Genomic DNA, 144,179 nt, shown 5'->3' with positions numbered 1-144,179 from the left:
ATGCTTGAAGAAAAAACAAAGAACCATGTGATCTGTCGTAGAATGAGTAAGGAGGAGATTATTTCTTTTTTTTTTTAACTTTTATTTAATGAATATAAATTTCCAAAGTACGATTTATGGATTACAATGGCTTCCCCCACATACTGTCCCTCCCACCCACAACCCTCCCCTTTCCCACTCCCTCTCCCCTTCCATTCACATCAAGATTCATTTTCGATTATCTTAATATACAGAAGATCAGCTTAGTATACATTAAGTAAGGATTTCAACAGTTTGCTCCCACACAGAAACATAAAGTGAAAAATAATAGATGATTTTTTTTAAATGATGATGAAATCAGATCAGACCTATTGTCATGTTTAATCCCAGTGAGAGTCAAGTTGGGAGTTGATAATTTCTTTTTTTTTTTTTTTTTTTTTTTACAGAGGATCAGTTTAGTATAAATTAAGTAAAGATTTCAACAGTTTGCACCCCCATAAAGGAGGAGATTATTAAGAGATGAGGTCAGAGAGATGAAAGATAGGACTCATGAGGAGTGTGTGAGTCATTGAAAAGAATTTAGCTTTTCTTTGATTTGGAAGCCACTGAAAGATTTTGAGAAGATTTGTGATTGGGCCTAACTTTCTTCCTTTTTTTTAAGATTTCATTTTTTTTGACAGGTAGAGTTACAGACAGTGAGAGAGAGAGAGAGAGAGAGAGAGAAAGGTCTTCCTTCCGCTGGTTCACTCCCCAAGTGCCCGCTACTGCCAGAGCTGCGCTGATCCGAAGCCAGGAGCTAGGTGCTTCTTCCTGGTTTCCCATGTGGGTGCAGGGACTTGGGCCACCTTCCACTGCTTTCCCAGGCCACAGCAGAGCTGGACTGGAAAAGGAGCAACCGGGACTAGAACCAGCACCCATATAGGATGCTGGCACTGCAGGCAGAGGATTAACCTAGTACGCCATTGTTCCAGCCTCCCTAACTTTATTTCAAAAGTTACTCTGCTGAGAATGCACTGCAATGATCAAGGAGAAAGCAAAAGGTCAGGTTAGGAGGCTATGGTAATACACAAAAGGTATCATAAAGGCAGAAATAAGGATGGTAGTTGTAGAAGAATTATAGGAGAGGTGGCTACATTCTGAATGTACTGGAGGGCAAACTCAACAGATTTACTGATGAACCGAATGATGGCAATGAGGTGAAATGAAAATCAAGAATTTATCTAGTTTTCTGAGCAACTGTAATAATAGAGTAATAACTGAGTGAAATGGGGAACACAAAGAGAGAAGGAAAGGGTGGTGATGGGATGTAAAGTAGACAGAAGAAGTTTTGAATGTAATATTTGGTATGCTTCATTAAATATTCAAGAGGTAACAGGTTGTAGGTGATCTGATATATGGTTATATCACTGAAAACAAAATTCAGTTAAGTAGAGAGTAGAGGTAAAAATCTGGAAGGTATAAGCAGGTATGTGGCAAATAATTCTTTGTGTTGAAATTATACTACCTCTGTCAAAGAATCAGTAAAAGAAACTGGAAGGAGCATCCTGAAAGAAAGAATAAAAACCAAGCATGCATAGTGTGTGAAAGCCAAATGATGAATTTATTTCAAAAGAGGTGATCGGTTGTTTCAATGCTGGGAAGAGGATTAGTGTTAACTGATCATTTAATTTAGATTGCAGAACTAATTAGAGACTATTAATGACAAATCAAATCTCTCCTGCCAAACAATTATTTCATAAACATTTACATATATCCATTTTTTGCCTACTTTGATGAAAACGACACTTGCTTATGCTTTTATTTGTGTTTTTAGACATACAGTCCCCAGTGAGAGTTGTTGCTTTTCTGTCTATTCAAATATTATCAATTTTTAAAGTTTTAGTTTTAATCTCTGTAACATGCTTTATATTTTCAATGTCAAGGATAACAGCAGACAATATGAAAACTACAAATTTATTAATATTCATAGGAAATACTGTTTCTTGAGTATATACACTCAAGAAAAATCTCAATTAATAAACCTCAAGGATGTGATTCATGTGTGCTATCGACATGGGAGTCCAGATTTTTTGTAAAGTTGCTTCTAAATCAGAACATCAATTTCTTTTTTACAATTTCTATTTTTAAAAAGTTATAATTTATATAAGTCAAGCCCTGTCTCCTTTGAACTTAATCTACCTCTACTAGTGAGTCCTTTTATGACCAAAAAAAAAAAAAATCCTCTTTATTTTGTTGAGCCTATAAATGTTTAAAGATAGATGGCTATCATGTTCCTCCAGCCAATCCATAGCCCTGCCATTCTTTCCTTTTGCAGACTAAACATTCCAGTTTCTTCTAAACATTCTTTATGTGACACCATGTCCAGCCCTTTCACTATCTTGGTTGCCCTATGTATTAGCTACAATTTGTCAATGTCTGTGTTAAAGAATGGCAAACCAAACTGAACCCAGTGCTCTAGAATGCCTCAGATCATTGTACACTTAAGTAGGGAATTTTTGCCTCAATTTTCCAGTAATTCAAATGAGTTAAAGAAGTGTAAGATTTATTCTACTATTTGCTTACAAATAACCTTTTGTTAAATCTCTCCACTGACTTATAGTCAACTAACATAATGACTATACTCTAATATTCAGAAAATTGAATTTAAAAAAAAAAATGGGTCATGTTTATTGGACCCATGTTGAGGAAGAAATAAATTAAGGTACAAAATTAGAAATGTAGTGTGATTACAACTATGTGAAAAGAAATAACAAAAACATGAGAAGGTAATATATGTCAATGTTAGCAGTGATCGTCTCTAGTGGCAGTCATAAGTAATTATTCTTCTTTCCAAATGTTATAACAAGCATATGTTGTTTTCATAATATAAATGTTTCATTTAAAACAAATAGTATGAGTTGAGTTATATTTTTAAATAATGCTTGAAGGCATTTATACATTTCCCTAGAATTATCTTACATACAGACATAAAAATTCAGAGTTTGTGCCAAGAAGAAGGTGATCATGACTTGGTAGTTAGGTGAACTGTTGAGGATGGGCTAGATAGAAAACAATATTTTATGTTCAGATTGAGTTTTCAAATTTGAATTTTTAAGCATATGTGAAGGAATCTAGATTTGTAAGGAATATTAAATTTCCCTTTCTTCCATCTTTACTCTGTGGTATTTAATAAGTATTGTTAGTTATTTGAAAATTCAGTGTGAGTCAAAATATAAAAACACACACTGAAATAAGTTGTAAAGGAAAACAGTCTTTACTTTACAAATTTTGACATCAATACAAAAGCAATTTTTAAAGAGGAGATTAATAATTTCTAAATCATTTTCTAAATGATAAGATGTGAAACTCAACTTTTTAAAGGAATTTAACACATTAGATTCTCAGTTACAGCAAATGCATGGTTATTACTGCAAAAAATTTCACCAATTCTCATGTTAATTTGATTTTAATACAAAAAGAACAGATTAGATGATGCAGTTTTTAGATGCAATTCTAAGAATGTAATGATACTTCTCTTCCTCCCTCCCATTTCTTTTCCTTTCTTTTTTCTTTCCTTCCTTCCTCTTTTAATTTTTCAGAAAAGATATTTAAATTACATTGTAGTCAAAGTCAATACTTCACTAAATAAAGAGTTCAACAGTAAAAAAGTAAAAGTATCGTAGTTCAGCAAGAATATAGACAGGGCTATAAAAGTATAATTCAAATCCCATAGGTTAAGAAAAAAACAAAAGGACTTTTTCAAACCGTGCAAAATTCTTATCTTTGAATAAATAGAAAAATCCCACAATGATATTTATAAATATATTAAAACCTTGAGAGCTTTTTAAAATGTAAAATAATAATAATAGTTTTAGAACTTTAGCAATTTTCTAAGAATCAATAAATCATACACTTAAGTTAGTCAAATTATACCACAAAGCCTCAAAAACACTTCTGCCAAATGACTTGTATCCACAATACATAAAACACTCTAAAAATATACACGGAAAGGATTTTATTAAAATAAGCACAATATTTTTAACAAATTCTTTACTGTATTATACAAATGGGAAAAAAAAAAACAAATCGAATGATGCAGTCATTAGTCATCACAAAAATTAAGTTAAAAAAATAAGATAGCTATAGATCTGTTAAAAAGCTAAAATAAATCCAATAAAAACTGAAAACCAAGTGCTGGAAAAAATGCAAAACAACCGGAGCACTCATTTATTGCTGATAGGAATGTATGCAATGTGGTATAGAAACTTTGAAAATACATTTTTGTAGAACTTACGGACTTTTTAATGAACTTTTTAAATGAACTTATGTACATGAAGTCACACATTGTTTAATCATGAAATCCAGCAATTATTCTCATAGGTATTTACTTATGAGCTGATTTGAGACTTAAGTCCACACTAAGACCTATACACAAATGTTCATAGCAACTTTATACATAGTCACCAAAAATAAGAAGCAATGACAATGCCATTAAATATATGACTCTATAAACAAACTATGGTAAGTCCTACAATGGAATGGTACTTAGTGAAGCAAGGGCTTCATGAAACTTAAATGCATGTTGCTATCTGAAGGTAGTCCATCAGAAAACACTATTTATTGTATTATTATTATTATTTATATGCCATTCTTAAAAGCTAAAACTACCTAGGTAAAGCATTGTAAGCAGGTCAGTGTGTAATAGAATTAGGGAAACGAGCAGAAATTGTTGAGAAGACAAAGCATAAAGAGTTTTTTTTTTAAAAAAGATAATTCTGTACATTACTGTACTGTACACATGAGACAGAAATTTTTAAAGATTAATTTATTTGAAAAGCAGAACAAGAAAAGAGGTGGGGGAGAGATCTTCCATCCGCTAGTTCACTTCCAAAATGCACACAATAGCCAGTGCTGGGCCAGGCTGAGGTCAGAAGCCAGGAACTCCAATCAAGTCTCCCACATGAGTTAAAAGCATACAAGCAATTGGGCCATCATTAGCTGCTTTCTCAGGCACATTTTTAGAAGAAAACTGGTTTGGAAGTGGAGCAGCTGGGACTCGAACCAGCACTCCAATATGGGATGCTGCTGTCGCAAACGATGACTTCACTTGCTGTGACACAACACCAACCCTGCCACATATTTTTCAGTCCGTGAAAGTATACACTAAAGTGTCAACTCAAGTGCATGAAAACTGCAAAGCAAATAATTTAGAAAGTCAAGGGAATATCAGGATGTAATGAAGAATGTGCTGAAAGAATCCAACTGTACTATGAATACATTTTGTAACCTCATGAAAGGAGATGGGAAAATGTGTTGATCTAAGTAACTTTGGAGATGAGTAGAGACTATAATGCTACAGGCAAAAAGAATTGTACTTTAAAGCTGTACTTAGGGGCTGGCGCTGTGGCATAGCAGATAAAGCTGCTGCCTGTAGTGCCGGCATCCCATGTGGGGGCCGGTTCGAGTCTCAGCTGCTCTACTTCCAATCCAGCTTTCTACTATGGCCTGGGAAAGAGGCAGTACAAGATGGCCCGGGTCTTTGGGCCCCCTGCACCCACGTGGGAGACCCGGAGGAGGCTCCTGGCTCCTGACTTCAGATCGGCGCAGCTCCAGCCTTTGCAGCCAATTGTGGAGTGAACCAGTGGATAGAGACTTCTATCTCTGCTTCTCCTCTTTCTGTGTAACTTTGACTTTCATATAAATAAATAAATCTTTAAAAAAAGAAAAAAAGCCTGTACTTCAGTTTTAACTTCATGAAAGAATTCTGAAGCTATAATTCACTGATTACATCAATGGATGGAAGGTGGTGGAAATCAAGTTTTTCACTTTTGGAATGGAAGTCTATAGATAAGCAAGGAAAGGAGACTAAAATGATTCAAGTGGCAGAGAATTATGATAATACATATCAGTATGAACTCATGTTTAGTGTAACATAGATACAGATAGCTATATATAAAGTAGTTATAGGTATCTGAATGTATAGGAATTAGTGTACATGCGTGTACCTCCTTGATCCATCAACTGAGAAAATCCGCAGATTACAATACCTTTGGAGTGAGTAGCCTGCTCAGCATGCAGGTTTTGGTTTCAGATCTCATTTTCTAATGAAAGGAACTATGGACATGTGCAAAAAATACACAAAAAGAGTCTGGAATAATATCAGAAAATAATTACTCCAAAAAAAAAAGACTAAAAAATTCTTCAATGAGTCATCACTTCTCAGGCCTTTTGGCTAAGATCAAGTGTAAAAGGATATAGAGTGGCCGGCGTTGCAGCTCACTTGGCTAATCCTCTGCCTGCAGTGCCGGCACCCCGGGTTCTGTCCCGGTTGCTCCTCTTCCAGTCCAGCTCTCTGCTGTGGCCCGGGAAGGCAGTGGAGGATGGCCTAAGTGCTTGGGCCCTGCACCTGCATGGGAGACCAGGAGGAAGCACCTGGCTCTTGGCTTCAGATCAGTGCAGCTTACTGGCCATAGCAGCCATCTGGGGGGGTGAACCAACGGAAAAGATAGACTTTTCTCTCTGTCTCTCTCTCTCTCTCTCTCTCTCTCTCACTGTCTAACTCTGCCTGTCAAAAAAAAAAAAAAAAAAAAAAAGAAAGAAAAAACCTCCTATGTGGTAAAATTCTAATAATTTATGTAGACATTTCCCTATAAAAAAAGGAGTCTAATACTCTCTCCATTTAATGTAGGCAGTACATAACAATTTCCTCTCAAATATCACAGCATGGGAAGTAGGAAACAGGAGAAACTTTTTGATGAAGAAACTCAACAAACATTTGCTTAGCTAGATAGATATTAAAAATCACGTTATGCTGATTGTACCTGGATACGTTGTGAGAACCGCACTTTCCTTCTGTAGTTTTCTTCTCTAAACCCAACAATCACACTCTAACCATGATAAAAATGCCAGACAATAAAAATTGAAGGACATTTTGTAAAATAGCTGACTCGTACTCAAATTTATCATGATCATCAAAAACAAAGAGTCTGAAAAATTGTCAGTCTGAGGAAGCCGAAGGAGACATGACAACTCAATGAACTATGGTGTTCTGGATGGAATCATGGGTCTGAGAAAGGACATTAAGTGAAACATAAGGAAATCAGAATAAAGACTGGACTTTACTCAGTAGTAAGTATCAATATTGGTTAACTAGTTGTAACAAATATGTCCTAATAATGTAATATGTTAATGAAAATGTGATATAAGAGAATTCTCTAGTCTTAATTAACTGTATTGTAAATTTAAAACTCTTTTGGACTAAAAATTTATTTTAAAATCTCTTAGCAAATATTCAACTTTATTCTTTATTAATTAACAATCTAAACTGGAAAAGGTTCAAAGGTCCTGCAATGCATAAATTAACGAACTGTTGCATATTGATACAATGGAATACTACTCAATAAAAAAGCTATTTACACACACTAAAACATTCACAATCTCAAATGCACTGCGTTAAGTGAAATCATACTCAAAAGTCTACTTAAATGTATGAGTTAATTTACATGCCATTCTTGAAAGGCAAAACTATAGGAATGGAAAAAAGTTCAGTCATTGTCAGTTCCTGTAGGTGGAGAAAGTGACTACAAAGTGGTAGCACAAAGATATTTTTCTCAGAGCTGGTATTGTGACACAACAGGTTAAGCCACTCCCTGAAATACTCACAACCCATATCAGAACAGGAGTCCTGGCTCTCTGCTTCCAATCCAGTTCCCTGCTAATGTGACTAGGAAAGCAGGAAAGGATGACTGAAAAATTTGGGTTCATGCCACCCACATGAGAGATCCAAATGGAGTTCCTTGCTCTTGGCTTCAGCCCAACCCACTCCTGACCATAGCAGCCATTTATCTCTGTGTCTTTTCCCCCTCCCTCTGTCACTCTTCCTTTCAAATAAATAAAATAAATCTTTAAAAAAATAAGGGTTTGTTTAGATGACATAATTGTTCAATCTTGATTATGGTTGTGGTGACATAGCTATATGCATTTGTAAAATCTTACAGAGTTCCACCTCAGAGAGTAAAGTTTTACTACATAAAGTATTTCTAAAGAATGATTTACAAGGAGTAAGCACTGTGGTGTAATAGGTTAAGCATCAGCATCCCATATGAGTGCCAGTTCAAATCCTGGCTACTCTACTTCCAATCCAGCTCCCTGCTGATGGCCTGGGAAAGCAGTAGATGATGGCCCAAGTGCTTGCGCCCGTACATGCGTGACTGGGAAGAAGCTCCTGGCTCCTGACTTCAGATAGGCTCAGACCCCCACTGCTGTGGCCATTTGGGGAGTGAGCCAGCAGATGGAAGACTCCTCTCTCTGTCTCTCTGTTGGTACCTATGTCTCTCAGGTACGTAAATAAAGCTTTTTATTAAAAAAAAGAGAATGTTTTACAGTTTAACAATAGACTATGTACTTTCTAAACAATGAGGGGGAAAAATAAACAAAACAGAGCTTTTTTTCAAAGTAAAGGAATTAAAAGAAAAGGAAACAGGAAAACATACCAAGGAGAAATTGTTGGCTATAGACAATACCAAACACATCAATTACTACAGGCTGTTCTAAGTTTACCTCTACTTCACAATTTATCTTTTTGTTTTGTATCCAGACTCTTTAGGTAACTGGAGTTTTATTTAGAATTTTTCCAGATTTTAGTTATCTTTTGATAGACTGATTAATGAGATTTATGCCATCCTACATGAAACAGACTTTTCTTTCTTGTTTTTGTATTCATAAATATGTATTCTAAATGTCTACATCTTTTCCATGTGTTTTTAGCTTCTATTTTAGCATATGGACAGGGTTTGTTTTCAGGAGGTGGTGTGCCGTAAAACCCCTTACACATCAACTTGATCTGCCACCTTAAAAAAGTTCAAAATTGCATACACACCGTTATCTCATCAAAAAGTAATAAATGTAGAAATTAGTAAACAGCTTAAATATTCAGAAAACCAATCAGTTGTAAATTTTATATATTATAACCTACTTCTTTCTTAAATATATAATAAAAGATTAATGTTTAGTCTAATCAGAAATTACTAATAGGACAGAACATATAAAAACAGATAGATGCTGCTATAATTATCAAAGTGGAAAATGTATAGCTTTAAATATTTTATTATTCCATAAAAATAATGGACATTGAGCCGGCGCCGTGGCTCAATAGGCTAATCCTCCACCTTGCGGCGCCGGCACACCGGGTTCTAGTCCCGGTTGGGGTGCCGGATTCTGTCCCGGTTGCCCCTCTTCCAGGCCAGCTCTCTGCTATGGCCAGGGAGTGCAGTGGAGGATGGCCCAGGTGCTTGGGCCCTGCACCCCATGGGAGACCAGGAAAAGCACCTGGCTCCTGGCTCCTGCCAGGATCAGCGCGGTGCGCCGGCCGCGGCGGCCATTGGAGGGTGAACCAGCGGCAAAGGAAGACCTTTCTCTCTCTGTCTCTCTCTCACTGTCCACTCTGCCTGTCAAAAAAAAAAAAAAAAAAAAAAAATTGTTTAAAAAAAAATAATGGACATAATTGAAAAACAGGCATCAGGAAATCATGAAGAATGATAATAAGAAGTAGACATGAATAAATTAAAAAGCCTAAAAGTGTAATCATTTCCTTTTAAAGAAAGGAAAGTGCAGACAAAACTCTGTCTATTCTAATCCATAAAATGAGAGATAACACCCAAACAGATCAAACCCAAAGAGACAAAAAAAAAAAAAATATGGGTGGAAATGAATATATCCTTTCAAAAATAAAAACAAGATGGTTTTACATGTAGTAACTTTCAAATTGTAGAAAAAAATCAGAAAACATCATACTATTCACAGTTTTCCAGAACCAAACGATAGGTGTAGATAGTTTTGAAAATTTATTTGAGACAGGCTCTTAAATCTGTTTGATTGCCAGTAGGCATGGTTGAACCATTTTACCTGATGACAGTACTATGGGTTGCCAAATGCCATGGTAGAGCTATTTTATCTGATGAAAACACCGCCCAGAAGAAGGAAAAGAATAAAAATTGACAACTGGAATAATTCACCCAAATAATTGGTTAGGAAATAAGGTCAGAGAACAAAGCTGTTGGATCTAAGAAGGGTAGGTTCAAGAATGATCTCTAGGAATTGAGGATTGAATATCTTGATAACATAAAAGAGACTCTATGTGAATTAGGACAGGTGGCACAGAAAGAGTGAAAGCAATAATTGAAGTAAGGGGGCTTAATAAGATATGAGAAAGGAAATACTCCTGGAAATTTACATGGTCCAGAGAAAATCAAGACCAAGATGAAGAAGTACATGCTAAAATGAAGATTAAGGATATGACAGATACCCATGTTGGTAATAGGATTTGAATAAAAACAAAAAAAGGGGGAATGAGGTTTCTGTCAGATGTCAATGTCATATTCAGATAATATATCTTGAATTGTTTACAAATAACAGAATCTAGAACCCAAAGATCAATGGCACAGATCAAAAATAGGCCTTTTTTCTTTTTATAGATGATAATAAAATTGCAATAGCTAAGTAATGGTAGAATGAACTCTGCCTAATGGCCCTAAAAGAAAGGATTTCATAAGAGTAAGCAACCTCCATTTGGTGGGGCTTTATAGCTAGTACAATTCTGTAAAACAGAATTAAAATCTTCGCCTCAGTGATTGCAGTGTTATGTGTGATTCATTGAGCAAAGATGATGGTAGAATAATTATCTTCAAAGCTTTTCAAACCTGATTCTGTGGCTGATCTCTTAGGAATCCTTTTGCCATTGTGGAAAGTAGACGGTGGTCATTAGGAACTGCAAATTAGCACTGCCCAAGTTTCAGAAAACCCTAGTTTTTAAAAAAGTATATACACACACAAACACACACAGACATCACTTAGACTTCAACTGGATGGAGAGGAGACAGATGAGTCATTGTCCAATTCTATTCTCAATGCAGTGTCAGCATGGTTGAAAGCCAAAGCACACCCCCTAGATTTTGTGCAATTTCCTCCACATTCTCCAGGCTTCTTAAGAGTCTTATGGGCCAGCGCCGTGGCTCAATAGGCTAATCCTCCACCTTGCGGCGCCAGCACACCGGGTTCTAGTCCCGGTCGGGGCGCCGGATTCTGTCCCGGTTGCCCCTCTTCCAGGCCAGCTCTCTGCTATGGCCAGGGAGTGCAGTGGAGGATGGCCCAGGTGCTTGGGCCCTGCACCCCATGGGAGACCAGGAAAAGCACCTGGATCCTGGCTCCTGCCATCGGATCAGCGCGGTGCGCCGGCTGCAGCGGCGGCCATTGGAGGGTGAACCAACGGCAAAGGAAGACCTTTCTCTCTCTGTCTCTCTCTCTCACTGTCCACTCTGCCTGTCAAAAAAAAAAAAAAAAAAAAAAAAACCCTTAAAAAACCTTAAAAAAAAAAAAAAAGAGTCTTATGGCTAGGCCGGCGCCACAGCTCGCTAGGCTAATCCTCCACCTTGCGGTGCCAGCACACCAGGTTCTAGTCCTGGTCTGTCCCAGTTGCCCCTCTTCCAGGCCAGCTCTCTGCTGTGGCCAGGGAGTGCAGTGGAGGATGGCCCAAGTGCTTGGGCCCTGCACCCCATGGGAGACCAGGAGAAGTACCTGGCTCCTGCCTTCGAATCAGCGCAGTGTGCCGGCCGCAGTGCACCGACCGCGCCGGCCATTGGAGGGTGAACCAACGGCAAAGGAAGACCTTTCTCTCTGTCTCTCTCTCTCTCACTGTCCACTCTGCCTGTCAAAAAATAAAATAAAATAAAAAGAGTCTTATGGTTAAAATATTTATGGTTTCAGATAGAGACAGAGAACATGTTATGGATTCATTGAAATGTGACAAAGGTTAAATGTTTTGTTTCTGATCTACATAACTCAGTAGGTAATCAGTACTTCCTTAATAAATACATGTGCTTTTTATAAGTGAACCATTTCCATTTGACTTATTGAGGTTAAAATAATTATTCATAATTATTTTAAAAGTCCTAGATGACATACATTGTTATATCATACAATATTTGAGAAGCATTAATCAGAAGAACAGATTCTAAAATGGCTATTGGTTTTATTCTAATCATTATGGAAATTTCTTGTTCCTGAACATACCCATAGCAAAATGGTGGAATATTATTTCATTTGGTAGTACATTCCTATGGCCTGTTGACTAAGAAAGCATACCAGTCCATTTCTTTTACAATATTATGTTCATCCAAGCTAATCAATATTTAGTTTATGGAACTCTTTCAGGCTGAAACTAAACTTGCACATGTTTTTCAAATCAAAAGTTGTACGTCTTTGTCTGGAACATTTTAATTTGGCTTTCGCTGTGATTAAGAGAAGTTATACTCCTATAATGACATGTGGTCCTGGCATCAGAACCACTGCCTTGAACAAGCAAAGACTCAAGTAATGCAAATGGGGAAAAATGGCTTTTATCCAAGTAGCAAATTTCCTTGAAACACATTCTCTCAGAGCATATTAAAATGAACTAGAATGTCTGGTTAGTGTTTAGATCACCTTATGGGATCTCACGTGGAGGTTTCAGACTGTGTACAATAGTAGTCATATAATAAATCCACTGGAGATTTCAGTCATGCCTATATTCATTGTTTTGCCCATCACTCAAAATATCCTACATAATTTCATTTAAAATGCTATTGTGAGACCTCTCCACTTCTAGATGGTTAATAGGGAGTAGAGCTGTTTCAATTTCAGAGCCATGTTCATGACAAGAATCTCCTATTCCAAAGCCTGAGAAAACATAACTCTTAGATACCTTGATTTTTAATTGTCAGGGAGATATCAGAAAGCCTTTCATGTTTATTCTTCTTGATTATTTAAGCTTAGAAGTATTTTGTGGAAATTAGTCATTTGTAGGTATAAGTTGGAGAATATGATAATCATCAGTGTACTTCTTGGTATAGGAGTAGGTTGTTGCCACTGTAGTAAAATAAATAATCTTTCCAAATTTGGTAAATTTGTCTATTTCAATGTACTAGTACTTTGCCTATCTTCTAGTGGTATGAAAAATTCTCATTTCTTCCAAAATTAATTGTTAATAGCTTTTTCCTGGTCGTCAAGTGAGATTTAAATAAGAGAATCCTCACACAATTTAGAATAAATTATAGATAAGGATCTGATCTCATTGGGGTTTTATCCAAACCTACGAGGATTCAAACCTCATGTACCTCCATTTGTGAACCCGAGTTGGGAATTCCAGCTAGAAGCAGCAGGAGAACAGGAGCCAAGTGAATTATAATATCTAATAGTTATTACACTGGGGAAGTATTAGTTGAAAAACTGGGCTTGGAGCCAGGCAGTTTTTGGATTCTAACACTATACACAGAAATCCTGTTCTGTATCCTCAGCATAGGTTAGGGGAGCATACATTAGATCTTTCAGATAAATATCCTGAAGAATTAAATTCAACTTGGCTTATCTCTAATTAAAACTCAGCATAAATCATTCTATTCATTCTATCAGTTTTCACAGTATTCTTGGAAAACCTGCATTGGTAATTGTTAACTGTAAAAACCTTGTGTCCATATCTAAGAAATTTTCATCATAAACATTTTCCCTCAAAGTCATTTTTAACAATAAGCAATTATATTTACATACAAAGCTTCTGGTTTAAAATGTAAGATCATTATATTAACAGAGATATGAGTTAAATATCCTATGATTATATCTTGAAACATTATGGACAATTAACTTACAAGTAAAGAGAATACCACATATCTGATTAACACATAGACTCAGTGATTTAAGGTATATTTGCATCCTTGACTTAGGAACTTAAAATACCTTTATATATCCCTAATATGACATATGGGATTTTTTTCAATTTTATGCTATAGTATTTGCCTTCAGCTGCCTATCTCACTTGTTAGTCCTTCAAATACAAGTTTTGGGTTTTGCCATTTTTCAATGAATGATATGAAAGGGAATCATTTACTGGGCCTGAAAAGCAGAAGAACAAGTAACAGCTTTACTATGCATTCAATAATCTGAACTACTCCTCATCCATTCCTTGAACTTCATGGTTAGATTGAAAACCATTATAAGAAACCAGACTTCCCCTGAAAAGTAGAACTACAAAGATGACTCCTTAGACTGAGCACATTGATAACTTAATCAGTCACCAGGCAAAAGAAGAGCTTTGAATTATCTAATAGAAAAAATCATGAGTATTTATTATTGTTAGACTATTAGAAGTTATTTAAGGGCAAGTGCTGTGGCGCAGTTGATAGTGGATAAGGCTGCTGCTGCAGTGCCAGCATCCCATATGGGCACTAGTTCAAGCCCCAGCTGCTTCACTTCCAATCCATCTCTCTGCTGTGGTCTGGGAAAGCAGTGGAAGATGGCCCAAGTCCTTAGGCCCCTGCACCCACACGGGAGATTCAGAAGTTCCTGGCTCCTAGCTTCAGATCGGCACAGCTCCGAACGTTGTGCCCGTTTGGGGAGTGAACCAGCACACAGAATACCCCCCCTCCCTGCCTCTCTGTTACTCTGTCTTTCAAATATAAATAAATCTTAAAAACAAATACTGATTTTCAGACCGCACCCCAGACCTACCTAATCAGAAACTGGAGGTGAGGCCTGATGAGCTTTGCAACTTGGCCTCCAGGTGCTTTTGATGGCTGCTAAAATATGACAGCTACTGAACTGGTGTACTCTCAATCTCCAGGCATAAATACATAAAAATTATTCAGAAAAAAAAGCCACTCTAGAGCATACTGAATTTGGATTCCATGAAGTTCTCACCAAAAAAAGTATTCATATTATTTTACTTACTTTGATACTATGATAGGTGAACTAGGAATATAAATTTAAATTAAAACTGTGCTATTAAGTTTTCAAAATAATTTTTGGATGTAAAGGCCTTTCCAGGAAGATATAATGTGAGCAACTCAAAATTTATTAAAATTTCTTTTACTTCTATACAAAAATAAAATGCTCTAAACAAAGTTTGAAGTCAAATGTTCATCAGGAAATAATATTTTCAACTCAAGAGAGGCAAAGTGCTCATAGTCTCAATATTTGAGGAGCACTTACAATTGAATAGCAAAAAGATGTTCAACATAGTAGAAATGTAGACAAAGGAAATGAGCAGGTAATGAAAAATAAATATAAATAGCTTGTAAACATATGAAAAAGTGTTGATAATCTCAGAGTATTAAACAAATATACATCAAAATACAATATACTTTTGATCACACTGATTAAAATTTCATGAAATAAATTTAAAATTTATATTTTCATACTATCATAGTAATTGATATAATCTCTATAGCAGACATTTTGTCTGTATCAAAATAATACAGCTTTTGCTTGGATTCTTACGCTAGTAATTTATCATTTGAATATGTTTCCTAATGTTACACAAAGGCACACATGCAAATACTATCAAGGCATATTTCAATAATAATAACAAAAGTTGAAAACAAACCACTCATTGAGTCATGGTAATCTGTACAATGAGTTTCTAAGTGAGACTTGAAAGTAATGTTATTTTGGTTCTTCAAGAAAGAACCACAATATGCTTATTATTAAGTGTTAACAAGCTGGTCAGCACTGTGGCTCACTAGGCTAATCCTCCACCTACGGCGCCTGCACTCCAAGTTCTAATCCCGGTTCCGGTGCCAGTTCTGTCCCGGTTGCTCCTCTTCCAGTCCAGCTCTCTCCTGCAGCCCAGGAGTGTAGTGGAGGATGGCCCAGGTGCTTGGGCTCTGCACCTGCGTGGGAAACCAGGAGGAAGTACTTGGCTCCTAGCTTCGGATCGGCGTAGCATGCCGGCCGTGGCAGCTATTTTGGGGATGAACCAACAGAAGGAAGACCTTTCTCTCCATCTCTCTCTCTCTCTCTCTCTCTCTGTCTAACTCGGCCTGTCAAAAAAAAAAAAAGTGTTAACAAGCTATAATTACATGCCATAATTCAATCTGGAATAATAGTTTTTTTGAATATTTACTTATTCAAAAGGCAGAGTGACAGAAAGATAGGGAAAGGCAAAGAGAGAGAGAGAGAGAGAGAGAGAGAGAGCAAGATCTTCCATCAGCTGGTTCACTCCTCAAATGTCAACAATAACCAGGGCTGGGCCAGGCCAAAGCCAGGAGACAGGAAAACCATTTGGGTCTCCCACATGAGTGTCAGGGACCCAAGCACTTCAGCCATCTTCCCAAGCTCATTAGCAGGAAGTTGGATAGGAAATAGAATAGCCAAGACTTGAACCAGCATCCCGATATTAGGACACTGGGGTCACAAGTGGTGGCTTAACCTGCTATGTCACCAAGCCTAGCCATGCAATAACATTTTAAAGAGATATGCATGTGAAGAGATATGGATGAAGAAGAATCTTTGGTAACAGTTCATTTGGAAAGAGGAAACGGGGACACAGAGCACTTAATTTTTACTTCAGTAAAATTTTCTTTAGTACTGTTTCAATACTGATGCATCACCTTGTACAAATACTTTCATTTGATATTCTTAATTTATTTTAGAAAATAATAACTGAATCATAAATTTTTACTATCTCACCTTTTTTCCAGGTATTTATAAATATTTGAATACCATAAATATCTAAGTTTTGTAGAAACTATTCTGTTCATTCTTTGTCTTTATTTTGAGTTTACCCATACAAAGTCTACCTTCTTTCAAAAACAGCTTCTTTCCCCAAGCGGTGTATTTGTCAATTTTTTTCTGATGTCTATTCTAGAATAAGCAAAAAAAACCTGTTTGTGTGTACAATTTTGAGAGTACAGATTACTTGTGGGGAGCAACTGAGACTAGACTAAGTTACTGGAATTAAGACTTATTCTATGCATCTGCTCTCCCACAATATGGCGCTGGGAGAGAGACCAAACAACCTCTACGCAGCTGCCTCTCGCCAATTTGACTGATAAGCTGCAGGAGCTGATCCTGCTCCTGATTGGAGGAGAGCAGCATGCTCGGCGTGTGGGTAGCAGAGTTGGGATTGGTGGAAGAGGACTATAAAGGAGAAGAGAGACAACATGCACCGGGAACATCTGAAGGAACATCTGAGCAGCCCCCGAGCTAGCCGGCCGGCGGTATGCCACTCCTCCGCGGAAGCGGGGAAAGTGGCAGGGGGGCCGCCCCTCCATGGAGGTGGAGGGGTCAGCAGCCAACCAGGGAAGGACCAGCAGCAAACCCGGGAAGGGCCGAGCAGACAAAAAGAACAGCGCAGGGTTTAGTGTCGTTCCTCTGCGAAGAGGGGGAGCGACAATTACTTTTCTATATTATTTGTTAACTTTTTAGCTGGCAATTTGGGGAAGCTTTTTAATTCAGCATAGCATCTCTTAATAATGAAAACTTCCTACTTACAAACTCCAAAACAATATGAAATAAATAAATCTCCCTTAATTGTTTTAATATTTATAATTTAAAAGACTCTAGTTTTATTTGAATATGTAAAGGGCAATTTAGTTCACATAAATGACCTAATCATTCATATTAATATGTAACAATATGAATTGAACATGGTATACAATTGGATACATTAATTCTTACATTTCTGAAAAAGATCTGTAATCTTACAGACATGGCTACATCACCTTTAGGATGGATTCTTCATGGTGCATTTATACTGTCTTAGGCTGTCAGGCCAACCAATATCATTTTTATGTAGAGTAGTCCCCTTGTTGATGGGCTCACAAATAACATTCTGTTCTCAAAAGCAATGATGTCATGTTTCTTTAAATAAATATCTACATGGTTCCTTACTGAACACTATAGTACAAGTAAGTAAAGTACATCAAAATGGTAACTTTAAATTAAAATATGTTATTTTGATTTTTAAAGATTTATTTATTTATTCTTTTTGAAAGTTAGAGTTACACAGAGAGAGGAGAGGTGGAGAGAGAGAGAGAGAGAGAGGACTTCCATCTGCTTGTTCACTCCTCAACTGGCCGCAATGGCCGGAGCTATGCCAATCTGAAGCTAGGAGCCAGGAGCTTCTCTGGGTCTCCCACATGGGTGCAGGGGCCCAAGGATTTGAGCCATCTTCTACTGCTTTCCCAGGCTATATCAGAGAGCTGTACCAGAAGTGGAGCAGTTGTGACTCAAACGGGTGCCCATATGGGATGCTGGCACTGTAGGTGGAGGCTTTACCTGCTATGCCACAGAGTCGGCCCCAATTTTTATTTTTAAATAAGTTATTTAAAACTTAAATATTTTATCTTATTAAATTATTTTATTTTATGTTATTTTGTTATTTTAAATTATTTTATTATTTATTTTAAATTAAATTTTATTTAAATTTTAGATTTATTTTATTTTAAACTAAAACATGATGATAAGCTTTTTATAGCATGTGAGTGACAACTGATTGTTGGGAAATTGACTGAATAAAAGTGTGACAACAAAAGTATTTTTCTTATTCAGTACATGATTTGATTTGCTTTAATGAATATTATATAATAATAACCCTTATATCTCACTGGTGAGATTTGTACATTGAGATTCACAAAACATCTAAAATAATGCCTGTGTTTAAAATAAGAATCTGTAAATAATTTCTGTAAAAGAAATATAATCTTTTTTCAAAGAAGTATAATCTTCTCTTCTTTAGATAAAAAGAAAAAAAGATTAAATGAAATGTGCTGGAAACCCTAATCAATATTTGTCTGGAGTACAGTTGTGAAAGAACTGACTACAAATAATGAGGCTAATTATCTTCAATGATATGAAAGTGTTTTGGAACTTTCTTCATATTTATAACACAAATCAATTTGTTGGACTTAGCTTTTCACAAAGCAATTTGTCACCTAAAATGGCTTTTGATAGCCTTCTAATCTTTACTTCATTTCCCAAATATTTAATGCTAGCCATGAATTAGAAAATTTGATACTTAAGAAGTGTAAACCCAATTTCTTATGTTCATAGTGAACAAGCACCAGATGGAGTCATGCTCTATATAAAGCACCATTGTAAATGCTTCTAAATTTTGATATTAGGACATTACTATTCTATTCATTTTTTTCTCTTTGATGCATTATAATTAAATTCACTAGTTTAGAATAAGACATACTCTTAAAAGATCTTGGAACATTTTGTATCTTATTTAATCCCAAGTACACATGAATCAACCTAAACATTGAACAAAGGTCTCTAATACATCTCGTGTTTGAGTCTGACAAAGTGCTGCAATAGAGAACAGTGAAGATTAGGCAGCTTGGCCTATTAGAATTAGACAACTTGGGGTGGGAGGGGAACAGTGCTTCGGCGCCGGCATTCCATATGTGTGCCAGTTCCAGTCCCAGCTGCGCCCCTTCCAATCCAGCTCCCTGTCAATGGACTGGGAAAGCAGTAGAAAATGGTTCAAGTCCTTGGCCCCTGAACTCGCATGGGAGACCTGAAAGAAGCTCCTGGCTCCTGGCTTCACATAGGCCCAGCTCCGGGCAATGAACCAACCGATGGAAGACCTCTCTCTCTGTCTCTCCTTCTCTCTCTGTAATTCTGTCTTTCAAATAAATAAATCTTCAAAATAATAACAATAATAATAAAAGAATTGGACAATGCCAGTTTTTCCACTTACTAGACATCTCACTTGGCCACAATTCTCTCACCCAAGCAACAACTATTTATCGATGTTCACATTTGCCAAGCACCTAATCATAATGTTTTCCATGCAAATTATTTGGTGGGGGAAGATGAAATACCATAAAGATTATTGAAAGCACATTTCACACAGTATCTCGCATGGAATTCACATTCTACACATGGTAACTACTGTAATTTTATCATTAAAATGGATTCTCTCCTGTGGCAATAAGCTTTAAATATTCTGTATACTACCCAAAACAACTTCATTCCTTTTACTGAGAATCTATCATGGATATTTAGACATCGATATCTAAACTTTTCTAATATTTTTAAAAACATAATTTATTTATTTGAAAGAGTTACAGAAGGAGTAATACATATAGAGAGAGGTCTTCCATTCACTGGTTCACTCCCAGAGTAACCACAATGGCCAGGACTGAGCCAGGCAAAAGCCAGGGTCCAGGAGCTTCATCCAGGCCTCCCACATGGGTAGCAGGGACCCAAGGATTTGTGCCATCCTCTGCTGCTTTTCCCAGACCATTTATTAGCAGGGAGCAAGATCAGACGTTGAGCAGCCAAGAAAATGAGCCAGTGGACGTATGAGATGCCCAGCATCATTGGTGGAAGTTTTATCAACTACACCACAACGCCAATTCCCTGTTTTTTTTTTTTCTTTTTTTCAGTTTGAGAAGCAGAGGGATAGGCAAACAGATAGAAAGAGAATAAGAGCTATTCACTGATTTCCTTCCCAAATGTTCCCAGTCCATGTCCCAGGGTAGCTGGAAACTCAATCCAGGTCTGCCATGTGGGCACAGGAACTTATCTGAGTCATCACTGTTGCTTCCAAGGGTGGGTACAGCAGGAAGCTGGAATCCAGAGCCAGAGCCAGTGCTTGAAAATAAGCACTCTTATGAGATGTAAGTATCCCAGCCAGCATCTTAACTGTTAGGCTAAATGCCTGCTCCTAAACATTGTTAAGTTGTTCTGTTTTCAGTTCACCATGTGTCTTTGAGCAATAAATCCAAGTTCATTACAATATAGAATTGTTTCCTCCACAGAATGCTTTTGATTCCTTATGCTCCACCACAGAGTATCACTGTATGTTTAGTGTCACTGTGTGAAATAATTGAATTCAAGGTCAATAGGCAGTTCTTATTGAATAATGCTTATTATTATAAGTACAATGTGCTCCTCTTAATGCTTATACTTTTCTATGCTGGTTTTACAGTCTTCAAATTCTCTGAATATATGTCACAAAATCGGAGACAATGAGAAGTGTCTTAACACTTTCGAGGAGTTCCCTTATGTTGCTTTCAAAATGCAATTTGCTATACTTTGATAATAAACCCTGAGCCAATGCCATGGCAGTAAAGATAGCATTACAGAACAGCAAACACTTTTGTTACTAGAAATAAAACTGGGGCAGGTCCTAACTGGGAAACCAGATCATTATATTTCAAACATTTTCAAGCTTTCTTGAGCATTAGATTGGACATCAAGAGAGCTGAGTTCTAGGGATGGGTACTGTGGCACGGAGACTAAGACATCACTTGCAATTCTCACAACCTATACCAGAGTACACAGGCTTCAGCTCCTACTCCATTTCCAATCCAGCATCCGGCTCATATGCACGTTGGAAGACAGCAGGTGATGTGTTTTTTTTTTTTTTTTTAGCTTGTACTTAGTTGTTTTTTTTTTTAACTTTTATTTAATGAATATAAATTTCCAAAGTACAGAATATGGATTACAATGACTTCCCCCCAATAACGTCCCTCCCACCGGTGATGGTTTAAGTATTTGTGTCCCTACTCATGCAGGAGACTCAGATGGAGTTCTAGGCTGCCGCTGAGAAATCAAGTAGCAGATGAAAGATATCTCTTTCTTCCTTTCTTGCTCTTGCTCTCCCTCTCCACCTCTCCCCCTCTCTTCCTTTCAAATAAAAATAAATACATAAAACTTTAAAAAATAGACCTGAGTTCCAGTTTTGTCTCTAATACAGTAAACTACTATATTCTTTTCTACTAGATACACAGATTTCAAATGTATAGAAAAGAAAAATTGAACTAAGTGAATTTGAAGAACTGATTAGCATAACATTTCTGAAATTACATTTCTTACAGGTAAGCAGAAATGTCTTTTGGATGCTTTAACAGGAAGTTCAAGTGATTTTAGATATGGGTTCTTGAACTTGTGTCTGTGCTGCTTCAAGAATTTTTGAATAAATGCAGAACCACTATTCAACTCAAACTCCCATTATCAGAATCATAAAGGAATAGTTACAAATGACGTATTTGATGAGTGTTGGCTCAGAAGGCTAACATCCAAGTCTCATATTAAAGTGTCAGTTCAAGTGCCAGCTTTGCCCTTTATCATATAGGTTCCTGCTTCTACCCCTAGGGAAGGCAGCAAAAGTTGGTGCAAATTCTTGAGTTTCTGCCACGCTTGTGGGAGACCTGGATGGAGTTGTCTCCTGGCTACAGCCTGGCCCAGCCCTGGCTATAGCAGCCATTTGGGGAATGAGCAAAAGGATAGAAGATCTCCCTCTCTCTCAATCTTCCTCTCTCTTTTTCTCTCTCTCTGTTTGTGTGTGGTGTCTGACTTTCTGTTGCTCTGCCTTAAAAATAAATAAAAATAAATCTTTTAAAAAATTAGGCATTTAATAAATACACAACTCTCACCCAGTGGCACACATTCTAAGTACTTTATATTATTTATTATTGAACCTTCATAACATCCCTATGAGAACAGTGCTAACACAATCTCCATTTCACAGATGAGAACTAAGGTCAGTAAGTCACATGGCTAATAACTAGCATAGCAGAGAGGAAATTAAGGCAATCCAATTCATATGTGCTCTTAACTACTGTGTTATTCCACCTTCTCAGACTCAACAAGAACTAATTCCCCTTCCTTTAGCTCCTATATTAGGTCAGAATCTTATTCCATGATGATTCAAAAGTCTTTTTATCCAGAACCTTTACAATTATATTCTGTCCTCTTTTAGAAAACCAAGACATATTATGCAAATATCCAAATGAAGCCTTCAGCAATGAGAAATATGTGCATGGACAAACTTTTGCAGGTAAAACTCTTGAGTAGTATTAGTATAACATATTTGGCGTAGCAAAAGTGTTTTTTTTCTGTCACTAGCTATGATAACATTACACTACAAAAAGGAAAAAAAAATGGCTCATGTACATGACTGATAAGTTGGGGAGGCACAGAAAATAGAAATGATGATTTATTCAGGGAAGATCAATTTCAGGCCAATTGAAATATATAACATTCCTTTTAGAGAACAAATAGAGGGAAAACAAAATGTAAATTAAGTTAAATTTTATTTCCACTTTTGCTATTTCTTCCTGATGTATTTATGAAACTAAAGAAATGTAAAGCATTAATTTCCCCCAACACTACCATTTTCTGATAGTATCACTTAGAAGATTAGAGGGAAAACAGGAACGCAGGCCCTCTGCTTATGGTTTTTTACTTACTTAACTGGCAAATAACAGCTACTGAGCTAACCTGTGTTCACAGTGCCAAAGAACCAGAATGTTTAAAACTTGCAATCCAAGTGGACATTCGACCTAACAGAAGACACCAATTAAAGTGCCTATGTTCAATATCAGAGTTACTCAATTTGCTCCCTGGTTCTGCCTTCTGACTCCAGCTTCCTGCTAATGCAGACCCGGGGAGGCAGTGGAAATGGCTTAGTGGTTGGACATAGTTGGATTGAATGCCAGGCTCTCGGTTTTGGCCCTGCCCAGATCAAACCACCTCAGATGAGAGTTCTCTTTCTTTCATTATCATTCTCCTGTTTTCAGCTCTCAAATAAGTAAATAAATACAATTTAATTGTCATAATAATTTCCTCCAATAAATTCATTTATGTAGTAATTTGTAGCCTACAAGACTTTCTTATGCATCCTTTCATTCATCTGAGGAAAAGTAGGAATCATTGTAGAGCCTTAATTTTCATGCTCAGCAGAGAGAGAGAGAGAGAGAGAGAGAGAGAGAGAGAGAATCTTCCATCTATTGTTTCACTCCTCAAATCCCTACAGCAGCAAAGACTGCACCATGCTGAAGCCAGCAACCTAAAAAACAATTGGATCCTTCACCACAGAGACAGGGTTCCAAGTATTCAAGCCATCATGCCCTCCCTTCCCTAGTGCATTAGCACGAAGCTGAATCAGAAGTAGAGCCGCCAGGACTCTAAGAGGCGTTCAGATATGGGACACTGACATTGAAATGGCAGCTTAGCCAGCTGTGCCAAAATGACAGCCCCTGAATGGAGAATTTAAAACTGCTCCAATAGATAGGAGGTAGTAGAAGGGCAGGGAGAAGAAAAAAGCAGTAAAGACTGCAGTTAAACATGAGTCTCTGCAATTCAGAATGGTTTGATTCAGATCTTGGCCACTTACTAGCTGTGTGACCCTCGTCAAGCAACTTACTCTGAAATAACCCTTAGTTTCCTCATCTGTACACTGAAGAGGACAGCACAGTTATTAGTGAATTAACCAACATAAAGTGCCCTCTCAGTGCCAGGCTAATGGCTAGTTAGATTACAAGTTATCTCAAATGTCCCAGAGAAAAGTGGAAGTAAAAGATGATTGATTTTGCTGCAAAAAAAAAAAAAAACTTTGAATTCTACATATATGAAGGGTCTTCAGAAAGTGCCTGAAATATGATATGAAAAGACTATGCATGGATTACAATTTTGGCATCAAAATAAATTGATCATTTAGTTACGTTTTTTCACAAATGTCTTCCAGTGTCCTTGTACATGGCACTGCTTAACAACCATGAATTCAGCCAATCTCCCTTACAATCCAGTGCTCTCTCTACATTCAGATTGGTCCTCATTAACTGTTTTCAGATGCATAAACATTAAGGTGGATCAGAAGCTCAATGCCTCCTTCATTTCGTGCTAGTATGGACTTTACTGACTTTGTATTTTTGGACTATTAAAAAGATTTTATTTATTTATTTGAAAGTCAGAATTATAGAGAGGGAGAGACAGATTTTCCATCTGCTGGTTCACTCCCATGATGGCTGCAATGTCCAGAGATGGGCCAGGCCAAAGCCAGGAGCCAGAAGATTCTTCCAGGTCTCACAAACGTAGCAGGGGCCCAAGCACTCGAACCATCTTCAGCTATTTTCCCCAGGCCATTAGCAGGGAGCTGGATTAGAAGCTGAGCATCCAGGACAAGAATCTGTGCCCACAGGGGATGTCTGCATTGCAGGTGATGGCTTTACCTGGTATGCCACAACGCTGGCCCCTAGAACATTTTCATAACATAAAAATCCATTAAACTGTAAAATATTTTACTGGATTTTTTTTGTTTCCATGTGAATAAAATGTCTCCCCAAATCCCGTGTTATCATTTCTGTACTGCTATGCACATTCTCTGGAACTGGGACGGAAGAAAGGGAGAGAAAGTCTTATGACCAAGTCTAGGGAGCCTTCTTTCACACTTATGAAAGGGAAAACACCAAACTTTCCTGCCCTTTCACTCAGTAAGGCACAAACACAATATACATGCAAAAACTCACAAGAAATGAACCAAAAGTTGAAGATGGGAATGGGTCAGATTAGAGAAGGTAGATAGCTAGGGAAATGAACTTGAATAGACATTTGGTGACATTTATTTTAAAGATATTCTAATTCCTAAGAAAGGAATGTGTCACAAGCATACTGTGGAACTGATGAATAATATTGTTGAGGGGTCTAAAATAAAAATGGTTGAGGTGACATGGACAGAAGGTAAGTCATGGTCACTAGGGAAGCTTTCTGTAAAAGGGTGATTACAAATACAAACTTCAGAGTGAGCAAATCACATAAGACTCAACTCCAATACGTGCTAACTGTGTGCAACTGAACAAGTTGAAATACCTCTCTGATGTTCAGTTTTCTTATTTGTAAAATGAGGATAATTACTATTCACACAGAGTTGATATGAAAAGCAAAATACTTACAAAATACTCAAGGAACAAGTGCTCAATACATGCCAGTTACTGTCGCTATAATGATTGTGAAGAGTACTCTAAAATGATTATTTAATGCTTCCAGTTAAATGCAATTAGAATTTTACCTTTACACGTTTTTCTCAGAGCCCATCTAATGCATATAGCTATCGGCTTCACGTGTGCTATTATCATCCACTTCTAGCGAGGTCTCTTCCTTCTAACTGTGCCTATTTCTTAAGTCCATTTTCCACATGGTGATCAGCTTAACTTTTTAACAATCCTGCAAGAGTTGGACATTTGGCTTCATGGTTAAGATGATTATGTCCCATATCACAGTACATGGGATCAATACCTACCTTTGGCTCCTGACTCTGGCTTCCTGACTAAGTAGACCCTGGGAGGCAGCAGGGTTGATGCAACTATTTGGATTTCTGCCACCTGCATGGGAGATCTGGGTTGTGTTTCTCCTTCTGCCCCAAGCTTTTCCTTACGTCCAGGCTGTCAGCAGGTATTTGAGGAGTGAACCAGAAGAAGGGTCTCTCTCTCTCTCTCTCTCTGTGTGTGTGTGTGTCTTTCTCTCTCTGCCTCTTAAATTAATTAATTTAAAAATTAAACTCTCCAATGCCTTTTCAATGCTCAGAGAAAAAAAATGCAAATTCCTTACACTGTCCTCTATGACATTTCACTTTTTCATGATAACGTAAACTGATCCCAGCCTTAGGGTCTTCACACCAGCTCTGGTCACTGCCTAGAATATTCCTATCAAGAACTGGATCCTCCCCATCACAAACCTTTCAGTAAAACTAATCTTGTCTCTTCCTTTCACTTAATATTTTCAAAATATCTTCATTTATCTATTTCTACACCAGTTGTGTGTTTCATAATTTAACTACTAGAATTTATTCTCTCTCATATCCTTCATGGTGGAAATTATATCTTTCACTTTTACAGGCTCTTTCTCATCTACCTACAAATATTTTTTTCCCTCGTCTTTAAATCCTTTCTTGACCCCACTTATAGTTTCAGCTGTCCTTCCCTTTCTCTTTATAATATTTATGAAAGAATCATTTGAAATCAACATTTTCTGCCTAATGAAAGAATTCCAGTAGGTCTAATGGGATTATCAATTGCAATTACTTCCAGTTAGAGTTGTGTCCTAAAAGCTAGTCAACAATACATAAATCTAGTTTTTTTCTGCACACTTCCTTTTCTCTCCACTGCAGCACGCTCCCATATTTGAACTTGATAGAAGTAGAAAAACATACGTACTCTATGCCACATCATTAACTGCTACTTTTACTTTTTTAGAGATAGGCAATGAACAGACTACTCTCCAAAATGACTGCACTCTAAAGTATTTTAAGCTCTAAAGCTATTGACAAGTGAATCCTCTTACATATTAAGTACTATCACACCACAGGGCCAGACAAGAACCTCCATTTTAAAGTATTTAGCAGGGAATCAAATATCACAAAACAAATAGAGTATCACTTTCATGGATTAGACAGTTATAATGCGTAGTCAGGTAAACCTGATTTACCACCCCACAGCTCAAGCCCGAAAGCTTTTAAAGGACGCCCATATATTTTAGGAAAATCAAAATGCTCCAGACAAGTACATCTAAGTGATGTTCTCCTGAGCACACAGCCAAGTTACACAATTAGAAATATATGACTCTATGACCATACAACTTCCCAGGCTAAAAAGACACTTCTCATCCTTAATCCACTTGTCTCCCTTCTCATTACATAAAGAATGAATCTAGTTTTAAGGTTCTCATATGAATTATTTTGTTTTATTAAGTTACATGTCTTTTTTATTACAACCTTTATAAAATTATAAAAACTATTCTGTGATATGCATTTGAATTAATGAAAAAAACTTTCTAGACTCAAGCAATTTGGAGAAAGCTGCTAATATGTGACTTTTAAATAGCTGTCTAAATTTGTAAATTTGGAAGATATGCTGTAATGCTTTTAACTTTTGTAACTTTTCATAATACATACATGGGCCACATCAAGTTACAATTGTTGATTTCTCAGTTCAAAAACATGTAGAGTATATACTCTTCCTACCACCCATTGATGAAGTTTACATTAACCTGTTTTGGAAATGGGGTATAAAGTTTATACTATTAGTTACATGTTCATCAGCAACTTCTAATAACATGGTTTCTTTTCCATTTCACTGAATAGACATAAAAGTCATTGTAGGTTTAAAATTTACTTATGCAAATTAAACACACTAAATTAATTATTGTTATAGTACTATTATTTACTATTGATGTTGTGATATTGAAAGTTTCTGATTCAATATGTTTCCATCAGTATTTCTACCTATGGATAACAGCAAAAACAAGATTACATTAAATCACTTACTATAACAATAAATTTCATGTGTTAAAATAAGCAAATTTAAGCATGCAGTAGCTATGTTGTCTTTCATTTCTTTAAGATTTCATAGGCCAGATCTCAAAAGACAAATATATGTTTTCTATGATTTGTAGTAGCTAATGTATAGAGTACGAAGAAAGCTGTAATGTATATGAGTGAAATTGACATCTTGAGATTTAATTATTTTTTGTAACCCTTTTCTATACTCCTGTGGAACAGTGTTCTTTCTACTAAATACTTGTTGAATTCTTTATTTAGTGGAGAATTAAGCCTGTGGTAGAAAGCAAATGCAAAGTATGTTATTGCAAAAATTAAAAGAAAAAAAGGAAGGAAAGAAAGGCAGACAGAGGGAGGGAGGTTGGGAAGTATCTTCATGTGCTTAAAATTGCTTATATGAAACATATGAAATCTGTTCTCTTCATATAAATAAAAAACTAAAAGTAAAATATTGTAAAACTTTTTTTAAAAGATTTCATCAGCATACCTAGTTTCTACTAGCAAAGATAATGTAAGGTGTGTTTATAAATATTAATATAAAATATTAACATATTCTTAAATTGGAAACACTATGTATATACTAGCATCAGAAATGCAGGGCAAGAGGAATACCTGTCATTCTTATAGACCACAGTTTATTATAAAAGTGTTAATCAACAGGTTAATAACAGGTATTAACCAAAAAAGCTGAGGAGCCAATGTACCAAAAATACAAATTATAAGAACATTTCAGCTATAATTTGTTCCCAGTGATGGATGGTGATGGTATTTTACAGAAATTCTAGGGATAATCATTGCATTTACAATACAATTGTATATATTTTTAAATCTACTATTTGAAATTTTGTCTTAAACTAAAATAACAATTCCAGCTTATTGATAAATATGTAATAAAGTCTTAATAAGCACTGTGTGAACAGATTAAAGAGATATTAGGCACAGTTTATGCCCACAGAAACCTTCCAATATCTTCAGAAGTATAATAGCATATTTAGAAAAGATAAGAAGCAATAATTACTTAGGGATCTTGCTATAGCATTTTGCATGTAAAAGAGACAAGAATACAGAAAAATCTTTAAGAAGCAAGCATATATGGGCCCACTTTTGTGCTCTAGAGTGAATTGTTTTAAAGTCCTCATGACCAAAATTTTTACTTTTCTCCAAGTCCTGAATCATTCTACATTTTCCTCTCTCCTTTCATAATCTGTTACCAGGTGTTGTTTATCTTAATTCCTAGAATTTTTTTTTCTTTCTTTATTGCTTGATTCTTGAATCTCTTACTACTACTTCACTGAGTCAGGCCTATCTCTGCCTCTCCTCCTCCCCCTCTCCCTCCCCCCTTCCTCCTCCTCTCCTCCTCCCTCTGGCTCTTTCTCTCTCCTTCCCTTTTATTGTTACCACTCTTTTTGCTCATTTATTCAACAAAAATTGATAGAGCGTCTGATCAGTTTGCAGATGATCATGATAGTACCAAATGAGTCACACATTGTTCCTACAAGCCTGGGCCTACAATCTTCTCATCACCCCTCCTGAGCAGCAGAACTCTGCAGCTAGAGACAACAATCAACTTAAAATACAAATACAAGAGCAAACATTTCATACAGCAGTTAAGGTACTGCTTAGGACACCCACATCCCAAATGGAGTGCATGGATTTATGTCCGGACCCCACTCTCCATTGCAGCTTCCAGCTAACTTGCATCCTGGTAGGCAGCAGACAATGGCTCAGACAGGTCTCTCGCATCAACGTGGGAAACCCATTTTGAGTTACTGGCTCCTGACTGCTGCCTGACCCAGCTCTGGCCGATGTGAATGGAATGGGAAAGGGAGCAGGAGATGGGAGGGTTGCGGGTGGGAGGGAAGTTATGGGGGGGGGGGGGGAAGCCATGGTAATCCATAAACTGTACTTTGGAAATTTATATTTACTAAATAAAATTTAAAAAAAATGTAACAGTGATATTCCCTAACCTCAGCACCATATTGTTTAATTATCACATAACCTCTTGTTTATGTTAGCTGTGATGAGAAGAAAAATTGTTTTATGTAGCAATTTACTCCTCAGAAGACAGAAGGGAAATAATAAATTCTGAAGTCATTGAAAGATTGATTAATATTTAGAAAATAATTAATTGCAATAAAGTAAATACTTCTGTAAAACTAGAATAAATGGAAACTTGGGAATTAAAATCAGGAAATAGAAATTAAAAGTTAATACACATCACAAGCAGAATATGGCTTTAGTTCTTTTAGATAAAAATCTTTAAATGTAGATCTCATTAAAAAGATTAATAATGCTAGAAATAAATGTGTATGGAAATTGCTAAATTACTTATTACTGAAAGAAAAGCCCCCCCCCCAACCTATGTTCATGGAATCTGTCAAAGAGATTCATCGATTATTTTATTTTATTTTTTTATTTTTGACAGGCAGAGTTAGACAGTGAGAAAGAGAGAGAGATGGAGAGAAAGGTCTTCCTTTACCGTTGGTTCACCCTCCAATGGCCGCTGTGGCCTGCGCGCTACAGCGGGCACACCGCGCTGATCCGAAGCCAGGAGCCAGGTGCTTCCTCCTGGTCTCCCATGCCAGTGCAGGGCCCAAGCACTTGGGCCATCCTCCACTGCACTCCCGGGCCACAGCAGAGAGCTGGCCTGGAAGAGGAGCAACCAGGACAGAATCCGGGGTCCCGACCGGGACTAGAACCCTGTGTGCCGGCGCCGCAGGCGGAGGATTAGCCTAGTGAGCAGAGGCGCTGGCCGAGATTCATCAATTTTAAAAAACACAATCACTAGATTCTAAAAGAGTGTTCTGGATTGTAGGGCACACTTCACACTCTGTCTACTCACATCACTCCATGCAAGAGGACAGAGCTCAACCTATGGTGACCAACATTCACTTCGGACATCGTTTAATAAAATCAATGCTGTATGTCCTAACCATGTCACCAGCTCTCTGGTTGCTCAAAGTTCATAAAAGCAGCCTTTATGGCCACTGTAAAACTGATTTTAAAGTGAAATCTATTTCATCAGAGTTGCTTGCAGTGGATACAATACCAAGTAGAAATTTGCTTTTGAAGAGTTGCATTTTAAAATAAAATTCCAATATTTAAAAGAATGTACTCATAGAAATCAAAATACCAACTTCTTCTTCCTCCTCCTCCTCCTTCTTCTCCTCTTCTCCCTCACTTTCTCGCTCTCCCTCTTATATCTTACTATCTCTCTGGAAATAGGAATGCATCCTAGATTAACAGAACTGAGAGAGATTTAGGAATCAACATGATTCAAGAGAGGACTAAATCTAAGTGAAACACAGATAACTGCTTACCTGTTTTCAAAAGTCTTCCCTGAAGGAGATTAAAGAATTCTGTTTGCTGGGGCTGACACCATGGCACAGAGGCTTAAGCCTAAGCCGATGTTTCCTGCATCCCAGATTGAGTTCCAGCTTCTCCACTTCAGATCCAGATCCCTGCTAAAGAGGCTGGGAAGGCAGTAGACAATGATTCAACTACTTTGGTCCCTTCCCTCTCCCCATCCCCCCCATTACTCTGTCTTTCAAATGAATAAATAAAAATATAAAATCCACTATACTAGAAAGATGTAAAAATGGAAGATTTAGATTATATCTTAAATAATTAGTTCATTTAAAAGCTTCAAAAATTAATGAAGAAAAATGTCAAGTTTGATTTACCCAATAGCATAACTAAGTTTCTTGGATCTAAATAATCCATCTCAAATAAAGTTTGATAAAATATGGCCAAAACCTAAATAGAAATTCTATTTATTCTTTAGGAACCTGAGCCTCACTGTTCCATCACCACCATTGCCCTGCCATGTAGGACACTTCTGCTCCCCAGCTTCTAGTTTACTTTTCTTTTTAGTACTTATCTTCTTCTGTCCTTTGCCTATAGGATAGGAATTGCTGTAGGGTAGGAATTTTTCTCTAACTTACTCAGTCCAATGCCTATCATTAAAAAGATACTTCAAGATTGTTATTGAATGGATTTTTAATCAGTTAGAGAATGTATCTGTTAAGATTCCATGGCAGGGGGTGGAGGGTGGGACGGAGCTGTGGCGTAGCAGGTAAAGCTGCCGCCTACAGTGCTTGCATCAGATATGGGCACCAGTTTGAGTCCTGGCTGCTGCTCTACTTCAGGTCTGGCTTCCTGTCATGGCGTAGGAAAGCAGTCAAAGGTGGCCCAGATCCTTGGGCCCTGCACCTTCATTGGAGACCGGGAGAAGGCTCCTGGCTTCTAGCCTTGGATCAGACAGCTCCAGCCTGTATTGAGTTCCAGGGCTCCTGGTGTTGCTCTGGCCCAGCCCTAATTATTGTAGGCACTGGGAAGTGAACCAGCAGATGGTACATCTCTGTTTGTCAACCTCTCTCTCTCTCTCTCCCTCTGCCTTTGAAATAAATTTTTTTAACTTTTATTTAATGAATATAAATTTCCAAAGTACAGAATATGGATTACAATGGCTTCTCCCCCATAACGTCCCTCCAACCCGCAACCCTCCCCTTATCCACTCCCTCTCCCCTTCCATTCACATCAAGATTCATTTTTGATTCTCTTTATACACAGAAGATCAGTTTAGCATACATTAAGTAAAGATTTCAACAGTTTGCTCCCACACAGAAACATAAAGTGAAAAATACTGTTTGAGTACTAGTTATAGCATTAAATCTCAATGTACATACAACACACTAAGGACAAAGATCCTACATGAGGAGTAAGTGCACAGTGACTCCTGTTGTTGACTTCACAAATTGACACTCTTGTTTATGGCCTCAGTAATCACCCTAGGCTCTTGTCATGAGCTGCCAAGGCTATGGAAAAATTTAAAGAAAGCACATCTGGGGAGCACATTTGGTACAGCAGTTAAGACACCATTTAAGACATCTACATCTCATTTTGGAGTGCTTAGGTTCAAGCCCCAGTTCTTCACCCCATTCCAGCTTCCTGCTAATTTTCATACTGGGAATGTACTGGTGATGGATGGTTCCAGCCACCCATGTGGGAGACCCAGATGAAGGCCCTGGCTCTTGGTTTTGACCTGGCCCAGTTACAGTAGGCATTTGAAGACTGAACCACTGGATACAAGATCTCTCTCTCTCTCTCACTGTGTGTGTGTGTGTGTGTGTGTGTGTGTCTCCCTCTCTCTCTCTTTCTCTCCCCCTTTCTCTCCTGTCTTTTTCCATGACTTTCAAATTAATAAAATAAATACAAAACTTTTAATAGGAAAAAGCACACCATATATTGTCTTCCAAGGCTGAGGTCCTTTAAAGTATGTATACTCAAAATATGAAAACTTATTTTATTTTTTAGTTCCTTGCCTATACATATTTAGAAAATTTGGGAAAGCATGTTTAATACCTTATAAACCACCTGAACAAGGAGACCTTGAATACCCTAGCATATATAATCTTACAGATGTGCATTGTTATTCTGCTCCATCCATAAACAGTGCCAGGTTGGAGATGTTATAACGCCTTCACTGAACATACAATTTAGAGGAGCCATAGAGGCAGAAAATGATGGCTTCTGGGCTTGGACATCCTATTGAGTGCTCTGTGTAATTGTCCCAGTGGTTACATGAATTCCCTTCCATTTTTGTTAGTGTCCTGATACACAAGTAGATTGAGACTCCATTGTACTTGACTAATAAAGGATAGATCAAAAATTTTTATTGCATTTCATTTACTTATCCAGGAACAAATGATTTCTGTGGAATGCAAAGCAGAACATCAATATGAGAATAGTGTGATTTAAGACTTATTTTATTTCTCTCTTAAGAAAAGATGTGAGAGTCGCCTAGGACCACTTATAACTGTGGCGTATTGAATGACATCAACTCATCAAAAAGACAGGCATGGATTATCATAGTGAAAACAGCACAAACGGGAGGGTTTAGTGGCCTTTTGACAGGAATGCCATAGGACGCTTCTGACCACTTACAACAGAATGTTAATAGCTCGTGCCACTTCAGCACTGACAGCTCTGAAGTGAGAGGCCACTAATCTCTGTTTGTAATATCCACAGTTGAAGGAAAAAATAAGTATTTCTTCTTAAGCATGGGATAAGCATTAACTGTCTAAAAATTTCGGGAATGCTCTACATGTCTGAAAGTCAGAGAAAAAAGAGCACAACAATGGGCAATTATTCCATTTTTTCACCTTTGAACCAAAATACATGATTAAAGTGGAATGCAGTTTTCGAAACCAATCAGTGTGCCAGTCAGCTTTTATTAGTATAGCTTTGTATGTGCTGCAAACAACTCACATATAAATTTTAATGACAAGTTAATATATATGTATAAGATATATATATGATACATATATACACACATGTATATATGGGGGTGCTTTCAAAGAATAGCATCCATTTTTTTTTTAGTAAGCTAAAAGAATTTTTCCTGGGGAACTGAGGCTTCCAATGTAAAATGGAATCTGTTCATTAGCTCTACATTATGCAGGACTATAAAAAAGGAGACATTTTAACAATCCGGGGCTCAATTAGGCATCAACTACTATCCTGGCAGAAACCTGGCCTGCATCTTGTTCTCGGGAAGTTTGGATGGCGTTATTTACAATTTGTTCCTTGGGGAATGCCCTAAAAAAATAAGTCTGGTTGCCATCATAACTTATGTACTAACCTCATAACTCTCTACCTGACAGCTCGATTGTGCATCCTTCATTTAATTAATGGCAGTGCATTACGGCTTAACTGGCAGCCACTCACCACTCAGCTTTCAAGAAACAAGGGAAAGTATACATTCATGAAATTATGTTACCCAAACATCAACTTTTCTGAAGACTGATATTATCCAAAGATGAGCATTGGAAAGGGCAGATTCAATATTACATTTGCTATTAAGAATTTTATTTAAACTTAAATTTTAAAAATGTTCAATATAAATTCTTTTGTAATTATTATATTATTCTCAATTATTATACTGAATGCTGGGGTTTTTGTTTCTGGAAATCTTCATTTACTATGCTGCAGGAAACCAATAATCTGACTTGCCCTCTGAGACATATAAAATTTTTCTTTTAGATACTGTGTAAAACTGAATATCACTTAAATGCAAAATAATAAAAAAAGAAACTGCTGATTGTATTTGACAAATGATAAGTCAGAAGACTGACTATCAATGTGTTTTCATCCTTAGATTTTATGGCAGAGTCAGGCAGAGGGTTAAATTTTAGGAACTAGTTTAATTCCTTTCATTTGTTCAGATTTTACTTATTGTTCCTTTTTCTTTCCTTTTAGTCTTACTTTACTTCATTAGAGGCAGTAATATCTCCCTTGTCTGTGACAATTTCCATTAATATCTCAAAGGCAGCTATTAAGTCTCATTATAAGAAAAGATTATAGAAGGATACTGCACAAAATAATGGTGAAGATAAAGACAATAGTCACATTCTCATTTGTTTCTTTGTTCTTAAGATGAAAATCAAACTTGAAGGCCTTTTTCGCCTGCTTTTCTCAGTTTATAATTTCAAAGCTTATGGAAAAGGAAAAACTTCCACAGCTAAATAAATTCTAGTATTTGGATTATTCCTTTCTCAAAATGCCACAAAGACATGCACCTGCTGTCAGAAATTCACCACACTTACTTCTCTCAAATCTCGTTGTCAGGAAATTCAGAAAAACTACTAGAGTTTCATCATTTACATGAGTTATAATGAAGCCAATTAGTGGTTGTTGCAGAGAGCCTTTTTAAGGTATTCATTATTAGCAACAATAGTTCATCATTTCATCAATATACTTAAAACATCAATTTTTAGACAATTATCTGAACATATTCATGTAAAATTATCTCTGAGTAAAACTTGGTCAAAGCCCTAAGAAACAAAATTTCATGGGCTTGTAACAAAAATAGAGTCATTTAAAATAAATACACTGGTGTCTCTTAAAAGAGGTTTGAAATCCAAGTCCTGTGCTAACAGTTTTCCTATTTAAAATATACTTAAAATTGATAGTAATTATAAAATTCCTATCTCAAGTGAATTAATTTCCAGTTCCAAAACTAAAAAGTGGCAGATTGAGGAATATGTACTGGTGAGAAACTTATTATCTGTTGTCTAAAGACAAGTGAGTTTATCCTTCTGTATCTCTTAATTCTCTGAAATATCAAAATCCTTTTGAACTTCGTTCTAAATTATAGTCTCAATGAAGACAAAGAATAATTGGTAACTTTATAGACTCTTACTGCTCAATAAATAATTTGAATTCAATTACTGAAATTAATAAATGGTGAAAAAAATATCTACAATGTTACCCCCCAGAATCAACGTTAGTGATAAGAAATTATGCAATAGGTGCATTTCATCTGCTGTTGTAAATGTTTATGAGTTTCTATCTGAGGTTTCATAAAAGGATCTAAGACTGTCCTAAGGCTCTTCAGCCTACAGTTCCTACCATCCTTTTGTCTTCCGAGAATAGTGACCACGCTTTCTGTGCTCCACATGCCCCTTCAGTCTCCGTCTCTGAGTCCTTTCATCTCCTCCACTTCCCTGGTTCATTCTCCTGCCACTACAATCATGCTTACAACTCCCCTTCCCCTCTTCACTCTCATCCTCACACTGTAATTTCACTTAAGAATTGTTAGCATTTGCTGCATTTTCTTTCCAATAGCACATTCTCTTCATCTGCCATTTGCTCGCTTGTGGGTCAATATTAGCATTCTCATTACCAAACTCAAGAGCATCAATTCAATATTTTCCTCTTTTATCTGCCATGGTACACTACAGAGCTGACTCACTTGTCTCTCTCATTGGCTGACAGCAGTGCACTCTTCTGATTCCAATTCTTCTACACGTCTGTCTGTTCTTCTTGTCCCAGGCACAAGTTTGCTTGCAGTTTTGTTTTCAGGTTTTTTGTTTTTTTTTTTGTTTTTTTTTTTTGTTTGTTTGTTTGTTTGTTTTTTGTTTTTTTCCAGGCAGAGTTCGACAGTGAGAGAGAGAGAGAGAGACAGAGTTATAGACAGTGAGAGCGAGACAGAGAGAAAGGTCTTCCTTCTGTTGGCTCACTCCCCTAATGGCCGCCATGGCCAGCGCTGTGCTGATCCAAAGCCAGGAGCCGGGTACTTCCTCCCTGTCTCCCATGCAGGTGCAGGGACCCAAACACTTGGGCCATCCTCCTCTGCCCTCTCGGGTCACAGCAGAGAGCTGGACTGGAAGAGGAGCAACTGGGGCTAGTACCCGGCACCCCAACCGGGACTAGAACCCAGGGTGCCAGCGCCGCAGGCGGAGGATTAACCAAGTGAGCCATGGCGCCGGCCAAAGGCTTTTCTGTCATTATGTTTCTTCCCTTACTAGTTCAGCCCACACACTCCACTGACTTCAAATATCCCCCAACATATTTCCCAACTGTCTGCCGAATGTATCTATCTTAATACAAAAAATTATTCATCATAGAACTTTTTCTTGATAAGATGTTAATAGATATCAAGAAATTATAAATACACACATATAACACACATATAAAATAAACAGTTGAGATTAGTATCTAAATGTGCATGCATACATATATAATATAATTAGATATAGATAAATATTAATACATTTTATATCTATATAATAGAAAATATGAGTAAAATAACAATTTTGTTGATTTTGATTTTGTAAGAACACTGTTCCTCTCCAATATTAAGTCCTAATAATGGAAAATAGGATACATAATTTTACTGGACTGTGGACCAAGAAATAGGCCTTCTCCCTCTCTCTCCATCAGTATCTATACATACACATAAACTATATCTACATCATAAACCTGTATCTGTGGCCTACATATATATAAATGCCTATATGTAGAGAGAGTTATGTTGAAAATAGTATGCAGATTTTTATTTGACCATAGACCGGAGGATAAGATAGATAGATAGATAGATAGATAGATAGATAGAAAGAAAGAAAATAAATAGATGATGGATAAAAATATATTCAGAGATACAAATATAGCAAGATACAGAGAGAATTCTTTTTTTAAAAAAGATTTATTTATTTATTTGAAAGTCAGAGTGACACAGAGACAGAAAGAGAGGTAGAAAGAGAGAGGTCTTCCATTGGCTGGTTCACTTCCCAACTGGCTGTAAGGGCCGGTGCTGCGCTGATCCGAAGACAGAAGCCAGGAGCTTCTTCCCGGTCTCTCATGTGGGTGTAAGGGCCCAAGCACTTGGGCCATTCTCTACTGCTTTCCCAAGCCGTAGCAGAGAGCTGGATTCAAAGTGGAGCAGCTGGGACTCAAACTGGCGCCCATATGCGATGCCGGCACTGCAGGCTGCGGCTTTACTTGCTATGCCACAACACTGGCCTGAGAAATCTTTTCTTATATCCACAGTCAGATGAAACTTTTTTTTTTTTTTGACAGGCAGAGTGGACAGTGAGAGAGAGAGACAGAGAGAAAGGTCTTCCTTTGCCGTTGGTTCACCCTCCAATGGCCACCGCGGCCGGCATGCTGCAGCCGGCGCACCACGCTGATCCGATGGCAGGAGCCAGGTGCTTCTCCTGGTCTCCCATGGGGTGCAGGGCCCAAGCACTTGGGCCATCCTCCACTGCACTCCCTGGCCACAGCAGAGAGCTGGCCTGGAAGAGGAGCAACTGGGACAGAATCTGGCGCCCCGACCGGGACTGGAACCTGGTGTGCCAGCGCCACAAGGTGGAGGATTAGCCTAGTGAGCCGCGGCGCTGGCCACAGATGAAACTTTTTACAGTATTTCCCATAAGTAAGTACAATGAGAATGAGTAGAGGTCTAGCAGAATTGAAATAAACAAAGCCGTTATTCTTCCTGTATGTTCTATAATGTATTTACTCATAGGATGGCTTGCGTTGGAGGAACTTATTTCAACATTTTGTGAAGCATGGTGTTCTGTGGAGCACAGTTTAAGTTGTACACTGTTGTAAATCATTAGCTGTGACCTATTTTCCTTTATTTAAACATTATATTTTAAAATTTCTTGTACTCCAGTCATTCTAACACCTTTGACTCATATTTTTTAAAAGATTTACTTATTTATTTGACAGAGTTTCAGAAAGACAGAGACAGAGAGACAGAAAGAGAGAGTAGGGTTGGGGGAGATCTCCCATCACTGGTTCATTCTCCAGATGACCACAAAGGCCATATCTGGGCCATACCGAAGCCAGTACCAGGAATTCATTAGGGTCTCTCACATGGATGGCAGGGGTCCAAGGACATGGGCCATCTTCCGCTGCTTTCCCAGGCCGTTATAGGGAACTTGTTCAGAAGTGGAGCAGCTGATGCCCATATCAGATGCCAGTGTTGCAGGTTGCAGCTTTGCCCTCTATGGCACCACGCTGTCCCCTGACTCCTCTTTGGCTCTCCCTAGTACCTGAATCCTGACTGCAATGGTTTGAGAAAAAGGGCAACTTTTACTTCTAGAGCTCCACTGTTTCTCATTTTACCTTTCTTTTCCATGTTGACGGCTTAGCAAGGAAACTGGATAGTACAATATAAAAGTTCATTAATATTAAAAAATTTACATAACATATAAATAACAAAATTAAATCACTCATTAGCTTAAATTGTCCAGATGTCCATTATTGTTATTGATGCTAATTATTAAAAATAATATTCCATTTTTTATATATTAGGCTTCCTACCTATACTCACACATGGCTTATAGCCAAACAACTGCAGATCTGCCTTTCCTGGGAATATTTTCTTAAGATTTATTTTATATATTTGAAAGGAAGAGTTGGGGCATGGAGAGATCTTCCATTTGCTGGTTTACTCCCTAAATGGCTACAACAGCCAAGACTGGGCCAGATCAAAGCCAAGTAACCATAACTCCATCCAGGTCTCCCACATGGGTGGCAGAGACCCACATGGATATGTCATCTTCTGATGGTTTCCCAGGCACATTAACAAGAAGCTGGATTAGAAATGGAGCAGCTGGTACTCAATCGGTGCTCATAAGATATACTGATGTTACAGGTGGTGGCTTAACCTGCTGCATCACAATGTCACCCACCCCCAGGAATATTTTCAATATATAAGTTATATTAGAAGTAACAGACACATTCATTTAAATCTTTTAAATATTCCTTTGAAGTTATCTTCTTATATCCAAATCCTTCAGATTGCCATGGGTATGGCTTCCCCAAAAAACTTAGCTTTAATATAAACACTCAATGCTGATTTCAATAAAGGGAAGTGCTTTTCTTTACAAACATTTTTCTCATGATTATAAAAATACTAAATATAAATAATGCTTAATTCTGAAGTGTCTGTGATAGTAAGTACAAAAAAATTATGAGTGAAATCAAATTTATCCCAACCATCTCTTATTCAATTCTCTTTTGTTCTGTCTTATCTGATTCTCCTTCCTCTCCCTTTTAAATTTCTGAAAGCACAAAATCAGGTCCTCTCTCAATCATTGCTCTCCAGTAGAAAATGATGGAACAAAGAAAAGTAATGATCCTAACATTCGTAAACATATGGTTGACATTTTTGAGTGAGAAATTATGAAACTCTTAACAAATATTTGGAATTAAAACATTATTTAAATAAACACAAATCCTTTTTGCACAATAAGACTAATCTCAGCACCATCAAAATAAGCAAAGTCTCAAGATAGCAGTCCAAGATCCAACACGAATTGCTTTAGGAATACAGGGTCAAATGAACGGTCTCAGGATTAGTGCTTTCTGTAATATGATAAGAGTATAACAGCATCCGAACTTTGTTTAATATGGCATAACCTTTCCATAGAAGAAAGCAAAGAATTTTATACCTTCAAGGGGAATTATAAAGTTGTAAATTAAGTTGTGTCACAGTCAGCCATGTTAAATAACAAGTTCTTAATTAGTAGTCTTAATTTTATGGTCTTATTGAGATATATATCTGCAATATTCAAAATATTTTTTAACTAAAGCGTGTCTATCTACACATAAAATCAAAGAAGAAAAATTCAAGCATCATCGGTATTGTGTGCTATTTGGCAGTGAAGAAAACAGTAAGTTGTCAGTAAGTTAAAATGATTTATATTTATATTACAGTTCTTTTTGATATATCACATTAAACCAAAAAGCTGTAGAAACTCTGGATGTTTCTGATTCTGAGAATTCTTTCCAAAAATCTTGTTTAAGCAGATTTATTTATTGACTTATTTGGAAAGCAGAGTGACAGAGAGAGAGAGAATGAGAAATATCCCAAATGGCTGCAACAGCCACTACAGGCAAAGGCTGAAGCCCAGAGCCAGGAACTCCATCGTGGTCTTCCACATGGGTTTAAGGAACTTAAGTACTTTAGCCATCATCCTTTGCTTCCCAGGCACATTAGGAGAGAGCTGGAGAGGGAGCACTGTAGCTGGAATTTAAACTGGCACTCTGATGTGACATCCAGGCATCCCAAAGATCTGCTAACCCATTGTGCCACAAAATAATAAGAAATTGTGATCTAATTATTGTATTAGGAAAGCAAGTGTCCACTTGGCCACATGTCTCTAATCCTGTATCTCTCATAATTTTGTTGGGTTGCTTAAGTTCATTTAACTGACAAGCAACAAATTGTCTTTTTTTTTTTTTTTTTTTTTTTTCTCTTCAGTGTTTCTTTTTTTTTTTTTTTTTTTTAAACTTTTATTTAATGCATATAATTTTCCAAAGTACGACTTATGGATTACAATGGCTTCCCCCCCATACCGTCCCTCCCACCCACAACCCTCCCCTTTCCCACTCCCTCTCCCCTTCCATTCACATCAAGATTCATTTTCGATTATCTTAATATACAGAAGATCAGCTTAGTATACATTAAGTATGGATTTCAACAGTTTGCTCCCACACAGAAACATAAAGTGAAAAATAATAGATGATTTTTTTAAATGATGAGGAAATCAGAGCAGACCTATTGTCATGTTTAATCCCAGTGAGAGTCAAGTTGGGAATTGATAATTTTTTTTTTTTTTTTTTTTTTTACAGAGGATCAGTTTAGTATGAATTAAGTAAGGATTTCAACAGTTTGCACCCCCATAGAAACACAAAGTGAAATATATTGTTTGAGTACTCAAATTGTCTTAAAACCATGTTGGAATAGCTCCATCACCTGATTGTCAAAAGAATTTCCTCTCTTTTTTCTTTGTTTATATTTTTTACTTTTTTTTTTAAATTTTAGCTCCCACATATAAGGGAGAACATGCAGTATTTGTCTATTTGTATCTGGCTTGTTGCACTCAATATAATATCCTCCAATTTAATCCACTTTGGTGGTTCTTTAATAGTTGAATAATATTCCAGTGTGTATATACACCACATTTTCTTTATCCATTCATCTGATAATGGACACTTTGGTTGATTCCATATTTTGGCTATTGTGAAGGGTGCTGCTCTAAACATGGTGGTACAGGTATCTCTTTGATACAATGTGGTCAAGTCTTTTGAATGTACACCCAGTACTGGAATTGCTAGATCATATGGCAAGTCTATTTCTAGCTTTTTAAGAAATCTTCAAGTTATTTCCCTCAGTGGTTGCATTAATTTACATTCCCACCTTACATTCCCGCCAACGTTGTATAAACAATTTCCCTATCTGTGTGTATGATTATTTCTGCAAATAGAGTTTTGTGAAACGTTGTTTTATATCTTTGTCAAACCAATAGCTAAGAATGATATACTACTATAGTTTTAATGATTTGTGATTATTTTAGAATTTCTGTATATGAGTGAAATAGAAATATTTTCATTTTATTATTGTTTATAGTTTTTGCCTATATTTCCACTGAATTGTAGTCTTTTTACTATTTATTTGGTTATTTAGTGGAGCATTAAGCCTTTGACTAAAATTTAAATTAAAACTATATTATCTCAAAGAGAGAAAGAGAGAGAGAGAAAGGAAAGGAGAAAGGAAGGAAGAAGGAAGGAAAGAAGAGGGGGAAGTAAGGGAAAAAAGTATCATTTTATTCTGAGAATTGTTATCTATGACCAACATGGAATCTGTTCTCTTTGTATTAATATCACATTAGTGGCCGGCGCCACGGATCAATAGGCTAATCCTCCACCTGCAACACTGGCACACCGGGTTCTAGTCCTGGTCGGGGTGCCGGATTCTGTCCTGGTTGCCCCTCTTCCAGGCCAGCTCTCTGCTATGGCCCGGGAGTGCAGTGGAGGGTGGCCCAAGTTCTTGGGCCCTGCACCCGCATGGGAGACCAGGAGAAGCACCTGGCTCCTGCCTTCGGATCAGCGCAGTGCACCCGGCTGCAGCGCGCTGGCCGTGGCGGCCATTGGAGGGTGAACCAATGGCAAAAAGGAAGACCTTTCTCTCTGTCTCTCTCTCTCACTGTCCACTCTGCCTGTCAAAAAAAAAATCACATTAACATGCGAATTGGTGAGAAAAAAAGAATTTCTTCTCTTTGATCAACATACATCCTTATAGCTCCTGAATAGGACAATATAAAGACTATCGGGAAACTAGAAAAATTACATAAATTACTTGAGCAACTTCTAGTAGAACAAAGAACACATAAACAATACTGCATTTGAACCCAGATTTTACAAATAACCAGTTTTGAAAAGTATAAGGCTAGGCTGGCGCCACTGCTCACTAGGCTAATCCTCCGCCTGTGGCGCCGGCACACCGGGTTCTAGTCTCAGTTGGGGCACTGGGTTCCCTGGTTGCTCCTCTTCCAGTCCAGCTCTCTGCTGTGGCCCAGGAAGGCAGTGGAGGTTGGCCCAAGTGCTTGGGCCCTGCACCTGCATGGGAGACCGAGAGGAGGCACCTGGCTCCTGGCTTCGGATCACCGCAGTGCACTGCACATAGTAGCCATTTGAGGGGTCAACCAACGGAAGGAAGACCTTTCTCTCTCTCTCTCTCTCTCTCTCTCTCTCTCACTGTCTAACTCTGCCTGTCAAAAAAAAGTTAAAAAAAAGTATAAGGCTAGACCCTATATTTCACTCTTTTTACTGAAATATATTCGTAGATCAAAGACTTACACATAAAATCTGACACATGAAATTATTAAGAGAAACATTTTGTTTCTATTTTACACACACACACACACATACACACACACAAAATCTTAAAAACTTTAAGAGTTGAAAGTCTAACTGGAGAATGAAAACCTATCTATCATCCAGTATGTAAGTAGACAATTATGACTGTACCAAAATCTGAACATTCTTCACCTAATAATGTGTTTTTAAATGTTTAGCAAATTAGCCTTCCAGGGGAAAAATTACTCAAAAGTTCTGATTTATAGATCTGTTGAATTTCTTTGTTTAAAATACTCTCACAATGGGAAATTACAAGTTATCAATGGCTATGAACCTGTTGAGGGAACTCCTGAAGATTTAGTATTCAGTTCTTGGAAGCTGGTAGAAGCCACTTCAGCTCTCAATGAAGTGACTGCACATTGGTGACTATCATATGATTGCTTTTCATTTCTGCTGTACGGCACACAAACACACAAACATGTGTGTGTCTCTGTGTGTGTACCAATGTGTGTAATATATATGCTGTGTATAAGTGTTTTTGCCTTATCAAAATTCTTGTCTTGAAATCCTAACCCCCTAGGTAATGATGGTATGAGAAGATGGAGGGAGACTTTTGAGAGGTTATGGGAGTGGAGTTCTCTCGATCGGGATTGATGCCTTTATAAAAGAGACCACAGAGAGCCAAGTAGCCCTTTACACCATATGAGGAAAGCAAGAAGCCACCATCTATGAACCAGGAATTAGCTCATTAAACATCACATCTCCCAGCACTTTTTTCTTGGACTTCCCAGTCCCTCGTATTGCCAAAAATAAATTTTCTGTTGTTTATATGCCACTGTTTGCTTAATTTGTTCATCATCACAACCATTAAGATAATATGTGTATAGGTTGGGGGAATGAGGGTAAAAGATTTAGTGTCACTTTACCTGGTTGTCAACTAGATGTATGTGGTATCATACAATGTCATGGTTTGTACATTGCTTCTCTTACACAAAATTATGTATGAGGAATTCGTCTAAGCTGTATGTATAACTCTAATTCTCACATTTAACATAGGCTGCATAATGTTTCTTCTTGGGAATGTACCACAAGTTCTGCTTCCATTCTACCACTAGTGGGTAGTTCAGGTTTCTAGGTCACAACCATCATGAAAAAGACAGTTGTGAATTTTTTGTGCATATCTCCTGATGTACATTAACAAAAGTTTCTCTGGGATATAAATCAAAGAATAAAATTATCAAACATTACCAAACTTATCCAGAGAAATTTACTGATTTATATTCTTACCAACAGTAAAAATACTTTTGTTGTAACATATCATCATCAATACTTGCTACTAGCAGATTTTTAGTTTCTTTCCTAAGAAAGAATTTAACAATATCTCACTGTGGTTTATATTTTTATTTCTGTTATTCAGCTTAGGTTTATCCCTTTAAATTCCCTTTTTTTAAATGTAGGTATAAGGGGCCCTTGCTGTGACATAGTAGGCTAAGCCTCTGCCTACAGTGTGCGGTGCCGGCATTTATGGGTGCTAGTTCGTGTCCTGGCTACTCCTCTTCTCATCCAGCTCCCTGCTTATGGCCTGGGAAAGCAATGTAAGATGGCCCAAGTGCTTAGGCCCTGGCACCCACATGGGAGACCTAGAAGAAGCTCCTGGTTCCTTGCTTCGGATTGGCCCAGCTCTGGCCTTTGCAGCCCTTTGGGGAGTGAACTAGTGGATGGAAGACCTTTCTCTTTGTTTCTCCTTCTCTTTGTCTCTAACTCTGCCTCTCAAATAAATAAATAAAATACTTTTTAAAAGTACATATATAAGTCTTTTTCCCATTTTTAAATTGATATTTTTGAAGATATTAATTTATTTGAAAGGCAGAGTTACAGAGAGAAGGAGGGAAAGACAAAGAGAGACATCTTCCATCTAGTGGTTCATTTCCCAAATGGCTGCAATGAACATGGCTGGGCCAAGCCAAAGCCAAGAGCCAGGAGCCCCCAGGAGCTTCTTCTAGGTCTCCCACAAAGAATATAGGGGCCCAAACTCTTGGGCCATCCTCCTCTGCTTTCCCAGATACCATAGCAGGGAGCTGTGTTGGAAGTGGAGCAGTTGGGACACGAACAAGCAACACGTATGACGCCAGTTTCTCAGGCAGCCGCTTAACCCACTGTGCCATAATGCCATAATGTGCCATAATGCTGGCACATTAAATTGATTTTTGTGCCTTCTTCTAAATGATTCAATATGCATAGTTCTTTATACTTTCTGAATACATATAATATAATGCTGTTATGTGTTCAGCAAATATCTTAAACTCTGCTGATTGGATTTTGAATCTATGATAAATTTTGATGAATAGAAGTTCTTTATCAAATTTTCTATTATGTTTTGAGAATTCCTGTGTGATTGTGAGGTAAAAGATCTCTTCTCCCAAATTATTCCTTAAAATCTTATAATAACATTGTCCTAATTTTATTTATGCCTTTAATCCACCAGTAACTGATTTTTTAGAATAATGTGTGGACTTGGTTCAATTTCCTTCTTATCCATGTGAGTACATACATTTTGTTCATTGCTTTATACAGTAATCTGTAATTCTTCAATGATTATTTTATATTTTATCTGGCCACATGTCACTTTATTATTCTTTAATTCTTCCGTATCACACCTTTATCTGGATTCCTATTTCTTGTGCTTGGAGGACATCCTTGAGAATTTCCTTCAGCTGGGTACAGTAGTGAACCTATTTTAATTTTGTTTCATTCTTAAAAGATTTGCTTATTGTAATGTTTGTAGTTGGCATTATTTTGGATATGAGGTGATAGAAAAGTCATTCGTCTGTCAAATTCTTACTTCTTTAATTTATCTTCTTTGACTGCTTTCAGCATCTCTCTTTCTTTTGCATTCTATAGTTATGCGTTTGATGTATCTAGGTATAGATTGATTTTTGTACTTCCTGCATGGCAAGTTTTAATCTTTGAAGTTTATTTAATGTAGAATATTCTCATTCTCTTTCTTCTTGCTGGATTTCTGATTAGAAAATGCTCAGAATGTCTTGCTGTATTCTTCTCACTTGTTAACTTTTTTATATTTTTCACTTCTATTTTTCTGCTCAAAATTTTGGTTTGAATTAACCCATCATCCAGAGCATCTAATTTACTGTTAAATCCATCAATATTACAATTTTAATTTTAATCTCTCACTCTTATAATTTCTAGGATTCTGTGGAAATATTATTCAAATTTCCTAATGACATTTATGGTTTCCTGCTTCCTGTATATATTTTGAATTTTTTCACTAATGTAAGCACATGTATTTGATCATCTGTGCCTGAAAAGCCCCATATCTGAAAACTTCTCAACTTCGTTTATGGTGTTCTTTCTACTGCATCTGAGCTAGAGCCTTTTTTGTTTACTTTTCATTGTTCAGTTACTATACAAAATTATTTGGAAGAATAAAGTTTCTTTCCTGGAGAAGAGACTTCTGTTTGTTCATGCCAAGCTCTTGGAAACATTATCAGTCAGAAATCTTCTGAAAAGTGCAACTTGAGATATTTTTGCACAAGGTACTAGAAGTTTTTCCTGCACATTCGTGCAAAGACTGGCTGGTCATTTCCACACCTTGTAATTTTCCTTCCTTCCTGGTCTGCTCGGAATTCAAACTCCTGAGTCACTGGGGAGGGAGGGAGAGCTTTCTCTCTCCTTCACATTGAGAAGGCAGACTGTTGTTGCTGCCTTAATGGGGAGACTTAAAGCCCCACCTTGTGCTGTCCCAGGCTTTTGTTTCCGCCAACCTTTCCCCCAAAATGCCTTGGGAAATGGATCCCACTTTCTCCAGACTCCACAAGCATCGTTGGTACAGAAAAAGATGCGTGTTCTTCTTATGCCTCTGAATTGCCTCCTCTGTTTGGCCTGATTCATTTTTTTCTCTAAAAGATTTATTTATTGATTTGAAAGCCAAAGTTAGAGAGACAGAGAGAGAGATACCCTCATCTGCTGGTTCACTCCCCAGATGGTTATGAGAACCATGGCTGGGCCAGACTGATGCCAGGAGCTAGGAACGTTTTCAAATTTCCCATATGGGTGCAGGGGCCCAAACACTTGGGTAATCTTCCATTGCTTTTCCCAGGCCATTAACACGGAACTGAATCAGAAGTGGAGCAACAAGAACACAAATCAGTGTCCATATGGGATGCCATTGCGTAGGCTGCGTCTTTACCTGCTGCACCACAATGCCAGCCCCGGGCCTGATCCTTTCTTACTGCTGTGTTTGCTACTTGATACTTTCAATAGTATTTTCAAAAATATATTTGCCAATACATTAACTAACAAGGAAACCATAACTAAGGAAGTAGCTAACTATGATATGTCAAATTAAAGTTTTCTTTAGTATGTTCTCATTCTACCAGGAAATGTCACAGTCTTCCTGCTTCTCCAGGATCTGATTGTTGGTATATACTCTACAGAGGAAATACAGCTGCATGGCCAAAGATATCTCCTCTCTAACTCTCTCTCTCTCTTTCATTAGAAAAAAAAACTAAGCAAAACTAAGCTTATTTAATTATTATTTTTCATCACAAGACCTAATAAGTACCGTAGGACAGAAGTAGACTTGTTAACAGTTATTCAACAACTCGTCCGAGATATTTTCTCTCGTTTCCTAACTATCAGCATGTGTAATTTTTCAACTGTTTAATAAAGAATACTCTTGATTTTTTTAAAAAAATTATATCCAGGATTTTCCATGATTTTTCACATGAAATCTCATTAATAAAAGCTTTTTTGACAGCACAATTGCCTGCAAGAGGAGAAATTCAAAAAGTTTAATACTCATCTCATCACCTGCTTTAAGGAAGTTTTCAGACAATAAGCATATCTCTGCCAGGGAATAAAAGGGTCTGTCTGTGGTATGAGGAAGGCCCAGGACTGTTTCAGGGCAGGATGTTCATGAGATGAGCATGATGAGTTTGTCTTTACAAACTGCCTCCATTGCTCTCTGAGAAGGGAATTTCCTACTGTAAGAAGCATCTCCCTCCAACATGCTCATTTCACAGTTAGATATTAAGGCTTAATATCATTTCCTTGAGAAAATAGGAGCTACTTATATTTCTTATGCATTGCTTATTACATAATGGATCCTTAGGTTTTGAAATAATAAATTTCAGAATTGAATCCATTGTTTTATTTTACTTTTATTTGTGCTATTTTCTTTTTTTTTCTTTTTATTTCCTTTTTTTTTTTAATTTTTATTTATTTTGACAAGTAGAGTTACAGTGAGAGAGAGAGACAAAGAGAAAGGTCTTCCCTCCATTGCTTCACTCCCCAAATGGCTGCCACGGATGCGCCGATCCGAAGCCAGGAGCCAGGTGCCTCTTCGTCTCTCGTGCGGGTGCAGGAGCCCAAGCACTCGGGCCATCCTCCACTGCCCTCCCAGGCCACAGCAGAGAGCTTGACAAGAAGAGGAACAACGGGGACTAGAACATGGCGCCCACATGGGATGCTGGCGCCACAGGCGGAGGATTAACCAAGTGAGCCACAGCACTAGCTCCAATCATGTTTTTGAAAGGCAGGGGCCGGCGCCATGGCTCACTTGGTTAATCCTCTGCCTGTAGCACTGGCATCCCATATGGGCGCTGGTTCTAGTCCCGGTTGCTCCTCTTTCAGTCCAGCTCTCTGCTGTGGCCCGGGAGGGCAGCGGAGGATGGACCAAGTGCTTGGACCCCTTTTCAAATATTAGCAGTAATCTACAATTATGTATGTTTTTATCCTATTTTATGCTCATAGTCACCAGTGTAGCTTCATGTTGCCTTATATATTCAACAGAAGTTTTATAATAAATGAATTAATGTATAAATAGAGTTTGTGGAATTAGGTAATTACTAATGAATGAATGGAACTTTGGGATAATAAAGACATTGATATTATCCTCCATTCACTGACTTTAAAAATAGGAAAAATACAGAAAAGTCTCATTGATTTATTAGATTTCTAGCTACTTATATTTGAAAAGAAGAAACAAATTATTAGACCTACAGATAATTTTTTTCTCTAGGAGTGAACTTGCTCAAATAAATCACTCTTACAGGAATCCATTGGAGAAAAATAAGGTTTAGAAGAATTTTGAAACTGACTGGTACATATCTACTTACCACTTAACTTTTAAATTAGCCTAAAAAATGTTGGCTGTGGATATGTATACATAATTATCTAAAAATTTACCTTAAGATAGAAGAAATATAAGAACAAATATTTGAAAGTATAAATCAAAGTACAATGTTCCCTTAGGCTCATGACACGTTCATCCTATGATTTAAAATTTTTTATTGTATATATTCTTTTTTCTCCAATAGTTATCCTATTTAGATATTAGGCTCATTTGCAAAAATATTTATTATCTAAAAATGACTTACTGCAAAACACAAAAGATAAAATGTAGTAAAACTTGGATAGCTAATGTTTGTATTAATTTCTCAGGCATAATAATTAAATATAAGAATACCAATATCTTATAAAAAATCTCCACAATTAGTTATAAAGAAGAATTATTATCTTTAGAAGAAAAGGAAATGTAACAAGTTCAAATTATTTTAAGGTGTGCAAGAAAATGTATCTATGATTATAACTTCAGAAATTTTAAACATCTTAGCTTTTCCTGTAAAGTAAATACAATTAAATCAAAGTTGAAGATTTTAGGTTAGGATTTAAAAACATTAGTATTTACAATGTTTTCAGTCAACTCCATAGGAAAAGAACAGAGCTAATATGTGGTAACTTGAGCAAATTAGTTTTCATTTTTGAAAATGAATTTTTATGTGCCAGGGGATTCCAATTCAATCCCATCAAGGTGGCATGTACCAATGCCATCTCACTAATCAAAGTGATCAGTTTCAGTTCACAATTGATCATAATGATAAGATTAAGAATCAAAGGGATCACATAAACAAGACTAGTGTCTGCAAATACTAACTGATAGAATTAAAAAGGAGAGAAGCAGGATACACAGCAGACTCATAGAATGGCAAATGTCCTAAATAGCACTCTGGCCTCAGAATCAGCCTATAAGGCATTTGGATCTGGCTAAAAAGCCCATGAGAGTATTTTAGGCAGGGAAAGCCAAGACACTCTGGCAAAAAAAAACAAACAAACAAACAAACCAAAAAAAAAAAAAAAAAACCAAAACAAAACAAAACAAAAACCTTTTTAATCAAATAGATTTAAATTGTCACAAAGTTAGGAAGGATTATTTGTTTCTTCTTTTTGACAATTAGTAGAAATTTTCCATATAAAATAAAAGGAAAGGAACTTGGTTACATTCTGCAGCAAGGTACAATTGTTTGCTTTTGCAAAGAAACTGTACTGAGTCCAAGATGGTCAAACGGTCATTCAGCTGATTATACCAATTTCTCAGGTATCTAAAACATATCCACAGCTTGTAATGTAAGACTTCTAGTATCATGATAAACTAAGAACGTTTCACACATGTGTAATTTATACGTTAGAGAATATTAGGAAATAAAAGAAGCCAGTACTTTATCAGGTATGGAGACTATTCAACATCTTTAGAACTGAACAATTAATCAGGTTATAGAAGGCTCATTGTGTGTAAAATGTTATTCTCATATGGCTCCATTAGTGCTTTGCTTTTAAAAGAAAAATAGATAATTTACTGTTTAATTGTGAATATTTTGATTTTCAAGAAAGGCCTTTCTATGAAACCACATTGAAATAAGTCTTCAACTCTCAGCTTTGATTAGGAAAGCTGTTTTCCCAAACCAGTGAGTTTATGCTGATTAGTGCATGCTCTATATGGTAACAGTAAACCTAGCTGGATTTTGCTTTAGAACCTTGATACAGGTGGGCCTTTGTTCATGTGACTTGAACCAACTGTTTCTAACTTTGTAGAAACAAAAACAAAATCAGTCCTAACACAGAAAAAAAAAAAAAAGTGAAGTATATAAACTCATTAAATCTTAAAGATACCTGGATTTTTTTGATGTTTGAAAAAATCCTTGCAAATGAACTGTTAATAACTAATAATTACATCAGCATCAAAGGGCAGAAAAAAAGAAAACAATTACTATTTTAAAATAATTGTTTGAAATGCAAAAAAGGAAAAATGGGAAAGCATCTCTTCTGTAAGAAAGATTTTACCGCACTTACGGTTTCTATAGAAAACTACAATTTTGGATGTTCAAAACAATAATTTGTGTCCATTTCAACATGAGCTAGTATTTACCAGTAAGTACGTTAGTTTAATTCTGCGTAACCATAAGGCTGAACTGATTTAATCATAATTTATCTGAATGCAAGTAAATCAGTCTAAGGTTTCCTTGTATGGCTATAGTGGATTAGGGTCAAATTTTCTCAGATTCAACAATTATTAGTATTTTTATTCTAACCCTGACTATAACTGCCAAATGGAAAAACCACCCAGATGTTTACATTCCAAGAACTGCTATTGCTAATTAAGGAACTATTGGAAATACAGTTTTTGGTATATGAAGTTTTGGGATTTGATATACCCTTAAATCAAAGGGTTAACATGAAATTCATTGACATCTAAAACTATCCTAGATGCCCTGAGAACTTCCCATTCTTGGCTGTTTGCCTTCTCCAGTGCTCATCTGCATACATTTCAAACTGCTCAGTTATCTGCAAATAGATAATTTTGTCTAAGTGTTAAGGTAAAGAGCATCCCTTCTCATAAAATGAATTATGAATTCTGTAAATAAGTAATAAGATCTTTACAACTTCAAATCAATGACAGGTTAAGATTTAATCTGAATACCTCAAATATTTGAGGTTTTGAAGTTACACTACAAACTACAATAATGCTTAACATATATTTTTTTCATTTTCACCAAAGTACCTTTGTTCATTAATATTGGTTGAAAATCCAGGTAAATTAGTCTTCAATTAAGGGTCTTCCTTGGGAATGCTTCAAAGTTACTTTCTTCCAGAAAAAAAAAATACTTTTCTGTTTCTGCATTTGCGTATCAGGTAAAAATTTTTCTGGTTATAAAATAACTGGGGCATATCACCTATTTTTTGTGGTGCATTCCCAAGTCAATAAGTACAAGCATGTATTACTTTGCGGTGTGGTAGCTTTTATGTTTATGTTTTACATCACGGTAATATATGAATCACAAATGGTATCACAAACTCTGTCATCATAACCTGAGCTTTTCTTTTTTTTTTTTAAAGATTTATTTATTTTACTTGAAAGTCATAGAGAGAAGGAGAGACAGAGAGAGAGAGAAAGGGAGAGAGAGAGAGAAAGGGAGAGAGAGAGAGAGAAGTCTTTCATCTGCTGCTTCACTCCCCAGATGGCTACAATGACCCAAGCTACACCCATCTAAAGCCAGGAGCCAGAAGCTTATTCCGGGTCTCCCACATGGGTGCAGGGGCCCAAGGACTTGAGCCATCTTCTACTCCTTTCCCAGGCCATAGCAGAAAGCTGGATCAGAAGTGGAGCAGCCAGGACTAGAACTGACACCCATAAAGGATGTCCGCACTGCAGGCAGCAGCTTTACCCTCTACACCACAGCGTCAGCCCTGTTTTTTGTTTTTTTTTTGTTTGTTTGTTTGTTTGTTTTTTTTTTTAGTAAGCACAGAAAATAACCAAGGCACATATAGCCACTTTTCATGAGGGAAGTTACCAGAATCAAGAAATTAGTGTTCCCTGGGCCCAGGAGTTTGTTGTGGTTATACTTCATAAAGCTCTCATTATATGAGTCCTTCACCAGGGAATGATTTGATGAAAAATGTTGTCACTTTTTTCTTAAAATTCTTCATCATTCTCTCCTCTAAGTTTAAACTTAAATTAAAGGAATTTTTTTCCTAAGGATAGAGTATAAAAGTCATACTCCTTATTATGATTCATGATTTAGTACATATTAATGATTGAATGCCTGTAATTTATGAGGCAGGGAATTTTTAATAGTAGTAGGTTAGTAACTTAAATCCTACATATCCTAGAGTAATCTGTATTATCAATCAGTTCAAAATATGAAGGAGTATTTTCAAATAGAAACATCATTGGAAATGTTTGTCATTAATTCAAATCTACTTTAAGAACATTGCTGTTTCTATATGAAAATATATTTATCCCTTAACAAATATTTGAAGTAAAATATTTAGGAATGTCAGTAACACATGAAAGGTGTAAGATGACTGATCATTCTTGTCGCTCCCCCTCTTCATGGAGGAACGACACTAAACCCTGCCTAGGCTTCATATCCGAGTCACGGCACCATTATGTCGCTCCCCGTCTTCGTGGAGGAACGACACAGGACCCTGAGCTGTTCTTTCGTCTGCTCGGCCCTCCCCGGGTTTGCTGCTGGTTCTTCCCGGGTTGGCTACCGACCCTTCCACCTCCGTGGAAGGGCGGTTCCCCCTGCCACTTTCCCCACTTCTGCGGGGGAGCGGCACACCGCCGGCCGGCTCTCTCAGGGGCTGCACAGGTGTTCCTTCAGATGTTCCTCTTAGATGTTCCTGGTGCATGTTGTCTCTCTCCTCCTTTATAGTCCTCTTCCACCAATCCCAACTCTGCTACCCACACGCCGAGTACGCTGCTCTCCTCCAATCAGGAGCAAGTCCTACAGTTTATTGGTTGAACTGGAGGCAGCTGTGTAGAAGCTGTTTTTCTCCTCTCCCAGTGCCATATTGTGGGAGAGCAGATGCATAGAATAAGTCTTAATTCCAGTAACTTAGTCTAGTCCGGGTTGCTCCCCACAATTCTTTATTGCCTATAGACATGCATGTCTTAAATAAAAATGAAATAAAATACACATTCAAAAGATCAGCAAAATAAAGAGCTGCTTTTTTTTTTTTTTTTTTTTTTTGGACAGGCAGAGTTAGACGATGAGAGAGAGAGACAGAGAGAAAAGTCTTCCTTTTTCCCTTGGTTCACCACCTCAAGTGGCTGCTATGGCTGGTGTGTTGCAGCCAGTGCGCTGCACCAATCTGAAGCCAGGAGCCAGGTGCTTCCTCCTGGTCTCCCATGCGGATGCAGGGCCCAAGGAGTTGGGCCATCCTCCACTGCACTCCCGGGCCACAGCAGAAAACTGGACTGGAAGAGGAGCAATCGGGACAGAATCTGGTGCCCCAACTGGGACTAAAACCTGGGGTGCCAGCGCCGCAGGAGGAGGATTAGCCTAGTGAGCCGTGACGCTGGCCTAAGAGCTGCTTTATGAAAAAGAAAAATTAAGCAAAATCAATAAACCATTGGCCCAACTAACCAAGAAGAAGAACAAGAAGAAGAAGGAACAAGAACAAGAAAGAAGACTCAAATTAATAAAAATCAGAAATGAAAAAGAGATGTTACAATTTTACAATTGATACACAGAAGTAAAAAAAATCATCAGGAGTTTATTACAAATAGCTATATGCTTACAAACTGGAAAATCTAGAAGAATTGAATAGATTTCTGGACACATATAACCTAATAAAATTTTGGAATGAGGACAAAGAAAACCTAAATACAACAACCAAGATAGAGATTCAATCAGTAATAAAGACTCTCCCCCAAAAAATGCCCAGGTTTGGATGGCTTCACTGCTGAAATCTACCAGAGTTTTGAAGAACTAATCTCAATTTTTCTTAAGGTCAGAATCACTTTAATTCCAAAGCCTCTAAGGTCCAGAACAAGACAAGGATGTTCACTCTCATGATTACTATTCAATGTAGTTCAAAAGGACAGAAATAGAAAAGGAGGAAGTCAAATTATCCCTGTTTTCAGATGACATGATCATATACATAGAAGAATCAAAAGACTTCACTTGGTATTGGAACCCATGAGAGAATTTGGCAAAGTTGCAGAATATAAAATAAACACAAGAAAATAAAAAACGTTTGTGTACAACAAACAATGCATGGCTGAGAGAGAAATCAGTCTCATTCACAATAAGTACAAAAAAGTTTGAATGCCTTGAAATAAATTTAGCCAAGGATATAAAAGATCTCTACAATGAAAATTACAAGCCATTAAAGAAAGAAATAAACGAGGACCCAAAAATGGAAAGATCATCCATGTTTGTGAATTGGAAGAATATCATCAAAATGTCCATACTACCCAAAGCAATTTACAAACTCATGGTGATCCCAATCAAAGCACAGAGAACATTCTTCTCAAATCTAGGAAAAAAAGATCCTAAAATTTATATGGAAACACAAGAGAATCTAAATAGCTAAAAGAATATTAAACAATAAAAACAAAGCTGGAGGCATCTCAAACCAGATTACCATATTTTAAGACATAGTATAAAAAAAAAAGAGACATAGTATAAGGCAGTTGTAATCACAACAGACTGGTATTTGCCAGAAAATAGGCATGTGGACCAATGGGACAGAATGGGAACTCTAGAAATTAATCCACACATCTACAACTAACTAATATTTGACAAATGAACTAACATCCATCTGTGGAAAAAGGATAGTCTCTTCAAGAAATTGTGTTGGGAAAATTGGATCTCTACATTCAGAAGTATGAAAGACCATTAACTTACACTCTATACAAAAATCAGCTCTCCAATGGATCAAGAAGATCCATTAAATTAATAGAGCAAAATATGGGGAAATGCTAAAAGATGTTGGTATAGGCAAGGACTTCTTTGTTAAGACTCCAGAAGAAGAGCAATAAAAGAAAAAAATAGACAACTGGAATTACACCAATCTAAGAAGCTTCTGCACAGTGAAGGAAACCCTCAGCAAAGTGAAGAGATAATCAACAGAATGGGAGAGAACATCTGCAAACTGTGCATCTGATGATTAATATCCTGAATAAATAAGGATTTCAAGAAACTCAACAACAACAAAACAAACAATCCAGTTAAGAAATGGATAAGGATATGAAAAAGCATTATGTAAAGGATGAAATACAAATTATCAAAAGACATGACAAGACATTCAGGATCTCTAGCCATCAAGCAAATGCAAATGAAAACCCCATTAAGATTCACCTCACTGCAGCTAGAATGATCACCCAAAAATCAAAAAATAATAAATTCTGTCAAGGATGTGGGGGGAGAAAGAAACCTTATACATTGTTGGTGGAAATGTAAATTAGTGTAACCATTATGGAAGATACCATGAAAATTCCTCAAAAATCTGTAAACACTTCTACCATATAATCCAAAATACCATTCCTGGGAATATACTCAAAGGAAATGAAATCAGCATAAGAAACAATTATCTGTATAACCCCATTTTCATAGCAGCTTGATTCACAATAGCTAAGATATGGAAGCAACCCAAGTGTCCACCAACTGATGACTGGATAAAGAAAATGTTGTATATATACATTATGGACCACTACTCAGCCATAAAGAAATAGAATTCTCTGTTTTGCAACAAAATGGATGCAATTGGAGATGATTATGCTTATCAAAATAAGTCAGACCCAACAAGACAAATATCACATTTTTTAATTTGTGTTTACTAATGCATAGAGTACAATTTTAAAAACCTGAATATATAAGAGTGAAAATGACAATCTTATGATTTGATTATCATTTATAGCCCTTAGCTATATTCCTGTGAAACAATAGTCTTTTTTTTTATTTTATTTTTGAAACAATAGTCTTTACTTTTACTTGTTGAACACTATATTTAGTGGAGTGTTAAGCCTGAGTATAAACTAAATTGAAAGCGTATTACCACAAAAAAATAAAGAAAAAATAAAGGAATGAGAGAGGGAAGTATCTTTGTGTTCTTAGAATTGTATCTCTAAAATACATGAAATCTGTTCATTTTATGTTAAATAAAATATTTTTCCTTTTTTTCCTTTTTTTTTTTTTTTTTTGACAGGCAGAGTGGACAGTGAGAGAGAGACAGAGAGAAAGGTCTTCCTTTTGCCGTTGGTTCACCCTCCAATGGCTGCTGCGGCCGGCGCACCGCGCTGATCCAATGGCAGGAGCCGGGTACTTCTCCTGGTCTCCCATGGGGTGCAGGGCCCAAGTACTTGGGCCATCCTCCACTGCACTCCCTGGCCACAGCAGAGAGCTGGCCTGGAAGAGGGGCAACCGGGACAGAATCCGGTGCCCCGACCGGGACTGGAACCTGGTGTGCCGGCACCACAAGGCGGAGGATTAGCCTAGTAAGCCGCGGCACCAGCCTATATTAAATAAAATATTTTCAAATGGTCTACAATCAAAAAATACAGAACTTCTTAAATTTAATCTACAAACTTTAATGTGAGCATAAAATCTCATCCAATCTGGAAAAAACTTGCTTTTAATTCATTGCAGTAGTAGAACTACTGAAAGGTAAGGATGTCTTTAAGGCTAATTCTGGCTTTGTGCTCATTTCTTTAAGAACTCATATGGTCTTCCTCTACACATTTGCTTTCTATAAATGGAAACTATATTTCCTAATCCAGTCCCATGCCCATATTCTTTTGTGTTTTTCTTTGATGTCTCCAGTTTGTCAAATAATCTGCTTCTCCCTATACAACTCTAGAAAATGTGATATTTTCAAAGGTTCTTGTCAGTCTAAATAACCATAGTTGACTGATGTCTGAAGCTTTGAATCTCTGATTACCCATCACCAGAATGTTCAGATACATGGTTGAATTGTAACAATTTAAAATATATTCATGGCCACAACAGATCATAGTATAAAGATACTGTTAATAGGATAGGAAAATGGGCCGGCGCCAGAGCTCTAGGCTAATCCTCTGCCTGCGGCGCTGGCACACCAGGTTCTAGTCTCAGTTGGGGCGCTAGATTCTGTCCCGGTTGCTCCTCTTCCAGTCCAGCTCTTTGTTGTGGCCCAGGAAGGCAGTGAAGGATGGCCCAGGTGCTTGGGCCCTGCACCCCATGGGAGACCAGGAGGAAGCACCTGGATCCTGGGTTTGGATCAGCGCAGCACGCTGGCTGCAGCGCGCCGACCCTAGCGGCCATTTGGTGGGTGAATCAATGGAAAGGAAGACCTTTCTCTCTGTCTCTCTCTCTCTCACTGTCTACTCTGCCTGTCAAAAAAAAAAAAAAGAAAAAAAAAGGATAGGAAAATGAAAAAAACTGGCGTGCATAACACACTAGCGTGTATTATATACATGTGTAAAAATTGCAATAACATTTGTTTAAATGTCAATTGCATACAATCTGAGTGGCAAAAATCTCAAATTATATACAAACATATCAACTATATAACATGTTTGCATACTCACATACATTACCTTGGTCTCTACATTTTTATAAACTACTCATGGCATTTGGAAAGAATAGATCAGAAATCAGACTACAGTTCAAAGGTAGATTTATCAGTTACTAATTCTTCATATTAAATCCTTTACTTAAAATATTTCAGCCTTAATCTAATCTTTTCTAAAGCAGAGCCAATAATATTCAAGTCTTGGATATGTTAAAAGAATTGAGTATGAAAATATATGTGGCATAGCAGATAAAGCCACCACCTGCAGTGCAGGCATTCATATGAGCACTATTTCCAGTCCCAGCGGCTCCACCTCCAATCCAGCTCTCTGCTATGGCCTGGGAAAACAATGGAAAATGATCCAAGTCTTTGGGACCCTGCACCCACGTTGGAGATCAAAAGAAGCTCCTGGCTCCTGGCTTTGGATAGGCACAGCTCCAACCATTGTGGCCATCTAGGGAGTGAACCAGTGGATAGAAGATTTCTCTCTCTCTCCACTTGAGCTTAGCCAAAAGGCCGAGAAGCGATCTCTCTCTCTCTTTCTCTCTCTCTCTCTGCCTCTATGTAACTCTGCCTTTCAAATAAATAAATAAATCTTTTTTAAAAAAGAAAAAGAACGATAAAACAAGATATATAAGATAGATGTAAACACCAACCCCTGACCCATAGGGGGACTCAGTGAAGGGAGCTTACACTTGTATATAATTTGTACCAAGCAACACATAAAAATTACAATCAAAGATTTTTTTCTGGTAATTAATACACTGGTAGCTCTTGGACAACATTCAATATTAACACATAGAAAGCACTTGAATGTATTTGCAAGCTAATAATTTTATTGGCTTGTAATTATTTTCTTAATAAAATTCCTCCAACTTCAGCTTTTTAACAGATTGTGGCTGCCAAACTTTTTAAAATGTTAATTAGCTTACCAAAAATAAAAACAAAAGTTAGTAAAGACAATTGGTCAGTACATTGAAGGGGGAAAAAAACCTCAGGTGGTTGATATATTTTTATATTAAAATATAGTCATCGCTTTCTTTCTGAATTTTGTACTTACTAAGTTTGTGCTTCATAGAATCTGTCTTTGCATGTGAAAATGGAGTCCTCCCCACAGCTGACTCCCTCAATGTTTGTAAGTGGAATGTGGGTGATCAATGGTCAAACGTATGCTCAGGATGCCACAATTTTACCAAATTTTAGATTAGTAAAATTGTCTACATAATCACATGCTGCAGATAACTCTTGTTCTACTTTTAGTAGTTGGTAGTATATCTAAAATGTGCAAATGGGTATATTAGAATAAAATGATAGAACTCATAAGGGTTTTACATAAAATCACAAATCTGCTTATTCATTATTCAGTGTAGATATAATTGTGTTCCACACTTAGAAAATGCTCATTTCCAAAATAATGTGTAGCATGCATAAATGATTATTCGTAAATATTTCCTACATTTTATGCTTTAAGATGTTACTTCAGAACAGGTTAAATACAGTATCTAATTACTGACTGCAAAGGGTTATGTTTATGAAATATGATATTTATTTTTTCTACTTGGACAGGCAAAGTAGTTATCAATTTGTTAAATCACAGTGCTGGAGTTAGAACAGGTTCACTAGCTTTGTTGAAAATCAACAAGAACAACAAAAAAAAGAAATATCTAAAAAAAATTGGAATCCTCCAAAGAATTCTGTGATTACATGATTCTTTTCTTATTCTCTTGGATATTGGTACAAACACATACTTTCCTTTTAAAGAAATCGAATTTCCGTTAAAATGGAGAAGGACACTTTCTTTTATTCAAGGTCATTATAACTCCCGATAGAATATTAACAGAGATGAAATTTTTCTTTCATTTTGTGATAGCACACTTGTAAATTTTCCTAAATCTTAGTGTTTGATTTCTGCTCTCCCATTTCCTATAACTAGGGAAAGACATAAGAAGAAACAAAAACTAAAAAATATCATTTGGAGAAAGATGAACTTCATTTTGTAATTCTAATTGAAAATTAATTATTTTATATCTCAAATATAGCAGAAGGAGATAATTTTCTCTACCCCACCTTAGCCTTGCCTCCATTAACCATGGTTTGATGGACTGGTCCATTCTGTGATGACAAACCTAATCATGACACCATTGCTTTATTTCATAGCTAACAACTTCTGGGAGGTAGGAATTTCACAAACATCTATTTTCTACATCATGCACAATGTTTTCTTTCTTGAGAACAACTGGCTGTTTCATAATAATGTTTTGACAGAATCTACACATAAATATTGTGTTAAGTATTTTTAGTCATGATAGAGCATGGACATATGGGAATAGCAGTGTGGGTCTTGTCTAATTATATGCATTCTACTCTTTGCTATTGTTGGGAACCATCTTCTATTCATTTAATAAGGCTTTTACAAATTGGCAGATAGCATTTGGGCTAAAATACACACAGGATATTTGCAATGAAAAAGAAAAAATAGTCCTCTGCCTTTTCTCTGGTGTAGAGCAATTTGTCAAGTAATTAGTCAACCTAATTAAATTTTTGTAGCACTAATCAAACGAATATGCTAAAATTTTCTTTGCACAGCCAGTTTGCTGTCTGCTTGCATTTAGCTTGATAGTTTGAAAGGGGCTCTACTCTGTCTGCCACTCCACTTAATAACCTGATTTGCATTTTATATTGGTAAATCAAATTAAGCACCAGTGGCTTTTAGTATGATTGACTGTGGTCAGGCCGTTCAGATGGGACTTTTTCACAGAAAATTAGGCACATTTTAATATGACTGAGGCTGTGCTTTCTGTGTTCAGCAAACTGCATTCACTCAGCTAATTAAAAGGGCTTGCTTCCCCCACTCTGCTATCTCCCCACCCCTCATATGATAGATGTATCCAGCTGGTGTGTCCATTTTCTTTTGTACAATATCTTGATGGGAGTTTTTTATTCTTAAATATAATAAGATTGTCTAAACAATGCTTCTGACCAATTTGAATGAAGCCCATAAACAATACTTTGTTAGAAACATTACTTTGAGAGGTGGGTGCCTGTGTGTAAGCAGAGGTTCACATGAGGGTATACAGGTTTTAGCTCATCTATTGAACTAACTCAAACTTAGGAATTTTTCATTGATTGGTATATTAATAGCAACAGATGTTGGTGAATCATACATTAGCCAGTGTTAAGGAAGATTTGCTGATTTATTTTTGGTGTTATTGTTGTAAGGAAAGTATTCACATTTAATGATGTAAAAAAGATCAAATAAATACAACCTTAGTAATTTCTATCTAACTCAAAAATGTAATATTTGTTCTTTAGTCAAAGCTAAAAATATATTTCAACATAATAGTTATTCAACATATATTCAGCATAGTTATTATTCCCAGTATATAAATGGGGAAATAAGAGAGAGAGCGATGAAGTGACTTGTCTATTAAAATGAGAACTCAGATTTGATTCTACTTTTCTTATCTGTGTTCTTCCAAAATCCCATATTTCTTTTGCATATAATCTAATACTAATCACTTTGTTTCCTAAATGATAATGACAATAGGAATTTTAGAGCCTTGAAAAATCAATAAAATTATTCTTTCCACCTTTCACACTATACAGTTTTATGATCAGTAGTAAGACTGTCAAGAGATAATTTTAAGATTTCTGTTGTTAAAAAGATTTACTTATTTGTGTATTTATTATTGATTTGAAAGGCAGAGTCACAAAGGGAGAGAGGGAGAGACAAAGAGACAGATCATATATCTGCTAGTTCACTCCCCAAATGGCCACAACAGTCTGAATTGATCAAGACTGAAGCCAGGAGCCAGGAAATCCGTCTGGGTCTCCCACATGGTTGGTGGGGTCCAAGCACTTGGGCCATCTTCTGCTGCTTTTCCCAGATGCATTAGTAGGCAGCTGGATCAGAAGTGGTACAGCTGGCGCTTGGACCTACTCCCATAAAGGATTCTTTAGGGGCTCGTGTTATGGCACAGTGGGTTAATCCACTGCTTATGATACCAGAATCTCATGTTGGAATGCCATTTTGAGTCCCAGGAACTCTGCTTTTGACCAGCATTCCTGCTAATGGGTCTAAAAAGGCAGCAAAAGATGGCCCAAGTATGTAGGCTCCTGCCACTCACGTGAGAGACAAGGATGCAATTCCTGGCTCCTGACTTTGAACTGGCCTAGATGTACTGTTGGAGCTATCTAATGAGTGAACCAGTGAATGGAAGGTCTCTCTCTCTCTCTTTCTCTTTTTCTTTCTGTCTCTTCCTCTTTGTCACTCTGCCTTACAAATAAATATTAAAAAAAAAATTGCAGCTCAATTTACAATAGTTAAGACATGGAATCACTCCAGATGTTTATCAAAGGATAGCTGGGTAAAGAAATTACGGTATATATACACAGAGGAATACTACTCAGCCACAAAAGAGAATAAAATCTTGTCTTTTGCAACAAAATGAATACAACCGGAAACTGTTATACTTAGTGGAATAAGTGAGTTACAAAAAGACAAATGCCATATATATTTTCCTCTGTAGTAACTAATAGACTACCTAAAATGTAATGTATAGGAGTGAAACTGACATTTTGAGATTCGGTGATTGTGTACAGCCCTAGTCTCTATTGTTGAGGAACAGTGTTTTGTTTTGTTGTGTTTGTTCTTACTATTTGTTGAACTCTGCTTAGTGTATGGTTAATCTTGTGGGTATAAAGTCAACTGAATTTAGATCATTGAAAACTTTAAGAGAGGAAATGAGAGAGGAAGAAGGAGGAATGCTGGGAGCATGGGCAGGAAGGAGGGCGGGATAGAAAGTATAACTATGTTCCTAAGTCTGTATATATGAAGTACATGAAATTTATTTACCTTAAATAAAATTTTTAAAATAGTCAAAAAAAGTTTCTTTAGTATATATACTTATTCATGATTTTAAAATGTCCTTTCTTGCTAACTCTATACTCATCATAAAACAACACTCAAAAATAACAAATTAACCAGGGTCTTCAGAAAATCATTAAGAAATTTTTTTCACACACTAATGGAACAATACTCTTTAGCTTGCAACTTCTTGATAATTGAGTATGCAGCTATAGGTAACTTTTGAAAGTGATGGGATAATGATATACATATTAAGTGTCCTAAGAATAGACCACAAAATTATGCCCAGAAACCTAAAAGAAAAATGCACTGTTTTGTCTTACCATTACCTTATACTCTGGCATTTCCTAACAGATCTCCAAGAGACGTACACAGACTAATACCATGATTCAATTATTTTAAATCTTATCCTTAAGATAAATCTTTAATTAAAAAGACAATTAGAATTATGGAAGCAATGAAGATAAACAGCAATGGCCAGAGGCATGCAGGGTTTTCAGTTTTATTTTAATTAAGATAATGGTGCATATGTTCTGAAACCTCAGTTTAGTCTTTTAAAAAACATAATTCTGAAAGGAAACTCAAATGATTTTATGAGGCAATACTTGACCTAAAGGAAGACCAAATTTTGAACTACCAATCCCCTTAGACCTGCAGAGGCATTGATTTCCAGTGCTCTGCCTAAAGACTCATTAGGATAATGAAGACACCATTGTTGTTATTCTTCCTGAGGAGCATACCTGAGGACAGCCTTATCTACATCTCTAAAGAACTGTACAGCTCCAACTCCTTTATTCACTCTCATAGTGGATTATTTTATGTCTTTGAGCATCATTGTATTCTTATGAATTACCAAGTGATTTAATGATGTTCAGACCTAAAAATTCACAAAATACTCTCCAAATTTCTAAGCATGGAAAGATGAATATACCATAAAATTTTATATAGACACATTAAAATGTTGTTGCATTAAATGTGTTTAAAAATATAAAGTGACAGTTTTTCTATATGTGGCTACTGAATTTCCTGTCCATTCTCCATGGATTTATTCATATATATGACATACTGAAAATTAACCAACTTTTGAGAAAGAGCTACTAATGTTTAAGGATTATCATATTATTCTTCCTTAAGAATATTGACATAGATTTGCACTTTGAAAGCAAAAATAATCACTTAATGACCGTGAGTTTTTAATCCCTTCATTTCATCACTATTTCTGTATATGTATAATTATGAATCTTACATATTAGAATTGTTTTGAGCTTAAAAGAGGTAATGAAATTATATACTTTAAGGTTAAATAATATCTACAACAAATGTAAAATAGACTTTTTATTCTGTGTACTTTTAATTAATCATATTGCATTGTCTTTAATTAAGTACAAAGGCTTTTCCAACATGTCACCTATTATGTCCCCTACCTCTCTGTTTAGCACCCAGTCTCTTCTCTTTAGCAATGTTGAGGCAGATTCCTTTTCCTGGAAGAAGAGAAATCAATGGATTATTGCCTTTGTTAATAATGAAAATGTCAGGATTTGGGAGGAAAACTGTTGTTGTTGGTACTTTTTTCTTAAACTACGTCAAAAGAACCAGAATGTCTCTCTCTATTGGTGATTACACCGTTTTTCTTACATTAGCACCTCAGTTCACTAAGCACAGGTTACTAGGGTCAAAACTGAGTAAATTACCAAATTAATGTGAATGATGTCATTCACTTTAAAGGAAGGATCAGGGTAGGGCATAATACAAACATTTTAGGTCACCAAATGAGAGATTCCTTTTGTGATCACCAAGATCTTAGTTTGCATAACTTGTATTTAACATCTACAGGTGTGCTATGATGAATAGCTGTCGCTCCCCCTCTTCATGGAGGAACGACACTAAACCCTGCCTAGGCTTCATATCCGAGTCACGGCACCATTATGTCGCTCCCCCTCTTTGTGGAGGAACGACACAGGACCCTGCGTTGTTCTTTTGTCTGCTCGGCCCTCCCCGGGTTTGCTGCTGGTTCTTCCCGGGTTGGCTACCGTCCCTTCCACCTCCGTGGAAGGGCAGTTCCCCCTAGCCACTTTCCCCACTTCCGCGGGGGAGCGGCACACCACCTGCCGGCTCTCTCGGGGGCTGCTCAGATGTTATCCGGATGTTCCCTTTAGATGTTCCTGGTGCATGTTGTCTCTCTCCTCCTTTATAGTCCTCTTCCACCAATCCCAACTCTGCTACCCACACGCCGAGTACATTGCTCTCCTCCAATCAGGAGCAGGTCCTGCAGCTTGTCAAGTTGGTGAGAGGCAGCTGGGTAGAAGCTGTTTCCTCCTCTCCCAGCGCCATATTGTGGGAGAGCAGATGCATAGAATAAGTCTTAATTCCAGTAACTTAGTCTAGTCCAAGTTGCTCTCCACAAATAGCAAAGTGACCCTTTATTCTGTTTGTCCATTATCGTTTTTAGCTATGCTAGATAACTTTGCCTTTACAAAATCATTAGAAGAATCTTACTTATTTCCTGGGATTGTAATTAGAATTGTTTTAAACCTGTATGCTAATTTGTGTAAAACTGATATTTTTACTATGTTGAGTCTATCAATCCACAAACATAGTAATTCTTTCCATTTATCTGAGTCTTCCTTGTTTTTTCTTTTATAAATATTTTCTACTTTTTATCATGCAACTCAAGTACATTCCTTGTTAGAATTACCTCTCAGCATTTTTTGAATGCTTATAAATGTATTAGGTATTAAATTTTGGTCTCCACACATTCATTGCCAGTATGTAGAAATGCAATTTATTTTTAACGTAGATAATGTACCATGCAACCTTGTAAGCTCACTTATTCTAGATTTTTTTTAATTCCTTGGGAATCTTTATAGGTCACCATGTCATATACAAGTAGGGACGGTATTATTTCTTTTTTCCTTCTGTTCTGTATATCTTTTATTTGCTTTCTTTGCCTAATTTCACTGGGTAGAACTTCCAGGATAATGTTTAATACCAGAAGTCATGGTGGATATCCTTGCCTTGCTGTCTTGCTGTGACATTTAGAAGGAAATATTCAGGTTATTCTTTTTTGTTTGTTTGTTTGTTTGTTTTTTACAGGCAGAGTGGACAGTGAGAGAGAGAGACAGAGAAAAAGGCTTCCTTTTCCTTTGGTTCATCCCACAATGGCAGCTGCAACTGGCGCTGCACCCATCCGAAGCCCAGAGCCAGGTGCTTCTCCTGGTCTCCCATGCAGGTGCAGGGCCCAAGCACTTGGGCCATCCTCCACTGCACTCCCAGGCCACAGCAGAGAGCTGGACTGGAAGAGGAGCAACCGGGACAGGACCAGCAACCCGACCAGGTCTAGAACCCGGTGTGCCAGCGCTGCAGGCGGAGGATTACCCTATTGAGCCGCAGCGCCGGCCCAGGTTATTCTTAAAAAAAAAAAAAAAAAAAACCACTTTTATTATTTATTTGAAAGTCAGAGTTACCAAGAAACAGGGAAATAAAGAGAGACAGACAGTGAGACAGAGATCTTCCATCTGCTGGTTCACTCCCCAGATAACCGAAATAGCAATGGCTGGGCCAGGTCAAAGCTAGGAGCTCAAAGCTTCATCCTGGTCTCCCACCTGGGAAGCAGGGTCCCAAGTACTTGGGCCATTTCTGTTGCTTTTCTTGGGCAATTATCAAGGAGCAGCCAAGACGTGAACGGGCCCCCACATGGGATGCCAACATTGCAGATGGTAGTTTTACCCACTATGTCACAAAACTGGCCCCAATATTAAGATTCTTACCATTAAATTTTGTGACAGCTGTAGATTCTTAAAGATGTTCTTCACAAGGTAAGGATGCTTCACATTATTCTTAGCTGTATAAGAGATTTTTGCCATGAATGTAAGTTAAATTTTTTAATTATTTTTCTGCATCAATTGGTATGTACGTATGATTTTTCTTATTCAGCCTGTGGATATGGTATATTACATTAACTGATTTCCAAATATTAAATGTGCTTTGCATCCCTGGATAAAAACCAATTATTGATGATATGAAAATCTGTTGTATATTTCTTGACACTCCAACTTATTCTCTTAAGGACCATTGGTCTTATCAGAGGTGTTCAAATGCGATATATGTAATCAACTGTGGAATAAAAAAGTAAATCTGTTGTAAAGGAACTGTTGGTAGTTGCTGGTAAATTGTGAAAATACTTGGAAGTGCGGAGGGTCTTTCTGTATCCTCTGACATCATCCCCTGTGGACTAAACACAATTCCAGTAGTGAAACCATTCCTCTCAGATGCAATGTTGGAATGACAACGGTTTCACTAAGTATTATTGCATTTAAATATTGTCTTATTTTTTTTAATTTGAAAAACTTAGATAAGTATTTAAAAGTTACAAAAAAGAATCAATTACAATTAAAGATTTACTGTCTAACATACAAATACATAGATTTTAAAGTGATATGATAAAATATATTAAATAAACAAAAGCATATAAACACAAAGAAACAAAGGTAAAGTTGATGAGGCAGAGGTCTAGCAAAAGAATGACAGCTGAGAAGCATATATGTCATTGAGTGAAGTGTTGAAGTCAGAGTGTCAGAGAGGCACAGGTAAGAGTCTTTGGTTTCACAAAGAGTGAAGTATCAAAGCCTTTTTTTGTTGAACCACAGAAACAATCATATTTGATCTAGTGGGATTATTCCTTCATTTATTAACATTTTCTTGATTACCAAAACCTACTCTAATTATGCACACATAGAAGTTCTTAGATATAGTAGTTCACAGAATAGCACAATGCTATTTTGGATGTGAATCTATTTTTATTTCATATGTAGCATCAAGATGTAAAATTTTGTGATTTACACTTTTTTACACGACATTTATTGTCTATCCATTTTTCTATACTATATATAGTTCATTGATTATGATTGCTCATAATGTTCTGTTGTTTATATGTACCATGTTTTCACTTATTCGCTTCCCTAGTAATGGACACTTAGTTTGTGTTTGCATCCTTCCTAACACAAAAAGTAACAAGTAGCCACGTAAAAATTTATTTCAGATAAACAGTAATAGAGTTTACTTCAACTGAATCATAGAATGGATCACAGATTGTATGCATGCTTAATTTCATCAAAACCTATAAAATGTATCCCATGAAAGACTGTATCAGTTTGTATTTCCAGAGGCAATGCATAAGGAATTGTCTCTTCCTAAATATTTGCCAGTATCAGTGCTGACTTTACAATTTTCAGAATCTAGAGCCATATAAATATCTACATATTGCTTTAATTTACATTTGTCATATTATCTATGAGATTATTCATATTTTCACATGCTTGTGAGTCATTTGTATTATTCTTTCCCTTTTTCTACTAGTTTTTATAAGATATTTTAATCTATTTATTTGAGTTAGTTTTAGGTATAATATTGTGAGTTTTAGAATAATGGGAATGTACTCTCCTAGGCTGCTAGTCATATTCTCAATGCTGTCCTTTTTTAAATGAAAGTCCTTAACTTTTCTGTGATCAAACCCTCATTTTTGCCTTGGCAAATATCTTTTTGGATGTCATTTAATAAATCCTTCCCACCAAAATTCTAATGTTTTATGTTTTCCATTTCACATTTAATTTTAAATTTACTTTGTATCATTTTTTTTTTGACAGGCAGAGTGGACAGTGAGAGAGAGAGACAGAGAGAAAGATCTTAATAGGGTTAACAGCTGTTCCAAAATGATGTTAGCTACCTGAAATAAATATATAATTTTCAAAGTAAAATATATAAATAGACAATTATGGAATATTTTAGAAGCAAAATGAAAACTGACATATTTGGATAATTATAGCAATTAAGTCGGGGAAAACATAGTTTATAATTCTCTAGATTATTATCAGATGATTTCTATCCTAAGAAGTAAATATATATCCTTTTTCTATGTTACAATACAGAAAAACTCATTGTATCTTGAAGTTTTAGATGATAAACATAAGTATGCAAAATGAGGGACAAATTTAAATGTTTCAAGTAAAATTTCTTTTAGAAAAAGCTATCTATATATCTTTTTGTTTAATGGCTGAATTTTTGACTTGATTTATTAAGAAAATTACTTCTTTTTTTATTTTACTTTACAAATATAGATCCAGACCTTAAGGAAGAGACTTCTATATGTCGTTTGGACACAATTTCTAGTATCTTAAATGCATTAATGGGAGTCTAACATTTTACCTCTAATTCAATTCCCTAAATATACTCTAGATTTAATAGTGGAGTTATTTACCCAAATAAAAGTAGTCCAAAGTCATAAAGTTCATAGGAATCACAAATTTTAAATAGTATGATCTAATTATATTCACTATTATAGACAGAATGATATAATTTTACATATAGTCAAGTTTTTAAAAGATTTTATCTGAAATACAAAGTAATGATGAAAAAGTATTTTCCTTCAATTATCTGAATTGGCTCCATTTTCTACTTCATTTTGCTGGTTTAGACTTGCCTTGCCACAAGACAAAAAAATTTATCATAACAGGAAGAATTTTGAGCAAAGAAGCAGGATTTAAGAGATTTAAATGAGTGTCATTAATTGAAATACTACAATTCCCAAAGAGTTAAATATTTTCAGAGTCTGTTTTTTTTCTTTCTTCCAAGATATAAGTATAACAAATTCACTTCACTGCTTCAGGTAAGAAAAAATCTTTCTTAAATTTCAAAGTAAACTCAACACAATGCTTAACAGTCAAAATGGAGAGTTTGTCCATTATAAACATGTTTCCTTCATGAGGCATGTAAAATTTTCCCTGAACACAAATCATTCACTTTCTTGACTTTAGAGTTCTCTAGGTGATTAATAAGTTAACTATACTGTGTAGCCTCATCCTAAAATTGTTCTGTTATTGTTTTACATTACATATGGTTTTATAGTGACAAAATTGAATTTCAAGCACATATGAGTATTTGAAGCTACTGCAATAATGCAATAACATTTTAAGCTAATAGTAAACCTAAAGCACACTAAGGAAAAAGAAAAGAGAGGAAAAAGCTTCACTGCCTTCAAAAGAATTGCAATCTAATAGTGGGTATGAATGTAATAGAGAATAGGCAAAGGTGATGGAGAAGGTAATTGCAAAAAATTCGTGTGGAATTCACCAACTTGGAAATGGGTAAACTGAGTCATTTGAGTTACTGTGTAGAATAACAAATCTACCATGACTGGGCCATGGATGTTACAAAGTCTATCCTCAGTTAGGCAATGAGAGCACAAAATTCCATTAAATACAACTGTTTCTAGATTAAAAATATATATATATATATATATATATATATAAATTATTTGTGCCAAGAGAAAATGGTCTACCTAGTCTGGATGAATATCAATAGATAGAAGACATATAAGGCCTTAAAAATTATCTACTACACAAAGAGAAAGTTATTTTTTTTTACTCCTACCACAAGTACTTTGGATTGGATCTTACTCATTTAATTCTTCATGATTTTACAAGTCTCAAGCAGGAACTATGATTTCACTTGCAATCTGTCTTGATTTCAAGTACTGTCCCTCAAAACCAAGGTAAAATAAATGCTCAAAATTGCATAAGCTCTTTAAGGAAATATCTCTCATGATATGCAATCTCCATACTGTGGAATACCAAACTGCAATGTTTATCATTTTTGACCCTATCCTACTTTCTCTAAATCTAAACATAATGCAATCTATCCTTTGCATTGAAGACTGTTCAGACAAGATGGTTTGCATAGCATTCACTTTATCAAAATAACTAATGTAGCAATAGAGAAGGAAATTAAACCAGCAAATAATGGATTAAGCACGTGAAGGCGTAAACTTGCTAAGAAAACTTGATCAGAATGCTATACATTATGCATAAACATATGTCCACTATGTCTTTTAGATGACATTTTTAATGATGGCCCTAAATACTTATCATGAGGCTTTTTAATTTTCCAAATTGTAGTATTTCTGCATATTTTTACATTTCTTCCACTTGACCATGAAGCATTTCTTGAAGATTTTCAAAAGCCACATTGAAGTAGATGCTTTTTGCTTTTATCTGATCCTATCCCTGGGTTATTCTCTTTATTAGTCAATTTGCCATTACTACAACTACCTCTATAAACAGAAAAGATTTATATAGCACAGAATTTAGGAGGTGCAAGTCCCGGATCAAGTGGTCCCATCTGGTGAGAGTGTTGGATGGCAATGGTGGAGCTAACTCCTTTCGATTGAACACTTATCCACCTGTTTTCCATTTTCCACACTGTTGTGGGTTGAATTATGTCCCCTAAAAAGCTATGTTACTGCCCTAACTTCCAGTACTTGTTGAAATAGAGTAACTGTAGATGAAAATGGTTAGGAAATTAACTAAAGAAATGTGCACTAAGGTGACACTGCATTAAGGTGAGTCATAATTTCAATGACTGGTGTCCATAAAAGGAGAAAGATATTTGAAGACATAGACACATACAGAGAATGTCATATAACCATGGAGATAGAAGTTGTAATGATGCAGCTATAATCCAAGGAATTGCTGGAAACCAGGAGAACTTATGAATTGGCAGGAAATAATTCTTCCCTGGAGCATTCATAGGGTGGCCCTACTGACATTTGATTTCAGATTTGCCTTCTGCAGGACTGTGAGATGATAAATTTGTGCTTTTGTAAGCCACCCCATTTGTTGCTATTTGTTATGACAGCACTAGAAAATTAATAGGCCACCATGCTTCAAACATCTTCATTAGCCTAAATTCTGTAACTATATGACTTCATGAGCTATGATTTAAGGCAACAAAGAATTCAATCCTGTTTATTATAAACTTGTTATTTCCTAACTCTGTAGGAACACTGTTCCCATAATTATTTCTCTCCTTTTTTCCATCCAGAACTTTTCATAAATTAATTTCCATGGACTCCTTGACTAGTTATTTTCTTGTCTTCCAAAAACAAAATATCCATTTAACCTTGCTGCTTCTTCTGACTGTAGTTCTTATTTTCCCATTTGGCTATAAAGACATAACAGCAATAACAACAACAAAAAAAAAACTTAGACTTTAATCTTGGTCTCATATGTTTTTTTGGAAAATTTTGCAATTTTGGATAAGTTAATTATTCCCTTAACTTCCAGTTTCCTACCTGTGAAGTGAGGATGACACCAAGTAGTCAACTTCAATAGGAAAATTAAAAATAGCATCCATTTCTTCTCTTCTACATTTAATTCCTAAATTTGCAAATGTGTGATGTCATTCATTTACTGGGTTCCTATCAATATTAAATTTCTTTTTGATATATTCATTCATGTTACTCTTTACATTTTGTAGTATTATCTAAAACCAGATGCTACAGATATTAATATAACTATACCAGTTTTCTTTTGCTTACATTTACATAGTTTTTCTTTTCTTCTTGAATTTTATTTCATAAATATCTCTCTTGTAAGCAACAGATAGATTTTCTTAATCTAGTCTGAGGAACATGAACTTGTCATTGGAATAATTGTTAACATTTCGTTAATATAGTTATTGATACATTGTAGTTTATACTATCATTCTTTTATTTTATATTTTACAGAGTTGCCATTTCTCTTCTTTATTTGCCATTTTTTGATTAAACATTTTTCCCTGCTAACTCATGAACCACACATTCTTTTGCTATTCTTTTAGTATTTAGCTTATAGATTACAATGAGTATTCTTAACTTAATGTATTCAAATACAAGCTGTTACTTACACATTTTCCTATCCATCCCAGCATTTCATTTCTGTTATTGTTTCAGTTAATTTATTTTCACAATATACAAGACACCGGTTTTGTTTATTTCTAATAATAATTAATTTACATGTATCATTATATTTTTCAGACCCTGACTCTGTAGTTCTCATTCCCTTTCTATGTTTCTATTTAGTGGTATTTTCCTCCTATGTGAGGAAATCCCACTGGGTGTTGTGGGACCAATGATAATAAATTGTATCAGGTTTTGGTTGAAGATGACCATATTTTCCTTTCATATTAGAGAAATATTTATTTGTTCATAAATTCTAGGATACCTGTTGTTTATTTACAGAACCTTAAAGATAGCATTCCATCATCTTATCAACATAATTGTTTCTTTTACAAATCAGCCGTCTTATGGAGGTTTGTAGTTTTCAGATGATGACATTGTCCTTCAGGGAGGATGCACATAGATCAACAAAACATGGAGTGATGAGTATCCAACTTCAATTCAGGAACTGAGGTGAGTGGAGGCTCAGTTGTAATTCTGATAGGCTTGTGACAGCTGGTTCATCCGTCTTTCTTGAATACAGCCCTCCAGGAGATCCCATATGTCTTCCAAGGTCCCAACACCTGTTGAAATTTGAATGCCAACCTTTGTCTTCTCAGCAACAAAAGGCTAGGAAAATTACTGATCTGTTTTTAAGATTTAGAAATTATATCTTTTAGACTCTGAGCAGAATTCAATAAATTACTTAAGAAAGAAATCACCTACATACTCAAAGTTGTTCAAATTACATAAAAATATACTGTTTTTTATAACAGCATCATCACAAGAGAAATTAAAACTGTTTACTTCTAGCAGGTTTCTGTCTTCCTCAAAGTGATCTGTCAAAATGAAGCCTGAATTATTAATCTCCTGTTCTACATTTCAAATAAACAAATTCCCCCAAGGAAAAAACATTTGGCAAGTTGTCAGCTCATTTCTGCTGTGTCACCACTCTACGATATAATCTCCCTAATCCTGTTCGCTTCAATAGCTCTCTTAACTTTTAATAAATTATTTGTACTTTAGTTTTTATCCCAGTTTCTAGTTATTATGTTAGTATTTTATTTTGACAAAAACTACTCTAACCCACCTAGTCATTTCTTATTCTTATAGTTTTGTCTACTCCCACAGGCAATTCCCAGAATTCAATCTTTGTTTTTAAAAGATTTATTTATTTATTTGAAAGCCAGAGATACAGAGATAGAAGAAGAGACAGAGAGAAGTATCTTTCACTTGCTGTGAAACTTCAGCTGAACCAGCTGAAGCCAGAGGCCAGGAGTTTCATTCTGGCCTCCCACATGGGTGTCAGGGGCCCAAGGGCTTGGACTATCTTCTACTGCTTTCCCAGGCCATAGCTGAGAGCTGGAACAGTAGCGGATCAGCTGAGACTCGAAGTGGCACCCATATGGGATGCTGGCACTGCAGGTGGCGGCTTTACCAAGTATGCCACAGCACCAGCCCCAAAGGTATGTTATATATTTTAATAACTTTGCTCATTCATTTATTAATTTCCCAAATATTTAATGAGACTATGTTACATATTAAGAATAAACCTATATTTTAAGCACTTATGGATCTTATAGATCTTATCTTCTTTTATAACAAAAACTCTTGAATTCTCTATCATGTTTGCTAAGCATCATTCAAGGATTTGGAATGCAGAAAATGGAATCTATACTCATTACACTGGTTGGTACAAGATTCATATAACTGCCAGCAAAGCTTTTCCTTTGAAGTCTTGTCTTCTTCTGCACTACCATGTACCATATGGACTGTCTGCACACCTTCAAGCTTCCAGAGCCTTTCTTACATTTTCACACCTTCATTGAATCTACTACTCCTTCTGTTAAAGTCCTCCTCAGTTCTTGATATCTTCTATATATGTTTTAGTAAAGCAAACTAATATTAAATTTTCACTTATTTTTACCAAGCATCTTGTGATTACTTTCTTTTATGAACATCTATAATATTTTATTTATCTTTACGCAGAGATCATCTGTAACCTGGACCTTGAAACAGTTCAGTATTTTCAATCAAAAATTTCAATTTTCGGGGCTGGCTCCATGGCTCACTTGGTTAATCCTCTGCCTGCAGCACCGGCATCCCATATGGGCACCAGTTCTAAGCTCTCTGCTGTAGCCCAGGAGTGCAGTGGAGGATGACCCAAGTGCTTGGGCCAAGATGAAGTCAGAAGCTTCTTCCAGGTCTCACATGTGTGTGGCAGGGGCCCAAATACTTGGGCCTTCTGCTGCTGCTTTCCCCAGGCCATTAGCGGGAACTGGATCAGAAGTGGAGCAGCTGGGTCATCAACTGATACCTATACAGGATGCTGTTGTTGCAGATGACAGCTTTAGCTGCTACACAAAAAGGCCATCCTCAACAGTTGTGTTTAAAAAACCCAGATGAAACTCCTGGATCCTGGCTTTTGTCTGGCTCAACTTTGATCATTTTGGTGACTTGTGGAGTGAAGCAGCAGATGGAAGACCTCCTTCTGTCTCTGACTCTCCTTTCCACTCTGTGACTCTGATTTTTGAATAAAGAAATAAATATTAAAATGTCGATTTTGATCTGAAATTTTTGGAAACAACTTGCTTCACTGCAAGCAAGGTAAGCAATGACATCAGCCTTCTTCTGTTATGGTTTCTGATTAAATCTCAACTACCACTGGTGAAGCCCTCAACTAATTATATCCCATTTAAAGCCTTTTGGCCTTCCTGCTAAATTTCTTACAGCAATAGTTTCAACCATATGAAACATTCTTAGCTATCTCTTTCCTATCTCTATAGGAAACCAAAATAAGACTCCTTCACCCATGTTACTTCCTCTTACATCATTATTTTCTTTCATTCTCCCAGACAGCTTTTGATTGGGTCATTACTTCTACCCTGAAGGCATTTCTGTGTCTACCTATTTAGCCACTATTTTGATGTACATTAAAAGCAACACATTGGATCATTTATGAGTATTTCCAAAACCATAACTTTTTAATAGAAATTCTATCTAATGAGAATAATCTTGTGTTTGGTGGAAGATTCACACATTCAATTTTTAACATAAATAGTAGAATTTAAAAACATTATCTCTAATTTAATGCTCATTTAATTAATGAGCATATTAACTACATTAATTTGTTCTAGAAAGAATGAAAACGGGATCATTAGTGGGCATTTCCGTTTATCTTTTATAAGTTGATTCTCTTTATACTTCAAATAACAGATTTTATTTTTTAGAAATACATGTGGAGAATTGGATGTATGCAAATGAAGGCAAATCTAGTCTCCATGTCTTAATGTGTTGTCTACTGAGCCATTACTAAATGTCAGGCATTGTACTAGACAAGAGGAAAATGCTACCAACAAAATGTTCCCCAACTTCTCACTCTATACTTGAAGAACAGTTCAAATAGTGATATGTTTGCAAAGGTGGGGCTTCAAATGATTTCAAAAACAAGTGGGACAGTCCAGAAGGTCACCAGAATGAGATCTTAAACAGAGATGGCTATAGCCAAATATGAATATGCTTATTTATAATTACATAAGGTATTTATTATAAGCTGTTACATTAGTTCATGTGGTTTTGGAGGCTAAGAAGTCCCAAGTTCTGCAATTAGCAAACTGGAGACAAAGGAGAACTGGTGGTTTAGTTCCAGTCTTCGTCCAAAGTCTAAGACTCAGAAGACTTTGGTCCCAGCTCAAAGATGATTGGAGAGAGGAAACCCTGCTTTAGTCACTCTTCTTAGTTCTATTCAGGCTTTCACTAGATTGAATGAGGACAACTCACATAGGGGAGAGTTTTCTGTTTCACCCTGTCAATGCAAATATTAGTCTTATCCGGAAATATCCAAGTCCTGTTCAATTGGCTATCTGGACACACCATGGTCCAGTCAGGTTTACACATAAAAAGTTAACTCTCATGTCCAGATTATCCAAAGATTTTCTTTCCAGCAGCTATTTTATGCCCTGCTTGGAAAAAATCAATGTAAAAAATGCTATTTATAGAGAACTTAGAATGTCTAATTGTTACTATGTTAATCATTAGTGCAACAATAGAAATTTCACAAAAGACAAATTTTTATTTCTACTAACTTCATAATATGCACACTTTTAAAAGTACAGAAAAAATAATTAAATGTCACATAGAAACTTTATTCCCTTTTCAAGGAAAAGAATGTGCTACCCAGTGAAAAACAGCTAAAGAAACATTTTACCTGCATATTGTTTTACCTGTTGTTTTTATTCATACTTTACCAGCCCCTAAAGATCAGTTATTTTTATAAACACTTGGTAACAAGGTTGAGTCCTATTACAATTTCAGCAAAAACTTATAGTGACCATGAATAAATTTTATTGTATATATACATATAAGATGCTATTGACATCTATTCATTTCATCCAACAGAATGTATTTGTCTCAGACACATTCTTTTCTTCAGAGAGAAAATCTTTTTTCCAAACCATCAATTGCACTCTGTTGGGTCATCTTGGAAAGTTTCAATGGATAACTCTTTAGAGGAGATCAGAGCAACCGCCTCAAAATCAAATAGTAATGAGCATCAAGTATTTGTTAGTATTCTAGATGTAATGGGAAAAATCATAAGTATAAGACAGTTCTTTTACTCAAGAGATTATATCATATGTTTTTTAAAGGTTTATTTATTTATTTGAAAGGCAGAGTAACAGACAGAGGGAGAGAGACAGAAAAGGAGACCTTTCATTTTCTGGTTTATTCACCAAATGATCAAAGCCAAGAACCTGGAACTCCATTTGGGTCTCCCACATTGGTGGCAGGGCTCCAAGCACTTGGGCCATCTTCTGCTACCTTCTTAGGCACATTAGTAGGAAACTGGACTTGAAGCAAAGCAGTCAGTACTGGACCAGTGTTGTGTAATGGGATACAAGTGTCACAAGCAGTGGCCTGAATTGCACCATGATGCTGACCAAGAAAGTGTATCTTAATTAGAAACACAAGAAAATAAATAACTTCAAAGGATTAAAATAAAAGTCATGCTTAGCAAAAGACAAGGTATAAAATATAGAAGAAATAATAGATAATTCAGTGAATAATACAAATAATATTCACAACTAAGCAGTTTGCTGTTCAGTGGTATGGAGTGAGTAGCTTTTGAAAATTAAATTTGATAGCAGAAGTAGTTCTCTTTTTTTCCTCAAAATTTCTTTTAATTTTATTTTTTGAAATTTTAATTGTAATTAATTTTTAACAAATTCAAAATAGTTTGTAGACACAATTCCAGGAGCATAATGATATTCCCTTCATCCTTCCATTTCTCTCGCTCTCTCCCTACCAGTTTTTTGTTCTCCTTCTCTTTCTTTTTCTTTCTTATTTTTTTTAGTTTTTGAGATATATTACATTACAGTAACAAGGCTTAATACAAGTAAAAAGCAAAAAGACCCTAGTTTAGTGAGAATATTGACAATGGCTATAAATAATAATTTAATGGAAAAATGACAATTTCACCCATACATAATAAATTTTAAAGTAATCACAGATCATTATAATAGTATAATATTCTTAACCATTGGTTTGACAAAAGTATAAAGCAAAGTTTTACAAAACTATAATTGCAGCAATACTGATACACATTCTTTTTTTCTTTTTTTTTTAACTTTTATTTAATGAATATAATATAATATAACCCAAAGTACAGCTTATGGATTACAATGGTTTTCTTTGTTTATTAAATTTTAGCTCCCACATATATGGGAAAATACGCAGTATTTTCTTTCTGACTGGCTTATTTCACTCAACATGATGTCCTCTAGTAGCATCCATTTTACTGCAAGTTATAGAATTTCACCTTTTTGTAACTGAGTAATATTCCATTGTGTATATATACCACATTTTTTTCTTTATCCATTCATCTGATGATGGAAGCTTTGGTTGAGTGAAAATTTTGGCTATTGTGAACAGTGCTGCTATAAACATGGTTCAGGTATGTTTTTGATACATTGTGGTCAAGTCTTTTGGGTGTATACTCAAGTAATAGATCATATGGCAAGTCTGTTTGTAGTTTTTCAAGAAATATCCACACTGTTTCCACAGTGGCTGCACTAATTTACATTCCAATCAAAGTGTATAAGTGTGAGGAAGTGATTCCTTAAGAAATAAATAAGGGGCAGTTGAGAAATAAATAGAATGAAGTGTGTACATGTAATGTGTTGAAAAGGCTGAAGGTGTCTCTGAACCGCAGGGATCAGCAAACTACGTTGGAGTAGCAGATGTTTAGGACTGTTAAAAATCAGAACTTTTATAACACCAGACTGAAAAATGTTGTCAGTGCTACTGAAGGTTTATCAACAATGATGTACTATCACCTCTAGAATTAGATGATTACAATACATATCTGGAGAATTTGTAAGTGAGAAAGAAAGCAGACTAGAACAGGGATCTGCAGACTATGGCCCATGGCCAAATCCAGCCAGTGGCTGAATTCATAAATAAAGTTTTATTGGAACTGAGCCACACTCATTTGTTTATGTATTGTTTTGGCTGCATTCATGCTACAATGACAGAGTTGAGTAATTATTACAGACACCATATGGGCTGCAAAGCCTAAAATATTTACTTCCTGTACTTCTAAAGAAAAAGCATTCCAAACTCTTCTCTAAAGAGAAGAAAGTAATTTGGATACAGATCATTGAACAGACGGGTGAATGAGTGAATGAATATATAAAAGACATTATGTGATGATATGACAGTATTAAATGTGTTGTTATTGGAAGGAGGGGATTCTGAATATTAGCCCAATTAAATTAAGGTTTTTAGGTAAGAAACTAAAATCACAAAATTAGATTGTGTAGTTCTTAATAATTGTCCAACTTTGTCCTGGCTCCTTGTGAAGAATACATAAAAAATGAAACATTTATTTTTCTCCTTAGAGGAACTTCTTTCAAATAAGAAACACATCTTGATTTGATTAAAGAGAACAGTGTATAATAAAACATATCAAAATTCTGAGCATTTGGTACAAAGTGTAAGGGTTGTCAAACTTTTGGAAAAGTTTGTTATTAGGACTTAGGAAGTCATCAAAGAAAACAAAAATAGGAAAACTAATTGCTTGAAAATATTTCAACCTCTGCTCCAACATGCATATCCAGTGCTATGTAACCTACAGTACTTGCTTGCTTAGACCTATTAATATAATATGAACTGCTTTTAAGCAGAATAACGAAGTCAAAATAACTTTTGAGAAAACTGCTCCGGGTGGGATATTTTGTTTCTCAAGTTCATATCATCAACATTTCTTAGTCTTTTATGTGTCCACAGGGGAACAAGCTTTTAGATACAGTAGTTTGCAAGCCTGGATTGTTTAGTGCTTTGTTTAATGCTTCTTTTAATAAGTCCGGTTTCTTCCTGTTCTGGCTTTTGTGTAAGTATTATGAGAAATGGGTAAAATTATAAACTTCATTCAGAATGTCCCATAAATTTTCAGTTCTATCCTATTTTCCTAAAATGAATTTTGTCTTAGAGCCCCTATCTTGTGGTTGGTTACTAAAGGGACATTTAAAATATTTTTTATTATATAATGGAGTTCACAGAACTCTGTAAAAATCATCTCATAAACGATTATATAATGAAGTTTAGTTCCAAGGGTGTAATATAAATTGTCTTGCTTTACCGTGCTGTACATGGCCAAAATCCTCATCATAAAATGGATTTTCACAAGGAAAACTGAGAAGTTGCATCTGTCATTGTGTGCATTGGCTTGCACAGTACATCAGCACAGCAAGACTGCTGAATGGGATAAGGGGACGAAGAAGGGGATGATAGGTATAGACAAATCAATGATTATAATTGGGCAGATAAGTAAGCATTACACTGAAGCTTCACCTTTCTACATATGTAGGAATTAAAAGTAAAATGATGGGTCTTTTCATGGTGTCTGTTTTAGGATCATAAAAATGATAATGCTCATTATAGAGAATTTGGAAGACATTTAAACTTTCCAAGTAAAATACTAGAATGCTATCACACCATTGATAAATAGACATTGTTAGCATTAAGATGAACTTGCTTAAACTATTGTATTTGTGTAAAATTTAAGGCTAGATCCAGAAATATATAAAAAATAGAGATAGAAATTTACTATAAAACTCCAATTACACTGTGCATATAATTTTATCTGACTTTTCATTTAACTTGTAATATCTTTGGTAGCATGATTGTTTTAAAGATTTATTTAATATTTGTTTGAAAGGCAGAACATCACAGACAGGGAAAGGGAGGAGAGAGAGAGAGAGAGGAAGAGAGAGAAAGAGAGAGGAGAGAGAGAAAGAGAGATCTTCGATCTCTTGGTACACTCCACAAATGACCACAACAATCAGGGCTGGTCCAGGATGAAGTCAGTAGCCTGGAATACCATCTGGATTTTCTATGTGAACAACAGGGATTCAAGCACTTGGGTCATCTGCTGCTGCTTTTCCAGGCTCATTTAGCAGGGAGCTGAAGAGGAAGGATCTCAACTGGAACTGAAATTGGTGCACCAATATGGATTGCTAGTGTCACAATTGGTTGCTTAACCACTGCATTGCAATGTGAGCCCCAGTAACATCATTTTCAGTGACTAATAAAACTATATAGTTTGGATTTAACCAAATTTTGGATATTCCAATTTTCCACAACCACACAGGTTGTAAAAATATTCTGAATTTTCCCCACCACCAAATCTAATATGTTCACCTATGTTTCCTTATTTTTACCATCACTTTTACAGAACTATAATTCATATATTGAAAATATCAGCCTTTTAAAGTGGGCAATCAGTAATTATTATAAATTTTTATATATTTATTATTATAAATCTTTTACCACTTAATCATCACACTTTATCAATCTCTCATCCTAGAATCTAGAAATCATTAATTACTTTCTATTAACTCAACCTCATCAATAAGGCTCTTGTATAGTGACGAGAGAATGACAATTGAGAGAACTGTAAGCCTTGGACCATATTACAGAAGGAGTCTTTTGAGAAACTAAAAGCAAGACAGAAAACAAAGCATCAACGTTAGGAGAATTTTTAAATATTTATTTATTTATTAAAAGGTAAAGAGAAAAAGACAGGTAGAGAGAGATCATCCATCTGCTTGTTCACACCAAAAAGCCAGCACAAATCAGAGCTGGGCAAGTCTAAAGCCAGAATAACTCTTTTTCTCCCACATGGATGGCAGAGATCCAAATGCTTTTCGCAGGGGGTGGATTAGCAGGAAACTGGTTCAGAAGCAGAGTAGCAGGAGTAGAACCAGACACTCCGTTATGACATGTGGGCATCCTCGGCAACAATTTAGCCATTGGACTGTACACCTGTCCCCATTAGAAGAAATTTTAACCTTTGCCATCACAGCTTCATTAAAAACTAAATACAGCCTACTCCTAGCCAGATAGATATAAAACCTCACATTAAAGGCTTATCTACATCAGTTATTTTTAGTCATCATGCCTAGCTTGGAACAAAAAATTAAAAGATGTGTCCAAAGGCAAAAAAATTCAAACGAAAGATACAAAACCAAGGGTCCGAACCAAACTCAGCTATGGAAGAAATTTTGGAATTTTCAGATTGCTAGTTTAAAATAACTATTATCAATATTAATATGCCAAGGACTCTAATGGAAAATAAATGGACAACATACAAGAATATATGGATAATGTAAGTGGAGAGATGGAAATTTTGAGAAAGGATAAAAAGGAAGTGCTTCAAATCCAAATGATTTCAATGAAAATTTTTAAATAACTTTCACGGGCATTTAGTAGACTGGACATAGCCAAAGAAAGAATGAATAAACTTCATGGCAAGAGCCTAGGGTGATTACTGATGCCATAAACAAGAGTGTCAATTTGTTAAATCAACAACAGGAGTCACTGTGCACTTAGTAGGATCTTTGTCCTTAGTGTGCTGTACATGGAGATTTAATGCTATAACTAGTACTCAAACAGTATTTTTCACTTTATGTTTCTGTGTGGGAGCAAACTGTTGAAATCTTTACTTAATGTATACTAAACTGATCTTCTGTATATAAAGAGAATCGAAAATGAATCTTGATGTGAATGGAAGGGGAGAGGGAGTGGGAAAGGGGAGGGTTGCGGGTGGGAGGTACGTTATGGGGGGGAAGCCATTGTAATCCATAAGCTGTACTTTGGAAATTTATATTCATTAAATAAAAGTTAAAAAAAAGAAAAAAAAGAAAGAATGAATAAACTTAAAGCTATGTCAACACATACAGTAGAAACAAAAGAAAAGAATGACAAAGACAGACAGGAATATGCAAGAACCATGGGGAAGTTATATAAGGTTTAGACAAACACAACGGGAGACTATCAGAAGTATAAGGAAAAAGAAATAGAAATATTTGAAGTAAAAATGGTTGAAAACTTCCCAAAATTAATAAAAGATACCACACCACAAGCCCAGGAAACTCAGAGAACACTAGAGAGAACAAATACAATAAATTCTACACCTAGGAAGCTGGTGCTATGGCATAGGAGGCTAAGCCTCCTCCTACAGTGCCAGAATCCCCTGCAGGTGCAAGTTTATGTCCCCGCTGTTCCTCTTCTGACCCAGCTCTCTGCTACGGCCTGTGAAAGCACTGGAAGGTGGCTCAAGTGCTTGGGCCCCTGCACCCGTGTAGGTGACCCAGAAGAAGTTCCTGGCTCCTGGCTAAAGATCAGCTCAGCTCCAGCTATTGAAGCCATTTGGGGAGTGAACCAGTGGATGGAGGACCTTTCTCTGCCTCTTTCTCTCTCTGTGTCTATTAATCTAGTTCTCAAAAAAAATAAAATAAAATCTCTAAAATTTATATAACTCAGTCTACAATGTATTTTATAAAATGCAAGAAATCAAAGACAAGGAAAAATCTGGAAAGAAGCCAGGACAGTGGGAAAGTTGCTTATAGAGTGGTAAGTGTTACATTAGTGTTCTCTTCAGAAATCATGCAAGCAAGAAGATTGAATGCACATATTTAAAGTCTTAAAAGTAAAAATCACTGACCTACTATTCTACATCCAGAGAAATTACCCTTCAGAAATGAAAGAGGAATAAAAAATTTGAAAATAAGCAAAGTTTGGGGGAATGTATAACCAATAAACCTGCTTTGCAAGAAATGTCAAAAAGTGCTTCAGAGAGAAAGATGATATTGTTCAGCAAGTCAGACCCACATCAAGGAAGAATGTTACGGAAAAAACAAATGCAAATAAAGTAAAATCTTTACAGTTCTTATTCTTAAGTTATCAAAAAATAATAATTTGATCAAAGTGACGACAAAAATAATACAGTCACATATTATGATTAATAGAGAATGACAGCAGTGTAATAGAAGATGAGAAGGAAAAATCGGGAATATTCCTTTCTAAGGCACTTGCACTACCCATGAAGTGACATGGAGTTTTTTGGGGTAGACTTTGATTAGTTGTAAGTGTATATTTCAAATCATAGAATAACCAATACAAAAATATTAAAAGAAAATGTAACTGCATTGTTAAAAAAAATAAAAGAGGGAGGAGGGAGGAAGGGACAACAGGGAGTCCCATCACTATTATAAGCTTCTAGATTCAGGGAACCTTACAGAACAATGAGCAGGCCTCTCTGCATTGGACACCTGTGGGATTTCTCAACATAAGCCCAGAACCCTGGCTCTCATGCTACATATATTCTAGGGAAGTTCCCCTCTGTCTCTAGAGACTTGGCACCAGCAGCAGCTAATATACAAACCAAGAGGATCAGATCACAGGAAGCCCACTTCTGCATCTCTTAGCACAGGGTGCTGGTTTGCCAGCACTCAAGCCCTAGCATCGCCCTTACATGCCCTGTGTGAACTAGGCATAGTCACTTCTGTACTCTATATCTCTGGGACTATTTCTGTAATACACAAGGTAACCAACGCTCTTCTGGGGTGTTGTACCTGCAGTTCCCTGTTTCAGGCTGGTGGTTGTCAATCCACATTTCCCAGAAAAGCTAGCACCCACCCTATCAGATCAGGGTAAGGGCTCCACTTCATCCTGCAACTCCAGGACTGTGATTGTTGATGCTGTAAGCCCAATGAGTCACCTGTGTGTCACTATGGAGCCTCCTCCAGGCTTCAACTTGCTAGTGCAGAATTACCAACATTAAATGTGATTACCATGTGGAACGTAGATAACATATATTCCAAATCTTCCAGCTTTGGACTATTATGATTGAATCTATAATTCACAGTCATCTGCGTTCACACCAAAGGACCCAAGTAATGACCCTACTGCACCTGGCAGCTATGAGTCTGACTGTTTTTTTTTTTTTCTATAAATCTCAGGGAGATCTGTGTTTATCCATGGGGCCTGGAGAAGGCCCTATCTGCACCCCACTAATCTAGACTGGCATAAACTAGTTCACAATCACCAGCAAAACCTGTGGGATGTGGTGTGGTAATCTCCAACATCGGCAGCACTGAGACTGAGACTGTTAGAGCTACAACCCACAAAGTCATCCAAGATTTCCCCAAGGGATCTGTGCAAGACCTTCTCTGCATTCTATTGTTTCCAACCACTGCCTGCCATGTCTTACCCAGTGAGACCTGGGTAAGGTGTCCATTGTGTCTTCTCTCTCTATGACAGTGACTGTCAGCTTGATAAATCCTGGGAACACCAGAAGTTGCCTTGTAGGTTGTGGAAAAGTCTCTTTCTCTATTCCATTGCTGCAGGCCCATGGTTGCCATCGTGCAATCTCTAGCATAATTTACGTTTTTCCATGGGACATGGACAAGTTACCCTTCCTTTCAGACAGTTCCAAGACTGGGGCTAGTGCAACTATGTTCCTCAGAGTCACCGGAATCTACTCTGTAGAAAATACGGAAGATTCTAACTGCATTCCACTGCTGCAGCCCCATTCCTGCCAGTGCACAATCCCTAGCATAACCTATACTCACCCTCTAGGGAAATATCCCTTTCACATAGCCTAGAACCAGGACTGAGATTTTTGCTGTGCAATGAGCCCCAGTATTACCCATGATCACCAAAAAGCAATTGGGGAAGGTCTCATCTATGTCACCCAAATCCACAAGCTTCTGTATCATCCAGGCTTTCCATGCAAGACAAGGGGACAGCATATTTGGTGTCACACAGCACCAATAATGTAGCTGCAGCCATCAAAATTACTAGTGTGACTGACACTCAACTTTCTGGGGAACAAAGACACAAACCTTTGGAAGCCTAGGTCCACTTCAAAGTTATACTACTATCTCCATGAATGCACCAGACTACACAACTATGTAGTGCAGAGGAACTGCAAACATTTATTATAGTTTAAGAAATCACTCAGAGAACACACTGCTGGGTTTACTTGGAGCCAAAGACAAAGCAACGACCCAATTGATACCCTACATTCTATCTAAACAAAAATGTCTTTTCCAATGCAATCTTCTCCATAAAGAGGAAGGAACTATTACACTGGATGTGCGATGTAAGTGTAGGGATTTGGAAAATAGGAAGAAACAAGAAAGCATGACAGCTCCAAAGGAACATTATAGTTCTCCAGAAATAGATCCTGATTTGGAAGAAAACAATGAAATGCCTTAAAAAGAATCCAAAATCATAATCTTAAGGATACTCAATTGCATGAAAGAGAATACAGATAGTTCAAAGAAATGAAGAAACAATGCATGATATAAATGAGAAAATAAACAGAGATATAGAAATAATTAAACAAGGGGCTGGTGCTGTGAAATAGCAGGATAAGCCTCCATCTGAGGTGCTAGCATCTCATATGGGTGCTGGTTCATGTCACAGCTGCTCCTTGTCCAATCCAGCTCTCTGCTTATAACCTGGGGAAGTAGTGGAAGATGGGCTGAGTACTTGGATCCCTGCACCCACATGGGAGACCCAGAAGAAACTCCTGCCTCCTGTTTCCTGGTTCCTGGCTTTGGATTGGCCCACCTCTAGCTGTTGCAGAAATTTGGGGAGTGAACCAGAAGATGGAAGACCTTTCTCTCTGCCTCTCCCTCTCTCTGTCTGTAGCTCTGTCTCTCAAATAAGTAAATAAAATCATTTAAAAAGAGAAATCATTAAAAGGAACAATCGAATTTTAGAGCTGAAAACTTCAAGAAAGGAAGTTTAAAAATATGATTGAGAGCTTCAACAACAGCCTAAATCAAGCAGTAGAAAAATTTTTTATCTTGAGGACAAGATTTCTGAAATAAACCAGTCAGACAAAAAGAAAAAGAAACATATTAAAAGAATGTCAAAGGGGTGGCACTGAGGTGTAGTAGGTTAGACCTCTGTCTGTGAAGCCGTATGGGCACTGGTTCAAGTCCTGTCTGCTCCATTTTCAATCCAGCTCCATGCTGGCATTTTGGAGAGTGAACCAGTGGATGGAAGACCTTTCTCTCTGACTCTCCCTCTCTCTGTCTGTAACTTCACCTCTCAAACAAATAAATAAATCTTTAAAACAAATTATGAAAGCCTATGAGACATATGGGATACCATTAAGCAAGCAAATATTGATATTATGGGTCTACCAGAATGACAAAATAAGGAAAGTGACATGATAACCTGTTGAGTGAAATAATAATTTAAAAAGTTCCAAGTCTTGAAAGAAATATGGATATCTAAATACAGGAAATTCAAAGGACCCAACCAGACTCAATCACAAAAGATTTTCTAGAAGACACATTATACTGAAAATTTCAAAAGTGAAAGATAAGGAGAGAATTCCAAGGACAGAGAGAAAGTCTATTTAAATAATTATGGAAAACCTCCCAGTTTGGAGAAAGAGACCCCCAAATACAGGAAGCACATAGAACTCCTAATAGACATGAAAAGAAAATATTTTCACCATGATACTTTGTAGTTAGAATTTCAACAATAAAACATATAGAAAAGATTCTAAAATGTGCATGAGAGAAATGCCAGAATACTTTCAAAGGATCTCCAGATAAATTCAGAGCTGATGTCTCATCAGAAACCCTACAGGCTAGGAGAGAATGGAGTGACATAATTCAAGCCTTAAGAAAAAAAAAATCTGTCAACCCAGAATACAGTACCCTGCAAAGTTCTCATTTATAAGCGAAGGTGAAATAAAGACCTTCCATAACAAACAGAAATTGAAAGAATTTGTCACCATTCATCCAGCCTTAGAAAAGATTCTTTGGAAAGCCAAGACACTGGCAAAAAAAAAATGACCTAAATGAAAGATCTCCGTGAGTGAGATCCCAGTGGAAAGAACAGGTCATCAAAGAAGGAGGTACCTTTCTCTGAAGGGGGGAGAGAACTTCCACTTTGACTATGACCTTGTCTAAGTATGATCAGAGTCAGCGAAATTAAAAGGCTACCATAGCCATAGACTTGCCCCAAACGGTAGAGTTAGAAACACGCCAGGGGATTCCAATTCAATCCCATCAAGGTGGCATGTACCAGTGCCATCTCACTAGTCCAAGTGATCAATTTCTGTTCACAATTGATCATAATGATAGGACTAAGAGGCAAGGGGATCACATAAACAAGACTAGTGTCTGCTAATACTAACTGATAGAATTAAAAAGGAGAGAACAATCCAACATGGGAAGCAGGATACACAGCAGACTCATAGAATGGCAGATGCCCTGAACAGCACATTGGCCTCAGAATCAACCCTTAAGGCATTTGGATCTGGCTAGAAAGCCCATGAGAGTATTTCAGGCATGGAAAGCCAAGACACTCTGGCAAAAAAAAAAAAAAAAAAAAAAAAAAACCTAAATGAAAAATCTCTGCGAGTGAGATCACAATGGAAAGAACAGGTCATCAAAGAAGGAGGTACCTTTCTCTGAAGGGAGGAGAGAACTTCCACTTTGACTATGACCTTGTCTAAATAAGATCAGATTTAAAAGGTTTTCATAGCCTTGGCAACTCATGACAAGAGCCTAGGGTGATTACTGATGCTGAAAACAAGAGTGTCAATTGTTAAGTCAACAACAGGAGTCACTGTGCACTTACTCCTCATGTAGGATCTCTGTCCTTAATGTGTTGTACAATGTGAATTAATGCTATAACTAGTACTCAAACAGTATTTTACACTTTGTGTTTCTGTGTGGGTGCAAACTATTGAAATATTTACTTAATATATACTGAATCGATCTTCTGTATATAAAGAGAATCTAAAATGAATCTCGATGTGAATGGAATGGGAGAGGAAGCGGGAGATGGGAGGGTGTGGGTGGGAGGGAAGTTATGGGGGAAAAAGCCACTGTAATCCAAAAGCTGTACTTTGGAAATTTATATTTATTAAATAAAAATTTAAAAAAAGATTCAAAGAAAGGCCTATGTAATATTAAGGGATCAATTCAACAGGAAGATGTGAGTATAATATTGGTATATGCACCCAATTACAGGTTGTCTGTTTAAAACAAATGTTAATGAATCTAAAGGGAGGCATAGACTTCAATGCATAGTAATGGAGGATCTCAAAATCCCATTTTCACCAATGGATAGATCAACCAGACAGAAAAACAACAAAGAAGCAAAAGAGCTAATCAACACTATAGATCAGATGGTCCTAACTGAAATCTACAGAATTTTTTATCCACAGTGGCAGAATACATATTCTTATCATCAGTGCATGGAACTTTCTCTAGGATAGACCATATACCAGGCCATAATGCAACTCTCAACAAATTAAAAAAAAATAGAAATCATGCATCTTCTCTGATCTCAATGGATTAAAGCTAGAAATCAACAACTCATCAATCTCTATAACATACACAAACACATGGAGAATGAATTGCATGCTCATAAATGAACAGTGGGGTCATAGAAGAAATCAAAAGATAAATGAAAAATTTCTGAAACCAAATGAAGACAATACAACATACAAAACCTTCTGGGATACAGCAAAAGCAATGTTAAGAGGGAATTTTATAGTGATTGGTGCCTACATCAAGAAATTGGAAAACCACCAAATGATGTACCAATGCATCTCAAGGACCTAGAAAAACAACAACAAACCAAACCCAAAATAAGTAGTTGTAAAGAAATAATTAAAATTAGAGAAGAAAAACAAAATTGAAATAAAAAATCCGAAAGATCAGTGAAATGAATACCTGGTTTTGTGAAAAAATAAAATTTACAGACCACTGTCTCAACTAACCAAAAAAAGGGAGAAGATTCAATCAATAAAATGAGAAATGAAAAAGGAAATTAACTACAGCTACCACAAAAACCAAAGAATCAGCAGTAATTACGACAAAGAACTGTATGCCAACAAATCAGGAAACCTAGAAGAAATGCACAGATTCCTGGACACATACAGTCTACCAAAATTGAGTCAGGAAGACACAGAACACCTAAACAGATCAACAACCAAGACAGAGATTGAATCAGTAATTTAAAAAAAAAAAAAAAAAAAGACCCTTCAAACACAGAAAAGTCCATTTAAAGAACTAATTCCAATTCTTCTCAAGCTATTCAAAGCAATTAAAAAGCAATGTATTCTCCCAAACTCCTTCTATGAAGCCAGCATCACCTTAATTCCTAAACTAGAAAAGAAAAAGAGGATAAGAACCAAGACTAATTTCCCTGATGAACATAGATGCAAAAATCCTCAACAAAATACTAACCAAACTAATCCAACAATATATCAGAAAGATCATTGACCTGGACCAAGTGGAATTTACCCCTGGGGTGCAGGAATGGTTCAACATTCGCAAATCAATCAATGTGATACATCATATTAGCAAACTAAAGAACAAAAACTATATGATTACTCAATAGTTGTAGATAATGAATTTCATACAATACAACATCCTTTCATGATGAAACATGGGGATACAGATCACTCTTTCATATGCTGATTTCATTTCCCTTGGGTGAATTCCCAAGAGTGGAATGGTTGGGTACTATGGTAGGTTTATAATCAGATTTCGGGGTTTTCTCCATACTGACTTCCATGGTGGCTCTACCAGTTTATATTTCTACCAGCAGTGGATTAGCATACCCTTTTCCCCATGTCCTCACCAGCATCTGTCATTTGTTGATTTCTATATGAAAGACAATTTAACTGGAGCAAGGTGAAATCTCATTGTGTTTTTGATTTGCATTTCTCTGATGGCTAGCAATGCTGAACATTTTTTCCTGTGTCTGATGTCCATTTGAGTTTCCTTTCTCAAAAGATGTCTGTTTAGGTCCTTTGCCCATTTCTTAACTGTTTTGTTTGTTTTGCTGTTTTATTGAGCTCTTTATAGATTCTGGAAACTAATCCTTTATCAGTTGCATAGTTTGTAAATAGTTTTCGCCCATTCTGATGGTTGCCTCTTCACTTTGTTGACTGTTTCTTTTTTCAGAGCAGTAGCTCCTCTGTTTAATGTAATACTATTTGTCAATTTTGGCTTTGATTGCCTGTGCTCCTGGGGTCTTTTCCATGAAGCCTTTCTCTTTACCAATGTTTATTGCAGCTCAAATCACAATAGCTAAGGTATGGAATCAACTCAGATCACCATCAACTTAAGACTGGATAAAGAAACTATGGTAAATGTACACTATGGAATAATACACAGCAGTAAAAATAAAAATGAAATCCTGTCATTTGCAACAAAATTGATGCAACTGGAAACCATTGTACTTAGTGAAATAAGCCAGTCCCCAAAAGACAAACATAATATGTTTTCTGTGATCTATGGTAACTAATAGAATGCTTAAATGGTAATCTACAGGAGTAAAATGACACTTTGGGATGCGATGATTTTCAGAGCTCTTGTCTTCAGTGTTCAGGAACAATGTTTTTTGTTTGCTTTTGTTTTTTTATACTATTTGTTGAACTCTCTGCTTAGTGTAGGGTTAATCTTATGAGCATAAAATTAACTGAAAATAGTGCTTTGAAAAAAAAAATAAGAATGGGAACGGGAGAGGGTGAAGGAAGCGGGATGCAAGTATGGAGAGGGAAGGAGGCTGGGAAGAACTACTATGTTCCTAAATTTATATATATGAAATGCATGAAGTTTGTATTCCTTAAATAAAATTTAGAAAAATATAAGGCAAGAGCTCAAATAAACAATCTTACAATGCACCTCACGGACTTAGAAAAGCAAAAACAACCCAAGCAGAAAATTAGCAGGAAGTATGCTCAAGCTGACTTACCTCAAACGGTAGAGTTAGAAACATACCAGGGGATTCCAATTCAATCCCATCGAGGTGGCATGTACCAATGCCATCTCACTAGTCCCAGTGGTCAATTTCTGTTCACAATTGATCATAATGATAGGACTAAGAACCAAAGGGATCACATAAACAAGAATAGTGTCTGCAAATACTAGCTGATAAAATAAAACTGTAATCAATACACAATACTTCTTAAGTGCTGAAACTTAACTGAAAAGTGATTGCTGTTAAATATAAGAGTGGGAATAACAGAGGGAAGAGATGTGCAATTAGGGACATGCTCAAGCTGACTTACCTCAAACGGTAGAGTTAGAACCATACCAGGGGATTCCAATTCAATCCCATCAAGGTGGCATGTACCAATGCCATCTCACTAGTCCCAGTGATCAATTTCTGTTCACAATTGATCATAATGATAGGACTAAGAACCAAAGGGATCACATAAACAAGAATAGTGTCTGCAAATACTAGCTGATAGAATAAAAAAGGGAGAGAATGATCCAACATGGGAAGTGAGATACACAGCAGACCCATAGAATGGCAGATGTCTTAACAGCACTCTGGCCTCATAATCAGCCCTTAAGGCATTCGGATCCGGCTGAAAAGCCCATGAGAGTATTTCAGGCATGGAAAGCCAAGACACTCTGGGGAAAAAAAAAAACTAAATGAAAGATCTCTGTGAGTGAGATCTCAGTGGAAAGAATGGGTCATCAAAGAAGGAGGTACCTTTCTCTGAAGGGAGGAGAGAACTTCCACTTTGACCATGGCCTTGTCTAAATATGATCAGAGTCAGTGAACTCAGGGGGCTTCCATAGCCTTGGCAGCTCATGACAAGAGGCTAGGGTGATTACTGATGCCATAAACAAGAGTGTCAATTTGTTAAGTCAACCACAGGAGTCACTGTGCACTTACTCCTCAAGTAGGATCTTTGTCCTTAGTGTGCTGTACATGGAGATTTAATGCTATAACTAGTACTCAAACAGTATTTTTCACTTTATGTTTCTGTGTGGGTGCAAACTGATGAAATCTTTACTTAATCTATGCTAAACTGATCTTCTGTATATAAAGAGAATCTAAAATGAATCTTGATGTGAATGGAAGGGGAGAGGGAGTGGGAAAGGGGAAGGTTGCGGGTGGGAGGTACGTTATGGGGGGTAAGCCATTGTAATCCATAAGCTGTACTTTGGAAATTTATATTCATTAAATAAAAGTTAAAAAAAAAAGAAAATTAGCAGGAAGCAAAATGAAAGGATCAGAGCAAAAGTCAATTAAATTGAAACTAAAAAATGCAAAAATCAGTACAATTAAAAGCTAGATTTTTGAAAAGATAAATAAAATGGACAAACTTTTATCCATAATAACAAAGAAAAACTCAAATAAATAAAATTAGAGATGTGAAATGAGATGTTAGAACTAATACAAAAATGCAAAAGATCATAGGAATCTACTGTGAATAACTACACGCTGACAAATTGAAAAACCTGAAAGAAATGGATAAATTCCTGCATACATATAAGCTATCAGAAGTAAATTAAGAAGCTGTAGAAAAATCTAAGCAGACCCATAACAAATAATGAAACTGGAGTCCTCAACCTAGTATTTTTAGACCTGAATTCTAGAGAACATTTTAAAAGGGACTAATTCTAATATTTCTCAAACTATTCCAAAATATTGGAATTGATGAAAATTTGCCAAACTCTTTTTAAAATCTATTACTACTCTGATATTAATACCAAATACAAAAACAAAACTACAGATCAATATACTTGATGAACATACATGCACAATTCTCAACAAAATATTACAACCTGAATCCAACACTAGAAATGGAAGATAATGCATCATGATCAAGTGGAATGTATCCGTAGGATGCCAGAGTGGTTCCATATTCATGAATCAATACTTATCATACATCACATCTCAGAATGAAGAACAAAAACTTAAGATCATCTTAATAGATGCAGAAAAAGCATTTGATAAGATGCAACATTCCTTCATGATAAAAACTCTCAACTTTCTGTATAGAAGGAATGTATCTCAAAGTATTATAGGTTAAACAAGACAAACCCACAACCCATATCACACTTAGTGGAGAAAAGCTGAAAGAATTTTCTTTGTGTGTATATAGATTGAATTGCATTCTGGGTTCGCTTGCTTTCCACCTAAAGAACTTCCTTTCAATATTTCTTATGAAGTGGTTTTACTGGAAACAACTTGTCTCAGTTTTTGTGTATCTTGGATTGTTTATTTTGCTATTACTTTCAAAGATTGTTCTCATGGATAGAGATTTTCAGTTGACAGCTGTTTTTTCCCCCCTTTGAGCTGTTTGAATATGTTATCCCATTGCTTTCTGGCCTCCATTGTCTCTGCAGAGAAGTCAGCTTATTTTCTTACTGTGATTCCCTTTTAAGTGAAGAGTTGCTTTTCTTTGCTGCTTTTAAGATTTATTCTTTGAATCAGCATTTTTACTATGATGTGTCTCTGTATGTCATCACATTTACCCTTTTTGGAATTTTGCTGAGATTCTTAGATATATAAGTTACTTTAATAAATTGAAAAAACTTTAGTACTTAGTTTTTTATGTAAAGATGCATGTGCATTTTATCAATAGATGTTACAGAATACTGTATCAGATCTTTTCACACTTTTAGGTTTGACTAAAGTGTAATAGTTTCCAGTGGTTAACTTCTTTAGTTAACAAAATTAGACTTAATTAATATAGAATAATAGAAGAGAAATATATAAAATGTAAAACCAGGGAGAGGAAAACAGTTTTTCAAGCTGTTTTAACAAGTTGTAATTCAAGAGTTCTTTGTAAGATGGTTGCTTTAACATTTAAGGAAAAATGCTATAACCTTATTTTCTTAGACTATTTTGCCTCTTTTCTCCCCTCTCATGATAACCACCAGACATATATGTTGGTGTGCATGGTGGTATTCCATGTTCCTCTGAGACACTTTATTTTTCCTCATAATATTTTCTCCTTGTTGTTCAGGTTTGCATAATCGCTGCTCATATAAATCTTTCTTCAAGTTTAATTCTTTCCTACCAATTCAAATCTATTGTTGAGACTAATAACTTTTTCTCTATTTCTCACTTAAAATGCAAAATTTCCATTTGATTTTTGATACTATATAGTTGCTGTTATATTTTCATCATTTCCTTTACTTATTTAATCAAGATTTCCTTTATTTCTCTGAACATATTTTAAGTTGCTTATTTTGAATCCGTTTCCTATTAAATAGACATCTGATCACTCTCAGAGTTCAATTCTGTTGCATTCTTTTTTCTTGTTAGTTATACTTTTCTGTTTCTTTGCATATCTTATAATTTTAACTCATAAGGTACATTCCAAAAACACATTATAGTAATTCTGAATACAGGCAACCATCTTCTACAGATATCATTGTGGTTATTTTTTGTTTATTTGTTTAGTGAATGACTGGAATATTTTATTAGGGTCTATTTCATCCCTGTATTAGTAAATGTTCTATTGGTCCTCAGAGGTTACAACCTTAGGTATGTCCACAGTCACTCTCAGTAAAGTTGCTTTTATCAAGGCTCTCTTTTGTTCTCTTCTTGTCTACACCCAAGTTTTAGTACTCATTAATTACATTCTATTTGGTGTATTGTCTTCAACAATTTCTTAGGGCATGAATTACCTCACTAATGAAACCAAAGAAATTCAGACTCCAAACCAGTGTTTGAGATTTTGTCTCACCCCAAACAGGCTCTTTCACTAGCCATCTAAAGACTAACACATGTGCCCAGTGGATAACCAGTCTTATCTGATTGCCTTCCACGACAATCTGTACCAGTTTTGAGAATTCACTTAAGTTTGAATTCTCCATAGGGTGTTGCATTAAAATCTATCCCTTGGGGAGTGATTTGGAGTTCTCTGTTCTAAAACCTGTTTGTTTCTCTGCACAAAATCTCTGAGCCATCCCTCTGCTGTTAGGGCTAAGACAATGGCAGACATCTGTATGAGCGAGATCCCTGCCTTGGGAGATGAGTGCTAGATGAAAGAGTGAATAGTAGCCTCAGAACTTGTGAACGTGTGTCTTCCAATGTGAAATCAATTTGAGCCAGAGCAAAAGTAAATGATTCACAGTACTCTCAAGGGGGGCCATGTCTAGGGGAAAAATCCCTGTCTTGAGTGCTGGATGCAAGAAGGGAGCTCTCACCTATTCACCACCCTTGCTGGGAGCTTATCCCCAGAAATGGGTACATGGATTCAAGATGAGAAGTACTGACATCTTGCACTGCATAGCTGATATACTAAATACAGTTATTTTTAAAACATCTGCAATATGATGAATATTCTAAGATTTCTTCATTTATCTGATAAGAAATAATTCTAACTTGGGTGGCACTAAAAATTCATTCCTATCTGGAAACTCATTGCTTTATCCATTGGGTCATCCTTTCAATGATCCTATAAACATAAAAGTTATTATTTGTAGGCCGGCGCCGCGGCTCACTAGGCTAATCGTCCGCCTTGCGGCGCTGGCACACCGGGTTCTAGTCCCGGTCGGGGCGCCGGATTCTGTCCCGGTTGCCCCTCTTCCAGGCCAGCTCTCTGCTGTGGCCCAGGAGTGCAGTGGAGGATGGCCCAGGTGCTTGGGCCCTGCACCCCATGGGAGACCAGGATAAGTACCTGGCTCTTGCCATCGGATTAGTGCAGTGCACCGGCCGCAGCGCGTCAGCCATGGGAGCCATTGGAGGGTGAACCAAGGGCAAAGGAAGACCTTTCTCTCTTTCTCTCTCACTGTCCACTCTGCCTGTCAAAAAAAAAAAAGTTATTATTTGTGTAGCGTAAGGCTTACTAAGACTTCGATGCTGAATCATCCCACTTGTTCTTGTGATTATCTTTATTAATCAATGGAATAAAGGAACATTTGCTAATGATTAGCAAAAACAGGTGCTGGTTTGCTATAGGCATTGAAAACCGTCTTCACAATCTCCTCCACAGTATGTGGTCTGAATACACACTCATTGGGAATAACAAATCCCAGAAGATGTGCCTCTTCCCTAGCAGGACTTAAATAATAACTATAGATGTAAAGAAACATCAAATAAATAAAAATAATTTGTGCTTTTATATACTAATATTAAAAATATGATACAACCATTAAGTTCCTCAAGAGTCTCCATATGCCCACCAAAGACTAAAGCAAAAAATGGCTGTTTGTCAGAAGTTGTGTCTTCACCTGAATCTTGAGAGGAAAATAAGTGAAAAAGAAGACAGGAGATTTTGTTTGGAAAGATAGCAACAACAGATGTCTGGGAGGAAGATTAATGAGATCTTTAAAATGATCTCTACTCAAAGAGAGGGAGGAGATGTACAGTTCAGCATATGATCCCAAGGACTTAGACCTGAGGGTAAAGCTAAAAATTTGCCATAGGATTCCAAATTCAATTAAGTTGGCAGATATTAAGGCCATCTTACATGTTAAAGTGATCATATTAAATGTGTAACTGATCATATGGATGGGATTAAGTGTCAAAGGGATCACATAAATAAGATAATAAAAATACATAGAATGATCCAACCTGGGAAGCAAGCCACACAGCAGACTCATAGAATGACAAATGCACTAAATAGCACTCTGACCTCAGAATCAGCCCTTAAGGCATTCAGATCTGGCTGAAAAGACCAGGAGAACATTTCAGGCATGGAAAGCCAAGATACTGTGGCAAAAAAAAAAAAAAAAAAAAAAAAAAAAAAAAAAAAAAAAACAACAACAACAAAACTACATTTAGGATCTCTGTGAATGAGACCCCAGTGGAAAGAAGGGGCTATCAAAGAAGGATGTACTTTTCTCTGAAGAGAGGAGAGAACTTCCACTTTGCATATGGCCCTAAATACTGACTGAATTTGTGGACTCAGACGGCTTCTACAGCCTTGGCAGCTCATGACAAGAGCCTTGGGTGGTCACCGACATCATAAATAAGAGTGTTATTTGTTTAATCAACAACAGGAGTCACTATGCACTTACTCCTCATATTGGACCTCTGTCTTTAATGAAATGTACTATGAGACTTAATGGTAAAGACTATCTTCAAACAGTGCTTTATACTTTGTGTGTCTCTGTGAACGCAAACAGTGGAAATCTCTACTTAGTGTAGAGTTGGTCTTCTCTATATAATGTGAATTAAAAATAAATCTTAATGAAAAATGGAATGGGAGAGGGAATAGGAAGTGGGATGGGAGTCGGGGTGGGAGGGCGGGAATGGGGGGAAGAAACACTATATTCCTAAAAGCTTCACATGTGAAATTTGTATTCATTAAATGGAAACCTTTAAAAATTATCTCTATTCAGGAGCTGGTGTTGTGGTGCAGCAGATTAAGCTGCCACTTGTGACACCAGCTGGCTGAGTTCTCTCTCTCTTGCTCTCTCTCCATCTCTCTCTCTCCCTCTGTCTCTTTCTCTACTTCCCTCTTTCTCCCCCTCTGTATCTTTCTCTCCTTCCCTCTCTACTTCTCCCCCCTCTCTCTTTGTAACTCTGCCTTTCAAATAAAAAATAAATCTTTAAAAAATTATTAAATCAACCCACCAACTGATGACCAGATGTATCTATAATATGGAATACTACTCAGCAAGAAAAAAAGATGGAATTCTTTCATGGCAAAATGGATGCAGTTGGCAACCATTATGCTTAGTGAAATAAGTTAGGCCCCCAAAAGACAAATATCATATGTTTCACTCATATACACAAATGTAATATGTATAAGTGAAATTGACATCTTAAGATCTGATTATTACTTGTAAACATTGTCTATATTCCCAAGGAGCAGAAGTTTTTACTACTTCTTGAATTCTTTATTTAGTGGGGGTTTAATTTTGTGATTTTAAAATAAACTGAAAATACATCATCACAAAAATTAAAAGAAAAATAAGAAAGGAAGGTGGAGGGAGGATGGGAGTGAAAGGATGGAGGGAAGGTGGGAGGTATCGTTTTTTAAAAGAAACTGTTCATAAATGGGACCTGCAGCCTCCCCTGTGAGCACTGGTTCCAGTCCTAGCTGCTCCACTTCTGATCCAGCTCCCTACTAATCCACCTGGAAAAATCAGTGCAAGATGGCCCAAGTGCTTGGGCTCCTGCACCTACATGGGAGAAACAGAAGCTCCTGGCTCCTGGCTTCAGCCATGCCCAACTCTCTCTGTTGTGATTGATCAGGGAGTGAACCTGGGATGGAAGACCTCTCTCTTTCTGTCTCTCCCTTATTCACTGTAACTCTTCCTTTCAAATAAAATACATGCCTACGGCACTGGCACTCTGGGTTCTAGTCCCTGTTGGGGTGCCGGATTCTGTCCCGGTTGCTTCTCTTCCAGTCCAGCTCTCTGCTGTGGCCCAGGAAGGCAGTGGAGGATGGCCCAAGTGCTTGGGCGCTTCAACTGCGTGGGGTACCTGGCTCCTGGCTTCGGATCGGTGCAGCATGCCAGCCGTGGCAGCCATCTGGGGGGTGAACCAACGGAAGGAAGACCTTTCTCCTTCTCTCTCTCTTTCTCACTGTCTAACTCTGCATGTCAAAATAAACAAATAAATAAATGCTTTTTAAAAAAATGTATATATTAATTACATGATATCTGTTCTGTTTCTATAAATAAATAAAAATTTTAAAAATTTCTTTTAAAACTATTGAATATACATGTAGTTTATATCTTTTTCTCCACCATAGTGACAACTGAGGAGTGTTTTAAATAAACTAATCACTTCAGCATGATGGAGCTGAGCTGAAGAGGAGTAACATAACTCAAGATTTGTACTTTCTGAACATTTTCTTTGTTTTATTCACCGTTTTGCAAAAGCTTAGCAAGGAGCACAAAACATAATAAATATCTAATAGAATGCCCACTGAATAAATGAATGATACCAATCTATATTTACAACGAAACATGCAACAAAAGTTACTGTAAATTTAAGCCATTCCAAGTTTTAATTGTATAAGGAACTATTTGAGAATTAGAATAAATTGCTTTGAAAAATAATTCAAATGCAAATGACTAAGAAAATTCCAAACGTATTCCAGTATATTAAGAGAGATTCCAAATTATTTTGCTATAGACCATGAGATTATTTATGGCAAAGAAGAAAAAACACTGAGAATTAATAAAAACTATTAAAAAATTAGAGCAAAATTAACCAAGAGAAAAGAGCTCACAGTTGTCCATCAATTAATAAATAACATCATGCATGATAATAAATAGTTACTGAACTCATATTTAAAGAGCTGAACTCATTGTTCTTTGGCAGGCCAAGTACCCCTTATAAAAATCAGCTCCCTGGATGAAGCCATCTTCCCCCCAACCTGCCCTAGCCCCGTGACCCCAGCCCAGCAACTTCAGGAGATTCAAGACCTTCCTTGTAACCAGAATCCCAGTTTGCTCACACTGGAATGCACTGAAGTAATTCAGGTCTTTCATCTTATTTAACTACTGAGCTTAGGTTTATATAAATTCATAATTGCGATTCCACACTTCATGAAAAACATAAACAAAATTAGGAACTCTGGACAGCAAAGATAATAAATGTTCAAATGGTGCCCTACAGATAAATCATATAGATACAGAATTTCAAACATCAGCCAGTGTGTGGTTCCAAGTCCTTTGAAAAGAAATAGTTTCTCTGTGACAAGCTGATGTTAACATTTTAATTAATGGGTAAAAGCCAAATAAAAAACTATTATTCTTGATTATGCTTTTATAAATTAAACCACACTACTCCTGTGTTTAAGTTATATTTTCCATTAATAAATTTACTTTAAGCTATATACATAATTTTCAAAATGTTGATATTTACATCACTCATTAAAGTGTGTTCTGAAAATAGCACTTTCCCTAAAGTGCAGACTCCTGTAAGCTTTATGTTAACTGAAATATTTAAATATCACTTCAAGGTCATGAAGTTGATTCTCATACTAGAAGGTCCTTTTGTTAATTTTTTTACTTACAAATTTAGTAGAGCGAGTCTTACATAATGTTCTAGTTCATTCCCTGAATATCGCAATGCCAAGAAGTACCTCTTGCTTGATGTATCTTTATTGTTTCTCTGCCACTGTTATGGCTACTAAAAGGTCAGCCAGAGCTTGTGGCACCAAAAGGTCATTTTTGTTATTCTAAAGAGAGAAGTTTTGACATATGATATATTATGAAGAGAACAAGGACACAAACTGATTTACTCTAACACTAATCATCCACATCTTTTATTTTTTTAAAGTAAGCATGAGGGGAAATATTTTTGTTTTTTATCTGAAAATATAAAACATACAAAATATAAAAGGAATGAGTTGCTCACCATGCAGTGCACTTACCAAAATTTATAATTTTTGGTAAAAATAAATTTACCATCTAAGATGCAGCATTTCAATTCATTTGCACCCCTCATTTAGTTCTTGTTTATCCATGGTACATGTTTCTGTTTTCACGAGCATCGCAGCATAGCTTGAGGTTAGAAGAATGGGGCTGTCTGTCACATTCATTCACAACCGTCTTCATTGTAAGACAAGGGACAGTGCAGACACTTGAACTTGGATCTATAAAGAGCCAGTACAGAGGATGTGGGAGGTTCTTTACAAACAATGAAACAGTAAATCAGTGAGATGAGCTCTGAAATCTTATAGTTATGGTGTTGCTAAATTTATATACTGAGAAAAAATTACTGGGTTTAATTACTTAAAGAACTAATTGCACTATTGCAATCTCTGAAAATCAGAGTTGAGCTAAGGATCTTTCTTCATCTATAGAATTTGGAGACAGATAAAAAATACAAAAGTGTACATCAGTGGGACTGAGTCCACAGCTTCTGTCAGGTTCTCAAATGGAACTGCAACAAAACAGAAGTTAGGGAATATTAGCAACTGAGTTGTGATACTGAAGTCAGAAATACTAGAACTTTCTAACGTGCTCCTAGTGAATCCTTTCTCATTCATTCACAAAGAGGATACTTCCTGGAGTAATAATAACAGAATTTATGGCATGATTATTTCAGGACAGACACTGTGCTAAGTGCTTCAATACTGCTTCATAAATTATCTGTAAACATTGCACATATATTCCTTAATTCTCACAATAACTCTGGGAGTTAGCTATTATAATCACATTTTAAATAAGGAAAATAAAGGTGTAATCTTTACATTAATACTTGAATAGGGTACTTTTAATAGACTTTTTTTAAATTTTAACATATAATATTTATGCTTAAGGCAATAAATAAGTGTGCAAAGGTTATTTTAGAAACTAAACTTTCTAAGAAGATAATTAAAATCAATTAGTGTCTTATATTAGCTTCACCATTCAAAGTATTTTGGTTTTATATTGGGTTGCATCATACAAAAATAATTCTGCATTATATAGAACAATTGCAAATGATAACAAGTTTTAACAGCTTGTCATGCAATTTCATAATACTCTTCAATTTAACTCATCTGGAAGACTAAAGGAGAAGTAGCAGAAAATTGTTTCAAGGTTCAATTACCAACATTATCTAGCATCTGTTCTCAAAACTTAATTGTAAAATTTTAAAGTTGGAATTGGTTGATGAACAGTTCCTCATCCATTTTAAATTATCATTCTGTGGAAAATAATTTTCAAACGTATCTTTTATCCATTCTGTGTTCAACAGTGTCAGCTTCCAAAATTAACCAAATCTCCCCATCTCTATCAGAGTTTCAAAACAGTAAATATACACTATTTGCTTTTCAGATCAAAACTTTAGAGCTCTGCTTTGATTGCTGACATTTTATCTGCAGTGTTTTAAGCAAGCAACATGACATTGCAATAATGCATTGCTAAAAGCAGTTTCTTCAGTCTCCTTCAAATAGTAGCAAGATACATACTGTAGGAAAGTCATGTATATTTGAGCTAATTTACATTAGTGCCATCTCTGTACATGAAATAAAAGCATTGATTTTCACATCTGAAATATTCATACTAGCATCTTGCCATGGAACAGTCAATAAGTTCTACCAAAATAAAAAAACAATGAAAGTTTTTAAAACTGTTTGCTGCAGTACTTTTTACGTTGTGTGTGTGTGTGGGTGCAAACTGTTGAAACTTTTGCTTAGTATAGAGTTGATCTTCTGTACATAAAGTTAATTAAAAATAAATATTAATGAAGAATGGAAGGAAGAGGGAGTACATGGTGGGACAAGAGTTGGGGTAGGAAGGCAGGTATGGGCGGAATAACCACTGTATTCCTAAAGCTGTACCTATAAAATTTGCATTCATTAAATAAAAGCTTTAAAAATAACTGCTGTCTTATGACAAATAGCTCAGACCTTAATTAAATAGCTAATTTGTATGACCCTTATCTAACACTGTTATGAAAGATGATGCATTAGAAGAACTACTTTACTTGGATTTTTCTGTACACCATACTTGAAATCTGAATGTGTTTTTCTGTAACGTGTTTTAGAAAAATCACTACGCTTACATTCTTTGCCATTGTTCCCAGCTATCACTGGAGTTTGACTAATTTCTTTTAATGAAGTAATACAAACTCAAAATACCATTTTCATATCATAATGTTTTAGAGAAAATAGGCCTTATTTATACTGGCCTGTGCTGTGTATTGTACAAAATACATAGGAATATCTGTAATACCCCTCCCCTTGCCTAGTTGAATTGTTAAGATTTCATATGATATTAGACTTCAATTCAATAAAAACATCCCAGATGTGCACTCTCAGATTTTGTCTAGACTATGATCTTAAGACAATATTACTAGTTGTATTTTCATCACTGCCTATCTATTCTACACACTTTTTTGCCATGGCTATAGAGGAAGGCTTAGTAAGCATTTTTCCTAATAGCATGAGATTCTTCCTCACATATGATGCACTTATGTTGTCTTGAAAAATCCCATAAATGCATTTCAATCGACATATTTAAACTTTGTTGTATACATTGTTAAAACACTGTTTTTCCATTTTCACTACAATAACTTGAGAATCTTATTTCTGTGCTTGTTTACTCGTGCTTCAAAATAATTTGGCAGGAAAGGTTAGAACAATTTTGTAAAGTTTTATTGTGTCAGACTTGTTGAGAACCTGGGTGGTTTTTATCCTCTGAAAAGTGATCCCAGGAGATGAATGCCTTTTTGTTTTCACCCAATTTTGTTTGTGTTTTCAGAATATCAATTTCACTGGGTGCATGCTTATCAGAATAATTCACAATAGCTTCATAATTAGCTGATGACTATAAATATGATTCCACAAGTCATTTCTTTTACAGCCTGAAAAGTCTCATTTTTTCCATTGTCAAAGTTATTATTATATTATTGCTTTAAAATTTATTTATTTATTTAAAGGCCAAAGCAACAGGGACAGAGAAGGAGAGACAGAATCTTCCACCCACTGGTTCACACACCAGAAGATTTCAGCAGACAAGGTTGGCCAGCTCAAGCCAAGAGCCAGGAGCTCCATCTGGGTCTCCCATTTAGGTAGCAGGGACCCAAGCACTTGGGTCATCTTCCACTGCTTTCCAGGTGCATAAGCAGGGAGCTTAATCAGAAGTACAGCATCCAGGACTCAAACCAGTGCTCCAATTGGGGATGTCAGCCTCACAAGCAACCACTCAACCTGCTGTGCCAAAAAAAACCCCAAAACCTGTTGTTTTAAGTGTATCCTTTTTAAAATATTTATTTATTTTCATTTCATTTGAATGCCTGAGAGACAGAGAGAGAGAAAGAGACACAGAAAGATCTTCCATCCACTGGTTTACTCCCCAAATGCCCAGAAGAGGCAGGGCTGGGCCAGGCCAAAGCCAGGAGTCTGGAACTCCACCTGAGTCTCCCAACATACAGTTGCAAGAAATAATGCTTCACATTAGCCTGAACTCATATAAAATTTATGCATTTGAAGTTAGTAGAGAATCACACCAAAATTAATTCAAATGTAAACATATAACCAAGACAAAAAGCAACTAAAGCTAAATTTTGTTGTGTTGTCTACTGAAGTTTTGGAGATTAAATATCATTGCATATTTATATACACTGTATATTAGCTTATTTGTCACTGACATTGTTGATTAAAAATTAATATTTATCAGGGCTGGCATTGTGGCATGGGGGTAAAGGTAGCACCTGTGACATTGGCATTCTGTATATATGCCAATTTGTGCCTTGGCTGCTCCACTTCTACTCCAGGTCTTTGTAAACAGCCTGGGAAAAGCAATGGAAGATGGCCCAAGTGTGTGGGCCCCTACCATACACGTGGGCTATCTGGATGAAGCTTCTGGCTCCTGGTTTTAGACTGGCATAACCCTGGACATTGCAGCAATCTGGGGAATGAATCTCTTTCTTTCTCTCTCTCCTTCTCTCCCTCCCCTCTCTATAACTCTTTCAAGTAAAATAAGAAAACCTTTTTTAAAAATTTAGCAACCAACTGTCATGCACCAGAACTATGCTTCATACTGGGTATGAGATAGGGAACCACATAATGAATATACAGGGTACAAAAAAAAGTGCATGAGCAAAATTGACATTTTGAAATTTTATTATTGTTTATTGCCCTTGTCAATACTCTTTAAGAGCTATGTTTTTTCTACTTACTATTTGTTGAATTCTTTATTTAGTAGAGGGTTAGGCTTGTGATTATAAACTAAATTGAAAGTATGTCATTGTAAAAATTAAAAGAAAAATAAAAAAAGAAAGAGGGAAAGGGTAGGACTAAGGGATGGAGGTGCAGTCAGTGGGGTGGGAAGTATCACTATGCTCTTAAAACTGTATATATGATATACATGAAATTTTTCCCTTTATATAGTAAAAATAAAGGAACTACAAAAAAAATAGTCCAGGCTCTCATCCTTATTTTAATTTAATAAAATATTTGTTTCGCCTCTTAACTAACTGAATAGATTATTGAAAAGGGAATTCCAAATATTTCTTTAAAAGCACAGTTCTTGGCCGGCGCCGCGGCTCACTAGGCTAATCTTCCACCTTGCGGTGCCGGCACACCGGGTTCTAGTCCCGGTCGGGGCGCCGGATTCTGTCCCGGTTGCCCCTCTTCCAGGCCAGCTCTCTGCTGTGGCCAGGGAGTGCAGTGGAGGATGGCCCAAGTACTTGGGCCCTGCACCCCATGGAAGACCAGGATCTGCACCTGGCTCCTGCCATCGGATCAGCGTGCCGGCCGCGACGGCCATTGGAGGGTGAACCAACGGCAAAAAGGAAGACCTTTCTCTCTGTCTCTCTCTCTCTCACTGTCCACTCTGCCTGTAAAAAGAAAAAAAAAAAAAGCACAGTTCTTTCTTTGAAGACTACATTATTTGTGCCAACATGTAAATTAGTTTCTCTACCTAGTACCACTCTTCCCTTTGCCTTTTTTCTCCTGAGTCAGCATTCACACCCTCTAGGAATACATGGAATACAATTTGAAAATCATTGCTTTGGATGCCTTGTCTTACCTACAACTGATTGATCCTTTCTCATCTACCTCAGTAATATGTATAGCCAACAGTCCCAGGAAAATAATGTGTAAATAAATGTTCTGTGGCAAAAATGCAATCATTCATTTGTTCATTTGAAAACAGCTTATTGGACACTTGCTATGGACTAAGCAAAGCTAAATAGGAGACTAAGTTGCACAGAAAAGGCAGAGAGGTTACCAAACTAATGTACATTAATAAAGACACAATGGAAATTATTATTCTATGTTGAATTGAATAAACTGTTTCAGGGCCATTTTATGGGATAATAGTGGATAATAACAAGAATATAGAGGTCACTGACATTCTCTGATAGTTTGATTGGTGAATCCCAACCACCAAATGTGGTCAAAAGAAGCAGAAAGAGTGGTGGTTGGTGAGCTACCAGGTGAAGAATAAATCTGATGAATAATGTGGCTCATTCCAACTGGAGCCGCACATTTGTTTAACTTTATAAAATGTAGTTCAGATTTTATGAAACACAAGCTACCATTTTCAACATCATTGATGAACAATAATTGAAACTTTGGCTATGCTTGAACTACAATCTGTCAAATATGGTGTATTAATCCATTTCTACGAAGAATACAATGCTTGCTTTGAAGGTTGCCAACAATCAGAGATAATTTTAATGTTATTAATCAGTTATCTGTCCTGCAGTGTTTTGCTTTGCAAACATTTGTTTTACTTTGAGAAACTAGCAAAACTGAAACTTTTGTGGATTACTAAGAAATATTCACAGAATATTTTAATTTGGAAAGTTACATATAATAACATATTTTTTATTTAATCATATTTTGAAAATTCCATAACTAACTAATATATTATTCTTGCATAACAATTTTCAATTAATATTTGCCGGATATTTCTTAATCGAGTCAGGTAACAGAATTTGAAGCTTTCAAACATATATTTTAGGTAATAATTATTTGCAAATCATATTGGCATTTCAGTGACTTTATATATTATTCTTATTTATATTGATGATCCATAGATAGCATCCTGATTCTTTTGTTAAAAATTCTACTTGATATCATAGACTTAAAGTTATTGTAAGAATATTGAACCTTAGTAACAAAAATATTTTGCTATTCAATAACATGTAATTCCTCAAAGTTTGGCAAGGTTACAGAGTATGACAGTCCTATTAGGATATGATGTATGCATAGAAAGACTAAAAAAGATAATATAAACAAATATATAGGATAGAGCAGAGAAAGGGGTAAGTTTACTTCTATGCTAATACTTACCTCTTTACAGTACAAATAATTAGATTTTTTTCTTAAACATGAAAGTAATTCTCTTCTTCACACCAAAATTATCTTGAGAAAATAATACGTCATATTAGTTGGAATTATAAAAGTTCATTAAGAAGAGTAATAGGGATGATTAAATGATGGTGCATAATCAGGTAAACACACAAATGTGAAATCATCCAAAATCAAAAATTCTCTAAATAACATATTAAGTTTCGCTGATCCTAAAAGAACAACAGGTTTCATTGCAGTGTTGTTCATTACAGGTTTGTTCTGAAGGGGAGAGGTAGCCAGCCCTGTTGGGGGAGGACTTGTTTGGTCTCTTTGTGTGGTATTTATAGCCTGTTCTGGTTAATGTCAATCTTCACTTTATTGGTATTCTCTTAAATCCTGAAATTTTACCCAGACTTTTCCTTATAAGCCCAATTTTCTCATGGAAAACTCTACGTATATTTTCAGCAACACAAAAGTTCTCTGCTTTTTCATCACAAAATATTGTTTCCTGCTTCCCCTACATTGTAATGCATCATTTAAATTTCACCTAAGACCTCAAGTTCATTGTATTTACTGTTTTACTGTTTATACCCGGATGTGTTTGTTTCCCACTCTTTAGTAATGAAAACAAACAAAAATCCTTTTTCAGAATCTCAAAGACTGATTTTTTTTTTTCTGTTTGTTGTTGTTAGTAATGGAAGTTGAAAAATTCAATCAATCAACCACCAGGGAGATGAGATTTTGTGAGAAGCAGTTTCTATATTAAAGAAAATCATGCCCTTGGATTTGCAAAAAACAAATAATACATAATATACATCATGAAAAATAAAATCGTATTTTCTCATTTCCTATGCTTCTTTGTTTTAATAAAATGAGTCTTCAACATATAAAAAGTATTAGTAATTAGAATACTGTTAATATCTAATGGCTTCCTAAATTGTAATTTAATAGTATTTTGTTTCTCTTCTAATGGTCTTAGTTTGGATTGAAAGGGAATAAATAGCAAAAAAAAAAGTAGAATTATGAATCTTGCTATTAGTTAATAGGAGGAAAATAGAAATCTGCAATTTAACAGAAATGGAGGCCCTTTATTCTATCTGGCATTTATGTAGTATCAATATGTTGATATCATTTTCTCAAAAACCATGAGGACAGAGACTTTTTGGAATATAATAAATAGACACTGATCATGATTTTTTCAGGGAATGATGGTTCAACTATCAAAAAAAAGCCTGAATAAAGACTTCTATGCATTTGCTTTTTTTAAGTTATTATCTATACCAATAACAAATAAAATTGCTTTGGGATTTGCTTGGCAATAAAAAAGTTAATTTTAAAATGTATTTTCCTCAAATTAATTATTAAAATGAATAATATAAAATATCTAAAGATATTTCTAATTCAACTCGAGCATACAAGAACTGTAATAACATTTGTTTAAAAATGTTAAGAAAATCTAGCCGGCGCCGTGGCTCAATAGGCTAATCCTCCACCATGCGGCGCCGGCACACCGGGTTCTAGTCCTGGTTGGGGCGCCGGATTCTGGATTCTGTCCCGGTTGCCCCTCTTCCAGGCCAGCTCTCTGCTATGGCCAGGGAGTGCAGTGGAGGATGGCCCAAGTGCTTGGGTCCTGCACCCCATGGGAGACCAGGAAAAGCACCTGGATCCTGGCTCCTGCCATCGGATCAGCGCGGTGCGCCGGCTGCAGCGGCGGCCATTGGAGGGTGATCCAACGGCAAAGGAAGACCTTTCTCTCTCTGTCTCTCTCTCTCACTGTCCACTCTGCCTGTCAAAAAAAAAAAAATGTTAAGAAAATCTTCATATTCTGAGAGTAGACACAACAAAATATTGTTTTTGGTGGCATGTCATACGCAGTAATCTTTTTCCCTTTTCCATGAGTTTTAAAGTTCATTATCTGCTCATGATTATCTTTTGTGGCTGAGATTTGATGGCTACTTTGGTAGTTTTTCATTTTTCTACTGCTAAAAGAAACTTATTTTTTACAATAGTTTTGAATGATTAAATCTTTATAATTCATATTTAATTTTTAAGTCATAAATTATTATAGGATCTCAATAAGTTAACTAAAGGAGCTTCCGGGAAATATGTTTTGTAGTCTCCTTGGATTATAGGAGGATGGACACTTTATTATTTTAAGGATCATCATTTATATTCATACAATGGGTAATGTGGATAACTTTCATTATAAATGTCTTCAGCTCCCTAAAAATATTTATCTTTCCTCCTAATAACTTTACCACTGAACTCTACTTACCTCTTCTCAAGTGACTCAGATGGACAAATATAATACTTGCCCTGCCTCTTCATTTCCATCCAGCGCTTTTAGTCGTCCATGCATTTTTTTTCCTTTTTTTTTTTTTTAAGATTTGTTTGTTTATTTAAATTCAGAGTTACACAGAGAAGGAGAGGCAGAGAGAGAGAGAGAGAGAGAGAGAGGTCTTCCATCTGCTGGTTCACTCTCCAACTGGCCGCAACGGCTGTAGTTGCACCGTTCTGAAGCCAGGAGCCAGGAGCTTCTTCCTGGTCTCTCACGTGGGTTCAGGGGCCCAAAGACTTGGGCCATCTTCAACTGCTTTCCCAGGCCATAGCAGAGAGCTGGATTGGAAGTGGAGCAGCCAGGACTCAACTTGGCACCCATATGGGATGCCGGCGCCACAGGCAGTTGCTTTACCCTCTAAGCCACAGTGCCAGCCCCCCATGCATTTCTTAATCTACTTTTTTCTAACTGAGCCATTTCTGATCCTCAATCCTTTTTGTCTAAAAAGGCTAAGTTTTCTGGTTTTTGTTTTTTCGCTTGTGGAACTTATCCATGTAATTGAGAGTTCCTATATTTTTTTTTTTGGCGGGGGGAGACAGAAAGTTATGTTAAATTATTTTTTTCTTTTAACCTATATTGAGTTATTCCCTTTAACTCATTGATATTATATTAGTATAAATAAAATTTCTTTCATTCTTGTTACACATCTTCCTTAGTTTTATTATTATTTAACTATTCTGCATTGTTTTCATTCACTTCTATATTTGTTAGAGAACTTTTTGTATAGATAGGCAATAAATTAGACTGTTCTAGTATTTATTATTTTTCATCTGTGCCATATTTTTGTTCTATGACACCATTAAAATTATTTTAAAGCTTTTAATAATGTATAATTACAATTATTACTGTTGCACAAAGTATGCTCAATCATATATATTTGGAAAGAATGCCCATGTGAAATTTTTTGGAAGAAGTTCTTTAGAAAGCAGCTCTTCAAAAAGTATTTGAATTTTTTTGTTTTGTTTTACTTTAAATAATGATTTGTTTAAAAATCCATGATGGCAAACTCTGGATATAAATGAAAAGACTGAGCGTAGGAGACCTTTCTTATCTGCAAAGTTCTGTTAGTTACTCTTAATTCTGGGTATTTAGTTTAGGTAAATTCTTTCAGAAGTTTTTCATTATATCTTGTACATGTAAATAGGGAAAAATACAGACAGCAATGATTTTGGTAAGGATTATGGATACTGAGAACGTGAAGCTATGCTTTTCCTTTGAATAATCTAGTGAGAAGTTTGCAGATCTAACTTTTGGAAACTACTAAAACAGAGTAAGCCCATCAAGTAACAGGATATTGAGAAGAAACACACACACATATACACACACAGGCAAGGAGGAGATTAATCAAGAACAACTTTCCTGTTAGATTTGCATTAATGTTGAACAGTCAATTTATATTTCTAAGTGTCTTCTCCTCCTTCTTTACTTCTTCATCATCAATGTCTTTGTCGTCATCATCATCATCATCATATAATCATGACAATCTACTTAGTATCACAGACCATGTACACTAATGTCTCATTTGTTTAGTGGCTACTTTCTACACATACACCTTGTGCAGACAAAGTAGTCTACACAATGTCTTCTGTAGACAAGACATTGTCGAGGAATGATAATTACAATAGAATAACATAGAAAGTATACTATGGGTTATGAAAGCATTTTTATTCATTACCAAGTTACTATTTGTTTGAGAAGATAATGTAACTAATTGTCAAGAGAATAGATTGAGCAATAAGTTCTAAGAATTTATCTATGTGGGCTGTTGAGGTGAAAAAAATGTCACAGAGGAAGTAGGATATGAACAAAACATTGAGATTAAGCCCCCCACTGGAGGAAAGTTTTTTCTTTAACACTAGTGTATCATTGAGAGATGTAGGGTAAGAGAGTACCATGATCAAATGAACATTTATGACTATTAACCTGTAAGTCATGTAAAAAAAGCAAGAGAGCCCAGAGAAAGACAAATCAGTTAAAAAGCTACTTTAATAAAATTCTACAAATATGGTTAAGGACCTAAAATACAGGAGCTTTGTGGTGGAGAAGAAAATCACTATGGTTTTGATCAAATATTTAGTATTCATATTTCTAGAGTATTGACTCTTTCATAATTTATAAAATGTAAAATTTGGACTATTTAAAACTACTTTCTATATCTAAAACATGGTGAGAAGATTCAATTGCATTTTATCTCTTCATCTTATATGGGAAAATAATGAAAGTAAATTGTAATTTTCAGCTTTTTTGCACTCTGGAGTTTGTGATAACACTTGGGGATATGACTCAGTCTTCATTAACAAGATAACAAAGGCTTCAATTATTATCCTTTTTCAAACAAGACTTCAAACAGTTATGGACAAGTGGCCACAAATTTGTTTAATGTGCACAGGTTGTGGGATTTAACATCCTACAGAGAAAGTCTTAAACACTTCTGAATATTACACAAAATATTATACAAAGATTTTTCCTTTTAGATAACAAAAGGAATCTAGATAATAGGGACCTATTATTTAAAATTAGACAAATATATATATATTAATTTGGAATTTTTGTTTTTGCCTCCACTAGGATCCTTACCTATATCCATAGCTCAGGTAATGATAGCAATTAAGAAACAGAAGTAGATGATGATAATCTTCTTTTTAAAAATAATTTCAAATAAGATAAATTGTAAAGGAATGAGTGTAGAGAAGAAAAATGTTATATCAAGAACTCCTTCATATATTTGTTATTATATTTTCAACTCAAATGGCAAAAAATATTCATCCAAAGAATACATCAATTAAGTTTGGAAGATCTTTTAAAAGTTAAAATGCATCCAGACTTCAGAGACAGACTAAATGACAGAGGTTTCCAGGAGCAATGAGGAAGTTCCAGGAAATATTATAGATCTAAAGCAGGAATATCAGGTCACACTCTTAAGAAAGAAAAGTTTATTGTCCATGAAAGTTAGAAAGTGCAAATGTTGTCAATGGACAAATTGGTTGGAAAATATCAAGATAACTTTTCAACTAAAATCCGACTCCAGACTAAATGTTACTCCTTTTTTCTTATTTCAAAACCCTGACATCTAGTAAGTAATCTCCCCTTTATGTCTTGGGACTTGGCAGAAGCAAACCTCATTCTTGTCCATAAATTAGAGATGTTCCAGAGGCTTCTTTAGAGGGCGGCAGTGAAGCTTGTAGTTTCACAGATAGTGAGATGTAATAAAGATTTGAAGACAACAGTTGTTTCCTTGGAAAAAATAGACCTGAGGCAAAGAGATGCAAGACAGGCATTCCAGGGTCAAAGAAAGATGGTAGACTTCCAATTATATTAAGAAATATAGCATAAGAAGCTTTTATGTAGACAATCCTACGTGGGAAGGTTAACTTTAAGAAAGGAAGACTTGGAGACAATGGTAAAACACAATTAATTATGACAGGTTTTATCACATTGTTTTTCTAAAGGTTATATTTAATCGAAAGTGTCACATTTGATATTTTGAATTTCTTTTGCCATAAAAACCAATGATATTCACAGGATGAATGAACATGTGTAAAATTAATATTTCAGACTATTTTCCTTATATGTGATTCCTTGTATTAGGTTATTAATACAATTGGTCAGCTATCCACTCAACAAAACTCATGAATACTTAGAAGTTATCATTTGCAAGATTTATATTACAAAATATTCCAAGAGACATTGGACTGTTTATTAAGAGTAGCTATTCTTTCTGCTTTTTCACATGAAATTTTTTATTAAGTGAAATTCATTCTTATTCTGAAAAGTTGCTAGTTCAAAAGATTTCAGAAAACTGAAACTTTCTTTGAAGTGCTTTGAAACTTTTTTCAAAACATCTTTCACAAACAAATTTGTTTTTTACAGACTGCTCCGCTCATTGACTCACGTAGACCCCAACCACTTCAAACGTCACAGCAGAAGTGTGGAAACAAAAGTAGTCACAACAGATGACAGAGCAGTCTTGAGACAGACAAGCTGCAATCCTGGGGAAAGAGACTTACCAATAACAACAACAAAATCCCTAGAATCTCTCGGAGGAGAGGTGAAAAGAGGTTCACTAAAGAACATCAGGTTCTGTAACCTGGTAACCGCAGCCTGTAACCAGAGCCTGTAGGTCCAAACCTCCTGCTAGAGAGAACATGAAATATACACTGTGGTACCCAACTGCTGTCTGCCCCCAGCCAGATTCTCAAAGCAGAGTATGAGTGCCTGCAGCAATGTTTTTGAACTTGGAGTTTCGCTGTAGCTCTGCTCATCAGTTAAAATCTACTTTCAGGTACACTGACAGTATCAACAGTATGAATTTTAAAGAAGTGATTCCAAGAGTTTTCAAATGCAAAGATCACTTTTTAGAATTAAAAAAATTTCATTTGATACTGAGAAGCTGTCAAGTGCATATAGATTGGGAAAGAACAAAAACTCGAACTGAACCTGCTCAGAAGGTGTCATACTTTTAAAACATTTTAGTGTTACTAATCGTGAGAGCATTTAGAGTCTTTTGTATTCCAGGTATGTATGTTGAAAGTACAGTTAACACATGTACTATTCATAGCTTTGGATGCCTTGTAGTGGCTGTGAAGTCCATGCACAATGTGGGAGAACTACATTAGGTTTTGTTCCCTAGAATTTTCTTTTTGGTTCTCTTACATTTAACCATATCTATCACTTCTCAGCCTTTTGGCTAAGATCAAATATACATTTAATTTTTTCTACTTGAAGACTTCAACTATGTATGTGGTTCCACTCACAAGTTTCTGAAAGGTGGTTTTATAAAGAAAGTTATATAAAAATGCAGTGAGAATTTATTAAATTTAGTTGTAAAATCTTTGGAAAATTGTTATTTTTTAAAGCAAATAACATGTTTCCAATGCATGGCATTTTATGTATTTGGTAATAGGTTATTTAAGAGTTGGTGTCTATATTTACACATTAGGTATTTAGAAAATGAAAGAAAGGTCTTTAAAACCATAAAAACTTACTGTCTGGGTGATAGAAGAGTAAATGTAGTAGATTTAGGATAATTACATTTAGTTACCTTTCTTTATCATGACAGAGACTATCAAAATTATGATCTAACTTTCTGTTTAATGATAAAACAATTTCTTTTAAGAATAAATTTAGGAATGAGATATTACAATCTTAGCGATTTTAGTCATTTAATAGGCATAAAATATAAAAAGGGATGTAATTACCAGAAAGAAGAAACAAAATTTACAATTCTTGTTCATAGAAGACTATTTAGAAAATCCTGGAAAATTGAACTGAGAATCCATTTGAACTAATAGTGGGTCAGCCAATTCAGAAGAAACAGCATGAGTGGAGACCAATAGACTTTTCTGTGATACAGCTATAAAAGTTAAATATATATTTATATTCCTGTGTAAGTCCTTTTATGTAGAAAGGCTTACAAATTAATATTGTAGGCATTCATTATTTAAGAATGTACAATGTATTTGTGTAATTTATAGAAGTAATATCTAGATGTTGTGAACTTTTTGGTTCAATTTATGTGGACACAGTTTATTTTACTTGAAATTTTGCTCTGTATTTTTTAGTGTATTTAGCATAAATATTGGGACCGGTGCCATGGCTCACTTGGTTAATCCTCCACCTACGGTGCCGGAATCCCATGTGGACGCTGGTTCTAGTCCCGGTTTTTCCTCTTCCAGTTCAGCTCTCTGCTGTGGCCCAGGAAGGCAGTGGAGGATGGCCCAAGTGCTTGGGCCACTGCACCTGCGTGAGAGACGAAGAGGAAGCATCTGGCTCCTGGCTTTGGATCAGTGTAGCTCCGACTGTAGCAGCCATTTGGGGGGGGGGGGTGAACCAACGGAAGGAAGAACTTTCTCTCTGTCTCTCTCACTCTCTAACTATCTGTCAAATAAATAAATAATTTTAGAAAGTATTATGACATATCAAAGTTTAGAATCTGACAGTCATAAAAAGGAAAGTTTAGGTGATATAGTTACTGGTAAGGTTGCAATTATTGTGAAAAAATAGTAGGCAAAAATACTCAATTTAAACCAAGGAAAATTTTGTGGATTTAACATTTAATAAACTGATCAAACAGGAAAAAAGTTAAATATATATGAAAACATTCTATTCATAATGACAATGTAAATATAAAATACAAGAAAATGTCAACAAGAAATATACAAAACCTGAAAGAAGAAAAAATCTTTAATTTACTGAGATACAATGATTATTTCAATAAAAGGTAGATTTTCCAAGTTCCTGGATGAGTAGAGATGCTAAGACTTTGGAAATAATTTAAATTATAAACCAAACATTAGCATTACTATTTTAGTATATGGGAAAGCTATCAATGATTTTAAATCATATTTGATGAAAAATGATTAGGAATCAACCAGATACATTTTGTCAAAATATAAATAAGTGAAGAAAATATATGCAATATGAAAAATCAAAAGGTGCTATAAATACGCAGTACCAACTGTATTTAAATAAATATCAGTAGTATGAGATCAATGGAAGGTAAAAAAAACAGATCTTACTTCCTATAACAATTTAGAACAATCCTTAGAAATGAATGGAGAAAGAAAGGCATGGTAAGGAAATAATGGTAGAAAATTAGTTAGGCATTTCATTAAAATATTAGAGGTTATGAAACTATGCAGCCCACAAGAATGGAATTTTTTGCTATTGCAGTCACACCTCTATCCTCAGAGTTAGACAGTGAGAGAGAGACAGAGAGAAAGGTCTTCCTTTTTCCATTGGTTCACCCCCCAAATGGCTGCCACGGCCAGCACGCTGCGCCATTCCAAAGCCAGGAGCCAGGTGCTTCTCCTGATCTCCCACGCAGGTGCAGGGCCCAAGGACCTGGGCCATCCTCCACTGCCTTCCTGGGCCACAACAGAGAGCTGGACTGGAAGAGGAGCAACCGGGACAGAATCTGGCACCCCGACCTAGACTAGAACCTGGGGTACCGCTACCGCAGGCAGAGGATTAGCCTAGTGAGTTGTGGCTCCAACCAAATCCTCAGTTCTTAATGTAGTGCCTGTTATTAAAGTGTTACCACATGAATGAGGAGATTAATTAGATTCTGCTGGACCACATAGTACACAAAAATAAATTTTAGATTTTTTAAGTACTTAATGTGTATAATATATTAAAATATAGCATTATAGATAGAAACTATAAAAAGTATGCTTAATATTTTAATTTCTTATATACAATATATTCCCATGTAGAATCTTTCCAATAAACACTTTTCTTGCCTTTTCTTAGCTATAAAAATCTATTGTGTTTACATTAGGGAAATATTTTATAAATATGGAGAAATGGAAAAGTCACAAAGACCAAATATATATTTCATGTCCTATGATAGTCAAGTTCTGCATGAGAACAAAAACCTTTCTATAAGTAAAATTAAAATCAAACCACAAACTCAGTTTTAATAATATGATAAATATGACAAAAGTTCAATACCTGAATAGCATTGTGACACAGCAGGCTAAGTTGCCACCTGCAATGCCAGAAACTCATACAGGAGTTCCAGGTTGAGTCCCGGCTGCTCCACTTCCCATCCAGCTCCCTGCTAATGCAGGTGGGAGGTAGCAGTAGAGGGAGACCAGGATGGAGTTCTGTGCTCCTGTCTTTAGCCTGGCCCAGTAGCTGTTGCTGTGGTAATTTGAGGAGCAAATCAAGGGATAGAAGATCTCAGTTTCTTTTCCTCTCTCTAACACCCTGAGATTCAAACAAAAATACATATTTAAAGAAAAACTCGAGGGCCAGCACCGAGCATAGCCAGTAAAGTTGCCGCTTACAATGCCAGCATTCCCATGTGGGTGCCAGTTTGAATCTCAGATGCTCATCTTCCCATCCAGCTCTCTGCTATGGCCTGGGAAAGCAGTGGAAGATGGCCCAAGTCTTTGTCCCCTACACCTGCAAGAGAGACCCAGAAAAATCTCCTGACTCCTGGCGTCAGAGAAGTACAACTCCAGCCATTGTGTCCATCTGGGGAGTGAACAAGCGGGTGGAAGACCTCTCTCTCACTGCCTCTGCCTCTCTGTAACTCTGCCTTTCAAATAAGTAAATAAAATAATAAATAAATAAATATAAAATAAACTACTTTTTATAAATAAAAAAATTTCAAAAAAGTTTAATACCTTAAAGGTGTAAAGAGTAATTATAAGCCAATGTACAAAACTAACAATTCCATAGAAAAAGTAACAAGAATTTGAGTAGTTCACAGAGGTATTTATTAATTATAGATTAAAAATATTAAACTAATAATGACTATTAAATTTGAAAAAGGAAAAGTAAATTGATAATTACTCAATTTTGATTTTAAAAATGCTGTGGATAGGTTCATACTTTTTGGAGGTATACTAAATGTAGAAAATTTCCTGGAAACAATTGAGAAGTATGAATAATTATATTTGAAGTAGTCACACGGTTTCATCTAATAACCCATTCTTAGAAATATTTCCCTAGAACATTGCCAAAATTTGTGCCAAGATTTTGTTTCATAATATTAACCTTTCCAGAACCAGATGACTTCATTGCTGAATTCTACTAAAGTTTCTACAAACTATTCCCAAATATCCTCATGTGATCAATCTGCACAATGTACATATATTAAATATTTACACTGTGCCCCATAAAAATGTACAAGTAATACACATTGTTAAAAATTAAAATTTAAAATGTAGAGCTATGGGGCCGGCGCCATGGCTCACTTGGTTAATCCTCCACCTGCGGCGCCAGCATCCCATATGGGTGCTGGGTTCTAGCCCCGGCTGCTCCTCTTCCAGTCCAGCTCTCTGCTGTGGCCCTGGAGGGCAATACAGGATGGCCCAAGTGCTTGGGCCCCTGCACCCACATGGAAGACCAGGAAGAAGCACCTAGCTCCTGGCTTCAGATTGGCGCAGCGCCGGCCTTAATGGCCATTTGGGGAGTGAACCAATGAAAGGAAGACCTCTGTCTCTCTCTCTCTCTCACTGTCTATAACTCTACCAATCAAATAAAAAAAAAAAAGTAGAGCTATTTATAAGATAAAGATATGGGAACAATGTTAATGTTTTTACAAAGGGAATAAATAAAATTCATCCACATAGTAGAAAAATCATGAAACTGTTAAACTGTGTTTAAGGTCAGGTGTTGGGTACAGCGGTTAAGACACTGCTTGAATGACTGGCACTATGGCACAGCATGTTAAAGCCCAGCCTGCAACACTGGCATCCCATATGGGGGCCAGTTCATGTCCCAGCTGCTCCTCTTCCAATTCAGCTCTCTGCTATGGCCTAGGAAAGCAGTAGAAGATGGCTCAAGTGCTTGGGCCTCTGCACCCGCATGGCAGACCTATAAGACCTCCTGGCTGCTCGTTTCAGATGGGCTCAGCTCTAGCTGTTGCGGTCATTTGGGGAGTGAACCAGAGGAACAGAAGACCTCTCTCTCTCTCTCTGGCTCCACTTCTCTCTGTAACTCTGTCTTTCAAATAAATAAAATAAATCTTTAAAAAATATATACAGTTCGGAATGTCTTTATCCCATATCAGAGTGCCTGGGTTGGAGTTTCAACTCTGCTCTCAAACCTGGCTTCCTGCTAATGTGTGCATTCAGAGGCTGGAGGCTCAAGTAGACGGATCCCTGAACCCCCAAGTGAAAGACCAAGTTTGAGTTTCCAGCGCCTGGCTATTGTGGGCATTTGAGAATGAAACCATTGAGTAGCAGACTCTCTCCCTCTGTCTCTCTGTCTCTGTCTCTCTTTCTCTCTCTTCAGCTCCCTGTCTTTCAAATAAATAAAATTTTTAAATTTATATTTAAACAAATATTGAATTATATTAGACAATGCTTTTAACAATTCTACATATATAATATGATCTCAGTCATTAAATATTTACTATGCAAGATTGATATTCACATAAAAATATATATTTAAATAATGAGAATGGATAGACTAAATTAATAGGGCTGGTTTCTGGGTCTGAAATTAAAAATATTCACAAATTCTTTACATTTTTGTGTTTTTTTTTCTTTTTTACAAGTAACCCATACTGTTGTTTTTGAAAAGCTACAAATAGAAAAAAAGTTAAACAATTAATGTGACATTATTTTAAGTGAGTCATCTGACCATCTTTATATTAACTATTTATACTGGCAGAAGCTTATTAAGTCTGGCCCTAACTCAAGTAAATTATGGAAACAGGAATTCTACAAGAAAGTGTTGCCTATTATGAATGAAGAATATGCAAATTTTGAAATCTTGTTAGCCAAATGTAAATATAGTCAAAAATATAAACGTCACTATACTCTAGATCAAGAACTTAATAATTCTAATTATTCTACTTTTATAACTGCATTTATTAAAGCTGAGCTTTAATACACTTACTACTGTGATTACCACTGGTGAAATCTTCCTTCTTATCTACCAAGATGCCTGCACTTCAAAGTGTATTTTCTCTGGCCAACTGCTCATTTGATTCTATTTCTTCTACTTGCTCCTGAGTACAATGATGGCTATGGAATTTCTTTCTCACAGAAGGTACTGCTGGATGTATCTTGAAAAATCTTTTTTTAAAAACATTGTTTGTTGATTTGATGGGTTAATTGACAGTACAAAGAAGAACACTCCATCACTTCATGCCTCTTTGGCCTGAGGAAGTTATAAAGAGGACAGAATGGGGGTGTAGTTAATTTGTCTTCTCTATTTCCTCAAGCTAAGAGAAATGGAAGTTACTTGCCTACATCACTACTCTATAACCATTAATACTGAACAGCAGTTACAAAGACCAAATCGCTCCATTCTAGTTCTAGGATACAGAACAAGATGACAACACGTATGTCCCTGCTTTAATCACAAAGCTCTTTTTGGTCAGATGTCTTGTTTTCTAGTGGTTCTGGGTAGTACCTCAGATAAAATAAGCAATCATTATCCATGATAATGATATTTTAATGTACATGAAATTCGAAATATCCATTAAGACAGACACTATTTTTATATGCCATTAACCTTGTCACTTCCTAAATAGCATAGAGAAATAAAATAACAGATTTTTAAAGAAATCAAATGATTTATCTTGTACTCTTCTGTTCTATGAGTAATAAAAAGTCAAACCAACACAACACATGCTATGTGAACCAGAAGAGTATAATCCCCTGTCATACGAATTTTTCAGTGTTCACTATTCAAACTGGCTTTCAGTATTAAGGCTGTATTCATTTTGAAAAGTTACACTCTTTACTTGATGCTTTGCAGACTTATTCATAAAAAGTAAAACTGTACCCAAAATGAATTACTGTTGCCAGCTGTTTTTCTATTCAACAGTCTTTTTTAAATCATCTTTTCATTGCTCATTGAAGGAGTTGGCCTATAAAATTTTAAGAAGTTACATTTAAAATAGGTATATACACTAGAACTAGCCTCTTAAGGAGGATATAAAGCAACTATTGATAGAATAGTATGTGATAATAAAAAAATACAGTTATTATTACAGCACAACTGTATCTGTGTCATCTTGTTTCTCATATACAATTTGTGTAAAATTCACAAAAAATAGGATTCAATTCTTTTTTTCAGCTAACTTAAGAATTACTTTGCAGTTAAAATATTATTCCAGATTTTCTTTATATTATAAAATACTTATATCTGGTGTACATTTTTATGTTACTGAAAATTCCATTTTTTTTCATAGCAATAATAATAAGTAAGTACACATTCAGGCTTACAGAGTGTCAATATGTTTCAATCTAAGAACATAAAACTGATATTTTCTTCACTAAACTAATTACCTCAAATGTCAAGTAAATAATAAGGAAAAGTGCATGATGTTAGAGAATGTAAATAAATGTAAAATATTGCAAGGTAGACGCATTTTGCAATAATGGGTGGATTTTTTAACAAAATTTTTTTCCACATTTATATTGCTTTTATTTTAAGATACATACTCAGAAATGTTTTAGCAGATATTTTAATATACAAATTAATATGCTTAATTTTCAATTCAATCCCAAATATCAGATATTACTATATTTAATCTATAAATTCAATGTTTATTCATTTTTCATTCATAGAGCCGACTGACAACACATTTATTTTCCTTCTACTATATCATTTTAATGCCAAATTTTGCTACAGTGGTCTATATAATTCATGATAAATCTCACTTTTCAGGCTAGTTTGTTTCCTATTAAGAATTTTTCTGAGTTTTTATTGACATATCACTTATATTTTCCTTTTTAAACTCCTTTTGACTTCACAACTGTTACCCTTCACCTTTGAGCACTTAGACACTACTCTTTGTATCTCACAAAATTTTAGAAAAGCTCTTCTAGAAGGGTGGCTATTTGGCCTACCAAGTAAGACCAGTAAAGATAATCATATCTTGGGGCCAGCACTATGGCATAGTGGATAAAACCATAACTTTTCTTTCCCCAAGTAGGAAATTATTCTCTCTGTGTTATGTTGCCTGGAGTGAGAATTCCTGTAACCACCTATGCAGCTTGTAGATGACAATAGACCCTTTCTCCCATGTGATGACCATTGTCATGAATCACTCACTTTGTGATAATGATATCTCTGTTTTCAAGAAAAAATAGTATATGTGTATTAATATAATGTCTGCATTTAAAGTGAATATGGCAAAATGTTAAAAACTTGTATTTTAAAACAAAAAAACTAAAAATAAAAGGAGATTGATTAAATACATAATATAGATTTTTTAAATTATCATAAAATTCCTTAAAAAGATACAGCAGAGTACAAACTATTTAATGAAATCACCAAAACAATGAAAAATTCAGCAAAGATATAGAGATTTTGAAACAGAACCAAATAGAAATCTGGAAAATGAAACTTTCAAACAAAAAATACAGCTGAACTCCTAAACAACACACTAGATCAAGCAGAATGGAGAACAATCTGAACTCACAGATGGGCTTTTGAAATATCTCAATCACATACAAAAAGAATGAGCACAGCTTCCAAGCCTTTGGAACAACATGAAATAAACAAATACTTGAATTGTGGGAATTCCTGAGGGCAAAGGGAGGAATGGAGGCCTAGATAGCTTATTCAATACCGTAAGAGCGGAAACCTTCTCCATTCTGTAGAAAGATGTAGGCATTCAAAGATAGGAGAAACTCATGACGTAAAATAGACATCACCAGGAAAGATCCTCACTGTGACAAATTATTAACAAAGTCTCAAAAGTACAACAGAAAGAGGGAATTCTGAAATTTGCAAGAGAAAAGTACCAGGTCAGTTTTAAGGAAGTCCTCATTAGATCAACAGCAACTTTTTCAATAGAAATCTTACAGGTCAGGAGGGAATAGTATAATATATTCCAAGTGCTGAAAGAAAGTAAGTGCCAGCCAAGAATACTTTACCCAGTGAAGTTATATTTCATAAATGAAACAGAAAGAAAGACTTTCCAAGACAAGTAAAAGCTGTGGGAATTCATTGCCACCAGACCAGCACTACAAAACATGCCTGGGGGAATACCACATAAATAAGCAAAAGAGGGGCTGGAGTTTGGCACAGTGGCTTAAGCTGTTGCCTTTGAATCAAGCATCCCATTTCTGAACACCAGTTGCAGTCCCAGCTACTCCATTTCAGATCCAGTTCACTGCTTCTGGCTTTGGCCTGGCCAGTGCAGCCATTTGGTGAGTAAGCTAGAGAAGGGAAGATCTGCTTCTCTCTGTATCTCTCCCTCTCTCTGTGTTACCCCAACTTTCAAATAAATAAAAATAAATCTTTTTTTCAAAAAAAGAAACCAAAGAAAATTAACAGTCATAGTGTAATAATATAAAGCTCACTAGAGTTTTATGTTAAAGGACATTGAAATTATCAAAATGAAGTTATTGAAATGACAGGACAAAGTCATTCCTCATAACTAATAACCTTGAATATAAATTAAATAAATGCCACGACTGGAAGACACACACACTGGCTGAGTGGATTAAAAAATAATATTCAATGATATGCTATCTATAAGAAACTCACTTTGGGGTCAGCACTGTGGCATAGTAGGCCAAATCTCTGCCTGCAGCACTGGCATCCAATATGGGCACTGGTTCATGTCCTGGCTTCTCTTCTTCCAATCCAACTCTGCTTTTGGCCCTTTTTTGGGAAAACAGTGGAAGATGGCCCAAGTGCTTGAGCCCCTGCATCAGCATGGGAGGCCCAAAGAAGCTCCTGGCTTCTGGCTTTGCATCCCCACAGCTCTGGTCATTGCAGCTATTTGGGGAGTGAACCAGCACATAGAAGACCTTTCTCACTGTCTCTCCCTCTCTCTCTCTCTTCTCTGTACCTCTGCATCTGAAATTAATGAATAACATTTTCAAAAAAGAGAAAAAGAAAAACTCACTTTATCAGTAAAGACACACAGAGACTGGTGGAAAAAAAAAAAAGGAAAAAGAAAGATCACACAAAAAGAAACCAAAAGTTAGAAGTAGTAGCCAAACTTTATCGGTCAAATAGACCTTAAGACAAAAACTACAAAATAGACAAAGAAAGTCACCTCTTATTGGATCAATCCAACAAGAACATGTAATTATATACTACATGCCAATACACTTAATTTTATAAAACAAACATAATTGGACATAAAGGGAGTGATAAATCTGAATACAATAGTAGTGGGGGAATTAAAAAAAAAAACCTACTTTTATCAATGGACAAATCATTCAGATAAAATGTCATCAAAGAAGCATGGGGTAGGGATTCTGGCACAGTGGTTTAAACTCTTATGGGATGCCCATGTCCATTTCAAAGGACAAGTTCAAGTCCCATCTCCAATTCCACATTAATGTGCCTGGGAAGCCATGGATGATGGCTCAAGTACCTTGGTTCTTGTCACCTCTGTGGAAGATCTGGATAGAGTTCCTGTTTCCTGGCTTCAGCCCAGCCTACTTCAGGATGTTGTGGCCATTGGGGAAATAAATCAGCATACAAAAGATATCTCTCTCTCTCTTTTTAATAAATTAATAAACAATCTCACTAGTCCCAGTGATCAATTTCTGTTCACAATTGATCATAATGATAGGACTAAGAACCAAAGGGATCACAAAAACAAGAATAGTGTCTGCAAATACTAGCTGATAGAATCAAAAAGGGAGAGAATGATCCAACATGGGAAGTGAGATACACAGCAGACCCATAGAATGGCAGATGTCCTAAACAGCACTCTGGCCTCAGAATCAGCCCTTAAGGCATTCGGATCCAGCTGAAAAGCCCATGAGAGTATTTCAGGCATGGAAAGCCAAGACACTCTGGGGGAAAAAAAAAAAAACCTAAATGAAAGATCTCCACGAGTGAGATCCCAGTGGAAAGAATGGGTCATCAAAGAAGGAGGTACTTCCTCTGAAGGGAGGAGAGAACTTCCACTTTGACCATGGCCTTGTCTAAATATGATCAGAGTCAGTGAACTCAGGGGGCTTCCATAGCCTTGGCAGCTCATGACAAGAGCCTAGGGTGATTACTGAGGCCATAAACAAGAGTGTCAATTTGTTAAGTCAACAACAGCAGTCACTGTGCACTTACTCCTCATGTAGGATCTTTGGCCTTAGTGTGCTGTACATTGAGATTTAATGCTATAACTAGTACTCAAACAGTATTTTACACTTTATGTTTTTGTGTGAGAGCAAACTGTTGAAATCTTTACTTAATGTATGCTAAACTGATCTTCTGTCTATAAAGAGAATCTAAAATGAATCTTGATGTGAATGGAAGGGGAGAGGGAGTGGATAAGGGGAGGGTTGCGGGTTGGAGGGACGTTATGGGGGGGAAGCCATTGTAATCCATATTCTGTACTTTGGAAATTTATATTCATTAAATAAAAGTTAAAAAAGTCAACAATATAAATAAAGAATCAATAAAGTTAAACCACACTATAGGACAAATATAAGTAAAACACATTTATAGAACATTCCGTCCAACAGCTGCAGTATACACATTCTTCAGAGCTCATCAAAATAAAAAAAATCAAAATCATGACATATAATTTTATTATCACAATGGAGTAATACTAGAAAACAAGAACAAAGGAAAATCTAGAAATTATGTAACAATTATGAACAACATGCTCCTGAATGAACAAGGAGTCACTGAAGAGATCGAAGCCATGACTAAAAAAGTTTTGGAGGTCTGTGTTATGGCGTAGCAAGTAGTGCTGTTGCTTACAAGGCCAGCATCCCATATGGGTGCCAGTTCAAGTCCTGGCTGCTCAGCTCCCAATCCAGTGAAGAATAGCCCAAGTATTTGGGCCCATGCCACCCTTGCGAGAATTCCCGTTGGAGTTCCTACTCCTGGCTTTACCCTGGCTCAGCCGTCATTGTAGCCACTTGGAGAATGAACCAGGAAATGAAAGATCCCTCTCACTGTATCTCTCCCCCTCTCTCTCTAATTCTAATTTTCAAATATTTAAATAAATCTTTAATAAATTCTAGTTAATAGACCTTGCCTATATTCCTGGTGAGCTACAGTCTTTTTACTTTTTACTTGTCAAACTTTTTATTTAGTGGAGCATTAAGCCTTTCACTATAATGTAAATCAAAAACATGTTATCTCAAAAATAACAAATTTTTAAAAGAAAAAATTCCTTTAACCTAATGGATATGGAAATCTAACACACAAAACTTAAGGAATACAGCAAATGCAGTACTGAGAGGTTATAGCAATAAACACTTCTAACAAAATAGAAACATATCAAATAAACCACCTAACAATGAAAAGAAACAAAAAAGAAAATTATAGACCATATTCGTAATGAACAAAGAAGCAAAATGCCTCAAAAACACTAGCAAATGATATCCAGCAATATATCAAAAAGATCATTCATCATGATCAGGTGTAACTTGTCCCAGGTATTCAGAGTTGCTGCAACAGATGCAAAGTGATAAACACTATACACATCAACAAAAAGAGGGATAATAATCATATGATTGGGGAAGGTATTGTGGTGTAGCAGTTGAGCCCATGCTTGGGAAGCCCACATCTCCTATTTGAGTGTCATGTTTGTGCATGACATGAGGTTGTACACAGAGAAACCTGAAGACTCCATCAAAGGGTCTTGGAATTGATAAACTGATGCAGTTTAAAATAGAATCAATCAAAGTATACAAAATCTCCACATGCACAAATCAATAAAATTTTTATGCACCAAAAACAAAATCCTGAGGAAGAAATTTTAATAGGAATCCTATTCATAACAGCCACTAAACATATTTTGGAATAAATTTAATCAACAAAATGAAAGACCTATACAATGAGAATTACAAAACACTGGAGAAAGAAACTGAAGACACACAAAAATGGAAAAACCTTCATGTTCATGGATTGGAATAATTAAAATTTTTCAAGTGTCCATATTACCCAAAACAATTTTCATATTCAGGGCAATCTGCATCAAAATACCAACAAAATTCTTCACAGAACTAGAAAAAACAGCCCTAAAATTCATTTAGAAGAACAAAAGCTCCCAAATAGCTCAAGAAATCTTGAACAATAGTGACAAGGTTGGAGGCATCACACTACCAGATCAAGACTTGCCATAGAGCTACTGTAACCAAAACAGCATGGTACTGGCATACAGACACATGGGTCAATAGAACAGAATAGAGATCCCAGAAAAAAATATATCTGCAGTTAACTGATTCTTTATACAGACACAGAAAATGTACACTGGAGAAAGTAAAATCTCTTCAAAAAATGCTGATGGAGAAAGTGGATATATAAACACATATATACTGAAATTCAATTCCCTACCTCTCACTTTACACAAAAACCAAATCAAACTGGATGAAATATCCTAATGTAAAACCTGAGTATGGTTGTTTGGCATTGTGGTGCAGCAGGTTAAGCTGCCAGCTGTGATGCCACCATCCTATGCTGGAGCACCCATTTGAATCCCAGCTGTTCCACTTCCAATCTAGCTCCCTACTAATGTATCTGAGAAGACAGTAGAAGATGGTCCAAGAGCTAGGATCCCTGTCACCTATGTGGGAGGCCCAGATAAAGTTTTTGGTTTTTAGCTTTGACCTGGCTCAGCCCCAACCATTGTGGCCATTTGGGAAATGGACTAGCAGATGGAATATTTTTCTTTGTCTCTCCCTCCATCTCTGTTATTATGCCTTTCAAATAAAAACCTGAGGCTATGAAAGTATTAGAAGAAAACATAGGAAAACAGTTTAAGACATAAGCACAGGGAAAGATTGTGTGGATAAGATTCCAAAAGCATAGGCAATGAAAATAAAAATAAACAAATGAGTGTATATAAAATTAAGAGACTCCTGCACAGCAATGAAAGCAAACAACAGATGACACAAATGATATAATAGGAGAAAAAATTTTCAGACTAGTCATCTACCAGAGGATTAATATCCAAAGAACATAAGGAACTCAAAAATCTCTATAAAAATGAACAATTTAGTTAAGAAATGAGAAATATCTGAATAGTAATTTCTCAGAAGAAAAACAAATGGCAAGAATATACAGGAGAAAAAAATGCTCAAAATGCTAGGTATCAGGGAAATGCAAATCTAATCACAATGAGGAACCTTTTCATTCCAGTTAGAATGATTATCAACAAAAAGACAAAAGATAACAAATATCCAGGAGGAAGTGCAGAAATGCAAACCCTTACACACTGTTGGTAAGAACGTAAATTAGTATACCCATTATTGAGAATAGAGTACAGATACCTTAAAACCCTAAATATACAGCTACCATGTGACCCAGCTACCCCCCTTCTGGTTAAATATCTGAAGGAAATATAATAGCATGACAGACATCTGCACTCCCATATTCATTCAAACAATATTCAGAACAGACAAGATATGGATCAGCCTAGGTAACTGTCAGTGGATTAATGGACTAAAAGTTATACTCATTGGAATATTATATAGTCACTCTAAGGTTTGAATTTCTAACACTTTGTAACAAAGTAAATAGAACTGAAAGTCATATGTTAAGTGAAATAAGTCAGACACAGAAAGAAAAATATCTTATGTTCTCTTTCATACTTGAACATTTAAAAATAGTCTAAACTTATAGCCTTGATTGGTGGAGATGGTGAAAGAAGTCAAGATCGCAGTGGGAATTTGGATAACAGGTACCAAAACACAGTCACATAGAAGTAACAAGTTATAATGTCCAGCACCACAGTGAGATGATGACAGTTCACAAGGATGTATTAAATACCAGGTAAAGAATTAGAAGAGAGGATATGGCAGGCTTCAAATATGAAGCCTATCTTTTTGATAAGGAAGTATGTAGGTTCTCTGAGTTTTTAAAATTTATTTTTCTGTATAGGTGTGTTGAAATATTGATCTGTATGCCTTAAAAATACACAAGTATTATGTAGCAATTAAGATTTCTCTTTTTTTAGAAACAATTCAATGAAATGAGAAAAATAATTCATGATGTGAATGAGAAATTCAGCAAAGTGACAGCAATCTTGAAAAACAAACAGAAATCCTGGAAAGAAAATACTTTAAATTAAAATTACAGCTGAAGGTCTCAATAACAGATTCAAAGAAACAGAAGAATGAACACTTGTATTTGAAGGTTTATCCTTTTAAAGTGGAAAGGTAGATAGTATTAGTGGACAGAAAAAAATCTGCAATCTGACAGCCCCAGCGGAACCCTGGTTCGACAGCCTCAGCCTGAGCCACTGTTGGACAGCTCCAGATAACCGGCTTACCGTGTGTGCCACTGATTGACAGTTCAATCTGACCTCCGTAGCAGTGTAGACCAACGTTGGACAGCTCCAGCATGACCATCAGCCTGAGAGCTCAGATGGCTACCAGATATGGGACAGCTGCAGCTGGGCCCTGCATAAATGCCCAGCATTGCCCGTGTGGCAGCTCCCTTTCCATGAACCATCCGAACTCCCTTCCATTTCTGTGTACTGCCCATGCCCACCTTCCATGCACCACAAAAGCCTGACACCCACCCCCACTGTATGTTCTGGAAAATCTTAATGTTGCAAATGTAGAATCAGTGCTTGCAGGAAATAGCCAGTATGGCTGTAAGAAGCCTACAGTGACGTTTAAGTCTTCATAATGTCATTGTAATAAAATTACCATGGAGTTATTCTCACTCCCATTATGCTTCTGACCCCATGGTATTCTGATATTTCCAAAAAATGGCACAGAAATATATGGTACTCAAACCCCACCTGAAATTCCACCCCCTTTTGAACATTCAGTTAAGCTCCATGTCAGACATCACTCCCATGTCTAGATATTATAAAGGATGGCCTAACCTTTTATCATAAAAAAAAAAAGATTTACTGGGGCCAGTGCTGTGGCGTAGCAGGTGAAGCTGCCACGAACCATGCTGGCATACCTCATGGGCACCAGTTTGACTCCTGGCTGCTCCACTTCTGATCCAGCTCTTTGTTAATGCACCTAGGAGAGCAGTGGAAGATGGCTCAAGTACTCAGGCCTCTACACCCACATGGGAAACCCAAAGGAAGCTCTTGGCTCCTGGCTTCAGACTGGCCCCACCCCAGTCATTGTGGCCATTTAGGGAGTTGATGTGATTGTACATACTGTATGTATGCATTGATACAACACTATAACACACTGTTTTCTCTAAATATGTATCATTGTATGTTAATTAAAAAGATTAAATACTATCAGAAACTCAACAACTTTTCATGTAACTTAATTTTAATCATCTCTTGAACATACATAATAAGGTCAAAAATTGAGAGATCAAGGTCAAAGTTATGTCATCTGATGCCTGCATCCCATATGGGTACCAGTTCACATCCTGGCTGCTCTACTGCTGATCCAGCTATCTGCTAATGAGCATGGGAAAGCAGAGAAGATGGCCCAACTCCTTGGGCCCCTGCACCCCTGTGGGAGACCCATATGAGATTTCTGACTCCTATTTTCCACCTGGCCCAGCCCTGGCCATTGTGGCCATTTGGTTGGGGAGTGAACCAGAGGATGGAAGATTGCTCTCTCTCTCTCTCTCTCTCTCTCTCTCTCGTACTGTAACTCTACCTTTCAAATGAAATAAATAAACCTTTTTTTAAAAAATTAAGACATCAAATTAAATAGCGAGAAACAATAAATGGGATCAAGAAATTAATTTAAGCAGATGTTACAAACTCAAAATCTAGAGAGAATAAGCAAACGTCAAAAATGAACAAAATAGACTATACAGAATATTAGAGAATAGTAGAGATGATGGCTTCCTGGAGAACACATGTTGTATCTAGGGAGTGGATATCACTCAATTCCAAGTAGTTTAGTCACATCAACTCCAAACCCCTTCTTGTGATTCTTAGGTTCTACTTAGATTTAATTAATAAAAGCTGTGCAGATAAAACAAAACATTCCTGGCACTGACTCAGAAATACTCTATATTTTAAAAAAATTTACAGGGCAGTCAGTGGTCTTATAAGTCTGAATATTACTTTAAAAATTCAGATCAATTGATAGGTACTGATACTTATGATAAATAAATAGCTATTAATGACTTTAATTAGGTAAGATGATCATCCTTGAAATCTCAAATATAAATCGAATGCTAATGAAAATTTCTATTAAATCAGACACTCAAAGTTGTATGGGCTCTTACAGGTTGTCTAGTTAACTCTCATTTAGTGATAAATTCCAATTCCTGGCCGGCGCCGCGGCTCAATAGGCTAACCCTCCACCTAGCGGCGCTGGCACACCGGGTTCTAGTCCCGGTCGGGGTGCCGGATTCTGTCCCGGTTGCCCCTCTTCCAGGTGAGCTCTTTGCTGTGGCCAGGGAGTGCAGTGGAGGATGGCCCAAGTGCTTGGACCCTGCACCCCATGGGAGACCAGGAGAAGTACCTGGCTCCTGCCATCAGATCAGCGTGGTGCGCTGGCCGCAGCGCGCCAGCCACGGCGGCCATTGGAGGGTGAACCAATGGCAAAAGGAAGACCTTTCTCTCTGTCTTTCTCTCTCACTATCCACTCTGCCTGTCAAAAAAAAAAAAAAATTCCAATTCCTATATTCCTAAAGAGAGAATGTCCTTCCTTCACTAACATTTCCAGGAAAAGATCTGAGTAGCCTTTATTGGTACTCATACCATTAGAGAGTAGAAACATGAAATAGTCTTCCATACCTTGTTCTGAGATCCCTCTCCTACTAGTCGCAAAAATTCCACCAGACCCTTGTAGAATAACAATGATATTAAGCACTGTATTAAGCCTTATAAATATGATCTCATTAACATTCAAAATAACTCTCTGAGTTAGATATCATTATCCTCATTTTCCAGGTGCAAAATTAAAGCTGAAAGAAGTTAAGAAATCAACTCAAACATAAGCATCTAAATTAGAGCACAGTCAATTTTATGCCAAATCTTTGTTACAAGAGTCATTTATTTATTTGAAAGGCAGAATTGCACAGTGGGGGTTTGGGGGACAGGCAGATCTTCCACTAATAGAAGTGGAGCAGCTGGAACTCAAACCAGTGCTTATGGCAACTTAACCAGCTGCACCACAACACCGGTCCCAAATCTTAGCATTTTAAAAGCCTAAACCACTAACGTTTTTATTCCGAATATCTACCTTATTGGATGCATATTATTGATTTGCAACTAAATTAAAAGTTTTAAGCATAATTAATATTTGCAAAGACTGTGTATAGATACTCTGCCCATACTGTTGACATACGCTACTGGGAATGTTGAATTCACTGAAGTCATAAAGTGCAGTAAAGAGTGTGGTAAAATTTATTTCAATTAAAATTATAGGAAAGCATTATGTCAATTCTTAATAAAAACCATATGTTTATCAAAGTTAGAGAAAAATATTCACCTTGATAATAAAACAGATCAAATTCAGGCCCCTTACTAGCTATATTTTGTGCAAAATTACTTAATTTGACTTCTAGTTTAGCATATGAAGAAATCATCACTGCCATCATTACAACAAGAAAAACAAACTGCTGAACAAATTGAAAATCAACAACTTTTCATGGGTCTATCAAAGATTTGGGTTACAGGTCAAACAATTGCCCTTAAAAGTAATGAGACATGAGGAGACAGGAACTCACAGCATATGAGATGAAACTTCTGCTGTTGCCTGTAAAAGGGAAGAAAAATTTAAACTGTAGTACCCAACTGCTGGAAGCTCAGTGTAGGCAAGTTTGACACTTTGAAATCCTGGTGGGAAGTGAGGAATGAGATTAATCGCTAATGAATGTCATAGCTTGAATGTTTCTGTCTCCTCCAATATTCATGTTGAAACTTCGTTCCCAGTTCAATTGAGAAGTGTGGTCTTTGGGAGCTGATTGAGTTCATGAGTGAAGGGCCAGTAGGTGCCTGTAGGCTTGACAGACGAGTTCATCCCTCTTGCCCATCTGCCTTCTGCCATGTGAAAGCATAGAGTTGCTCCCCTCCAGGAGATACAGCTCCACCAGACAATGGAACACACTGGTGCTTTGATCTCGAACTTCCCAGGCTCCACAACTGTGAGAAAATAAATTTCAATCTTTGCAAATTACCCAGTGTGAAATACTTTGTTATAGCAGTGCAAAAAAGACTAAGGAGTATGGAAGTGGTACACCTCCTTGAATTCTACTTCTCAGTGTCTCACAAAGAAAATTTTTAAAAAATCTTATCATGTACTTGCAGAAAGAAGGGGAAAGTAATCCTTTTGAGATATTCCCTGGGACATTCTGCTGTTAATAAGGACTGCCCTCAAGACAAAGTGAACAGGGCTTTACCAAGGTCACATGAACCTGAGGGAAAAGAAATATCCAACTTCAGCCACTTCTAGCCTTCCTGCTTCACCAGTGGGAGGCAAAACAAGGTGGAAAAAAGTCTACTACCATAGTACATAAAGATTATCATAGAATCACAGGTTTGAACACACCTGGAAAGCTGAAGAGAGTGCCAATTATTACATATTATTATCATCTTTGTTAGTATATAATTCAGGTGCATTCATTGCGATATGGTTAGTATTTTCTTAACACGGAGATCAACCACATGTTCCAGTAATAAAAGTCCTTCAAAGCAGCATTCACTTCTCTTTGAGGAACTTCGATAATATTTTGTGATTCCCGCTTTAACTTACGAGTACAGGATAAAAGAAAAAGAGATGACAGAAAGTGTATAGACTTTTAAAATATTGTCAAATCTTGTATGTAGCAATAAATACATATATTCTTAAGTATTGCTTTAGGAAATGCAGCCCGAGGTTGTTTGTGACTCTACATAACTCATTGCAGTTGCAAAGTTGATTGACAATTTATCAACAAATGATACTTACATTGTTTTTAATAATGAACTGATATTGACCCTGAATCTGCATGCTATATCTTCTCTTTAATTTTTCCATGAATCATTGCTAATTTCCTCCGTGTCATTAAAAACTTACTTTTCCCCCAACTTTTGCTAATTTTGTCTTATTCCTCCTTTAATATTTCTTATCACTTGAAATGTGAATTCATCTTTAGGTTATCTAATCCTTTGAAGCAGAAAACGAAAGCACCATCATAGTGTTAAATAAAGGAAGAGAAATTCCTTAACACAAATAAAGAGATTCTGCTGCTCATGATGACAAAATGAGGAAGAGACACAGTGGTTGTCTCCATAGCTCCCCTTCTACTTCTTCCCCATGGGACAGCTGCCAGGCCTCTGACAAGGGACTGACCTGTTCCCCTGCTGCCCTGTTTGCTTCAGAAGCAGTCCATTCAGAAAATCTCAGATGATGAGGGAGGTGGTTGTCTCTCTCCTTTGTGATATAAAGCAAGGAAGGATGTATTTCCAGTGTTGGTAAATATCTTGTAAAATCAGTTGGTCTTTCATTTTAATTAAAAACCTTAAAAACTAAATATATTTGCTAAGCTCATTTGGAAAGCAGCAAAATAAGAACTTGAACTGTGTTACCCTGAAAACTGTGCTCCTACTCTTAACATCAGATGCCATTGCAATGTTTTATTTACATGTTATGTTGTTTCTTTCACTAGGCTATAAACTCCAAACAGCTCAAGACTGCAGTTTATTATTTTTTTCCTGGTCTAAGTACAGGTCATAAACAGAGCAGATGACTCATAAATCTTTGTTGAATTAATGAACGGACAAATGAATTATATGAGAATTTAACTACAACTTCAACAACCAAAATCATCATTAGAATGAGAGTCACCAATCCAGCATTTGATTCCACCGATACCAACTTATGAACACTGGCAGTTTCCTATATTGGCAATACTTTTAAAAAATTTTATTTATTTATTTTTATTTTATTTGAAAGGCAGAGAGAAACATTGACAGAGAAAGAGAGGGAGAGGGAGAGATTTTCCAACTTTCTACCTGCTCATTTACTCTTCAAATAGTCACAATTCCTTTTTTTTTTTTTCTTTTTTGACAGGCAGAGTTAGACAGTGAGAGAGAGAAAGACAGAGAGAAAGGTCTTCCTTCCGTTGGTTCACCCCCCATATAGTCACAATTTCAAGGCTGAACCAGGCCAAAGCCAGGAGCCCAGAACTCAAGCCCTATCTCCCATTTAGGTAGCAGAAACCCAAGAATATGAGCTATTATCTGCTGCCTTCCAGGATGCCCATTATCAGGAGCTGAATCAGAAGCGGAGCCAGGACTCAAGCCATGCAATCTGATATGGAATGCAGGCAGCGCAATGAGTGTCTTTTTTAAAAGATTTACTTTTTTATCTATTTGACAGGCAGCATTAAGGAGAGAGAGGGAGAGTCAAAGAAACAAAGAGGTCTTCCATCAGCTGGCTCATTCCATAAATGGCCACAATGGCCAGGGCTGGGCCAAGCTGAAGTCAGGAGCCTAGAACACTACCCAGGTCTCCCAGATGGGTGGCACGGACCCAATTACATGGGCCATCTGTCAATGAATTCTCAGGAGAATTAGCAGGGAGCTGGTTTGTAAGTGGAGCAGCCAGGACGCCAACTGGTACACATATGGGATGCTGGTGTTGTAGGTGTTGCCACCTGCTGCACAACACCCCATGGGTGTTTTAACCTTTTTACCAAACATTCATCCTCAGTGCTCATTTTTAGATCCTTTTCCCCTACATCCTTGCCAGCATTTGTTGTTTGTTGATTTCTATATGAAAGCCATTCTAAGGGGAGGGAGGTGAAATCTCATTGTCGTTTTGATTTGCATTTCCCTGATGTCTAGTGATCCTGGACATTTTTCTCACATGTCTGTTGGCCATTTAGATTTCCTCTTTTGAAAATCTCTGGGGTGCTGGTGCTATGGCGCAGCGACTTAACGCCCTGGCATCCCATATGGGCACCGGTTGGAGACCCTGCTGCTCCAATTCCAATCCAGCTCTCTGCTATGGCTTGGGAAAATAGTAGAAGATGGCCCAAGTCCTTGGGCCCCTGCACTATCATGGGAGACCAGGAAGAGGAGCCTGGCTCCTAGCTTCGGATGGGCACAGCTCCGGCCGTTGTGGCCAATTGGGGAGTGAACCATCAGATGGAAGACCTCTTTCTCTCTGCCTCTCCTCTCTCTGTGTAACTCTGACTTTCAAAAAAATAAATATTAAAAAAAAAGAAAATGCCTGTTAAAGTCCTCTAAAAAGGGGTGATAACACTAATGCCTATATTATAGTATTAATGTTACTCATGATCACATACATGAAAAGAAGGTGATAATTGTGTTTAGTGTTTCACAGATATCACTATTCATATTATGCTACATAAGGCCAGAAACATACTCACAACAGAGAGAATAGTGTTTAAAGGGTATAAAGAATTCTCCACCAAGAGAACCGATTTAAATAGCACATTGATGCTGCTATGTAAAAACAAAACACTGATATTGTCAAATTTCCACTACTGAACCCTAACTAGGTATTGGTGAGTGAAATAAACTCTTTCAATTTAAATGGCAGCTCTAAGTTTTATGTATAAGAGGAAGTTCATGGCCATTTGAGACTGTGGAACATTTATGGAAAAGAGGAAGGCCATCTTATATTTATACTACAGACTTTGGGCCTCATATCTTCAAAATCAATAACAATTTATTAATTATTCAGATTCTAGCACATGATTTAGAGAGCTGGAAAGAACATTGCTCTTACTTTTCCAACAAGGAAAGAACTACACAAACTAGACATTATTGACTTGAAACCACCAGAAAATTGAGACCTCAAGTCAAAAACATTACTCCAAATCTGGAAAAAGACAGGTTTCTGTAGAACAAACAGAACCCAAATGCTTCCATACTTGGGAAAAATGCCAATTGGTGCCATATAAAGTAAGAAAATTCAAATACATTCTGAAGGAAAATACTAAATGCCAGGATTGGCATTGTATTGCAGCTTGTTAAATCACCACTTGGGATACCTGCATCCCATATCAGAGGCCCTGGAAATGAGTTCTTCCTCTATTTCTGATACTGCTTCCTGCTGATTCACACCCTGGGAGCCACCACATGGTGGCTCATCATACACTGATGTTTATAACCATTTTATTCATAATCAACAAAAACTTAAATCAGATTTCTGTTATGGATGAATGGGAAAATATGGTACATCCACACAATAATCATAAAAAGGAACAAATTTCTGGTTTACAAATTAAGGATGAATTATAAACATATTTTATTATGTAACCCAAATGACTAATATATGTATGTGACCTTTGAGGAAGATAAAACTATAGACACACAAACAAAAGATCAAGTTGTCAGTGATATTTAATGGAGATTGGTTTGACAACAAAGAGTAGTTGTAGAAATTGTCAGAGAGATGCAATTATTTTATGATTCTATAGTGATGGATACATGAGTTTTTCTCATTAATGAAAACCAATAGAACTGTGCATCACAAATAATGAATTACTATTGTAAGAAAAATTTTTAAATAAAACCATCCAGGGGTTGGTGTTGTAGTACAGTGAGTTAAATCTCTGCCAGTATTCCATATGAGTTCCCATTCAAGTCCCAGCTGCTCCACTTCCAATCTAGCTCCCCACAAACATGCCTGGGAGGGCACTGGAAGATGGCCGAGCCCTTGCCATCCACATGGGAGACCCAGATGGAGTTCCAGGCTATGGCTTCTGCCCCAGCTTGGGGAATGATACAGTGTATGGAAGTGCTCTCTCGCTCTCTCTCTCTCTCTCTCTCTCTCCATAACTCTGCCTTTCAAATAAATAAATAAATATTTTAAAAAGTTAAATAAAACCAACCAGGATGTTGGATGGAACCAAAAGTAATTTTTAAAATAGTGTTTTGACAGGATATTGTAAAGCTAGAGAATGAAGAAATGTACACAAACATCATATTCTAGTTGGTAAATTTATTTCACAGAAGTAGGATACTGATTAGCAAATCAAACTACTTGAGGCATATACTAGAGTTGAATCTTCTAAAAAAGCATATTGTAAATAAGAGCCAAATGCCTCACTCTAAAATATGATACAAATGAGCAGTTAGGCATGGTTAGAGTTAATGGTACAATGCTGAACTGGAGTTGGATATATCAGTGTTATGTGTTGTTTCAGATAAATATATAAATGAATTCAGATATATATGTACATATGGATTTGAACACTTGTATACATTTTCTAGTGCTGCCTGCTAGGATGTTCTACTATCTTTGTTACCCCAGGAGTAACAAATACAACAGAAACTCGGGGCTTCATTTCTAACACCATACTCCAATTAAAGGAACCAGAGCTCCTTGGAGAAATAGCTGACCCTGGGCAGCTAGAGCAGGAAAAATGTATGCTGAATCTGGAGGGGTTCTAGACAGTAAGGAGATGCTGAAAAGGGAAGTAGTGAGGAAGGGAAGATGACTTTTCATAAAAACAGCACCCACCGTGTAGAAAACGGCTCCTAATAACAAAAGCTATAATAATTTGAATAATGAAAAACATACAAATAGTATTTGATTATCATCCCCCAAAATATAAAAGAAGTATCCTTGAACCCATACTGATATAAACAAATAATTGGTTAAATTGGAGATAAAAGGACAACTCATGTTGTTCCTAAAATATGCAATTACTGTGATGACTTTTAACAGATGGCCTATTAGGAAGTGAAGCTTAATTAATACTCCAAATCAAGGAGGAAGAGTTTGCATACCTTCCATTGTATGTGGGCTAGATTTGGTGGCTCATTTCTAATAGTCAAATATAGAAAGGAAGGAGCAACACCAGTGGAGAAACCTGGCATGCGTTGCAATAAACAAGTGATTAAGGTGAGCATAAACAGCAATGAGGCATATTGACTCTGTGAGTCCCCTGACTTGATACAAAAAGGAAAGTGTGTTACCTCTGTGGTATTCTTACTGAAAATACAAAACCTCATAAGAACTTACCACACAATTACCAAATTTAGAAATATTTCACAAACCACCTGACCAATATTCTTCAAAAATATCAAGAACAGGATGGCAACGTGGCATAGTGGGTGAAGCCAAGGCCTGCTATGCAAACATCCCATATGGGTGCTGCTTTGTGTCCCAGCTATTCCACTTCTCATCCACCTCTTCACTAACGTGCCTGGGAAAGCAGCAGAGGATGGCCCAAGTACTTGAGCCTTTGTGCCCATGTAGGGGACTTGGAAGAAGCTCCTGGTTCCTGGATTCAGCTCACTCCAGCTGTTACAGCCATTTGGAGAGTTAACCAGTGGATGGAAGATCTCTCTCTTTGTCTCTCTCTCTCTCTCTCTCTCTCTCTCTGTAACTCTGCCTTTAAAAATAAATAAAATAAAGATTTTTAAAAACTGTTGAGATGATGAAACACAAAGAAAGCCTGAGAATTCTCATAAATTGTAGGAGACTAAGGAGACATAATAATAAAGTACATTGCGGAATTGTGGATTGATTCCTAAAACCAAAAAGGACATTAGTCAATAAAATGGCAAATATCAAACAAGATCTGTAGTTGAGTTTTAGTATTGTGCCAATGATAATTTCTTAGTTTTGAGAAATATGCTATGTATGATATTAACATTAGGGAAAGCTGAATGCATGGTGTATAAGAAGAAGGTATAGGATTTTTTTATAGATTTATTTATTTATTCAAAAGAGTTACAGAGAGAGGAGAGAAGGAGAGGCAGAGAGAGAGAGAGAGGTCTTCCATCTGATGGTTCACTCCCCGGATGACTGCAACAGCCAGAGCTGTGCCCATACGAAGCCAGGAACCAGGAGCTTCCTCTGGGTCTCCCACTCGGGTGCAGGGGCCCAAGGATATGGGCCATCTTCTACTGCCTTCCCAGGCCATAGCAGAGAGCTGGATTGGAAGTGGAACAGCCAGGTCTTGAACCGGCAGCCATATGGGACGCTGGAGCTTCAAGCCAGTGCATTAACCCACTGCGCCACAGTGCCGGCCCCGGTATAGGATATTTTTAATAAATAAGGTCAGGACAGTGGGTGCTTCTTATCTGTGTGAAAATATACAAAATCAGACAGACTGAAACTCTTAAGAAAGCTATACTGACTTTTGATTCAAATACAATAAATAAATTATAAATAGTAGCATAACTCCACATTTTCTGTACAATTTAAAACTGTTGTAATATATAATATGAAATTGTCCACATGGACAAATTTATAGATCAATAATATAATTATAGCAGCCATGCTTTTAAAATATATACTGATTTTAATAAATTAAAACGAAGCTCACCAAGAAACCAATTTTTTATTAATTACACAGATTATTAGAAAGCACTTTTCCATTGCAAAACAAACCAAACTATGAATTAGCTTAAAATAATTTCAACACACATCTCAAGTGAGTGTTTTCTTAAATTTTATTTTTCCAGTTCTGGTATAAGGAAATGTAATTAGTGACTGAAGCTATAGACACTCTTCAGATTGCAGGAATCTTTAGCAGGAAGAGGGGTTAAGAAGTTAAACCACAGCAACAATAATGCATCAGTGAGAGGCATGTTCCTTTTCATTTGTATGGTTTAAACTAGAAAACCTGTCATTTGGAAGAATAGAAGTTCTTTGAGTCATGGGTGGCAGCGTAAGTCACGAGCTTATCCTGACTGTTTTAGCCTGAAGCTGAAGGCCCTGATTCTCATTCTGACAATTTCCCTGCAGCATTCTGGCGTGCTCCAACTATACATGCCATGGGGATTATCAGGCAGCAATTACAAACCTTCTTCTGTGTAGGTTCCTGATTTTTAAGTCAACTGACTTGTAATTTTAACTTTTTCCTATTGCTATATTTAATCTCGGTTAGGATGGAATCCACAGTAGTCAAAATTAAAAACAAAACAAGACAGGTTCTGAACTAAATTTGAAAAGCATCTAGGCCGTTGTCAGACACCAGCATTCTGCAGATTGTGAGGATGAATGAACACACAGACGGGCTGACAAAGGTTCTTTAGGCATTTGTGCAACCACGAGAGGAAAATCGACGTGGGGCATTGGAAGGTTTGATCCAACAGAATGGAGTGAAAGGGAAGAAGTTTGGGTGGGACTCAAAACTATTTTAAACTCTGCCTAAGTGCCTGGAAACCCAGTGTAAAGGGGACTGAATCTGACCAAAGGAACACGTTACAGAGGAAGGGCTTGATGTCAAGCTCTTAGCTAAATGTTTAGTTCCAGCCAAAGTCAGCCCATATCCTGGGATTTGCTTTTGTCTTCCCAGGAAATGCTTGACAGCTGAGATATACTTCATAGGGAAATTTTTTTTGAGATAGGACCCTATGCCTTCTGCTCATGTCACCTCCAAATACAGAGCTTCAACCTCCTCTTCCAAGTATTGTGACTCTTCCAGGGCCAACCTACCTAGTCCAGGAACAAAGTTGTGGCTATTTTCTGTCTCAGAACAGCTTACCTCACGGTGCCTTGGCCATCAACCTCTTGGAACTTAACCAGGCTTTACTCTTGGCAGCTGCTGAGCAATTTCTAGGCACTCCTTGGATCCCCCACCTCCAGCTTCAGCTATGTTGCAGGTCTCAAGGGAGACCAGATTGATTATTTGTCTCCACAACCAGACAGCAAGCTCCTTGCTGTGTTCCCTCATTCCCAGAAAGAAATATAAACAAATGTTGGTGACTGGCTAGGTTATTTGTTACAAAAAACAAACAAAAAAAAGCAATCAAACAATGATAGGTATCTGATAATTAGTGAGCTAATTATAGGGCGTTAATGTTAATGTAATACAGGATGATTGTGTGTTTATAATTTAGATGGTGAAGGGAAGGCCCCTTTTTGGAAATGGCTTTTATGCTGACAATTTAAGAAAGGAGTAGTTCCTTGCAGAAGGGTGCAGAGGGGACAGATGGTCCAAAGACTTCTAGTAAAAATAAGTGTGGGGAGCAGCCCGGACTGGACTGAGTTACTGGAATTAAGACTTATTCTATGCATCTGCTCTCCCACAATATGGTGCTGGGAGAGAAGTAAACAGCTTCCGCACAGCTGCCTCCAGTTCAGCTAATAAACTGTAGGACTTGCTCCTGATTGGAGAGCAGCGTACTCGGCGTGTGGGCAGCCGAGTTAGGATTGGCGGAGGAGGACTATAAAGGAGGAGAGAGACGGCATTCACCAGGAACATCTATGGGGAACATCTAAGGGGAACGTCTAGCTGAAGGAACACCCGTGCAGCCCCCGAGAAAGCCGGCCGGCGGTGTGCCGCTCCCCTGCGGAAGTGGGGAATGTGGCCAGGGGGAACTGCCCTTCCACGGAGGTGGAAGGGATAGTAGCCAACCCGGGAAGAACCAGCAGCAAACCCGGGGAGGGCCGAGCAGACGAAAGAACAGCGCAGGGTTTAGTGTCGTTCCTCCACGAAGAGGGGGAGCGACAATAAGCGTCGTGTTCAAGGAACACAAGGAAACCTGAGGATAGTGGCATGGGATGGAGTGCTGAGGGCTGCAATTAAAGACGTGGACAGGAACACTACCGCCAGGCCTTGCCCGGCTGGACAGGACAAGAATTCTAGAAGTTCAGGAGAAAGCTACTGGACTTTTTTTTTAACTTTTATTTAATGAATATAAATTTCCAAAGTACGACTTATGGATTACAATGGCTTCCCCCCAATACCGTCCCTCCTATCCACAACCCTCCCCTTTCCCACTCCCTCTCCCCTTCCATTCACATCAAGATTCATTTTCGATTATCTTAATATACAGAAGATCAGCTTAGTATACATTAAGTAAGGATTTCAACAGTTTGCTCCCACACAGAAACATAAAGTGAAAAATAATAGATGATTTTTTTTAAATGATGATGAAATCAATCAGACCTATTGTCATGTTTAATCCCAGTGAGAGTCAAGTTGGGAATTGATAATTTCTTTTTTTTTTTACAGAAGATCAGTTTAGTATACATTAAGTAAAGATTTCAACAGTTTGCACCCCCATAGAAACACAAAGTGAAATATATTGTTTGAGTACTCGTTATAGCATTAAATCTCAATGCACAGCACATTAAGGACAGAGATCCTACATGAGGAGTAAGTGCACAGTGACTCCTGTTGTTGACTTTACCAATTGACACTCCTGTCTATGGCATCAGTAATCTCCCTATGCTCCAGTCATGAGTTTCCAAGGCTATGGAAGCCCTCTGAGTTCTCCGACTCTTATCTTGTTTAGACAAGGTCATAGTCAAAGTGGAGGTTCTCTCCTCCCTTCAGAGA

Source organism: Oryctolagus cuniculus, chromosome 14, assembly GCF_964237555.1.
Source record: "Oryctolagus cuniculus chromosome 14, mOryCun1.1, whole genome shotgun sequence".
Taxonomy (NCBI): Eukaryota; Metazoa; Chordata; class Mammalia; order Lagomorpha; family Leporidae; genus Oryctolagus; species Oryctolagus cuniculus.
This window is presented reverse-complemented; position numbering follows the sequence as displayed.